The 131,598-nt window shown below is 42.3% G+C and overlaps 2 protein-coding genes and 1 long non-coding RNA gene across 3 annotated transcripts; 2 read left to right on the top strand and 1 right to left on the bottom strand.

The window, feature by feature from the left end:
- Positions 1 to 30,899: 30,899 nt before the first annotated feature.
- ENPP1 (ectonucleotide pyrophosphatase/phosphodiesterase 1) lies at positions 30,900 to 91,501 on the top strand. The gene is made up of 25 exons (XM_077352781.1): positions 30,900 to 31,293; positions 43,951 to 44,023; positions 47,665 to 47,781; positions 49,746 to 49,871; positions 50,492 to 50,552; positions 54,103 to 54,200; positions 57,037 to 57,116; positions 58,394 to 58,513; positions 60,739 to 60,848; positions 61,671 to 61,736; positions 63,738 to 63,810; positions 64,416 to 64,524; positions 66,800 to 66,931; positions 69,526 to 69,557; positions 70,473 to 70,600; positions 73,017 to 73,086; positions 74,623 to 74,710; positions 75,608 to 75,783; positions 77,648 to 77,693; positions 77,796 to 77,950; positions 80,061 to 80,196; positions 85,698 to 85,778; positions 87,115 to 87,247; positions 88,421 to 88,577; positions 89,291 to 91,501. The coding sequence occupies exons 1-25, from the start codon at positions 31,087 to 31,089 to the stop codon at positions 89,456 to 89,458; spliced, it is 2,742 nt and encodes a 913-aa protein (XP_077208896.1). The 5' UTR covers positions 30,900 to 31,086; the 3' UTR covers positions 89,459 to 91,501.
- A 17,952-nt stretch (positions 91,502 to 109,453) lies between these two features.
- On the bottom strand, positions 109,454 to 112,650 carry CCN2 (cellular communication network factor 2). The gene is made up of 5 exons (XM_077352752.1): positions 112,400 to 112,650; positions 112,073 to 112,292; positions 111,534 to 111,791; positions 111,172 to 111,383; positions 109,454 to 110,719 (listed from the first exon to the last, which is right to left on the bottom strand). The coding sequence occupies exons 1-5, from the start codon at positions 112,460 to 112,462 to the stop codon at positions 110,423 to 110,425; spliced, it is 1,050 nt and encodes a 349-aa protein (XP_077208867.1). The 5' UTR covers positions 112,463 to 112,650; the 3' UTR covers positions 109,454 to 110,422.
- LOC143844918 (uncharacterized) lies at positions 112,650 to 118,947 on the top strand. The gene is made up of 4 exons (XR_013234193.1): positions 112,650 to 114,176; positions 114,562 to 114,664; positions 115,561 to 115,655; positions 118,470 to 118,947. It is a non-coding gene; the product is annotated as an uncharacterized LOC143844918 (long non-coding RNA).
- Positions 118,948 to 131,598: the final 12,651 nt, after the last annotated feature.

The following is a 131,598-nucleotide window of genomic DNA, read 5'->3' as shown; positions in this document are numbered from 1 at the left end:
AATCATACTGAAATCCCCCCGTTAAATTTTTTCAAAGTCTTTCATCTGTATTTTTTTATTTCCCATATACTTTCTTAAAACCATCAATCAAACGCGCAGCCAATGGGTGGTTGTTACCATGCTCCGGAAAAGCCCCTTTGCCTTTAAGAACATGTTTTTTTTAAAAAAAAGAAAAACACACGTTGCAACGAATATGCCTTGATTCCTTGATTCCTTGCTTCCTCCTAACGTAGAGACCCATCTAGCTGGCAGCTGGCCTGTGAGCTTCCGATTCATCATTGCCACGCTCCCCTGAGTGAAAAAAAATCCCCCCCCCTCGTGCACGGGTGTGATTTTCTGCCAAAAATAAAGGGAACTTGCAAACGGGGCTGTGTTGTGCTTGGTGACTTGAGGCGAGGTTTAAAGCAACTCTGTGGAGGGACTGCAGCCGGAGAAGCCTCGCTGGGTGAATGAAGGCTCGCCGGTTCATTGCTCTCCGCTCGCTCCGAGAAAAAAAATGGCGATCACTTCGCCAGAAGATCAGAGGAGAGAGCCAGGGGGAGGGACTTTGCTGAAACCGCAACAATGGTAATGCACAGAAGTTTTTTGCTAGTGTTGCAGATTGGTTGCAAGAGTGTAGCGCTTTCCAGAGGGTGAATCCACTTTTTGGGATTTCCCTGGAAGCGCTACAATGAAGCGCTTCTAGCGGGACTGTTTTAGGAGTGTGGCAGATCGTGTACGATGTTGTGCATAACTGCATTTTAGTAGCGATTACAATTTGCCACACTACTGCTACATTAAACTTGTGCGGAATGGACCTCAGTATATTCCTCACCTTGAGTAGGCCAAGCTAGATACTGCCACTACCTTCCATGTCTTGTTTCTCATGTGGGGCTCTAGCAGGCTGGGCTCTGTCACCTTTGCTCACTACAGCATGGGTGGGCATTACCTTTCCCACCTTGCTCAGGGTTTGGTTGTGCTGGGATCAGCCTTTCTCTCAAGTGTGTGTGTATGGGGATGCCATCAGCCCAACAGGTGTGGTCATGGTGCTCTTAATGGTCAATCTACATTGGCCTGTGAGGTAAGTTCTGCTACGATTTTGGCTCACGGTCACCCAGAGAGTTTCTAGGGCAGAATGAGTATTCAAGGTACTAGTATGAAACTATAGCCACAGCATCACTCTGGCTTTAATGAGATGGCTGCAGTTGAACCTTAATAAGCACTCAGATATGGGTATATCATAAAATAATTTGGCATCAAATCACACAGTAGCCCTGTTGGGCCTGGCTCTGATAAGCCCTCACTCAAAGGCCAGCACAGCTCTGAAAGGGGCTTGCCCTCTACCTTTTGCTGACAGAAACCAAGCCTGTTATGAATAGCTCAGTAGCAGCCTCTGAGGGCATCAGTTTTTTTAAGCTGCAGGTATTCCTTTATTATTTGTTTATTTATATTTGGATTTATCTACCACCACTCCCAAACCTAGCTGGCTTGTGGCAGTTTACAATAAAATAATAAAACCTCCATAAAAACACCAACAATAGTCCTCAATGGCAGGTAAAACAAATTATTTCCCTCCCCCTATCCCAACCACAGCCAATAATACCAGGTCACACCAGTCCCCAATAATCCATCATCATCTTCAGGAGAGGTGCCCATGCCCAGCTGACCAATGGCAATGCCTCTTTGATCATTTTGGGAATTTAAAGATTCAGATTTTCCTGCAACCTTCGGGTGTATTTCAGTTTTATAGAAAGGTTTATCTTGTCTGTTCACAGGTTCAGTCTTCAGATTTATGTATCCTCAGATTTAGCCAACAGACAAGTGGTGACCTGCAGCAAAATGTTGTGGATTGTATAGCCCTCCTCAAACCTTGTCAGCAGCTGCTAACTGCTGAGTGAGGTGATAGGGCTGGAGGTTGGTGAGTGTGTGAGAAGCCTCTTTGCCTACCTGCCTAATTCTAGTCCTGTTACCTCACTGTTGTTTATTAGGAGCTGAGGGGAAGTTGGGGAGGGCAGCTGAGGCAGCAGCATTGGGGACACATGGATGGGTGAGAACGAACCCTTTTTTCATCCGCTGATCAGCTCCTGGAAGTGGGTGAGCAGCATTAGCAACTTCTTCCCTGGCAGTGTTTATGGCTCCCACTCATCTCCTGACCTTTCTGTGCATCCTTCTCCTCCTATCCTTCTCCCCATTCATTAGTGGTGTTGGGGAGCTCCTGACTTGCCTCCTCTGCCCACTCACCCACGAGTCTAGCTGGCGGGAGGAAGAGCTGCATTGGCTCCTGGCTCCTCCATGTCTGCCTGTAGCACTGCCATGGGCATGGCTCTCACTGCGTCTCCAGGCCCACTGGCACCTCTGCTTTTTGACTCCTGTTGACCATGTCCAGTAGTGTTACATTGCCTGTTACAGCGGTGGGCATCTGAATGTTGATGCCAGGAACTACAGGGGGTCGAGGGTGTTGCAGCAGTGACAGAGAGGGGGTGCCAGTTGTTCCACTTAATATTTCTGGTAAGGCCTAGGAGGAGGAGTTGGTCTCATGGCTTAAGTGCCTTTCAGCACTTAACACCCACTCAGGGCAGCTGTCCCACCCCTGAGACATTCCTCCTCCAACCGGCTTGCCTGTCTGTCCAGAAAGGGATAATGTTAATTATCCCTTTCTCCCAAAATCTGAAAGACATTTGTGATTATTATCTGGATTGCAGTGGGGTAAATAGGATGCTTTGACCTGTGCATTTTCATCTAATAGGAATAATCCCGATAGATAGAATGGGCAGTTCATTCAGTCTAGCACTTTAAATGCTGTCCAGTCCTTTAAAATGCTGACAAAACTCATGCAAGTGTTTAAACATGCCCATTTTATGTTTTCCTGGAATTAATATCTACCTCAGAGTCTATTTGGAATAAAGAGAAAGCATGCTGTGTTTATTTTGAGCTACAGGGCTCATTACAGCTGGCATCCATTCAGTGATAGCTTTTCCAATTGAAGTAAAGCTTCTCAAAGCTTTTTATATTTTACATGTTCCAGCATACTTTTCTGTGAAGAGCCATTGTTACTAACCTCCAGTTAACTCTTCCAGTTCATTTTTGTGAATATCTGGGGGAGAAACTCCTGTGCTGCCCAGACCTGTATGGGCCTGTTTCAGATCAGGAGCCTGGTGCCTTGGGAGAGAGACCTTCCCACCAGACCATTTCCCTGACACAAAATGCCACAGGAAGTTGTCATTCTGCCCCAGATGGGAAGCATAATCTGCTTACATGTGATCAGTAGTTATACAGCTCCTGTATATCACTATACAGCATCAACTATAGCCTTTTGGAACTAGGAACAATGACATACAGAGGGGAAATGTAAGCTTTTTAGCTGCCTTTTATTTCTCATATTGCATTTTGACTTTTGTATAGAAATAGTGTCTAGTGTTTCTTAAACCCGAAGATTCACCGTTAGATCTTCTTATGGTTCATTGAATTGCTAGATTTGAACTGAGAAAGGTTTTTCCTTGAAATTATTTCAATATATTTTACAAGCAATTTCATCTTGAAAAATAAATCCTTCATTGACAAAGAAAAATACTTTGTCAACAGTTGTCTTACTTTTTATTCTATCCCTAGAGATCTTCTCTGGGATAAGCAGTTAAAGATGGAGACAGATAAAAGGCTTCTATATCTTATAAGGAAACTCTGTTCTTCTACTTGTTGCCAAGTCTAACTTACCCCCCTTGGGAGTCTTACTCCTAAAATACCAATCAACAAAGGGGTAAAACAAGGGTGCTTTTTGGCTCCCCTTCTATAACCCTTTTATGAATGACCTTACTCCGTCCCTATCCTCCAATGCTGGCCATAGCCCAAAAATTGATTCCCTTCATATCCTACTGCTTTTATATACAGATGATGCTGTAGTGCTGCCCCATTCACAAATTGGCTTAAAACGCTTACTGGTTCAATTCCTGGACTTCTGTGAAGTAAACAAACTTGCTCTGAACTCTGAGAAGTCAAAAATTGTGGTTTTTGGAAAGCCTTGGAAGCCTCTTAAATGGAATGTAACAACATTGAACAAGTTAAAAGCTTCAAATACCTGGGAATATTTTTTCACCATAATGCAAACACAGAGAAAATATGCAATCACATCTGCAAAAACTAGTGCCCTGGCAATTACACATTTCTTCTACACCAGAGGTAACCAGTATGTGCCAGCAGCCCTCAAAGTATTCAATGGGAAACTAAGTGCCCAACTGCTCTATGGCATCCCTATTTGGATCAATGCTTTTAACCAAGCAGTCGAAAGTCTCCAATCTGTCTTCCTTCATAAAATCCTTGGGACCCCGAATTGTGTCTCTTACACAGTCCTCTGTCTAGAAACCAGCCAAAGACTACTGGAAACCAGAGCATGGTTGCTAACAATCAAGTTCTGGCTTCACATTCATTTTAGATCTGACCCCAATAGTCTAATTTCCCTCATGCTATCTGAACATGAGTCAACTACTTGGTTAAGACACATTGAGGGGAAAAATTAAATCTATAGGAATCTCTTTAGACTCCTTGTATCTGGTATCTGAAAAGACTGCATTTGATTCAATTAAACACAGATTGTTAGACATAGAACTGCAGGAACTTAGCAGTAAAGCTAGAAACATTTGCTCGCCAATGAGCTTGGGGATCTCACCAAGCTCTCAGCTCCTAGCTGCGTATTTCTATCATCTAATCATCCCACAACAGTGTAGGCAAGGACACTGCTTGGCCCCAAGGATGACAACTGTCCACAGAGCTAGCAGAGCCCTCAAGCAAGGAAGGTCCATCATGGACTTGCTTACTACCCAAACCACCATGTTCTTTTCCAGGACCATAGGAGCAGAGTAAGTGAAGAGCCAGGGCAGAGGCCTGGACTAGATGCAGAAGTATGCACGTAAAACCTCCTTCCCACTGATGAAGCACTTGGAAAGATCAATAAGACACTGCAGGATCTAGCATAACCTTCCCTTGATCAGAGGAGTCAACTTATTTGTGAGATGACTCTAATGTTGGCTCCAGCATCACTTGCAGGGAGACTATATAAGCCAGCTGTCAAGTTGGGAGCATATTGTCAGTCCTTTTAATCTTGGACTTACTTTTGGACTATACTGCTTGACCTGGACTTGCCTTTGCACTGTGATTCTAATAGGGCTGCCAGTTCCAGGTTTGGAAATTCCTGTAGGTTTGGGGATGAAACCAGAGGAGGGCAAAGGCTGGGGATGGACCTCAGCCCACTCTCCAAAGCAGCCATTTCCTCCATGGAAATGGATCTCTGTGTTTGGCAGTCAGTTGTAATTCTGGGCGAGCTCCAGTGTTTACCCAGATATTGGCAACCCTACTTAGGACCTGGTTGCTGATCCCTATCTATCAACCCCTGTTGCTATGGAATTCTGCTGCCGCCTAGGGCTTGGTCCCCGGTTTGAGAAATCGAACAGTTGCAGTCCCCATCAAAACTGGGCCTGCATGTTCCATCTGGAAATTACAGTTCTTTGGTCTACAGAGATCAGTTTCCCTAGAGAAAACAGATGCTTTAGTGGGTGGGCTCTGTGGCACTGCACCCGCCTTAGGTCTCTTTCCTCCATCAGATACAGAAGGTGATGGGAGTTTCATTATTTATGAGAACCATGACCATGCAAACGCTGGCTGAAGTTTTCATCCTGGATTGTCTGTGTGCAATCTGTGATTTTTTTTTCTAGCAAAGCTGCAGTCAAATGGCTGCATTTACACAGGCCATTCTTGTGATATAGTTGTAGTCTGTTAAACCCAGAAAGAGGTTTTTAACTACACTAATCCTCCTGGTCTCTTTCCCCTTCTCGGAAAGGATATTGGCTAGTAGGAAAATATGTTCCCCAAGCTTCCACTGGTGTCTTCCACTTTTGCATTCCCTTAAAGCATGCTTTAGCCATCTGGTGTTACTTGCTTTGCAGGTGATTGTCCACATTGTGGCAAATTTGGGCTGATAATGCGCTGTGGTTTGGTTTGTGTGTGTTGTCTTACTTTGCAGAAAATGTTGGTGGCCTTTTTGTTTCTTCCAGCTCTGTACTTCTGTGTGTTTACAGCCTGATCCTGCTCTGAGTTTACAACTCCATATGTTTACAGTCTGAACCAAAGAGATATGCACAATTTCAGGGGAATTTATGTGTGTTGTTATAAACTTGTTCCCTCCCCTTCCAAGATGGTATTGTATGACAATGTATTCAAAGGATTATTTTAATGAGTGTAGAATGTTGGGTTGTCTGATGTAAAATTTATATTCTTTGTGGATACTGAAACTCCAGAAGCAGGATTTTTTTTAAAAAAGGAGAACTGTAGCCTTTGCTTATTCAAAAACAGTAGCATTTTATTTTTATTTTCAGTATGGTTCAAATGTTTATGTAGTCACAGGTATGGGAACAAGTTACAAAACAAAGTAATAGTACAGCCCGGACTTAGGTAAATATTATAATCCTTACAGGTTACATTATCAGAAAGCTTTGTCTACAATTTAACTGAACAATTTACAGATCCCATAAGTGGCATTCTACCACTGGATGATTTCAGTCAGGGGTCATTCTGCCTTGAGGCAGTTAATTTCTGTCAGATTCCCATAGCCTTGCCTTTTTCCAGTTTCTGTCTTTCTGAAGGACTTACTTGTAACAGATTAGCTCTAGTTGTGCAAGGTTTTTAATCTATTTAGTCTGCTCCACCTCTGGAGAGGCTCTTTTTAATAATTTGTCTGTTGCTTGCCCAACTCTGATGCTAACTATGCCTCTGATTTTCCACATGGGGTTTTCCCTTCAGTTCTGGCCCCATAGTAGTGGTTTATCCTTTGATTTCCATACACATTTTTGTGCCATTAGTTTTTTACTTAGGGTTTTTTCTTTGCTTTCCCCATGTTTGGGTGATGGTGTTTTTTTGCAGTTCTTTTGAGACCACTGTTACCTCAGTGTTTTTCTGGAAGCCAATTCTGGGTCAGCTTTTTCCTCATGAATAATGTTGATGTTAGTTTGCTTTTCCCTGCTCACTACCTTTAACTACCAGCCCACTTTTTGATTGGACTATTCTGTCAGAACTATTCTGTCATGGCTGTGATGAGCCCAAGGTTGCCCAGCTGGCTGCATGTGGAGATGCAGGGATTCAAACCTGGCTCTCCAGATTAGAAGCTACCACTCTTCACCACTACACCACACTGGATAGGAAAAAAGGCACATCCCCAGAAGGGAGGAGGAGAGAGGCTTCATGCATGCACTCAAAAGTTTATTACCAGGGTGTTTCCGCACAAGGACCAATGTTTCCAATTGGTTCCACAAAGCGGAAATGCTATTTTAAATAGAGGAATCTCAGTGTCCCGCATACCTGCATTTGTAGTGGAATCCAGTAGCGTTTCATTCGTTTCCCACAGGTTTCCGGTCTCACAGGAATCACTAGAAAGGAAGCAATTTTTTCTGTGCTTGGTCCCGCCCCTGGCCGTCAATGAAATGAACAGCCAATGGGCCGTTGTTATCATGCTCCGGAAAAGCCCCTTTCCCTTTAAGCACAGTTTAAAAAAAACACACACGTTGAAACGAATATGCCTTGATTCTTCCTAATGGAGAGACCCATCTAGCTGGCGTGTGAGCTGGCGAGTCATCCTTACCACACTCCCCCGAGTGGAAAAAAAAATCCCCCGCCCGCACGGGCACGATTTTTGGCCGAAAATAAAGGGAACTTGCAAACGGGGCTGTGTTTTGCTTGGGGACTTAGGGGAGCTTTAAAGCACTTCTGTGGAGGGACTGTAGCCGGAGAAGCCTCGCTGGGTGAATGAAGGCTTGCTGGTTCGTTGCTTTCCCTGCTCGCTCCGATGAAAAAAAAATGGCGATCACTACGCCGGAAGTTTGGAGGAAAGAGCCAGGGGGAGGGACTTTGTTGGAACCACAACAATGAGAACACACAGGTCTTTTTCGCTAGTGTTGCAGATTATTCGCAAGAGTGTAGCGCTTTTCGAAGGGTGAATCCACTTTTCTCGATTTCGCTACAACGAATCACTTTTCGCGGAACTGTTGCAGGAGTGTTGCAGATTGTGTGCGACGTCTTGCGGAACTGCAAATTAGTAGCGTTTACAATATGAAAGCCTTCTGCTACATTAAACTGTGGAATGGCCCCCAGAATTAAACTTCGTTGGTCTTGAAGGTGCCATTGGACTCAAACTTTGTTCTGTTGCCCCAGACCAATATGGCTGCCCACCTGAATCTATTTTCAAAGAATATACCAAGAGCTTGATAAGTCTTGATTAAAAACAGTGGTTCTATTCATATTTTCTGTTCACTCTTATGTCTCCTTTCTGGGAAGAAGGCAAATATTTTGCATCTGGAGTAAGAGACAATCTGACACATATAAGCAGTCTTCTGCATTCATGTTAAAAACTAAACACTGCATTCAGATCCTCACTATCCCATTCAGTCTCTGCATACTAAAAGAACAAAATGTCCCAACAATACCACAAGAACATAACTGCCTCTGTGCTATTTCACAACTTTTGATGTCCTCATGGAAAAGAAGCAATGACATAGGAAACCCTAGTAATTCCAGATGTTATTTCTTCATTTCATAAACGCAAAATGGGTTTTGAACTAGTATTCTTACTTTTTCTTACCTCAGTAACATTTGTTGAATAGTAAGCTATGATCTTCAATAGAGCAAACCTGAAATTGTCAAACAATTTAAACATACCTTCAACCATCCTCGTGACAAAAATAAGGATACTTATTTATGTCTGTTGAGAGAGGGAGCTGTTGCCAAAATATTACTTTTGTGAAATCCTCTCCTGATTGGCTATTAACTAAACACTTCTGCATTCATGACTTGTAGGTCGTTCTCTTCTCGCTAATCAGAATCCAGAATATATGCCATAACATAGTCTATATGAGGTTGTTAATTCCCTCTATAAGGTATATTTTTTCCTAAAAGGTAGAATATAAATGCTGTAAATGACTAAAGAAATAAAACAACCAATTATACTGCTCTGTGCTTAATTGTACATGCCAATGGCACAATTAATTGCTATTTAAGAGAGAACATATTTTTAACACTGCTATGGTTGTAAAGCATTCAAAAAATTAAGCACTACAAATGTTATTCAAGTCTGTTGTATTCTTGTAATATAATCCTGAATACATCTTTCAAATGTTGCTAGGAATCCTAGCACCTCTGTCTTCTTTTGGAATCTCTTCGCACCCTGTTCCCCCCCCCCCCGAATTTCGACATGGTATTTATGAACAAGCTAGAGATGCTCCCAGTGAAACAAGTAATTTAATTGGCCAAACTCCTGCCATGGAAATAGTCATGCTATGATCTGTATATGTTAATATAAATCTTTCTTACATCTATTGGCATACTCTTTTAATATAGTGTTTGATATAGTGAGAAATGTTGAGGACAAGTATTTCAACAAAACTCCACAACAGCTATGTGAAACACGTGGTGCAACCATCTACAGCAGTTTATCTGCAAGGAATTGTGATGGAATTAAAACAAGGAATGTTAATGTTTACAAAGGAAATACCATGAAACTTTGGCAAAGAGGCTCATTGCAGTAAAACATGAGTTGTCTTAGTATACCCCTAGATAAATAGGAGGGAGAACAACATTAAACACAGTGTTTAGCTAAAAGTCTAATTATCAGATTTAGTGTGGATATCTGAAAGTTACACTGCTATGGTCTAGCATGGGCCCTAGTCCTGGATCTCCTGGATTTCCAACTTTCATCTCCTGCTCTCTTCAAATGATAATTTTAATTGTTTGTAAAATGAGGGTACTTTTTTCCTATCTGAAGGAAATGTAGCAGGCAGGATCCCTTGGGAGCATGAACATTTATTCTCAGTTGGAAGTGGGCTGGAAGATAAACTAATAGAAAGAACAAATTAAACAAAATGAATGGCTATAATAACACAATCAAGCTTTTTAATTTACAAAAGTGAACAGAAACAACAAGTTATTGTACACATCCCTAGTATTGTCTACTCTAACTGGAGATTACCATAACAGATGCCAGGAACTTGAATACAGGATCTTCTTCAAGCACTGTAACAGGTAGCTTTGGTACCTGCTCCAAAGCAGGAATCACAGAATCATAGAGTTGGAAGGTGCCATACAGGCCATCTAGTCCAACCCCCTGCTCGACACAGGATCAACCCAAAGCATCCAAGAAAAGTGTGTATCCAACCTTTGCTTGAAGACTGCCAGTGAGAGGGAGCTCACCACCTCCTTAGGCAGCTTATTCCACTGTTGTACTACTCTGACTGTGAAATTTTTTTTCCCTGATATCTAGCCTATATCGTTGTACTGCGCGTCCTATCCTCTGCAGCCAATGGAAACAGCATCCTGTCCAAGTGACAACCTTTCAAATACTTAAAGAGGGCTATTATGTCCCCTCTCAACTTCCTTTTCTCCAGGCTGAACATTCCCAAGTCCCTCAACCTATCTTCATAGGGCTTGGTCCCTTGGCCCCAGATCATCTTCGTCGCTCTCCTCTGTACCCTTTCAATTTTATCTACGTCCTTCTTGAAGTGAGGCCTCCAGAACTGCACACAGTACTCCAGGTGTGGTCTGACCAGTGCCATATACAATGGAACTATGACATCTTGTGATTTTGATGTGATGCCCCTGTTGATACAGCCCATAATGGCATTTGCCTTTTTTACCGCTGCATCACACTGCCTGCTCATGTTTAGTTTACAAGTACCCCAAGGTTGTTACCTAGAAGCGCATCCCCCATCCAGTAGGCATGCTTTTCATTATTCTGACCCAGATGCAGAACTTTACACTTATCTTTAAATAGGACAGGGTCCTATTAAATAAAAGAGTAAGGCCACCTGGGGAGGAGTTAGGGCGGGCCCTGTCCAGGATAAAAACTCAGAGGGCCCAATCAGGAGCTGCGAAGCGGCTCCTGATTGGGCCCTCCGAGTGTCCATCCAGGGCCAAGCAGCCAATGGGGAGGCGCGCAAAGTGCCTTCCTATTGGCCCTTCACCAGGACAGACCAAAATTCCATTCACCCAGCCCAGTCTGGCTGCCAGTCTGCTCCTGACCACCGCAGGGAGAGGAGATCAGTAGGGCTGCCAAGGGGGATGAGAACAGAGGCTGCACCAGCCCTTTTCGCCCCAAGGCTGTCCTAACTGTCATGTCCAACTGCAAATTGCCTCAGAGCCCTGACAGAGCTGGCAGGAGGCTGGAGAGTGCTCCCCCCCCCCTTCAGGCCTGCTGCGAAGGAGCCTCTGAGAGCCCCTGACTGAGGGAAGGAGGCCTTTCCAAGAGCAACGCAGGGGAGCCTGAGGGCCTTCCTTTTGAGGGGGGGGACTTTCCCCTTCTGCCAAACAGTTGCCTGACAGGGAGGCCACAGAAAAGCCCCTTCTCACTTAAAATACTGCTCTGGCCGGGGGTTAGACACAGCCAAGCCATGTGTCTTTCTTCTCTGCAACTCTCTGCAGATTTCAGGCCACCGCACAGCGTTATTCTGCAGAGGAAGCTGGCTCTTTTGTCTCCTGTCTCCTGTTTCATCTGCACAGCAACCCTTTCAATTCAACAACAACCTGTGTGGGAAGCTTTAAATGTTTCTTCTCTACCACAACCCTGTCCAAAGTAGCCCTTTCTGCCTGGGGAGCTGATCTTTATACTCTGCAGGTGAGCTGTAATTCCAGGAGCTCTCCAGGCCACACCTGGAGGTTGGCTACCCCTGGGTTGGAAATATTCCTGAAGGTTTGGAGGTGGGACTTCAAAATCGTACAATGCCTCAGAGTCCAGCCTTCAAATGAGCCATTTTTGCCTGCAGTTGGTAGGGAGTGGTGCAGGAGTGTCCCTCCTGGCCTATGGGTTATGGCCAGTCCTTATCAGTAACTGTTTGTATTCTGGGGCGCAGACAGGCAGACCAGCATCAGTCCTGTGAGTCTGGAAAGTGCAGGAAGATCTAAATAAATATTTACAGCCTGAAACTAAATAGAGAACAAGTAAATGTCTGGAGACATATCATAACTGAAATGGTCACTGGCAAATAACCTTGGCCTGGCAAATAAAAAAACAGTATTAAAAACCTTACTAAGGTCAAGACTGCTGTGCACAGACAGTCTTCCTCTTAGGGTTGCCAGCTTCCCTGTGAGGCTCGCTACCCCACCTCCCTCATGGGGAGTCTGCTATGGGGAGAAAAGGGGAAGACGATTGGAAAATGCTTTGAGACATCTGAGGCCTGCTGGGTCACTGCGGCCCATTCCCAGTTCTCTCAGATCTCTCACTACCCTATATACCTCACAGGTTGACTGTTGTGGAGAGACAAATGGAAAAGGTGTTTGTAAACCGCTTTGAGACTCCTTTGGGTAGTAAGCAATAGGGTACAAAAATCCGTTCTTTGAAGGAGCAACCATGAAAGAAGCATTTGGGCACATAACATTTTACCAACAGTGAAAATATGGGAGACAGAAGGAACAGGGTGAACACCTTTGTACTGTGACTACCCTATGTGCATTAGGGCAGAGGGGCATTTCGGTGAATGTGGCCTAATTCACACAAGAAGGGAAATGACGCAGAACTGGGGGGAATTGGTTGCCATGTCATCTTCCCCTAAGAAGAGTCTCCAGTCTGATTTTCCCTTCACATATCTGAGGACATGGCTCTGGAAAGCTCATCTGTAACCACTATGCCACAATTCCCAAAGGTCAGTCCTCTCCCACAATCAACGAACATTCCACACCACAGGTTCTTGACACCCATATCTCCACACCCATGGCCTCATTTGCCACCATGCCACCACAACCTCCCACACAACACACATGACAACCCCATGCCCTTACAGACTGGACAACTCCTCCCCTTCCTCTTCCCACTGCCAAGCTCTAGCGCCCGTTGTATTCTTGGAGACAACGGGCTTTGCCCCTAGTCTTTATTAAATTGCATCTTGTTCTCATTTGTCCATTTTCCATTGTGTTCAGATCTCGTTGAACTTTGTCTCTATCTTCTGGAGCAGTGGTCCCCAACCCCCGGTCCAGGGACCGGGACCGGTCCGTGGATAAGTTGGTACCGGGCCGCGGCTCCTCCTTGTCCTCCTCCCCGGCTGCTGCCTCGGGGGCTGCCCTGCCACTCTGCCGCTGGCTCACCTTTCGTGCTCTCCAGCAGCCGCTATGGCTGGGGCTCCCCTCGGTCTGGCACAGTGCAGCTGCTGCTGGCAAGCGCCCCCCAGCGGGTGGCGGGAAGACAGGGGCACCAGTGGGAAAGCAAGTGGAGCAGGGGCTTAGGCGGTGGCAACATCCCTCAGCAAAAGACTCCCCCCCCCCCCCGGGCCTCAGTAAAATTGTCAAGCGTTGACCGGTCCCCGGTGATAAAAAGGTTGGGGACCACTGTTCTGGAGTATTTGCCAGTCCTCCCAATTTGGTGTCGTCTGCAAACTTGATGAGTAGTCCCTCCACCCCCTCATCTAGATCATTAATACATATGTTAAAAAGTACCGGACCGAGCCCTGAGGTACCCCGCTACTCACCTCCCTCCAGTCTGATGAAGCACATACTCTGCTATGTGACAGGCACCACAGGGAAAGCAAACCATCTAAGCAAGGGTCACTTAACTCAGATCTCTAAGATCATTTGCTTTGTCATTATAGAACAGATTGGTGGCAATGGGGTAGCCTAGCAAAAACAAAACAAACCACCAGTTCTGGCTAAGCTAGATATTCAGCTGAGATACATAGCAGTAAGCAAACATAGATGTGTATGCATAGCTAAAAGAGACTTCTGGGTACTTTTATTACATCCACTCATGTTAAACAGCTTAAAAATCATGGCTGACTAATTTCTTTCAGTTTTCCCCCAGTACTACCCTTGCATAGTCGAGCAGCAGGGGAAAGTATCCAAGGCTTATTTGCATACAATAAATATACTGAAATGCTTACAGAATGTAGGCGTTATATTCCAGCCACTCCGCATGATGTCGCCCACATCCAGCATCTGGCCAGCCGACAGCTCACCACATCTCCATTTTAAAGCATGAATTTGGGACTTGCATAAAGTGGATTCACCAATCTAAAAAGCACTAGCGCCCGGAGAGCAACGGGCAGAAGGAAGGTATGGAGACTCAAATGCACTAGAGCCATCTGTATTGTCCCACCCTTGCTCCCGCCTCTCTCACCCAGGGACAGGGGTTTCTTTTTAAAAATGGAGACATGCCTGGAACAACTAATAAGCGGACACATGTATAAGCAATGGCAGAAATAAAAGAACATGTTTTTTCTGTGTTGTGACACAGTTTTCTTCCCCCTCAAATCAGGAATGATTCCCCCCCCCCCATCAAAGTATTTGTGAATCACTAAGGGCCCAATCCGGTCAATTTGGCTTCAATGCCCATTAAAGTCAATATGGCCATTGGGTATAATGGGAATTTCAGCTTTTCTTTTCTTTTTTTATATTTATATATTTATATAGACCCTTGCGGGTCCCTTGGAGATCAGCCCTGACTGCTCCTTGGAAGGCCAGATCCTGAAGATGAAACTCAAATACTTTGGCCACCTCATGAGAAGGAAGGACTCCCTGGAGAAGAGCCTAATGCTGGGCGAGATTGAGGGCAAATGAAGAAGGGGACGACAGAGAATGAGGTGGCTGGATGGAGTCACTGAAGCAGTAGGTGCAAATTTAAATGGACTCCGGGGAATGGTAGAGGACAGGAACACTTGGAGGATCATTATCCATGGGGTCGCGATGGGTCGGACACAACTTCGCACCTAACAACAACAACAACAACAACAACAACAACAACAACAACAACAATTTATATACTGCCCTCACTGAAGGCTCAGGGTGGTTTACAGGAAACAGGAAAAAGATACAGATAACATATGGTAACAACAGGTGATAACAACAATAACATTATAACAACAATAACTTAACATGATAATAACAATAACATGAGAGAATAACAGAACTGCAAAGAGCCTCAGATCTTCTCTTACTGAGACCCAGTGGGTTGTGTAGATTCACAGCAGTCATAGTAGGAGGGGGAGGCTTGGCAGAGGAGCTCCCTTTTGCAGGCCCTGCAGAACCTTTTCCAACTTTTCCAGGGCCTGGGGGTTGGGGTTTTAAGTTACAGACTCCAAACTATCATGGTACCTCTGGGAAGCTCTTCCCTGATTCCTCTCCAAATTCCCTAATGATTGGTCCAGGGGATTCATGTCTAGAAGCTCCCAAAGAGGGTGCTCCCATATCCAATGGAGAGTCCATCTCATAAGATATAATGGAGGGAAAGGGGGCACCCTCTTCAGGAGCCCCTAGATGTGGATCTCTTGGACCAATCATTCTAAAATTTTGGAGTCAGGGAAGAGCCTCCTGGAAGTACCCTGAAAGTTTGGAGGCTGTACTTCAAACCCCAATCCCCCAGACCCTGGGAAAGGTGGAAAGGCCAAAATTCCCATTGTAGTCAATGGAGGAAAGGGATTGGTTGCCTGAATTGATTGACATGCGGAAGTGTGATGCATACAAAGTACATTGGCTCTCTTCCACCACTTCCAGTAGCAGATGTGGAAGATGAGACGCGAAAAGGCAGCAGACAAAGGCAAGACAGCAAAAAGGTGAGGAGGGGCTGGGAAGTGATAAAATTTAGTGCTTTGCCATTCAGTTGTTGTAACGCTACTTTTACTAATGTGTGGGAAAGTTCCTAAATTCCTAGAGAGGCATGATGTCACTTATAGGCATTTCTGAAAGTAATATCATACTGTTGTTGACAGCTTCCTCTATATCCCCTACCTACCTGGTCTGCTGCTTACCAGACTGTGCCAGGCACAGGCACCTGGTGGCGCATTGGGTGCATGGTATACCAACCAGATGGCCAGGCTTTCAACTGAATCCCACCCAATGCCAATGCCCTTTTTTCAGGCTTCGAGAAACCCCAGAATGGGATCTAGTGAGGTAAGTGATGCATAACTCCTGGGGAGCTCTCACATAATCCCAGGGTTCCCTGGAACCCTGGCTGTGAATCCTTGGTCTATAGTGTTGGTGTAGGAGTTGGGGAGGTGGTACCAGGAGCAGCAGAAGGAATGGCGGCATCAGTTCTTTTACGATTCCCTGATTACTTAGTGCTGTGTTTCAATGGTTATTTACCCCCACAATGCTCACAGGCTAAAGCAGCAGAGATTTGGGGAAAGATGGAGATCTTTTGTATGCAGATACACTGCATGCAGATATATCAGAAAGCTTTGGTACTGGTGTGTGGGGATCTAAATGCAAGGACTGGGCCCAATGATACATCCTTATCCATGGTTCCTCTCTATATTTGTGAAACAGCCTGGGGGTTGGAATGTGTCTGGGTGTCCAAGTAGGAATAGGGCCAATGGGTGCAGCCAGCAATGCCCTGCCCCTATAGTTCCCTCCCTCCCTGAACGCTAGCCATATTCTTCTCAGATGCGCTAGAGACAGAGAGACACACAGAGCCCTGCCAGACCCAACACAAGCCCTCATTCCCTCCTATTACTCCTGCTCCGAGGGAGGCAAAGAGAGACACAGAGAGAGCTCCCCCAAGCTGCTGACCAGCCCTGCTTTCCTCCTAAGCACAAGCCCTAATTACCTGCTATGACTCCTGCTGCCACAGAGAGAGGGACACAGAGAGAGCTGCCCCTGCTACAATGCAGGGAGATAGAGACAGAGAGCTGCACCAAACTGCACACCAGCACTGCTTCCCTCCTACAAACCAGCCCTGATTACCTGCTATGCCTCCTGCTGTGAGGCACAGGAGAGACAGGCAGCGAGAGGGAGAAAAAGAGAAACAGAGAGATTGGCACCTCCCGGTGTCCCCTGGATCCTAGCGCTCATTGCATTCCTGGTTGCAATGGACTTTCTTGCTAGTTATTCAATAAGTTTGGATTCAGCCCCCTTATTGAAGGTGTATCAGTAATTTGCTTATAAATTAAAGTTAAATATCCTGAATGGGGCTGCACAGGGAGATTATCCAGGCCAATTTACTTTTTGTTCTGGCAGTAGACAATCCACAATTGCTTTCCAGAATCACTAATATTTTGGTGGAAGTTTGGTGGAAGTTAGTGATTATATACCCCTCTAAGTTGGCTAGGAGACCATTACCCATTGCATCAAGTTTATGGAATAACTAGCAGTAGAGCCCGCTGTCAAAAAAATACAGCGGGCCCTAGGGGAGGGTTTGCTTCCCCTCACGCTCATGTAGCAAAATGTTCCCCAGGCCCCAGGGCTTGGGGAGCATTTTAAAGGCGAGGGGAGGGCTTTAAGAGGCTGGCCAAGCCCCGGGGAAGGCGCTCCGCGGCTCCTGGAGCCGCGGAGCGCCTTCCCCGGGGCTTGGCGAGCGTTGGAAAGGCGAGGGGGGCGCTTTAAGACGATGGCCAAGCCCCGGGGAAGGCGCTCCGCGGCTCCAGGAGCCGCGGAGCGCCTTCCCCGGGGCTTGCCCAGCGTTTTTAAGGCGGCGGCGGGGCTTTAAGACGCTGGGCAAGCCCCGGGGAAGGCGCTCCGTGGCTCCAGGAGCCACGGAGCGCCTTCCCCGGGGCTTGCCCAGCGTTTTTAAGGCGGCGGCGGGGCTTTAAGACGCTGGGCAAGCCCCGGGGAAGGCGCTCCGCGGCTCCAGGAGCCACGGAGCGCCTTCCCGGGGGCTTGCCCAGCATTTTTAAGGCGGCGGCGGGGCTTTAAGACGCTGGGCAAGCCCCGGGGAAGGCGCTCCGCGGCTCCTGGAGCCGCGGAGCGCCTTTCCTGGGGCTTGCCCAGCGTTCTAAAGGCGAGCCGTTTTCGGGGCAGGGGCCAGGGAGCCTACCTTCGCTCTTGGCGGCCAGCAAAGTAATGGCCGCCGGAGCGAAGGGAAGCTCTGGTGGGGGGGGGGGGGGTTGGGAGGCGCTTCGCGCCTCCCAATTGGTTTGTGGCCGGGCAAGCAGCCAATCAGCAGCCGCGCTGCGCACGTCTGCTGATTGGCAGCTTGGGGGTGGACTGACCAGCAGAGGGCCCAATCGGGAGGCGCTTTGCGCCTCCCGATTGGGCCCTCTGCTTGTCAGTCAAGGGGAAGGGGCCTATCGGCACCCTTCCTCATCCCGGAAAGGGCCTGCCCTCGGGGCCCTTACTGTTTTATTTCTTCCGCTCCGCCAGGAGCGGTTAAAGATAAGGGCAAAACTCAGTGCACCTGGGAATGCACCGGGCCCGAGGAGGAGCACCCAAAGGCTGCTGCCCCAGAACTGTGCATGGTGGCTCTCATAGGCTTCAAAAATGTCACTTGTTGCCCCAACTGCGGCAGCACTGGTGTTCACAGGCATTTTCGAGGCCTCCATGCATTGGGCCAGCCCTTGGAAGCTGCGAAAATGCTGTATACTGCCCTGACTGGGGTGGCACCAGCATTCACAGGCCTCTCCTAGGGCCACCATGCACTGGGGCAGCTCTTGTAGGCTGTAAACACACTGCACACAGCCTTGACTGAGGTGGCGCCAGTGTTCACAGGCCTCTCTGAGGGCTGATGTACACTAGGGTGGCCCTTGGTGCCACCGAAAATGCCTCAGGCCAGCACCACCCCAGTTGGGGGAGTGCATGGCATTTTCAGGGCCTTCCTGGGCCCTCTGTATGCTTGGTGCCAAAGCCTGTACAGCCATGGTGGGACTGTTTGGGCCAGAGGTGGGTGGGGGCCATTCAGCCCAGTGGTGGGCAGTTGTGGGGCCTTCCTGGGCTCCCCAAAATGACATGGGCCTTGCAGTGGCCTATCCAGGCCACTGTGTGCCGTGCCCTGCTCCTTTAGTTGCATATGGGTCTTGTTGAGCTATTGGCCACAAACTTGTTGTAGTTCTTAGAATGCTAGACTAGGATATGAGAGACTTGAGCCAGCTACACTGTCATCATAACCTGTATCACAGGGTTGTTGTGAGGATAAAATGGAAAAAGGAGGACTATGTAAGCCACTTTGGATTCTCACTGGTGGAAAAGGCAAGGTATAAATGAAGTAAATAATAATAGGCATAGTGAATATTGTATGAGAGGCTGGAATCTCTGACCTCTTATTTGTTATGCATAACAACCATATCCTTCCCAGTCTCTTAACAGAGATTCATGTCTGAATGATTTACAGTCAGATTTACAAAAAGGTCTTGCTGTGATGTAACTCCTACTCCTTTCTCTGTGATTTTGGTCTCTGTAGAATGATTTTACTCTTCATATGCATCTGAATATATGAAGTCTGACTCATGAAAGCTTATGCTAAAATAAATGTTATTCATTAAGATACCATTAGACTTCTATTTTAACTTGCTGGCCACTTAAATAAGTGAAGGATCATCTCTTTGTGGATGCAGCTAACGCATAAGAATTTAAACTGATGCATAGCTATTGGTGTCAACTGATCAGAATTAATATTTTTACAGATCAATATATATTCCATTCTTTCTTGGAAGGATGAAACGAAATATTCCTTACATTTCTTATGCAAAGATTGAAAACTTCACATCCTTTAGTATTCTAGGCAGCGATCACAGAAATTTCACAAATGGAATCTGTGTATATATTGCTTGGCTTTCTGTACCAGCATCTGTGGCTTTCATCCTTGCCCAGAAGTGTTCTTTCTAGGAGACTGGAAATGGTTGTTAGAACATAACTGATACAATTTTAGCTACAAGCAGTAAAATAGAACAACATCATAAAAAGATACAGTTCAAAAGTTTAGGAAGGCTATTTATAGCACTGAGGACATCTATTCAGTTTTTTGAGGAAAGGAAGGGGGAAAATATGGAAGGACCTCTTAGAACTAGAAAAACAAGAATAAGAGTTTAAACAAAACGTGAAAGATCTAGCCCGGGTTTTCTCAGCCAGGAGTTTGTGATTTTTAAAAAATGTGTTAAACATTTATCGGGTGATATGACCACATATGGTCATGTCAACCTGCCCCCCCCCAAAGGCTATTGTTGGGAAGGCTAGCCTGGGAAGGGGTGGGCACCTGGGTGGGCATATGCACAGCTATGCTTCTTAACCATAATTTTCACGATCGTGCCACTTCTGGGGTTTCTTGAAGTCTGAAGAATGTTTCAGGGGTTTTTCAATTGTTAAAAAGTGGAGAAAGGCTGATCTAACCAAAATTAAATTGCTATAATTAAAGGTAAGAGTACACCACGAAAAAAAGGACGGTTCAAAATTATTGTAACGGAAAACAGAACCTATCCCGGGCTATACTAAACAATTTCACAATAAATATAAATAAACGTTTCTTATCTCTTCTTATATATATATATATGTATATTAGAACAACCAGAACGGCCTCTAGATTGAACCTTTTTCAAGTGGGTTTTCCTCAGTGGTTGTTTTTCTAAAATATAAAAGCATACAATTAATACAGGCTTATCAACCATTTTTACAAAACAGAAGAGAACATATTTAACTGAACACAGTCATTATTCCAGTCTGCAATAGTGCATACCTCCTATAATTTTTATAAACATACAGTCATTGTTATATATATATATATATATATATATATATATATATATATATATATATATATATATATATATATATATATATATATATATATATATATATATATATAAAAATCAAAAGCCAGCTTTTTGGCTATTATTGTAAAAATTATAAAAATTATACTAAAGGGCCAAGTCTTACCAACTTATTGTATTGTTAATGAAGTCCTTCAAAAGGATCTAAAATAAAATAACACTGTTTTAAAATTTATAGATTTATAAATCTATTATCATTTGAAAATATTGTTTGAAAATATTAATCCTTAGTAATAAGCTCTTACCAAGTTTTCCTCTCAGAATTTAAATTATATATATGTGGCCTTTGGCTCCCAAATTGTATTAATTGTACGCTTTTATAATTAAAGGTAAAGCAGGTCAATGTATCTGTGAAACACGAAAGCTAGAGGAAGAATTTAAAGGCTTCTTTGCAACATTGTATGCATCAGATAACATTGCCAAATATGTGATGAATAATTTACTTCAACCAGTTTAGATTCCAAGACTGAAGAAGCCATAGAGAGCATTTATACTTCAACCTATTACATAGAAGGAAATCCAAATTATTATTAAATTCTTAAAAATGAATAAAACTGCTTGTCCAAATGGTTATACTCAATGCATTTCATGTAACATTTTTTGATGAATTGCCCCATTTGATGAAGATTTATAATTTGCTATGAAATTTATGGGCAGAACTTTATGGGTGAATTATAATATAGCTTCATAGTACATAATATAGCTTACATAATAGTGATTATAGAACTTTCACAGCTTGAATTGTTTGTGCAGTTGAGATATATTTGTTAATTGCCAGAGAGATGTGATTTTTATTCCCATACAGAAGGCTAAGCAGTCCTCCAAGTAGTTAGGAGTATTTACAAGAAGAAGAGTTATCAGGGAAGCTGTTTTTAAAACCAAAGCACAAGCTCATAGCCTAACTCAGACAAGCCAGAAGGGAAGTCCCTAATCCTGCAATTTGGTACCATGTACTTAACAAAGGAATCAAGAGTGTGACCAATGCAAAAGGGGAGGGACTGAGAAAAGTATAAAAATAGTCTAAACTTTAGGGCAGCAAAACGAAGAAGAGGTGCCAAGCCATTTGATGCCAATTTCAAGGTGCATGACTGATTAAATCACACATCTAAGCATCAAACAATGTACAAATGAAAGATGCTTGGATGGCTTCCATGTTGGAACTAAAAGCTTGGATCCATATAGGGTCCCCATATAGTGAGCTGTGATTTTGCTCAGAACATCTGTAAAGTTGGTGGGATATACTGGCCACCACTGATAAAGAAGAATTTTTGAATAGCTGCCATATTGCTTCTTGTATTTGCTAAGGCATGATGCGAATGGGGAGTGCATGAGAGAGAGAGAGGCATAAAATCATAAGCTGCAGTAATTAAACATAAATACCTGCTCAAGGTTATATTCATCTAAGGACCAGTGGGGTGACTGATTCTACCTAGACTCCCCCCCCCAAAAAAAACACTTTACTTTGGATTTAATATTATTTATGTCGAGAAATAATGCCACAGTAAACTGATAAGGTTGTTAGAGTTCACCTCATGTCCACTGCTGAGAGGGAAAGTAAAACAGGCTCATCTGCACAGAGAAGAATAGAGCCAATTTAAGAGCATGCAAGTCATTTAACATCTCTTGGACTGAGTAGATGACAATATTAAAAATGCAGGCTTTTCCTACATTTTTAAAAATAAATTTTTATTTTATATAGATATATAGAAAAAGTATAACAAATAATACTAGTAGTTACAATATCACCCCTCCCTCTACCCCCCAAGAGTCCCCATTTGCTTGAAGTTTCATTTTGCCAAATGCTCCAGAGAAGAATTCCACTATCCTTGAAATTCTTCAGTTGGTTTTCTGTTGCCTATAGATGTCAATTTTACCTTTTTTAATAGCTCAGCAATTTTAATTATACTTCACCACATATGAAAAGCAAAACAACAAAACAATATAAACTTTAGCCCAGTATCTATAAAAAGAAAGGGAAAAAGGGAAAAAAACTCACTATGACATTTCCAACACTTACAGTCAAATTACTTTGAACTCTTTGCAGTTACTTTGGGTATTATATAGAAAAACATTCAAACACTGTATTCCCCCTTCCGCCCCTCCTTACCTCCCCCCAAGAAAGTCTTATCACCCCCCCAATCTTTTCCTTCTCGCTTCAAGCCATAATCCAAATAAAAGCTCCATTGTTGCCAAAATTCTTCATTTGCCATAAGTATGAATTTGTTGTCCATGATATCAGAAAGTTCCATTTATTCCTTTTTAAGGGGGTCTCCTATCGAGGCTTACTACACGTTGTTGTTCCCCCTTGTGACAAGACATATCCTTGAACTAAGAAATCAAACACCTCCTGCATTTTTTGTGGTGTTTTGATGATTTTCCCTCGTGTTGGTAAAATTAATTCCAGGGCAAACAGAATCCTCTGTGGATATCTTGTACTCTGGCCAATTAGACTTTGATGTAAAAAATGAAATTGTGCTGTTTTCCACAAAATATCCACCAGTAAATCTGGTGAAACACCCACACCACCTGATCTCCAATCCAGAGTGGGCCAGCATGCTTTTTCTCCTGGAAAACTCTTTTTTGATTGCTTTCTTTTTATTGATTCTTACGTCTTGTAGCCTTGGAATGGCTGTGTGCCTTTTCAACATTGATGTCCTTGTCTGGCAAATACTGTTCAGAAGAAATAATGAGTTCTTGTTACCAGTCTTGTTTTCCAAAAGTCTCTAACACTCCTTTTCCTATCTCCCAAATTTCAAGTTTCTCTTCTGCTTGCAGTTCTTCAATTCTGATCCCCTGATCTTGTAACTGACTAGTGACAGTAGCTATCTTTAGTCCATCACTTCTTCCTAGAAGAAGAAGAAGAGTTGGTTCTTATATGCTGCTTTTCTCTACCCAAAGGAAGATCAAAGCGGGTTACAGTCGCCTTCCCATTCCTCTCCCCACAACAGACACCCTGTGGAGTGGGTGAGACTGAGAGAGCCCTGATATCACTGCTTGGTCACAACAGTTTTATCAGTGCCGTGGCGAGCTCAGGGTCACCCAGCTGGCTGCATGTGGGGGAGTGCAGAATCGAACCTGGCATGCCAGATTAAAAGTCCGCATTCCAAACCACTACACCAAACTGGCTAGAATTCCTAGAATTTCTTTCTTCTTGTTTTGGATTTCCTTAAAAGTATCCTTGAGCAAATCTTCTGTAAAAGCTTTCAAGTCCATGGTCTGTTTTTTCCAAAAGATGGACCATTTGACTCTTTGTTATCACAGGCATATTGATAGCAGGCAGTAAATTATTCCAAAAGCAATAGTCGAATTTTGTTCCAAGCCAGAAGAGTAGACTTTTCAGGTTTACTGGTCGCCTTTCAGTGACATCTTGAAGCAAAATTAATGAGGGCTCTTGTTTTGGTGTCTGGAAGTCTCACAGGAACTATATATCTTGCCACTGATCCCCAAAACATAAACAAGAAGAGAGGGGGCCTCCCCTTCAGAGATCCCTTGGCCTTGATCCCTGCCTGTAATAAAGTCTCTCCCAACTTTGGATAGCCTCAGCTTGTGCTGAAAGAGACCATAAATAAAGGAAAGAGGGGGAGGAAAGAGCCCAATTCACAGCATGGTGATAACGGTGAGCAAAAAGAGACTCCGAGAATCTCTGAGAATGATGATAATTGGACACCAAACAACAAGGTAAAATCCAGTCTACGAATCGGAGGGTTTTTTCTTCTTTTTTATAAAATAGATACAGCTCAAAAAGAGATTAAAGAGTTCAGGAAGATGGTGGCTGAAGTCTTCTTGTCTCGCAGCACAAGCAGCTTAGTATCTGAGGAAAGAAAAATTCTCCAAGGATCAGAGATGGCCTCAGGAGCTTCTACAAGCTTTCCTGGGTAGAAACTGGGGGAAGTTAGCGAACCTCACCCTCTTCTGTTGACTGCTGCCGCAAATCAACCCCTGCCTGGCTGCGAAGTCCCCAAACAAGTGGACTCTTCAGGACTCCGACTAGCCCCGCCTCATCCTTTTCCTACATTTTTGTATCTCTTCATAGGTATAAATTTGTTCCTCTTCACTCCATTGCTGGGTAAAATTGAGTAACGATGTGACCAGTTTACTTGTAAGTATAAAAGAGCAAGGATAAGTGCTTGAAGCATAGAGCCTACAATCTGCGTCCATCCTGCCAAGGTTCCCCAGCCAGCATTTCCAACTCCTTGGGCCCTTGGAGAACATGCACCCCCATCAGTAGCTTGCATGTATACATTGAACACACCCAGGGGAACTGCTTTAAATGCACTTTATTGAACAGGGAAAGCAGATATGAAGCAGAAACAGATGTGAATGCTAACTTAAGCTTCACTCCCATGGATATTATTCTCCATTCACCTGTCATTGCCTCCACAATTGTGGAAGCATTTGTACTGGCAATGGAGCGTCCATATGGGAGAGTACTTTCTTGAAAATACTTCAAAATTTGCTCATCTCATACACTCATACACATGCTCATCTCATACACTCATCTCATACACATGCAACTATGTTTTATATAATCAATATAATCATTAAAATGATCTGTTTTTAATCTTTGAAAAGCTTGCAATTTATCTTCTCTTTGTATCCAAACAGATTAGTGAAAGATTTTCCTGATTTCACTCCATAAGCAAAGACATAAATTGAACCATCCGTGCTAGTACAATAACTCTTACCAATGCAGGATTTAGGGCTCAGAGTTTCCATCAATTTAGTCCATAGATCAATCAATTAAATGATGGATGAAAATTCTCTATCCCTTTCCAGTTTCTTTCTTTTTCCTTTCTCTCCCATTTTCCTTTTCATTTAATTTTTGTTTCTATTTGATAATGTAAACTGCCCTGAGCCTGTTCGTGGGGCTCAGTATAGAAATCTAATTAGAAATTAAATGGGACTAAGATGGACAGACACTTCAATGTGTAAGCTGTACAGACATCTGATATCCTTGTGGTAGAAAGTTCTTGCATGCTTGGAAAACTGCCCAAATAGAATTTCTTTCATTTGATTATTGTTATGAGTCATTAGCAAATATTCCAATTTTTGAATTGTAGCATTTTCAAGGCTTATTCCTGTTCAGAACTTGTACAGGAAACCTCTGCCTTGGATTCTCTGAGACTAGGCACAAGAGTATACTAACGGAAGAACCAGTGTCACTTAGGCAGTACTAACACAACAGGAAAGTGTTTTGGGGGGGCATGTCAGGTGGTCCTCCACACCCTGCATATAACATGCCCCCACAGCTGAGCACCAAACATGCCCTGCCAGCCCACCCAAATCCCTGCAGGGGAGAGTTCACTATCAGAAGAGTATGACATGTGGGTCTTCAGCCAAGGCACCCTTGCCATGAGCAGAGAGATGGGGTGGCGCAGAGCCCTGAGTCCACCTAGCACCCAAACACCAGCAGGGGACAGGTATTCACAATCAGGAATAAGTGAATGTGATCTGCTTTTAACAAATGCCTTGTCTCTCTGTCTAACTGCCAACGGCCCACATAGTAGAATCTGTGGATATGAGCTGAGATATAGCCTTCTAATCCCATCTGTTACTGTAAGCCAGCAGTACCTGTTACGCTTTGGAGGTCTCCTGTTCTTATTTCTAAGGCTGGAGAATTCCCCACTTTGTGTTAAAGGGACGCAGGATTTAGTGATTTACACTCAGGGAGGCCCTAATCTTGGGGGGGGGGGGAAGAATTCTTTCCTGGGCATTGAAGCAAAAAAAACCCCTCTCAGCCACTGTTTTTTTAGAAAATGAAAGTTCATATTTTTAGGAACCCAAATTTTGCCCTAGGTACTATATTGTATAACCACTCCCTCAGCTGTATGTAAGTGGAACCTAACTGTCCCTATTTTAGGAAGGTACTTTAGTTGCAGTGATTCAAGCACTGATTTGGTGTCTCGTAGTTACAAACCAAACATTGCAATGGCCAGCTCTCTTCAGTTCTTTGGTTTAAGGACCTGGCAGCACTCCCTAACAACCTCTTCCTGTGGCAAAATTTTATATTTCCCTTCATTTCTATTTCCATAGTCTGTATTCAGGCAGCAGACCTCAGCTCTTGCTTCCAATGATGAAAGTGGTATTTTCAGAGTTTCATCACTATTAAAACAGGGACCAACATAACTGCATCATCATTTTGATTCCAGTTTCATCACACGAGGATGCCTGCTCATGTCTGATTGCGAATGCAGACACCAGATTATAAGTATGGGCACAGAACTCACCATCAGAGTCTCTGTTACTTGGATAATTATTATTATAGATAACTGATCTGTCCATCTTTCTGCTTCCTAAAACTGCTGAAATGACAAATAAATATCTTCATTTAATGTATACCCTGCCTTTCTCCCTAATATAGACCCAAAGCAGCTTACATCATTCTCCTCCCTTCCATGTAATCCTCATAACAGCCCTGTGAGGTAGGTTAGGCTTAGAGTGTGAGAATAGGTGAAGGTCACCCAGCAAACTTCCATGGAAGAGTGGGGATATCAGAGTGGGTCTTTCAGATACTAGTCCAACATTCTTAACAACTACACCACAATGGCTTGTGCATAGGGGTGGACAGCACTAAGATTTCCCCACCAATCCTAGGGTTGCAGAAATATATGAAAATTATATCATGGCACTTGATTATGGAAAGAAAGCTAGCCCTGACATGGGTAGCCCAGGTTAGCCCAATCTTGTCAGATCTTGGAAGCCAAGCAGGGTTAGCCCTGGCTAGAATTTGGATGGGACTCCTCCAAGGAATACCAGGATCATGAGGTGCCTTGAAAACTTCAAGTAGTCGCCATAAGTCAATTGTGACTTGACACCCCTTTCAACCACTCGATGGAAGGAAGTGAGGGGGAAAGTAGCAATGGAAAAAATAGGCACAGAATTGCTACGTATTTAACTAGGCACTGAATTAATGGGAGTAGGTCACGAAAGGAGGGATGGGTGAAGAGAATTGGAGGCAGTAAGTGTGGGGAAAGTAGGAATACAGCTGGCTAAAATGGAGGTATGTTTTGGGGAAAGTAAGAGGTGAGAGAGGATGAGGGAATGAGATACATGGAGATGGAATTAGCAGGAAAAAACAAGACAAATGGTTTGGGAAGGAAGGACAGATGGATGGACAGACATGTGAGATGAGGGGAAGAGTAAGAGGAAAGAACAAGCAAAGACAGAGCAGAGAAATGGGTATCATTTTGGTAACAACACGGGAGACATCAGGCTTATACACTGCGTGCTTTACTCTCTAAATAATAAATCCTTTTTTGGTTAAATACTTTGTCCATTCCTACTGAAGTAAAGAATGTTTACAGTATTTGCTGGCGTATAAGACTACTTTTCCCCCCTGAAAAACATTCCTCCAAGTGGGGGGGTCGTCTTATACGCCGGGTGCACTTCAGTTGGGATAGACATAGCTGCCCATAGTGGCCCATAGTACTGTAATGTAATGTAACAAACTCTATATTTTGAGTGGAAATGTTGGGGGTCGTCTTATATGCCCAGTCGTCTTATACGCCGGCAAATACTTTTTCTTCTGTATATTGCCTTTCAAAAATATGTGCAATTGACTGTGTGATTTGATGTGGCAGCATCCTCCTCTGGTAACTCATGTTGGGTAGCGATTCATCACTTTGAATAAATGAGTCAGACATGCAGTGTGAAGAGTGTAGGAATGCAGTGCCAGAACTGAAGGCGGAATGAGTATAGTTCAGGTTTGTCTTCATGGAAACAGGCATAGATGTAGACAAGGAGCAAGATATAGACAAGCAGTAAGGACCAGAGAATTGACACTGCCAAAAGAAGGCGGCTGATATTCCTTACAAATTAACTGGCTTATTTACAGGGGATCCTAAACAGAGTTATACCAGTCTAAGTCCATGGACTTCAATTGATTTTGGAGGTTGCAACAATGCTTAGGACTGCACCATTGATTGAAACATCATCTTGCCTTCGTGGACTTTGGCAGCATGATTATGGTTTTCAAGTAGTCTCTCCTTTAGTCACTGAGCAGACCTAGGCTTCATGTTGCCATCTTGCGTGTCTTTGGACTATGCTTCAGAGATGTGAAGATGCCTATTCAAATAATCCATATTCCCCCCTAAAAATGAACCATTTCTTTATATAGCATCTATGTCTTTGACATTCCCTGGACTCTGGTGGAGGATGGTGGCATAAGGTTGCCAGATCCAGGTTGGGGAATGCCTGGAGATTTGGGGGAGGAGCTTTGGGAGGAGAGATCCCGCTGTGGGATACAATAGCACAGAGTCCATCCTCCAAAGCATCCGTGTTCCCCAGGCCAATGTCTGTAGTCTGGATATGAGCCGTAATTCTGGGAGATCCCAGGTTCTACCTGGAGACTGATATCCCTGCTTTGGAACCATATGTTTCTTTTGCTTACATCGACTATTTATCTGTTTGATTGATTGGTTTTTAGCCAGTCTCTCTCAAATGACTTGAGGCGGGCTACATCATACATAAAAAAACAATAAAACCTTACCCAATAAAACCAACTGTGCCTCTTCTGAGGAATTCGGTCTGTGTTACAAGAAAACATTTCATTGTGGGACCTATTGGACGTAAAACTGCATGTTGCAATTCTCAAACTGACGGAAGTTTTTTCATGAGCCTCCTTACAGAATGTTAAGGGACTAATTTGCTCTCTGAGAATAGAAGTTGAGAACTATTTTGCTTTGAGAACCAGAATTCTTTAACTGGGGCACAATGCGACGGTGCATTTAGTTTTGTGTGTGCTTTGTGATCTTTTTATGTTACGCAAGTGTTGGTATATAATGAATATGGGCAATATAATATTAATCACCCTGTCCCCCTCTGCCTGCACTACAAACAGAATTATGCTATAAGAGATCAGGCTAGTCAGAGCTCAGAAACTAAGCTGGGTTGGCCCTGGTCAGTATTTGGGTCAGAGACCACCAAGGAATACCAGGGTTGTATGCAGAGCCAAGTGATGGCAAACCATCTTTGAACATTTCTTGCCTTGAAAATCCTGGCGGTGCTCATGTTTCAGCTGCAATTTGGTGGCAAAATCATCCTCCTCCTCCTCATCATCTTGTGTCATAAGTAATGGGCAGCTGCAATTTGAAACATGCTTTAGTTTCTGCAACTTTTTAATGTAAAAGTAGACTGAATATGGCAAAGACAAGCAAATGTTTTGTAGCCAGCTGGTGATGCTATTGACAGGTATTTTTTAAAACGTCCTTTTAACAAATGCTGGCACAAAATATCATACGCAGGAGTTGTCGGCTTATTTTAGCCTTCCTCCCACAAAACTAGTTTGCTTAATATCACTTCTAAATATGGACTGCTGATAGGTACCTACTTGATTCAGTGTAAGAGAATATTTACTTGTGTTTTGCACTGAAATAATTTCAGGATGCCTTTATTCAACACCAACAACATACATGGCCCTTTGCACAGTGAGACATTATTCTACCCCAAGAAATATATGGCACTTATATTTACTGCCTATCATTTCCTTTTCCATTTTATCCTGACAACAACTCTGTGAGGTAGGTTAAGTATGTGTGACTGGCCCAAAGTCACCCAGCAGGCTTCCATAGCAGAGAGGGATTTGAACTTTCTAACTGCTGTACCAAACTATGGGAATGTGTGTGTGTGTGTGTGGGAGAGACCAGACAGAGGAGAGGAGAGCCAATAATAAGGGGGAGGGGGGGACACTGGATAGACAAAGGAAATACAGTTTATAGTAGATGCTGGTGGTGGTCAGTACTATAATAAAATAACCTTTCATGTGGCACAGACTGTGACACCAACAAAATAGCAATGTAAAGAAGAAACAAAAGGTAAACATAATTCCTGCTGGATGAAACCACACAAAAAAGCAACAGAGTGTCAGATATAAGGCAGCATTTTCAATGGGAGGAGGTAATACTTTTGGTCAATTTTATTTGGAGATGGATGGATAGCCTCCTCAGTAGGGCTTACCCCAAGCAACTGTGCAGAGTAGTAAAAATATGAAAAAGTCTGTGGGAAAAGACTAACAGGCAGCTTTGAAGTTTAAATTTTGGATGGGTGGGTGATAATTAATACTTCTCACAAATATTTCCTTGATGATTAGTCAGCTGTTAACTGTTACATTTCCTTTGCTTTACTTTAGCCTAGATCTGAAGGGGTTGCTTGCTTGAGTTCTGGAGAAATCTGTGTAAATAAGAAGGCGAAAGTTTTATCCCCCCCCCCCCCCCCCCAAAGAAAAACACTGCAGAGGAAACCGTATCTTCACTTTCGCGTGTAAACAAACCCGGTCACCGGCAACGCCTATTCCGGGGCCACGTTATTCCATTCCTTTTACCAAAAAAAATCACACTTTTATGTACTTTAGAGGCCCGCCCCCCGCCCCCCGCCCCGCTTCTTCATAAGCCCAACCAAGATTCCTACTCATTTCATAGAAGAGTCACACAAACGCAGATTGGAAAGGGAGAACCGCCTAAACTAGACAGGAAACCGAGGAAGCCACGCCGTTTGGTTCCTTACTCCCCCAGTTTGTGCAGCCCGAGGGAAGCCCGCCAAACCCGGGGAAGGAGGCGGAGCCAGGGCAGCTGGCTGGCCCCTTATTAACAGGGGCGGCAGGAGGCGGTGGGCAAGACACGCCGCAGGGAGAATGGAGAGCGACGGCGGCAGCAGCAGCAGCGCTAGCAACAGCCGCGCCAAAGGCAACCCGCCTGCGGAGAAGAGCCAAGAGAAAAACCTCCGCAGCGATGGGGCAGAGCTGCCCATGTTGTCGGCCATGGAGCTCGCGGATGAGCCGGAGAAAGCAGCGCTCAAAGGCAAAGACAAGGAGCCGAACGCCTACAAAGTTCTCTCCCTGGTAAGGAGGCGACGTCCGCAAGGAGCCCAGGCGGTGGTGGCGGGGCTCACTCAGATGTGCTGCGGTGTACTGGCGAGCACGGAGACCTGGGTTCGAATGCTGATTGCAAGGCGAGCCTACCTGGCAGGGTTGTCATGAGGTTAAAATGGGATGCTGCCTGATGCTCACTGGAGGAAGGGTGTTAGGTTCCATCTGTGGCCCCTTCTGTGCTCAGAGGATTCCCCAGAAATGGAGGATCTGCTGACACCAGTTATGCTATATCAATTGCATCATACCCAGGAATTCATATTTAAAGCTATATAATGTGAATCAGTTATTCCTCAGCATATGGTAGCCAGCCATAGGAAAAGATGGATTTTCCCACTCTCTAACGCAGGGATAGTCAACCTGTGGTCCTCCAGATGTTCATGGACTACAATTGCAAATGCTGGCAGGGGCTCATGGGAACTGTAGTCCATGGACATCTGGAGGACCACAGGTTGACTACCCCTGTAATGCATATTTAGGGATGATGTTGGGATTGTAGTCCATATTACTGATTATGTCTGTGTTACAAGGAGGGCTGATAGTTATTCCAGATTAATTAATATTATTATTATTATTATTTATTATTATTTAATTTTTAGACCGCCCTTCTCCAAATAGGTCTCAGGGCGGTTTACAACATAAATAGTTAAAACACAATAAAATCCCCATAAAAACCCAATATGGAGTATAGGTGTGTATCACGTATCACAAGGATGATTATGAGATCACAGGTTAAAATATAGCTTGCATTGGGACGAAGTGAGAAATGGTAACTAAATGGAGATTATGGGAGTGGACTTACTTGGTTAGGATCCATGGTGTGTATTCCTGATTTTGTAAAACTACAAAGTATATTGCCAGTTAACCATTAGACCATTTCTTTTAATTGTATCTTCATGACAAATTGGACAACAGAGAAGTTATTTTTGGCACTGCCATTAAATGAGATCTTGAGAGGAAATGTTATCTAGTTCTGGAAAATGTTATCTAGTTCTGTTTGTGGGCTCCTGGTAGACCTTGATAAAAATATATTTCCCCTTTCATCGTTTAATGTGTGGAAATGCACAACTGATGCTTTTTATGCACAACTGATGCTTTCCCCATGATGTTCTGATGGATAAATTGAAGGACTGCAATCTGGATTTTCAGATAGTCAGGTGGATAGGGAATTGGTTAGAGAACCACACTCAAAGAGTTGTTGTCAATGGTGTTTCATCAGACTGGAGAGAGGTGAGTAGCGGGGTACCTCAGGGCTCAGTACTCGGTCCGGTATTTTTTAACATATTTATTAATGATCTAGATGAGGGGGTGGAAGGACTACTCATCAAGTTTGCAGATAACACCAAATTGGGAGGACTGGCAAATACTCCAGAAGATAGAGACAGAGTTCAATAAGATCTGAACACAATGGAAAAATGGGCAAATGAGAACAAGATGCAATTTAATAAAAATAAGTGTAAAGTTCTGCATCTGTGTCAGAAAAATGAAAAGCATGCCTACTGGATGGGGGATACGGTTCTAGGTAACACTGTGGGTGAACGAGACCTTGGGGTACTTGTGGATTGTAAACTAAACATGAGCAGGCAGTGTGATGCAGTGGTAAAAAGGCAAATGCCATTTTGGGCTGTATCAACAGGGGCATCACATCAAAATCACAAGATGTCATAGTCCCATTTTATACGGCACTGGTCAGACCACACCTGGAGTACTGTGTGCAGTTCTGGAGGCCTCACTTCAAGAAAGACGTAGATAAAATTGAAAGGGTACAGAGGAGAGCAACGAGGATGATCTGGAGCCGAGGGGCCAAACCCTATGAAGATAGGACTTGGGAATGTTCAGCCTGGAGAAAAGGAGGTTGAGAGGGGACATGATAGCCCTCTTTAAGTATTTGAAAGGTTGTGACTTGGAGGAGGGCAGGATGCTGTTCCCGTTGGCTGCAGAGGAAACGACGCGCAGTAATGGATTTAAACTACAAGAACAACGATACAGGCTAGATATCAGGAAAATTTTTTTCACAGTCAGAGTAGTTCAGCAGTGGAATAGGCTGCCTAAGGAGGTGGTGAGCTCCCCCTCACTGGCAGTCTTCAAGCAAAGGTTGGATACACACTTTTCTTGGATGCTTTGAGCTGATCCTTCATTGAGCAGAGGGTTGGACTAGATGGCCTGTATGGCCCCTTTCAATTCTATGATTCTGTGATTCTGTTATTCTATTATTCTATGACTAGTAATATAGCCCGCTGCACTTGAAATACAGGGGGCGCTAGCGGCCGTCAGGCCCTTCCCGGTGCGGCTTGAATCCCTACCGCAGCAACTCGCAGGCAGAAGTTCAACAGGGGTGGCTTCCCATGCCACACCGCCTGCCTAGAGAAGGGACCTCAGCCGGCTTCTCTTCTGCCCAGGTCACCTGCCTGTGATGGAGAGGGGCTGCCCCAAGAACTCGCCAATCCTTGCTCCTCTTTGGGCGGGTAATGGTGCTCAGCCGTGGGATGCTAGGGGAAGGGAGGGGGGCCTGGCACGGAAAAGACAGAGGGAGGCAGGTCAGAGTTGTAGGGATCACAGTACCTTGGGTGGGCGGCGGTCCGTTGTCCGTTTGTCCGTTGTCTTGCTGCGCCTCATCTTCCCTCGGCATGTTCCCCACGTTGTTGGTGCTGGCAGTTGCCGCGGCCGCCTCTCAGCACCGCGGGCCACCGCTCGTCTTCGCGGCGAGGCAAAAAATGGCGGCGGGTGGCTCGCGGTGGGTCCGCAGTGTGTGTTGGCTGCAGCCCCAGCGGTGGAGGCAGCCTCGGCATCGAGTGGGCGCCAGCGGTTTCCCGGCGGCCCCGCTGGCGAGAATTGTGGGCGGCAGCCGCCACCCGCGATTGCCAGCTGTCGGGGGCGCGTCTTTGCGGCCTGTCGCAGCCTGTCGCCTGGGAGGCGGTCGCTTGTCTTGGTGGCGAGTGAAGAAATGGCGGAGTGCAGGTGAATGTGGCAGACGTTTGAAGGGGCGGATTGAAGGGGCGATTCGTCAGTTCAGCGGCAAGGACCCTTGCCACCGGACTGACAATTGGAGGGCCCAATTGGCAGGTGCGAATCGAAGGGCCCAATTCCCCGGGGGAAGGGGCCAATTGGCACCCTTCCTCATCCTGGACAGGGCCCACCTTTGGAGCCCTTACTCTTTTATTTTATCCGCTCTGCGGGAGCGGTTAAAGATTCTATGCCTTGGGTGTAAATAACTTCATTTGGCAAATGACATCCTCTTAAGTCTCTTAATGGGATGGGGTGTTAGCTCCTGTCCTTTAGGCAACCCTATGCTCTGGTTGCGTGTTTATTTCTTCTGGAAGAGCTCCAACCTAATTGACATAACAATGTTACAGAAGAGAACCTTAGATCCAGCAGAGTTCCGTGGGGACAACTGCTGTTCCAAACCTTGAGCAACCTGGAATGGCAGCTGGAGTTGGCACCTTGGCACTCATAGCACGCCAGGGACTCAAGAACGAGATCTCTGATCTGTTCTTGAGGCTTCAGTCCCTCTGCATCATGCACTGCTGGTGATGTGGATGAAAGCATGAACTGAAGCCTGGTTATGCAGATCGTTGTCCAGTGGACTTAAATGGTCAAAATTGACAGCAGGGTTGTAGTATTGATGATAAACTGTCTGCCTCACCTCATAAACACTGGAGCATTTAATTAAAAATATTATTTATACTTTTATAAATGGCCTTGAAGGTAATTGAAGGCTCAGGGCGGTTTACAGGGAACAGGAAACAGGTACAGATAACATAAGGAAACATGTGACAACAGCAATAACAATATAGCAATAATAACTCCAACATGATAACAGCAGTAATAATATGATAGAACAGCAAAGGAGCCTCAGCTCAACTCTTACTGGGACCCAGTGCACTAGGCAGATTAGTGGTGGTCATAATAGGAGTCGGGGGGGGGGGCTGAGGGCCAATTGGAAGTGATGGTCCGGGTCAACCTCAACCAAATACCTAGTGGAGGAGCTCCCTTTTGCAGGCCCTGTGGAACTGTTTGGGTTCCGTTAGGGCCCTGAACTCCTCTGGGAGCTTGTTCCACCAGGTGGGGGCCAGAATGGAGGACGCTCTGGCCCTGGTTGAGGTTAAGTGGGCCACGTATGGCCTTAAAGGTAATAACCAAAACCTTAAGCCTGATCCGGAATTCAACTGGAAGCCAGCACAGCTGCTGAAAGATGGGCTGGATGTGAGACCTCCGAGGTGTCGCTGTGAGGACCCTGGCAGCTGCGTTCTGGACCAATTGCAGTTTCCGGATCAAGGATAAGGGTAGGCCAGTGTAGAGCGAGTTACAGAAGTCCAGCCTAGAGGTGACCGTCGCGTGGATCACTGTGGCTAGGTGTTCCGGGGCCAAGTAGGGCGCTAGTATTTTGGCTTGGCAAAGGTGGTAAAATGCCAGCTGCTTCCAGGCAGCTGGCTAATGTTTCTGGGGGAGAGTCAGGCCGGCCATCCATCAGGAGGAAGAGTTGGGTGTCATCAGCATATTGGTGACAACCCAGCCCAAACCTCCGCAGCAGTTGGGCAAGAGGGCGCATAAAGATGTTAAATAGAGTTGGAGAGAGAATTGCCCCTTAGGGCAGTGGTCCCCAACCTTTTTGAGGCTGGGGACCGGCAGGGCAACTCAATTTACACTCAACACCAACAAACTGGTGATCCCTGGACCCAGGGAAGCTTGTCTGTCAACAAGGGCTAGAACCAGGGCTTTCTCAGTCTTGGTAGACTGAGCTCCCAGAGGACATCAGGGCCCTGCTGGAGCGAAAACAAATCTGCAGGGCCTGCAGAAAGAACCTCTTTCACCAGGCATTCAACTGACAAGTGAACAAGTTGCTAATAGGGGTTGTGTGCAGTGGCGTCCGAATTGGCCGTTCCAGGTCAATGCAGTCAGCACCGTGCTGCGGGGGGGGGGCGGGGGGGGCGCATGTGCCAGTGTGCAACTCGGTGCACACACATGGGCATGGAGCTCCACGCCTGTGTGTGTGTGCCAACTGATGCAACGGCGCCCGAGCCTCCCCTCCCCCCCATGGCGTGGTGCTGGCTGTGTTGGCCTGGAACTGCTGATTCGGACTCTGCCATGCACAACCCTAGTTGCTAACCACCCTCCAGAAGCCCCATAATCTGCACTAACAGAAAACAGGACCACAGTGCAGATAGACCAAACTGATGTCATATGAGTACTGTTATATCCCACTGTTTGTTGTTGTTATTATTAAGTACTGTTGTTATAATACACTCTTTGATACTTGTACTGCTAAATAAGTTTTATACTGAATGTTCATTGTACTATACTACATATGAGAATTATAATGTAAACAGCCCTGCGCCAAAAGGTGCCAGTCTGTGGCACCTTACAACAAATTACAACAAAACAAGTTAAAACAATAACAAAAAATCTCTCCCACCCTAACCCCCCCAACCCCTAACCCTCCCCCACTTCCCCAGCTGAGCTATCTGGCTGACCTGAGTGCCTGGATAGACTGATGGAATTAAGGAAATAAGTACCAGACGCAAAGACACAGGTTTTCTCTATGTCTCCCACCTCCATCACCATTTTTACTGTCAAAAGTACAGGTGAGAGGAGTACAGGAAGCATTTTTAAAAGGCTGGTTGTGCTCAGTAGATTTGTTTTGTTTCCTGTCAAGCAGTTTAGTTAAGATTTTGAAACCCCATCAGCTTCGAACAAGATTAGTGAGTTGGGACACAAAGGTATTTGTGCTTCCGCATAGTACATACCAGGCTGCAAAACATTTGTGAGGTTTGGACTATGACCTTTGTAAAGTTAGTCACTCAGTAAGTGGAAATGTAGCAACTGTTTTTTTTTTCTGAAGCAAGGGAGAAAAGAATTTAAAAATAGGAATATATGGCAGTTTTTTTTTTAAAAAAGAGAGATAAGTGGAAGGTGAGAGGGTCTATGCAGTTTCTTGGAACAGTTGTACGGTTTGGCAGCTCCTGCCATTTTCTTTGCTCATCTTGGATGGGACATTTTGCCAGGCTGAAGTTCAAATGGGCCATTCCAGCAAGCTTTGAGTGAGCTGCTTTGGGGGAGGAGTTCTGCATGCAGGTTAGCAGGGTTATGGAGTGCGACGGTTGATCTGAGCTTGTCTTCTCTGTTTATATCTTAATTGCCTTGTAACTTAAAAAAAAGATGATTTGCCCTTCTCATTAAACGTAAAAAACAGTCCTGTACAGCTGTACTACAGTGCAGGCAAATAGAGGCTGCACTGCTAAATATGTATACTTGGAGGTCTATTTGGAAGTACATCCCCTTTTCATTCAATGGGGCTTTCTCCCAGAAAACAGTTCATAGGTTACAGCCTCAGTGAGACTAAGACTGATCCAGCCCCAGAGCTTTGCACACCACCTTCCTATTGAATTTAAGAGATAAGTGATTCCTTTACTATAGTCAACAGGAGTTTAGAGTACTTTTGGTTGCTCTGAAGTTGCTAGTTGGCCAAGAAAATACAATGTCCTGTCCTTTTAACAGAAGTTTAACTAATGAAAATGGGCCGTGAAAGTTTTTCATAAATAATATCACCTGATATCACCTGATTTTAAATAATATCACCTGATATTTGCTACAGACCCAACTGATATGAGCCAAGTCAAGTCAAACTTTATTACAGTGGTTCAGACTAAGTTATATATAGGCAGAAGCATAAGAGACCAAACAATGTGGTCATTAAATGTAATACAATTGATATTAAAGTGACAGCCAGAGAAGCAATTTAAAAGGTGGTAACTCTAATTCGGTCCATGTTCAGGACGGAGTTGGAATGGTAGTATCCATAATACTTTTGCTTTGCCATTTTCCTACAAAAATGTATCCCAAAAACATACAGAGTCAGTGTGGTGTCTCACAAATCACATCAGTATGAATGTGCAGAACTTCAAACAGTAGGGTAGCTTAGTTTGTGTGTGTTGTAAATATTTATGCTACTTGCTGTTCTTCTATTTTTACATGTCAGTGAACCAGAAGCACAAGAAAATAACTGTCAGGTTGCTCTTGGGTTATTAATTGTCTCTGGTTGCTCCACAGCTTTTGGATTCCTAATGTCTCTCCAGTACCTTTTCTGCACAGTGGCAGCTGTGCTGGGTCACATGGCAGAAAAGGGAATGTGGAAACATCTGCCTTCCTTTGCCATGGGGCAGCGGAGAGCCTAAAGCGCAGCAGGCCCTGGATGGGGCCGGGCTGGCTCTGATGTCATGTGGAAGCAGGGACTAGCCTTGCTGCCATAAGAACGTCAGCCTGGCCTTTTTGCCCCATGTGGAAATGGTCCAAGTGTATCTCTCCAAGGCAACATTGTGAACTGTTTGCTATACACCAATCCTAACAACTCGGGAATTGCTGATTTATAATGTGGTTGTCTTAAATAGCAGGCCTCTTGTCCAGGCATTTGTGTAAAACTTCCAGGACTTCTGTCAGAAACAAAATACATTTGAAGGATACCATGATTCCTCTGCACAGGGCCCCCTGGCTTCATTTAAGAAGAAGAAGAGTTGGTTCTTATATGCCGCTTTTCTCTACCCAAGGAGTCTCAAAGTGGTTTACAGTTGCCTTCCCTTTCCTCTCCCCACAACAGACACGCTATGAGGTGGGTAAGGCTGAGAGAACCCTGATATCACTGCCCAGTCAGAACAGTTTTATCAGTGCCGTGGCGAGCCCAAGGTCACCCAGCTGGCTGCGTCTGTGGGAGTGCAGAATCGAACCCGGCATGCCAGATTAGAAGTCCGCACTCCTAACCACTACACCAAACTGGCTTAAGTTTTTTAGCCTTATAGGAAAAAGAAGGATCTCAGTGATGTTAAATGGATCATTAATTGAAATTAATGCAAGAGAAATTCCATTAATTAAAATTAATGCAAAAGAAATTCTGTCTAAGCACCAGGAAGACATTCCTGACAAAGCAGTTTCTCAGTGGAACAGGCTTCCTTGGGAGGTGGTGGGTTCTCCATCTTTGGAAATTTTTAAACAGAGGCTAGATAGCCATCTGACAGAGAGACTGATTCTGTCAAGGCTCAAGGGGGTGGCAGGTTACAGTAGATGAGTGATCGGGATGTGAGTGTCCTGCATAGTGCACGGGGTTGGACTAGATGACCCATGAGGTCCCTTCCAACTCTATGATTCTATGATTCTATTTTAAACCTGTGGTGGAGGAAAGTTCCATTGAGGGGTTTCAAGGTGAGAGACAAGCCAAGGTGGTTTGCCATTGCCTGCCTCTGCATAGCAATCCTGGGCTTCCTTGCTTAGCAAACAAGGCCCAGCAAGATGAGGCTAGTCTGGGCCATCTAGCTCAATCTGTAGGTCAGTGAAGATATGTAGGAGCATTTTCCACTCTTTGGGAAGGGATAATTTCATAATGACTGGCATGTGCAGAAGGAAAAATATCTACTTAGCTTTAAAATAATTTTGAATGAGACACAATGCTAAGAATTAGAATGTTTCATTTGATTAAGAGAGGTGGGGGATATGTGGGAAGGAGATTATTGTAGCACATTTTCATCTATCCTAGTGGCATTTTGGATAAATAGAAGTCTGAAGAAATGGAAGTAGTTTCATACAGATTTTCACTGAGATGGAATTCCATGGAGAATACTTAATAAAATTAAGAAAATATTGTGTTATAGTGAATACGCTGGAGGCTGTTGCTTTTTAAATAGACATTTTTGTGCTGGGTCTGAGCAAGAGAATAAAAAAATTGAATCTTTTCCCCCAGTGAAATCACAATACCAGAAAGGCAAAACATGGCTGACTTAGCATTTGGCAATTGAATGAGATAAGATACTGGAAAATCTATGAACTTTCTTCACTAGCATAAGAAAGATGGGGAGCAGTTTCACCAAGCTCCTGTGCTACATAGAATTTTACGTAGTAGGGTCTCTCAGTGTTCAGCATTAGCTTTTCAGAGGTGGCATGAAATAATTTGAAAATCATCAGAAGTTACTTTCCTATTTATGTTAAATGATAATATATACATCTTCTCTGATGACCTCTGCAGGACACTCTTGATGTTTTGCTCAGTTATGCACACTGCAAAGCTTGCACATTCCAACAGCGCGATCACAACAGGCTTTTTGTAGAGGAAGAAGGCAGGAAAGAAGATCACCCTCAAGCTCCTTATGCTTGTGATTGGTAGGATCTAACCCAGTATACATCCTAGAAATGCTTATGGATAGAAGTGCAAACAATAGGAAAGTTGATATACAAATATACAATAGGAAAGTTGATATACAAGCTTGTTGCTCCCTGATTATGTCGACCAAGTGTTCACTGTCCAGCATGAAAAAATGTTTCCTCAGCTATCTGTCACTGCCCATAATGTTTAACGGGCAATGTTCTCTGCCTTCCTCCCATGCAAAGGAAGTAATAAAGGGGAAGATGCCTAGAATGCTAAAGCTTGTTCCTGTACAAACATACACAAAAACATATTTTAAAATAAGATGAGACATTTTTGTCTTTCCTGCAGCAAACCAAAACCAACTCCATAATACTCCATTTAACTGCACTGTATCCATATTGAAATTGTGCTCAGGAGTGGGTGGAGGTTACAGTGAGCAGGGAAGTCACAACGGCTTCAACATTTGAAGCCTCTCCCCAATATTATTGACCTGTGTTTAAATTTTATGTAATATTTCTTGTTTTGCCATTCAATCATTTAGAGGTGCATTTCTTATATATCTGAGCTTCAGGACTTTTTTCATAGGTAAAATATGACTGACAGCCTCATGCTGGCTATAAAAAACTACATCATTGTTGGTAGTTACTCTGTATGAAAAGTGATTTGTGTTTCGAGATTGCTATATGATAGAACTTTGCTACAACACATAATTAAGGTGACCAGATTTTAACATTGGTAAAGCGGGACACCATTGACCTGGGGGGGGGGTCTTGATTAAAAATTTGATCTATATAGAACAACAAAAATTTTCATAGAACTCATAGAACGCAAAAATAGCGTTGTAATATATATATTTTAATTTCAACATAAGTACAATTTGCCAGGTGCCCCCAGATGTTCCTCCAAAAGGCAGATATGTAATTAAATGTTATGAAGATATGAGACCATCACAATTGTTTTGGAAACATTGATAGGACTTTATACAGTGCTTCCTGGCTTCTATGAAATGACTCTGCCTGCGAATCTTCTAGCTGTTTGATGCACTATGCAGTTTAATAATTTGGGGGGAATTGAGGATGTGATTAGAGAACCCATGTATGTAAATTGTGAGGCACAGTGCATATAAAATGATCTATTGTTATTAGTTGTTTGTGCCAAATAGAGCTATTTTGGGGTTTGATGGTGGTTGTTTCATGTATAGCCTTAATGTAAGGTAGCAGTGAAATTTGAATCAAACTTTTGGTTCTGTTCTATTTTGGTTAAAGTTACCAAGTGATTTATAGACATATATATCCTGGTTCAGAGATTTATGTATATTAAGATGTGTAATGACTTTCTTGCATCTTAGGTGGATTTTTTACACACAAACAGTCTACATACACAAATCTGGTCCAATTGTGGAATATACATCACCAGCTTGCACACTGCTAGATGTTTGCAACCATCTCCTTCCCCACTGATTACTACTTTCCTTGGCTATGCTAGTATATAATCACAGGGAAGCAAAGGGTAGAGCAAGCATTGAGGTCCTGTAAAGTTAAGGTTATGAGAGGCAGGTCATGATGGTGTGGAAATTCAAATATGAAAACAATAGGAAGTATGCCATGTTTCCTTTCCTATCCTTTGATATAATCTATGAAATATGTTGTGCATCAGAATGTGGGGAAAGGTAGAAAAATTGTGACAAAGGCCAAATATGACAAGAAGGGGAGAAGATGACTATGAAGATGTATGCAGCTTATAGACAGCTTCTTTTCTATAAATTTTAATATTGATCGTTAATAAACAAGAAGTTCATAATTCTTGGGCATCATGACAATTCATGTAAATAGAAAGTCCAAGGAACTTTAGCTTCCCATTTCTTACACATCTCTGAAGGTCTAAAGTGGGAATGTTTTTATGCCACTTGTAAAAAAGAGTTGAGCAAAAAAACATCTCTACTGAAAATGATTATTTTATCATTGGTAATTCACAGTGGACTTGCATCTACGGACTACACTTACAGAAATAAGTATAAACATTGCGTGCCCCACAAAATAAATGGATGAATGTGAAAAAATTGCAGATGTTCTGGTTCAGTTAGATTTATTCTGAAATCAAGATAATTTTTGCTCCATTTCCCCCCCCCCCCCCCAAAGTCAGGATATGTTGTGTTCATCCTGAGATGTTTCCTGATCTATAGTAAAAACAATATTTTTGAAATGTTCTCTGGCTTGTGATGCTATGAACCTGCCTTGTGTGTGGTTTACACAAGGATCCCAAAATTACATGAATCAGTCCAGCTCAAAAGTAACATGGTCATTTTTGTAAGACTTCCTGACCACAGGGAGAGATTCATGTAGTTTACTGACCATGATGATATTGTGGGGATTACTCTTTATGATGAGTTATCCATGGTAATATGAATCTATTCAGAACTATGACATGCTGTAGTTAGAGAGGTGCCAAGGTAGTATTTAGGGATAATCCAGTTTTCAGTAAACCACCTGCCTGAATTGCCTTAAAACAATGACTTTCTAACATCATTACTTCATAACTGCTGGAACATTGTTTTCTGTGGGCTGAATCCAAACCTGTTATTTCTGCTGATGGATACTTGGCACTGTTCTACTTACTTTCCCCCTCTGCAGATTGCATCTCATGTCATTTCCTAGGATCCTCTGACTCCTGGAGGTGGGGAGGACAGACTTTTGTGGGGACATTGTTGGGTCTGCTGCAGGAAGGTAGAGGCAGGAAAGCTAGGGTGGCTGGGGATCTCCAGAATTACAACTGGTCTCCAGACTACAGAGGTCAGTTTCCCTTTAGAAAATGGCTGCTTTGGAAGGTGGATATTATGGCATTATACTTCACTGAGGTTCCTCCCCTCCCCTCCCCTCCCCAAGCCATATCCTCCTCAGATTGCACCCCCGAAATCTCCAGGAATCTCCCAATTCAGAGCTAGCAAAGAAAGCGTTTCTACATGTGGTTCACTGGAAGCAATCCTATGTTTTAGTGCAAAGTTCAACTCATTGTTTCAATAAGCTTAAGTACTCAAATGAGTCCTGTGAAGTCTCAGGATAAAGATTATACCTGTCTAGCTACTTTTCTGGGAACAGTAAGGCCCCCAGGCCACAAACGGCTTTTGAAATCCAGTTTGCTGTTTGGTGGTGGAGAGACAGTGCTCTTGGAGAAATGCAAAATCCAAATCCAAATAGAGAAGTTACTGTATCTTGGTTTGGGGGGTGGGCGGGATATTTGTAGTTTCATAATATAGTGAGCTTTTATGGATGATGATTACTATTTTCCTCCTGTATATTTTGTATTTTTTCTGTATTTGCTTGATACATGTTGACAACATGAATGAGAATTTGAACAGAGAATGTCTGGGTCTGCTGTGGGGGGGGGGAACGAAACACTGTCAAGTGAAAACAGTTAAAAACAGTACTTCTGTTTTGCATTGTTGGAGATAACATATATCAATGTTATTTTTTGTTCGTTAACAATGTTTTCCTTTTACGTTCTAGGTATTATGTGTTATTGTGCTAACGACGATTTTAGGATGCATATTTGGACTAAAGCCGAGCTGTACAAGAGATGGTAATTATAGGAAATTCTAGCATACATATTTTGAGGAGTTCCCATTGACATAAAAAGCATCTTATTTTTATTTATTTATTTTATTATATTTATATACCTCCCTTCCTTGTGGCTCAGGGTGGTTTACATTTAAACTTGTGATCCAATACAAGGAAAAATGTCATAACTGTGAACATACAAGATTACTAACAGCATAACAATGAACAGTAGAACAGTTAACATTTTTATGGTTAACACTGCACCCGAATGTTGCATTAGGGGTTCAACTCAGTAACTCAGAATGCTTTTGTTTATACATATTGCATACTGGGGGGTGGGGGGGGGATGAAGGAGGCCAATAAATAATACTCAGACATGGTCTACAGAATAAATAAGGCCAGAGCGTTATTATAACCCCAAGCGAGAGCATGGTGCAGCATGGGAGGAACTGCCCTCCAAAGGTCAGTGGACTACCAGGAAACACTGATCCTAGTGGCCAACCCATGCAGTTGAGGTACTCACTCAGCCTGCAAGGAGCATATCTCATCCCTGGCCAGCTGGGATCAATCCCTGGGGGGAGGCAAGCAGTGTGTACTCATGAGAGCAAGCCTCTAATGGTAATTCTGCCACCCGAAATGCAAGCCCAACAGGGCTTGCATCCACACAGCCTCTTATGGAGGCCCTCATGTTGGGCGGGTTTGGTGTGCAGACTTGGACTGTCCCCAAAACAGTTCCTCTCGTGCCCTAACCACCACAGAGTGGGAACCATACCCCAGCTACCACTCCCACCAATGCTCCTAAGCCTGTAGTCAGCTGAGTGTCCTGCATGCTGTGTGACCAAATATCTCAATCCCAATCCAAGAGATTAACCCCTTTGTTTGAAATAAGAAATCAAAAGGTGGGAGATATCTGTATGATGAATGACTTGATCCCCAAAGCCTAGTACCTGTGTCACAACTGCTTTGCAGACCCGCTGTCTGGCCAGGTCAACCTTATTAATGCAGAGGTCCCTCTCCAGATGCACTGCTCCAGCAAGCTGGACCAGAAGACAACTGTCTCAGGAAGGCATTGTTGCAGGATGTCCAGATCAGTCAAAATGTTTTGCAGAAGCTGCACACACTTGGTTGCTGGCCAGTCATTCTCACCCAGCTGGATGATGAGTGCTGCCAGTAGTTCTGCTCAGAAGACTTCTGCTACAACAATATCAAGTAGCAGGCCCATCTCATGCCACAGGGACCAGACACGGTGATGCACTGGTGATCTCTGAGTCCCAGATGAGAATCCCAAACAGATTTGGCTGTGTAGTTGCTCAACCAGAAAATTATGCTGTGTCCCATGATGAGCACCATCTGGGAGGCTGGTATAGGTCCTGAAAAGACAGGTTGAGAGGCTGGGGCATACATAGCGTTTGTAAGCTGTGGAGCACCAGAAGTCCACTGCTATGATTTGCTGGTGTGAAGCTGCTCTGGAAGATATGATTGATTGCCTTAATGCAAAAGGAGTGCATCCTGTACTGCCCTACCTGATGACCCACATGACGGAGCCCTGCCCTGAGCAACAAGATGAACTGAAGGCGGTCCACATGTATCAGCAGCAGATCTGGGCAAAGTGGGCAAATAGTCCATCAAGGAGTACACTGGACAGGTCCTGGAGGCAGGATATGCTGGCAAAACAATGCGAGTTCCCTGCTCCAATGGGGCTGTTTTAGATCGGGGAAGCTCAGAGTCTTTTAGTTGAATGTCCTCCCTGATCACAGTGGGACTCACTCTGGCATTTGGTGTCAGCAGCTGACCACCCCAGAAGGATCCATGGAATAGCAAAAGAAAGGCTGCCCAGAAAAGCAGCTTTTCAAAGGCAGAAAAGTAAATCCACTACAGCTGGCGCAGGAAGTAAAGCAGCAGAGGCAGAGTGATGGACCTGCATGTCTGGCTAGGAACAAAGTGCCAGGGTTTTAACAATATATATATATATATATTGTTAAATTAACTCCCACTCATTCAGGAAATCCTTTCATGTGTTCAAATGTATACCAACTCACTCAGGCTTAACGTTTCCATTAGTTTCAAATCATAGTAGAAATATATGGTTGCCTGTGAAAGAGTTTATATTGATACCTTTTGTATAGCTCCCTTTCGTTTACCATCATTCTGCCTTAAATAAATTCGATAGTAGCATTGTACTTGCATGGTGTAGTGATTAGAATGCCTTCCCGCGGGATGTGGGGGATCCAGGTTGGAGTCCCCACTGTGCCATGCCAGCTCACCAAGTGACCCTCGTCCAGTCAGTTTCTCTCAGTCTGACCTTCCTTACAGGGTGACTGTTTGTGTAGTGAGCTAAACATGCCGTTAAAAGGACATTTATGTATGCTGGAACAATCCTGGAGAATGCAGCAAAGAGTCCCACTAGGAGCAAGTTCCTCAGAAACCCTTGTAGGGAGATTGCAACGTACCGTATTTGCCAGCATATAAAACGACCGGGAGTATAAGACGACCCCCCCCCCAACATTTCCACTCAAAATATGGAGTTTGTTACATTACATTACAGTACTATGGGCCACTATGGGCAGCTATGTCTATCCCAACTGAAGTGCACCCGGTGTATAGGACGACCCCCCACTTGGAGGCATGTTTTTCAGCGGAAAAAAGTAGTCTTATACGCCAGCAAATACTGTAACTCTTGCATGATATTTTGACTGAAGTAGATGGATTTGGGCTCAATTATATGCTGAAGTTAAACGATGCAGCCATGTAATACACCAGTTTTCAGAAGGGTCTTATTTTCCTAGATTATCTTCACATGGAGGTGATTTCCCCACTTTGCTTTCCTAGCTGCAGTGGCTGCAGTAGCAGTGGAATCTCTACATGGGGATTTTCTATTTTCCCTTATGCCTGCCATGTCTCATCCTTCAATAAAAGAAAAACCTGACAAAGAGGTATGTGTCTCTGGTAGGCACAAGGAAAAATCAGGAGAAATTACACACCTTCTTTTTGACATTCATCCCCAACCTACTGCAAGGAAAAATCATACCAAAGAAGGTTTGGAGAAACTGCAGAGTAGAGCCAAGGGAAACTTGCAAGAGAGATGACTGCACAATGATTTTATTTTTCCTCAAGGGAAAAAAAAGAAACCCTCTGAAGTTTGATGAAGACATAGAATAACTGTATGTGGAAGCAATCCTGGTAGTTATGAAACTTTTAAAGGCCAAAAATGGATGGATGGAGTTTAATTCTAAAACTGGCAGGGGCTCATGGGAACTGTAGTCCATGGACATCTGGAAAGCCACAGTTAGGCCACCCCTGGTCTAGTTGTAGTAGCGGTAGAAATTTCATCTTTTCCTAGTTCAGGTTATTCTGACCTAATTTCCTTGATAAGGGCAATCAAACACATGGGTGCACAATCCAGAAAGCCTTTTTTGGGTGCCCACTTGACATTTGAATAGTAACCTGTGCAGAAGTTCTTTGAAATAAAAGGATGTTACCTAACTGCACTATTTTTCGCACCATAAATGTGTGCATATAAAACAACAGTGGCTTTTTCACTTTGGTAGTCCGTTAAATTCAGTTTACTCTTTGTCCATTTCAAATCAATGTTGAATGTTAATCAATGTAATATCAGTGTTCAAGCCATGATACTGAACATGCAATCCATGTTAAACATTTCAGTCAAAACCTGCAAAGGTCGTTGCTTTGAGAGAACATTTGGAAGCTGCCGTTGTGACAGTGAATGTGTTAAACTTGAAAACTGCTGTTTAGATTTCCAGGAAGCCTGTATAGAACCTGGTAAGTCTTTTTCTCAGATGTCCTTGACACAACTGTATTGATGGGCATGCAGTAATTCTTAGCATTCCATCTGTCCTATTTCTATCTCTTATTATCATAGTTATATTTAAACAATACAAATAACAAAATGATTATTTCTGGGACTCCAGTGGTTATTTTTCTGTTTCCATGAGGTATTTTAGGGAATAATGCATGAAATCAGTTGTTCATTTAAGTTAATAAGAATAAGGGTCAAACATGATGGTCCTGGCTTTGGGAATTCAGGTTTCCACTGAACATGTGTAAAGTAGTAGGGAAAAGCATGGATAGGAGAAAGAAAGCAGCAGGCATAGGAAGGATACTTCACCCTTCTCTACCAAGCCATTTCTTGCCCTTTTCCCAGATCCTTTTCCCCAAAAGTGTATTGGGTGTGACTCAGGGGGTGGTGGTGCAGAAATGGAAGTCCTAGAGCATTCACTTCTCTGTGTGCAGCTACTCTGGGACTTCTATTTGTTCTATACTCTGGCATACCATATTGTCCACTCTGGGACTTCTATTTGTTCTATACTCTGGCATACCATATTGTCCACTCATCAAAACTGTCATTTCCTGTAGGGGCGGGGCAGGGGAAGGGGGGAAACAAACCAAGCTGATGATAGTGAAAATGCACAAGCTCATCTTTAATGTCTCTAGGGGCAATTCTGCATGGTTGCAGCTGCGCTGGGCCACCAGCATTGTGTTGCTGCAGAGCAACATGTTCCGCAGCTGTTTGTATCCTCTTGAGAGACGCATTTCAGTGCTGGATCTTCTCTGGTGCCAAAATGTGTTCTCCCGGGAAACAAAGCAGTAGCCGAATGGTTGTGTTTATTTTTCAGGAAAGTGGGATTGCGTTCCACGCAATCCCACCTTCCTACAAAATAAAATAAATGCCCTGGTCCGCCCCAGTAGACCCCTATGGGTTCTTCATCTGTAAATCGATGGCACCCTCCTGGGTGTGAGTAGTAGACTGAATCATCTTAACCTCCTTCCTCGCTCCTCTGGTAGTGGGGATGTGTGGTGGTGGGGTTTCCACCATGTTCATAATTTTGTCTTTTAATGGAGGTTTTAATGGGTTTTTATTGACATTGTAACCCGCTATGACCCAGTTTCGGAAGTGGCGGGAAATAAATCTAATACTACTACTACTACTACTACTACTACTACTACTACTAATAATAATAATAATAATGGGGATCCTGTGGTCAACCCATTTTTAGGTATACTATAAGGTGTTCACAAAGAGAGGAGACTATTTTCTAACTTTGTACATAAGAACCACTGCCAAAGACATTGTTGAGAACAAGTTTATTTTCTCTGTCCTGGCTTTGTACCTTTTAGTGACATTAAAGAAGAGCTTGCGCGTTTTTGCCATCATCAACTTGGTTTATTTCCCTTCTGCATCTCTTGGCTGACAAGTCTCTCTTTCCCTTAGGGTAACAGATCTCTATAGATTTACAGATCATCATCAGTTATAATAATGGGGAAATTCTTGGCCCTACTTTGAGGTTTTTAATCCAAGTTTTACCTGGTCATAAGTGTCTGGTTCTACATAATCTATAGCCTAATAATGACAGTTTCTCCCCAACATATCTTATCGACATTGAAAGTGTTCTGTGGAAGCTAGCAGAAAGAAATGAAGGTGAATAAATCGGTATTTGATGACATCAGCATGTTCAGCTAGATTTTATGTCTTTGTTGCCAGCATAAACATGGAATTGTATTCTGACAGGGGATCAAAACAGTTTAGGACTTTCCTGCTTTTCCTTGGTGTGTCATCTTTTGTATAAGTGTAAGAATCCAAAGTTAAAATTTCTGACTTCTTATACATATCGTTTAAAAAAATTAATCTACAGAAAGGAGAGTGGGCATGCCGTTATATTCATATGCATTTGTTATGTAGTTAAGTCATATTTAACTAAAAGTGGGTTCCTTGATGTTGATTGTAGCGCGTATATGGACCTGTACAAAGTTTCGATGTGGTGAGAAGAACCGGACAGAATATCACTGCTCCTGTTCGGATGACTGTGTGGAAAATAATAATTGCTGCGGTAATTATTATTCAGTTTGTGAAGGTAAAAAAATACTCTTGATTTATATTTGTGTCAAAAGATGTAAAGGGCAATAATGGAGTGATCTTCATTGATGTTTGGGCATTTTTGCAGAACTCTTTTTGAGCTGTCTGGGACTTGAACAAAAAAGAGCTGAAATTTGAAAGGGCACTTGAAAACAATTAGACAATGTGACAAAGTACACCAGCTTTACAGACTGGAAAGCAACCAACCATGGTTGGTCATATAAATATATTAACAGAACATGATTTGTACTTATAGCTGAATTCAGTCTTGGATGGTTAAAGCTTAATTGAAGGGTGGAGGGGAATTACTCAAGTTTACTGTCACACAGATTCAGTTACTACTATTTGTCTCTGAAGTTTTCAACTATATCAAATCAAATTTATATACATAAGGAATTTCCTTAGTTATGTGCAATTTTTACATTTTCACCTTAAATTGCATAGTTTTGAAATATTTTAGATTGAATTAACAATACATTTTAAACCGGTTAATTTAAATGGATTTAGGAGGATGTAAGTGATTATGAGTGCACTGAAAATGAGTAGATGCACAAATTTATATTTCAATCTATTCAGACTAAGATAAGATTTGGAATAAATTCTCTTTTCTCAAATAAGGAAAGACAAGCTGGCTTGAAGAAGAATGTGAGGACATTAAGGAACCGCAGTGTCCAGATGGGTAAGGATAGTAAAATTTGATTTTACATCTTTTGAAAGGAAAAGAAAGTCTGTGCTTAAGTCTATGGTAATGTAAATATTTCTGTAAGTGATTACCCAAATTGCTAATGTAAACTTTCCCTGGAAAGCTTTTATCAACCATGACATGTATAGAGCCCCCCACCCTGAGATTTCAAAGAAGGAAATTGTTAGTTTGATTAATCATTTTCTTAATTATTGCTTTCTGAAAGTGATGTATGTATGTACTTTTATATGTACTGCTGACTGTGGAATGCCAGTAGCTTTAAATGACTTTTAGCAATAGATGCTGAAAGCCTCTTCCGAGAAAGCATTTTTGTGGCATATGTGGCCTAGCTGTAAACACAGTGAATGAGACTTACAAACCAACATAGTTTGGGGAAACCTCAAATCAGAAGCTCCAAGACCTTTGACTCAAATCAGATTTTTTTCTTAAATCAAGATTTGCCTTAGGATCCATACTAATACAGCTTTTAAAATATTATGTCTAAGACATACTTTTAATAGTTTAATTCTTTTTCAAAATAAATGCAAATGTTGTATTTTAAATAGTCTATTGAAGAACAGGGTTGCCAACTTTTGAATGGGTCACTTTAGCTGTTCCTTTAATACTAAGTTTGATCTGCAAAAATTATGAGGTGATGTTATTTAGCTCTATACCAACTTTTCTCAACTTTTTTACAATTAAGAAACTGCTGAAACATTCTCCAGGCTTCAAGAAACCCCAGAAGTGATGTGATGGTGCAGAATATAGTTGGGAAACATAGCTGTGTACATGCCCACCCAGGGACCCCCCCCCCTTTCCACCGCTTTCAGAACCATCATTGGCCACGTTGGAATGTGTGGGTTGACAGGACCATAAATAAACAACTCACCTGATAAATGTTTAACGAATGAAACAATTATATAAACAGTTAACAGCCACCTATTTAGGAAACACTTTCAAGGCCATCAAGAAACCACAGGGTTTCACGAAACCCTGGTTGAGAAAAACTTCAGCTGTCCATTTCTACATAGCAAACCACTATTTAGGGACAGGACTTTTCCCCTTGCCAGTTGACAATCTTACTGAGAAAGATACTACCAAATAGAAAGGGAATGCTATTATCCTAACATTATTTTTGTACAAAAAATAGAGTATAGATTATCAAAAAGCATCTGCTTTTGGGGAGGGGGGAGTTTTGAGTAAAATGTTTTCATATTTCAATTTAAGCAATGTAAAATAGCTTGGCTAGTCATTGGAAGAAGAGAAGAAGAGCTGGGTTTTTGTACCCTGATTTTTACTACACAAAGGAGTTTCAAGGTTGTTTACAATTTGTGTATGCTTCTCCTCCCCACAACAGACACCCTGTGAGGTAAGTGAGGCTGAGAATGCTCTGAAGGTTCTGTGACTGGCCCAAGGTCACCCAGCTGGCTGTATGTTGAGGAAGGGAGAATCAAGCCCAGCTTTCCAGATTAGAGGCCACTGATCTTAACCAATGTACCAAGCTGGCACTTGAAAGCTTTGATGTGACCCTGACTTTGCTGGGCCTACTCATGCATCACACTTGAAGTAATTCTAGTATATTTTGTATAATTGTATTCTCTAATGTTTTAGAGAATATATTCTAAAATATTGATAGACATTGATAGAAAAATAAATACAAAATCTAACTAGAAAAGAACTCCAGCAGCCCTGTTGGAGTTATTACTTATTGGATATGTTACCCATTACAAAAATTGTATATCACCAAAAACTTAAAAACATGTTTAATAAAATAGCAAACTACCCCACTACCTTTATATAATTTTTATATAGGTATAGATATCCTTATATATACTTATTTCTTATATAAACTTACTTCTCTAAGGCATCAGGCCGGCAGCAAAGGAGCAACTGCGAGCCGCGCTCTGCGCGGCTCGCAGTTCCTTCCTTCTTAGCAGGGCGGGAATCGGCCGGGCCAATCGGCAGGTGCTTCGCACCTGCTGATTGGCCCAGCCTATGGTCTGTCCGGAGGAAGGGGCTAATCGGCACCCTTCCTCATCCCGTACTGAGCCCGCCCTAACTCCTCCCACAAAGCATTTATGGCTTTATTTAGTCCGCGGCGCCGCGGGCTGTGTCCAGATATTCATTCACTGTCCATAAAATTTTCTGCTCCCTGAAATCTTCTCCACCAACAGCTTCTGTGTCTTTGTTTCATAGTTTTGTGAAGTCTTTGAGTTCCATATTTTGATATTTTATATTTAGGAGTGCTTCTTTGACCATTTTATAATCAGAGAAGCTTTTTCTCAATTTCATCTTTGATTTCCAAGTTTTCTTTGATTTCTTTGCTAACTCTCAAGATTGATTTGGAAATCACGATTCTCCATTTCCCTTGAGCGGGTCCACCTGATTTTTCTTTGGTGTACAGCAGTTGGTGAATACCAATCATGAAGAGTTTGCGAGATCTGCAATAGCTGGGCATTAATTTTATGGTTTTCTAGTCTCACTTTAAATTGTGTAGAGATAGCAGTAGATAAAGTTTCAGTTAATAGGTCTGTTTTCGAGAAATCCATACTTGAAGGTATTTGTTAACTTTTAGGACAGTAGATGGCTGTAGATGACAATGGATGGTAGAGTTTCTTGCTGATTTCGGATAAAGAGAGAACTGGACATTTTCCTTTTAGTAATTTCTCAGAATAGTTGAAAATATTCCATTGATATATCCCAGATAATTTTCAGTATATTCCAAAACCAGACAAAATAGTTTTAAAAACTGCTGATTTTCAGCTAAAATGGTAGCTCGGAGATAGCTCATTAATTCAATTCATCAAGCAGTATAGGTTACAATTCCAGTTATTTTTTCTCTTAGAAGTTCACAGAAAGTCTTGAGAGTCAAAGGTGGAGATTCAAGTAGATTATACATAGGAGTTAAATGAAGATTAATAGCTTTAGAGTAGGACAGGCTGGCAGTAAATGCTTACTTTTAGGTAGCAGATATCTTCATTCTAATAAAGATTTCTTCAGCAAATTAGTAGTGAGAGATCTTTATAAAAAGTGCATAGGTCATTTAAACTGCCCACCTTTGGTTTGAAGAGCTTTAGAGGTATCTCACCTTTCAGCCTGGCCAAAATTGTCCTTAAGAGTTGTGATCCCAGAAGTCCCACATCTCACTATTCTTAAAACCATATACATATACAACACTTCAGGATTGCCCTTCCCCATCCTTCTCCTCTCTGTGTCTTAAAAGCCCTCCTTGTGGTCAATGAAGACAGCCAGACTTCCTGGCATTATGTACTGTGCTATCGATGTCACTGCTAACAGTAATAGAAAATTCTGCTATTTTGTTATAAAGCATGCATCTTGATATTTCTTGGTCTATTATGGTGAGTTCTGCTTCCTCCAGATTTGTAGTCCCCTCCACAAGAGTGAAGAAGCTTGGCATGTAGAACTGTTCCCGTTCATCTTTGGATACGCATCAACAGAATTGTCCCAGACTGAAAAAAAGTGTCTAGAAAATGAGTTAATAAATATCAGGTGCTTATTTCTAACTGTCTCATTTCTTATTGCTCAGATTTACAAAGCCTCCACTGTTGTTGTTTTCTTTGGATGGATTCAGGGCGGAATATTTGCAAACATGGGGTAGACTTCTTCCTGTTATTAACAAATTACGTGAGTAGTTTCTCAGTCTGAGGGACAGCCTTTTGGATTATTAAGAAAAAATAATCTAAGTTGTATATTTTCCTAACGTGAATTTTGTGCCCCACCCATAAACTCCTTTTGACCTATGATATCACAGATGTTTTTGCAGCAAAGCACCAGTAAAGAGGCAAGAGTCATTCTTGAGATCCATCAAGCAGCGATGTGGTTAAGCTGCTGTTTCTGTGGCTGGGCAGTAATCATCTTGCACATTTCCAAAACCGCACTCTTAAACATGGAAAGTTTCATGAGACAGGTCTCTTTGCTTTCTCAAGGTTTGTTAGATATTAGTCTTGGGCAAAATATTAAAACATAGAATAGAGACATTAATTTGCTTAGAAGTATCTATTTAACAATGCACACACAACTTACTTGGCTTTCTAACTCTGGACTATTGGAAAAAGGAAGCAGGGAGGAATCAGAAATGATTATATTGCTACATTATTCATATCTGCTGTTCTCAGACATGTTCTGTTTGCTAAAACAGTGGGAAACAATGATGGTATGTGGGCAGTGGAAAAGACCTTGCCATTCTTGTTGCTATGCTGACACTTTCATCTATTTCATTGCTATGCTGACACTTTCATCTATAAATTAATTAATGCAATCCTTCATTATATAATTAAATGTAAACTTCTAAAGAAGGGTTCTGAAAATGGAGAGTGGGAGAAAGGTGGGCTGCTAAGGTCTATTGTGGAACTTATGGTATACTTTTTCTCTTTTCACATAAATTTCATGGTTTCTGTTGAGCAATAGAACAGCTAGATTGAATTTCAGTAAGCCAACAAGATTTTGGCAGTAGGAACTATCACGCATCAAAGCTCCCTTTGGAATAGAGCTTGGAATATGACTTGGAATGGAGATCTCTGTGTCCTTATAACCTAGTCAGAAGGTGGGAGGGGTGCCTGATGGGAAATTTTATTTTTTCCCCTTGAGCAGCAGTATTGTTTGTTCTTCAGATATTTTTCTCATAGAAGTCATAATCTGGATGTGATTTGTAAAGGAATATAAGCATCAGAGGCAGTTCTGTTAATGGCAGGGAGGAGGAAATGCTGCTATGTGAGAAGTAAAAACCAAGTGTCTTAAGTATTCAAAGCTAGTTGCTCAATTCTTCAGAATCCTTGGTGTTGCTACTTATAATTTATAGTTGTGAATTTCATTTAAATGGATTTTTAATCATTAATTTCCCTAAATCCAGATTCTTTCTTGCAATCCCTTGCAATGGAGAATGCTAACAAGTGTGTGCATAAATGCACAATCCTCCTTTCAGTCTCGGTGATTGTTGTATATTACTTTTTTAGCTCTTCAGTCAGCTGCTGGAACATCTTCAACTGTCACATAAGTAGCATCTGTTAATGTTTAAGTTGATAACTGGAATAGTACTTGGTTTAATGCTCTTTGAACTGTGTTAATGTATACATTAATATGAGATGGTACCCTGTATATATTGTAAGATATAACTTCACAGACTGACTGGCTAGTAAAAGTAGCCAGTCACTGCACCTAAAAGCCAAGTTCCGCTCCCCCAGGAAGATAGTGAGATACATGAAAAGGGGGTTACCCATAGCTACCATTTAAGTTTTGGTAAATCTGGGGAAGCCCCAGGGTTGCAAACAAAACAAACAAAACAAAACAAACCCCTAAAGATAAAAATGGGAAGGAACCTCCCAGGCCTGATAATATGGACATCAACAAATGCCTGGCTAAGTTGTATTAGTATATGGATTGTTATAGCTACTGTTGTGTATGTTGAGGCACCTGTCTGGAGATTTGGCGATGGCTGTTAAGAAATCAGATGGAAAAAGGGTTCTTTAGAATGTATTCCAGTAGTATGAGGAATGAAAATGGTTTGTTTTTTTCTATATTAGAACTGAAAACTGAAGCCTTTAGAGCAGTGGTCCCCAATCTTTTTATCACCGGGAATGGTCAACGCTTGACAATTTTACTGAGGCCCGGGGGAGGGGTAGTCGTTTGCTGAGGGACATCACCGCTGCCGCCTGAGCTCCTGCTCCACTTGCTTTCCTTCCGGTGCCCCTGACTTCCCACTGCCCGCTGGGGGGCATTGCCAGCAGCAGCTGTGCAGTGCCATGCCGAGGGGGAGCCCTAGCCATGGCAGCTGCTGGAGAGCACCAAAGGTGAGCCGGTGGCAGAGTGGCAGGGCAGCCCCCGAGGCAGCAGCCGGGGAGGAGGCTGAGGAGGAGCCGCAGCCCGGTACCGACTGATCCACAGACTGGTGCCAGTCTCCGGACCGGGGGTTGGGGACTGCTGCTTTAGAGGTCAATATCAGTAATGAAGGGTGATAAATACAAATTTCTTGGCACTTGTTCTGTGTTTGTGTGTGTTTCTGTATGTATTGTTCTTATTCAGAGGCTAGTGTTAAAAAAAAATTCTGACACTTTTCCACATGAAGATTTTTCTGTTTACATTTATGAAGACCAATTTAAACAGGCAAATAGCTGATAGTCCCTTAAAACACCACAGTGGAACAGACAGTGACTGTGTGGCACCTTCTCACATGATGCGGCTATTTTTTAGCACAAACTTCACTCAAAGCATCACATTGGCAAGGTGAAAATTGCCTGAACTTGGGAGAAGAGCTAATTCCTGCAAATACGATGAGGAATCTACGTAGTTGTGATTGATCCAACTACCAAACAGTACATTGCCTGAGAGGATTTGTTGTTGAGTAGAGTTGCTGAATATTTATATTGCCTTATTCTTTTAATAGTCTGTACATTTTGATATGCAAGTTAATAACATCTGTAACTGTGGAATTATTGTGTATTAACCTTTTTTTTTCTTTCACCAGAAAAATGTGGAACATACACTGATAGCATGAGACCAGTGTATCCTTCAAAAACATTTCCTAATCATTACAGCATTGTCACGGTAAGAGAACTGTGTGATTTCATACACTGAAAAGGAATTCCATGGGTTTCATTTACTTTCATTGGAAATAGCATGTTGTATTTTATAAAATTCATAAAATATTACGTTATTATTATTTATTAAAGTTCTGCACCGCCCTCCCAATATGGCTCATTCTGTGATGACTATTGAAAGCATGCAATAATAATTTGAAAGTAAAGAAACATCCTCCCCACATTAAAATGTTTCATTGTTTTACTGACTTCTATATTTATAATTGTGCCTGTAGGTAGTTGGCTACTGAGTAAAATCTTAAACTGCAGGAGAAAAGCTGTAGCAACTTACGATTTTGCAAATATGAAAGAAGTTTTGGTCAATTTTAGTAGCAGTCACATCACTTAGCAGCTTAGAAAATACTTGCAGACAATGTGTGTAGCTGTAAAATACCTGAATGATAAGACCAAAGAGCCAGCCCTCGGGGGATCAGACAACATGGGGCGGGGGGGGGGGGGAGGGAAGAATGGTAAGGAGGGCAGCTACTGGGTCTCCTAAGGTTGATCTGTGGCTAACATCTGGCAGGGAGTAATCGCGGTAGTGGAAAGTGCCATTAAATCACGGCAGATTTCTGGCGACTCCATAGATTTTCAAGGCAAGAGATAACCAGGAACCAGCATTTTTTGGTTCAGGTCTACGGGCCCCCAAAATTTCAGAATTTTGAAAAATCCCAGGTCAGGATACCATAGCAGTAAAAAATAAATATCATGTGTTTGTGTTAGTAGCAAAACATGGTACTTTCAGCTTTGTATTTATTTTGATTTTATCCTTTCCTATTTGAAAGTATCAGAATGGCTTTTTTCATAAATTCCCAATCCTTTAAGTTGATTCCATGCCAGTTAAGACACCTCCCATATTCCAGTTTTCATCCATATCTAAACAGGTGACACCCTGTTTTTCCTTTCAAAGAAATTCTGCGTTTATATTCCCCATAACCCCTCTGTTCAATGTTGTTTCACATGAATTGAGCCTTAGAAAGCACAAAAAATTTCCCTGAGGGTTGTCACTGCAGAGGAAAACTAACCAGCTGTCAGCTGGTTGCAGCGGATGGGCTTTCAAGGAGGGGCAGCCCAGAAAGCAAGGAAATAAATATAATAATTTTAGGGAACAAAGTCTGAAAATCACTGTTGTCACTTTTAAAATAATCATGCCAGTATTCCCTTGGTTTCTGTTGTAGCCTGAAAGTTGCTAAGCAGCGTAAAGAGTGTTGATACCTAGGTAATAATGATTAATGTTGCTTGCAGGGTCTATATCCAGAATCACACGGTCTAGTAGATAACAAAATGTATGAACCCAAGAGAAATGCTTACTTCACACTCAGAAATGAAGAGAAGTTCAATCAACAGTGGTACCTAGGGCAGCCAGTAAGTGGTGTAATATTAAATGAGATTTTAATGCAATCCTTTTTGTTTGTTTTTATTTCTTTGAAATGGGAAGAGTGTTCTAGGTTAATAGTCTTCAAAATATGTGTTTTATTGTCTATCAAATAAATGAATAAACCTTACAGTACAAGTAACTAGCATGTATGAGAGGAAAGTATAATATTTTTAATGGAATGTTATATGATTCATATATGTTTGGTTGTTGATCCCACCCATCAGGCTGGCCATACCCTTGATCTGATCTTTGGTGCAGGGATAGAGGTGGATCTGGTAGTGAATAACATGATTCTATGGTCAGACCACCATGCTCTGAAGGCTCAGTAAGGATACCACCCCCTGCCCGTTTGGGCGATGGACGCATTTTAGTCCGCCTGTGGAGACTTATGGAATCTGAGAGATTCCTGAATGCTCTGCGGGACCTGATGCCCTCCAGCATCTCATTGGTGGCCTTGGTGGATGACTGGCAGTCCCGCCTGATGGCTGCAATTGATGAGATTGCTCCTAGGTGTCCTCTCCGCCCTCACCTCAAACAGGCTCGGTATTAAGGCAGCAGTGGTGCATCTGCTACTGAAGAAACCATATCTGGATCCGTGAGACCCACCAGCTACCGTCCAGTATCACATCTTGCGTTCCTGGGAAAGGTAGTTGAGAGGGCCGCTGTGGAGCAGCTCCTGGCATTCTTGGAGGAAACTTCGGCCCTGGATCCATACCAGTTTGGCTTCCATCCTGGCCATGTAGTGGAGACCATGCTGGTTGTTCTGATGGATGATCTCCGGCGCCAGCTGGATCAGGGTGGGTCAGTCATTCTCATTTTGTTAGCTGCATTTGATGTGGTCGATCATGAGTTATTGGTTCGCTGCCTCACTGACACATGGATTGGGGGAACAGCCTTGGCTGGCCTCCTTTTTTAAGAACCGGTCACAGAGGGTTGCTGTGGGGGAGGAGTCGTTTGACCCGTGTGCGGAGTACCTCAAGAGATGATACTCTCCCCTCCACTCTTTAACATCTATATATGCCCTCTGGCCCAGCTGGTCCACAGTTATGGCCTGGGGTGTCACCAGTATGGGATGACACCCAAATCTATCTCCTGATGGACGGCTGTCTGGGTCTACTCCCAAATACATTCACCAGTTGTTTGAAAGCAGCAGCTGGATGGATCAGGCAGAGTTGTCTGTAACTCAACCCTTCAAGATGGAGGTTCTGTGGCTGGGTAGAAGGAGACAAGACCAGGAAGCATGTCTCCCCTGTCTGGATGGGGTGCAACTTACATCTGCACCTATGGCCAGGAATCTGAGGGTGATATATGGAGGCTCAGGTCACGAAGGTAGCCCAGGTGGTGTTTTTCCATCTGCACCAAGCATGGTGCTCAATGGTCATTTCCAGATTAGACTTCGCTCAACATGGGCCTACCCTTACCCTTGCCCTGGTACAAAATGCAGCAGCACAGGTCCTCACTTGGTCATCTTGGAGGGCCCATGTCCAGCCGTTGCTGAGGCAGCTGCATTGGTTGCTGGTTGATTTCTGGATCAAGTTCAAGATTTTGACCTTTAAGGCTATATGCAGCCCGGGTCCTACCTATCTGCGGGACCATTTATTTCCATATGCTCCCTGCAGAGTGAAGAGCTCTGTGGGTATGAATCTGTTGGTGGTTCTGGGCCCTGGGAAGTGCCCCTGGCCTTGACGGGGACCAATGCTTTTTCAATCCTGGTCCCTACCTGGTAGAATGAGCTCCCGGAAGAGCTGAGGGCCCTGACGGAGCTCTCTGGGTTCTGCAGAGCCTGCAAGATGGAGCTCTTCCACCAGGTATTTGATTGAGGCTGGGTTGGAGCCTGGGGCAATAAGATCAGGCCCCCCTCAGTTGAAACTGGCTCCCCCCGGGGCCAACATCGCCTGGTGACACCTATTAGAACACCACAACTGTGAACAGAAGGGTTGAGGTGCTGAGGGGTCAGGGTTAAGATACTGTTGCCACCATCCATAGTTTTGTTGGCAAGATGGTAGTTTTGCCAGTTATATGGTGATTGTATTTTAGTATTTTATGTTCTTAATGTAAACCATCATGAGCCGGCTGGTCTGAGAGTGGCGGTTTATAAGTAAAACAAATAAAACAAAAGCAAACAAATAAATGAATGAAAAAAATAACTAGAAGAAAAAAGTTCAAAATTTGAAAGAATTGATGAGCATTGGTGCTTTCTCTCTTTGAATAGATGTGGCTGACAGCGATGTATCAAGGACAAAAATCTGCAACATTCTTCTGGCCTGGTTCAGATGTTGATGTTAATGGAAGCTTTCCAAACATTTACAGAGTATACAATAGGTAAGACTTGGTAGTTTGGGGGAACTGAAGATGTTCTGAAGCATCAAAAATTGTGAGTGACTGTGATCTCAAGATGAATGCAACATCTGTATTTCCAACCTGCAGGAAATGCTTTTATGGAGAACCCCCCCCCCCCCGATCTCAAAATCCTAGACATTGGACATAAAATAACTATAAACCTGAGGTTTATATCTTAACAAGTTACAGGACAGAGTTGTATACCTAATATATTTTAGATACACTATTTTAAAATGCTTTTGTTACCGGAATTTCCCAGCACATGGGTGCTGTCTGTTCAAGAAAAATACAAGAATACTGTTCCAATCCCAAGCAGAGTTACACACTTCTAATCCCATGGTCTTCAGTGGACATAGAAGGGTATAACTCTTTTAAGGACTGCTCTTTTAATTCCAGATATTTTAAAGAACAAACAAGACTTCCTCATTAAGTTATCCACAACAAAAACAGAAGGAAAATTCTAAACAGGCCAGCACAAAAGTCTTTCTGCTTCCTTCAAACAACACTTGTTTTCTCTCATTCCTTGTCTGTGCTCGATACAATGTCCTTCTTCTTCCGTCACTCAGGATTATTTCTCAGTACCTGAAAATTCCTGCAACCTGTTAATTATCCCTGTATCAAATGAATATCACAGCCAACAACAGAGGAGGAATATGAGTACAAACATATAGACTAGAAACGGTTCTCAAGATACAACAAAATGTTCATCTAATAATAAAACAGTTTTTACATAGGCAAATAAAACAAGTTAAATAACACGTATCAAAGTTTTTGTTAAGTTGCTTGTTTTGCTTTTTGCTTTAGGTCAGTACCATTTGAAGAAAGAGTAACAACTTTTCTTAGTTGGCTACAGTTACCAGAAGACAAGAGGTACATGTTTAGAATATTAGAAAAACAGAACCATGCATTTCTTAAACAATATTTGTATTCAGCGCAATACACAACCAAATAAAGCCTATTTTTCAACTATATCTCTCATGAGACACTTCAGTTAATAACTCCTTAAGTGTAACTTTGATAATTTGTCATAGCAAAACAACAATTACTTCTATTACATATTAGCAACTAACCAATTTTGTGAGCATGGTATTGAGCTGTGTAATGCATTTATGTAATGCATAAATGGAGGCTGCTATTGGTTGGTGGGTGCTAGGCATGCTGAACCACAGTTTGTATCTGGCATGTTAACTCTGGTTTGTACTAACCTCTGATATTCTGATAGCCAAATGGCCTAATTAGGGTTCTTTTGCCCAGCTCCAATTAATCACACAGAAAAAACCCTTTTATGTATTTTTACTACAGAAGAAATATAGACACAGGGGAGTTCCCAAATTTGTGCAGAGAACAATAGGATTACATAGAGTTAAATACCCTGTTCTTGGAGGTTGGGAAAGATGATGCTCTTGCAGGATGAGCCAATAGCCTGGGGTCTCTGTCTCCCCACTCCATCTCCCAGGAACACCCTACAGCCATTATACCCGCCTTCCAGAAACTGCTGAGAGGTCCAGAAAGCTGCTCGCATGCTTTCCTCCCAACCTCCAGTTGTTTACATAAACAGAAGTGACACACACTTCTTCCATTTTTCTAGCCTTGACTATATCAGCTATAACATAAACTTTTGGTTTTGTGGGAGTGCTTATCAAAAACTACATTCCAGAGAGGAACAAGACATTTTCTTTGCTTGGTAAGAACCAAAGACTTGAACCAGGACAGACCAGTATGTAGAATTATAGCCAATCCTTAATAACTGTACGATCAATCAGAAGGTTGCAATCATTTTCTTTATCACCATGCCATCAGTTCTGAGGACTGAATACAGAAATCTTGGTTCATTAAGTAGATGTGCCCTTCTCAGCTTCCTAGATATAGATAGCTGCACAGAGCAGCAGAAAAATCTTGTGCACTTTGTACTGCATAAAGCTTTCTCAGAACAGCCACCCTCACTCCCTCTGCTTTTCTCCATTTCCCCATTTCCTGCTGATAACTCACCAAGTGGACTACATTTCTAGAAAAGTCACAGGTTGTCATGATGTCAGAACACAGCCATTGTGAAGATGAGATGGGATCTTGCCCATGACACATTATGTCTTAGTGCAAAACAGAGTTATCCAAACAAACTTACTGATTTCAGTGGGAATGACTTTAAACACATGTTTCACTTTCCAACTGAAATCAGTCATGAAAGTGTTTGATTTTGATGGAACTGTTTTGAGGGATCAAGCCCTATGAAGATAGGTTGAGGGACTTGGGAATGTTCAGCCTGGAGAAAAGGAGGTTGAGAGGGGACATGATAGCCCTCTTTAAGTATTTGAAAGGTTGTCACTTGGAGGAGGGCAGGATGCTGTTTCTGCTGGCTGCAGAGGAAAGGACACGCAGTAATGGGTTTAAACTTCAAGTACAACGATATAGGCTAGATATCAGGAAAAAGTTTTTCTCAGTCAGAGTCGTTCAGCAGTGGAATAGGCTGCCTCACTGGAGTGCCCCCTCACTGGAAGTCTTCAAGCAAAGGTTGGATACACACTTTTCTTGGATGCTTTAGGATGCTTAGGGCTAATCCTGCATTGAGCAGGGGGTTGGACTAGATGGCCTGTATGGCCCCTTCCAACTCTATGATTCTATGATTCTATGATTCTATGTACAATCAGGCTGCGATCTTATATACAAACTTACTTGGGGGTTAGACCCAATGAACCCAGCAGGACTTTTGTTTGGCTATACACAGATATGACTGGAATGCAAGTCCACATACCTTTTTGTTGTTATTGCTTCAGTGAATATTGCTCAGATGCTTCTGATAAATGCTGTATGAATTCCATACTTTCTCACAGTTTTATATGTAAAATATTAAAATTTTGGTACTGTTTGATATAGACCACACTTTTACACTCTGTATTTAGAAGAACCAGATTCTTCAGGCCACAGATATGGACCAATCAGCAGTGAAGTAAGTAAATGGATTTTTTGTTTTGTTTTTAAATAAGATCTGTAGTGAGTCATTGATACAGACTTTTAAAAACATAGCTAATGTGTGCTAACACAGTTTTAAAGATTAACGTGTATTTCAATTGGTACATTAAATATAAAATGAAAATTAATTTAACTCCATGATATACTATTAAAATTAATCTCTGTGTTTTACTGTTAAAAGGGGATATTTTCAACGGTATTCCTGAGGCTTTGCGTAATTCTGTGGGTATCCAAGTGGAACATCTCTGATACATACCACTGATCACTGAGTTCTTTTAACTAGATAGGCCAGAGATGGCCATGGATTACAATTTCCATGAGCCCCTGCTAGCACTTGGCAAGGGCTCATGGGAATTGTAGTTCATAGGCATTTGGAGAACCACCGTTTTGCCACCTCTGAGATATGCCATCAGTGAAGTGATTTTTCTGCCTTGGTTACAAAATTTTATAGTACTTGTACATGTGGACCAGGAGTCCAGGATATTTCCTATGAATATCTTGCTGTTCAAGAACAGAATCATATAAATACGACTTGCAAGCTACAAAGTTAATGTCTGTGTTGCCTCTATTTTTGTCTTGCAGGTTATTCTTGCTTTACAGAGAGTGGATAAAATGGTTGAGATGTTGATGGATGGTCTTAAGCAAATGAACATGCATAACTGCATTAACATCATTCTTCTCTCTGATCATGGTAAGCTTATTTAAGCCATATAATATTTGGTTCAGACTAAAGTTTTGAGGTCATTTTAGTTTTACAATAAGAATATTTTCTAGTAATAGGAGAAAAGCCTTAACCATTGATAAAGTTTATTATGTCTGCAGTTCTATCACTGAAAGTTTCTTAGAATTGTAAGTAGTGGTTATGGTGTCACATTAGGGCTGAGGAGACCCAAGTTTGAACTCCTGCTTAGCTAGGAAGCTGGCTGAATGACAAAGTGTCAGTAGGACAGTGGATGGACATCTGGGATTGCAACTAAACTCCAGGTGACAGAGATCAGTTCACCTGGAGAAAATGGCCACTTTGGAAGGTGGACTATATGGCATCATACTCACTAAATTTCCTCACTTCCTGAAATTTCACTCTGATACTTTGAGCCTTATTAAAAAAAAACCCAAACAGGTTTACATGTGCACATTTTATGCAGCTTTTTTATAGCAGTAAGCTTTCAAATAGTGAATATTCAAATGGTTCTTCAGTTGGAAGAATATTAGATTCAGTGTTTTGGTGCTGACCTTTAAAGCCATAAATTGTCTGGAGCTGGTGTATCTGTGGGACTGCCTCCCCCATTATGCCCCCCAGTAGACTGAAATTTGCTCAGGATCCCTGGCACCAAAGAGGTGAAATTGGCCTCAACCAGGGCCAGGTCCTTTTGACTCTGGCACCAGCCTGGTGGGATGCTCTGCCAACTGAGATCAGGGCCCTGTGGGATCTCAATCAGTTCTGCAGGCCTGCAAGACAGACCTCTTCCCCTACGCCTATGGTTGGGGGTTGGGAATTATACCACCTAATAGCATCTCACTGGCTGGCCTCCCCCCACCCAGGAAACACTGATGGGGAAACATCTACTGGAACATCAAGGGTGATTCCATCCATTTAAAGAACAAAACCCTCCTTAATGCTCAACTAACTGGTGTATATCTTGGGGAGGTTGTAAAATGCTTTTAATGTAATAGTGATTTTAACATTATTTGACTGCATTTTATCAAGTAATGTTACCCACCCTGAGCCTTATGGAAAGGGTAGATTATAAGAATAAAGACTTATTTGTTTGTTTATAATCACATGTAGACATATGTATGGAAAAGCCATGCAAGTATTAACCTTTACTATTATAAGTACCAGAATAATACCAAATACACATGTGTATCATAATGTACATTCATTAAGTGAATAAATGAATATTGCATGTACATATCTCATATTGTCTCTCAGCTGTCCCAATTTCTATTAGTTTAGTTGTAAAGATAGTCATTCAGAAATAGAAGGTAGGCAGGGCTGATGTCAACTCTTAAACATTAATACTCTGAACTCTGTATATTTTTGTCCATGATCATTCAAGGTGCCCCATTCAGTTGCAGGTCTGTGGAGCTTTAGGTCATTCACAGTGCAATCCTAAAATAAGTTGCACTCTTCTAAGTCTACTGAAGTCAATAGGCTTAGAAAGGAGTAACTCTGTTTAGGATTTCCCATGTGAATCAGTTAACTCACTGAGAGGTTAGCAGGGTGTGACAATGTTTTTATTTTGTAAATAAACTGTACAGGATCTTAGTTCAGACCGTGAGTCTACATCCTTTTTTCTGACCTGAAATACTCCTGACTGGAGTAAACATACAGGAGACGTACAAAGTACTTGATTTCCAGCAACTGTTCACACACTCTACACTTCAACATGGAGAGATTCCCATCTTGCTGTGGACTTCCTCTAAGATGCCAGCTGCTTACTGGCGAAACGTCAGGAAGTAAAACTACCAGATCATGGCCACACAGCCCAGAAAACCCACCACTGATTGACTCCAGTAATGAAAGCCTTTGACAATTCGTGCAACAATTCATGCAAAGTACTTGTACTTTTGCCCTAATAAAGCCAACTAAAGGACCCTTTGAGGTTGAAAAAACGGTGCCTGGGGAAAAGGTTAACGCCCCTCTCCCTAATCACAGCTTTGACCTCCTATTTAGAGAGTAAAAATGATAACATGAAACTCCCAAAGTCATGTCTAGTGAAACCCCTAATTGGTCCTATTAATTGTGACTTATTTGCATGTAAATGAATTCAGAACCAAAGTGAAAACAATCCCCCTTAAAATCAGTTTACCAAATTGGTTCAATAGTCCATTTACAACCTCCTATTTCTTCCTTGTTTCTTATCGCTAATTAGATAAAGTTAGCTACATTTTCTCATTGTTTGAGAGATAGCAACGTACTAGCTGGCTGATTCTTTAAAATAACACTTATTTTTTCTTTAAAGGGATGGAGACAGCCAGCTGCAGTAAAGCAGCATACCTGAATAAATACTTGGATGACGTTGGGAATTTGAATGTAGTCCCTGGCCCTGCAGCTCGCTTAAGGCCAAGCAATGTTCTAGATGAGTATTTCTCTTGTATGTAATGGCTAATCTAATATGCTCAAATTTAATGTTTTGGGTTTTTTTGCTTTAAAAGTATATGAGACGATATAGCAGTGATATAATTACAACCAAGGTCAATAGTAAAGCATCTATCATGAGCTTCCCCTACCCTTCAGTCCTGGAATGGCCTTACTTTCATTTCCTGATTTTGGAGAGAAAAATAGGACTGAAAGAGAAATGGAATACATAACTAAGTGATTGCTTTCATCATCTGCATCCAGAATGATTTTATTTAAAATGTATTTATATATAACATCACCTGACAAAGTATGCTGTATGACATCGGGTGAAAAATTATGATATTAATTACTTCTTGGCCTTTTGGCTCAGATCAACTGTCAGTGTTGATGCTAATGATCACACATGATTTACAGCCTTCAGATAATTTCAGTAGATTTGAATAGTTCTCATGTCTAAAAGACTCAAAGTAGAATTAGCAGGCAGTTGGTGGGAGGGTTGTGGCTACGGGTATTGGGGTGGGGAGATTCCAAGATGCTGGATGAGAAATTTGATAAAGACTAGGAGCTATTTAAAAAAAAATGATTTGGACTTCTGTATGTTTATTGCAATTTATGCTAAAGAAGATTTAAACATTGAAACGGGATTGATAATGTTGCTGTGAAACACACAGAAGATTGCTCTAAGCGGTTTGAATGTAGATGCTGCTGCCATTCTTGTAACTTTTGTATTAATTGTATTAATTGTATTATGTTTTATTGTGCTTTTATTGTTTTAGAGCCACAGTTTGTCCACCCCTGACCTAGAGCTGCCCTGTTTTTCTATTAGAAGTATTGTGACACCACAGCTGGCAGCAATTTTTTAATCCCCCTGCCCTACTCAGAACAGTGGCAGCAGGCAATAGGGGCAGCCCTGGCCAGAACAAAGTTCAAATGGATTTGGAAACAGAAACATTTATTTATTTCGATTTCTAATCCACCACCCCTGGCAAAGACGGCTTGTGGTGGCTTACAACAATTTAAAAACACAATATATAAATAATATAGCCAACATTAAAAACCTAAAAGAACTCATCAATAGTATAAAATACATCCACCACCAGATTAACGTTCTTCTCTGGCCAAGGAGGACTTTAAATCTGGAAGTTTCCTCATATCGAGGAGGGGCCCAAGACGATACTATGTCACTATCTTGACCTCAGCCAAATGCCTGGCAAAAGAGCTCCATTTTACAGGCTCTGGGTCAACTCTGTCAGGGGCCTGAGATCCTCTGGGAGCTCATTCCACTAAGGGGGCCCAGGCCGAAAAGGCCCTTGTCATGGTCAAGGCCAGGCAGAATTCCTGAAGAACAGGGATTACCATAAGAGTGATTATGGTTTCTGAGGAATTGAATATGGATATTAGTATTAAGAAGGATTTGTCTGAATTGTTGGATTGTAGTTTAAATATGCAGTGCTTCCTTCATTCTGAAATAATGCTTTCTTTCACTGAATATGTTAGAAAATGGTTTACTTCTGTTAGACAAAATGAAGGAAATGAACTGGGGAGAGCATTCAGCTGACAACAATCCTTACTTTGGCAGGGGTGAGGCAGGAATACTCTCAAGGTTATTGTAGTCCACATAGGCGAATGGCTGCTAATAATTTCTATAAAAATATAGAGCAGGTGCAACTTTTTACTAATTACGCTATGTAAATATGTGAACATTGCCTTGATTATCTAAATAACACCATGAATGGGAATTTCAGTTATATTTGAGCCTTTCACGATTATTTCATTGATCAAAGACAGTTGCTGCATGTTGTTATATCTATTGAAAAGCTTCCATTGTTTAAAAATTACTGACCAGTTAGAAATGGCTTGCAGTCCAAGAAGAAGGCTGAGGGAATTTTTCAGCCATGACAGCTTAGTGCCACTCGGTAGTGCTGTCTATTTTGGTCTAGTGCAGGGGTAGTCAAACTGTGGCCCTCCAGATGTCCATGGACTACAATTCCCATGAACTCCTGCCAGCGAAAGCAGTTTGACTACCCCTGGTCTAGTGTATCTCCATGGCCTATTATGCACGGCCGCTGAAACGGCGGCATGGAGAATGCTGAGGAGGAAGAAGCGAAGCAAACCGCTTATGCACAGGACGGAATGCAACGGCGGCAAAACCCAGAGTATCTGATTATGCACATGGCTACTCTGGAGCCGCTTCTGGTTGCGCCCTGGTCCTGGGAAGCTCCACTTTCTTCCGCATCTCGCTAACACTGCTTTTTCGGTGGCATACGTTGACTCTATGCCCGGTTGCAGCGTGCATAATTGGTGATTTTAGCCGCCGCCATTCCACCCCGACTGCGGACCTTCCACTCCGTGCATAATGGGCCCATTCTATGTTATACTATGGTGAATCCACGTGTTTTGGACAAAAGCAATATAAATGTTTTTTTTTTTAAATATTAAGTGATAGATTTACTACTGATATTGATAGGGGTGGCGAAAACGATGTCAATTTGATAAGAAAGATTAAGTATTATTCAGAATTTAAATAATCATTCCTCATTAGGAAGTCTTTTATTTTCATTTTCTTTTAACCTATAGGTAATTAATGATTTCATCTGACTCTTCCAGTTGATTATGAAGACATTGTCAGAAGGCTTACAGTAAGTATTTCCCCCCTTATATGACTCTTGATGACTTTTTCTTACATTTGTAACTTTTAGTCATTTGATTATAAATTGTGCACTTGATTTAAAAAATTCTGTTCATTAATTGGGCAATTAAAAAAAACCACCTCGGAGTTGTTTTCAATGTAATTACTTACAGGGGTTTTGGATATATTCTTCAAAGTGGCATTTTCCCTTCTTTCATACATGGGAGGGAATGCCTCTTATGAGGTTGCAGTATGCATTTTCACATGTGCAAAGCATCCGCTATCCAACACAAGGAACATATGCAAATATTTGCAAATGAGATCCCTCATATACTTTATCACCTACTTTCTGACAGCTGTAGTTACTTTATTTCTCCACATGGTGTGATACCATAAGTCTGGAGAATTAGTTGTTCCCAATTGAATGACATCCTCTTTCCCAGCTGAATGGTGTTTGGTTGAGAAATCTTGATGCTGTCACGCCCACCCATATAAATGTGATGTTCAAGAGCCATGACACCATCACAGGAAGGCTGCTGTCATGATATAGTTTGTATATATGTTGAGAAGGAGCAGCTTGTGTCAAAGAGGTATAGTAGTTAGTGTCAGGGTAGGAGCTGAGAGGCTCAGCTTCAAATCCTCACTCTGCCATGGAAGCTGGGGGGGGGGAGGGGGGATCCTGGCCCTGTCACACATTCTCTGTCTAACTGACTTCAAAGACAGAACAGAGGAGAGGAGAATGACGCAAACTGCTTTGAGTCTCCACTGCGAAAGGCAGGATAGAAATGAAGTACAATAAATAAATAAAGTTTTTGAGAGAGGCATTTGAACAGGCTTGATGTACTAGAAAATTTATAGATGGGAACACTTATGATGCATAAGTGTAATATTAGAAATAACATGAATGTTAATGTCAACATTTCAGTGCTTAGCCCCAGATCAGCATTTCAAAGCATACATGAAACACCTACTCCCCAAGCGATTTCACTATGCCAAGAGTGACCGCATTGAACCAGTGAATTTTTATATGGATGAACAGTGGCAGCTTGCTCGGTAAGTTGCTAGTTTTTCTTTAGTCACTATAAAATTTAGCTTTTTGTGGATCCCATGCAATGTACCTAAACATGGATACAGTATTTCCTTGTTGAACCATCGCAGTAAAAGGGATGGTCACATTTAATTCTTTTAAGTAGGTATAAAAGACATACGGTCAGCATCTATTCTACAATAGTTTCAGATCCATCCATCGTTCCTTGATTCCTTCCTTCTGAATGGTGCCTAATTTCCAAAAGCTAATGAGATGCTGCTTCATGCATTTTCTCACACAGACATCCTCACTGCAGATTTCCTTATATGTATAGATCGGTCTATACACATACATGCACACACAAAACCATGCTACTATTTATGCTTTTCACATGATAATATAATCTATTGCTGTCCATATAAACTTCTTTGAAATTGGTATGGATTAAAGCCTTTTATCATATGATTTAGATTCAGATTTATTAATTCAGTCAAAAACCAGCACACACAGTACATTTGATTATATGATTATGAACATACGTCAAATGAAAATGGATACATTGATGGTAGAGTATAAAAATACGGCAACAGTGAAATTACCCATTTTGTTTAAGTAAAGCTTTTTGTTTTCTAAATGCTAATAAGCAAAATTTTGCAACTGCATTTGAAATCACCTTTAACCTATTATCTAAAAGGAATTTTAACAGGTGCTTCTCTGCATATTTCACCTAGTTATCCAGGGGCTTAAAGTGGGAAAGGGCCCTGGCCTGAATAACTTAGATTACTTGATCTTGTCACCTCATGGAAGCTAAGCATAGTCGGCCCTTGTTAGTATTTGGATGTAAAACAACCAAGGAAATCTGCGGTTGCTGCACAAAGCAAAGCAATGGCAAACTACTTTTACAAGTTTTTTTGCCTTGAAAACCCTGTGCCAGCCTTTCTCAACATTTTTACTGTTGAGAAACCCCTGAACATTCTTCAGGCTTTGAGGAACCCTGAAAGTGGCATGATCATGCAGAATATGGTGGGGAAGCACAGCTGTGTACACGCCTACCTGGGCCCCCTCCCCTTCCCACCCACTCGAGGCCCATTGGCCATTTTGGGAGCAGGGGGCAGATCGACATGTCTGTATATGGTCGTATCATCCAATAAATGTTTAACAATTTTTAAAATTAAAATTAATTAATTCCTACCCATTTGGGAAACCCTTCCAGGGCCATCAAGGAATTCCAGAGTTTCACAAAACCCTGGTTGAGAAAGCTTGCCCTATGCGGTTACCATGTCAACTGAGTTTTGATGGCAATTTCCACCACCACTTTGTAACATCATACTTATCCTCTTATTGAGCATTACATTATTTACTTCCGGCCTGGGTCTGACATTTACAGTACTGTCATTTGCAGAGTTACCGCAGTCTAGGTTTGTTTATTTCAATGGGATTTGATTGAACCCTGCCTAGGATTGCACTGTTGACCTTACTGTTAGTATTCAAGTGCAGATGCTGTAGAATATCAGTACTGTGCAATGTGAAAACTAGACTGAGAAATCGTGGTGGTACTATGTCGGAAGGTTGTACGCATGGTATTTTCTCATGAACTGTGGAGGAGATGGCAAGGGCTTTATGTGAAGACTTAAGGGAGACACAAGATTCCTCCAGAATTAAATCTCTCTCTCTGAAAGAGCAAATTTATCTTCCTAGGAAGTGGTTATATAGTGTCTCTATGCCCAATGAAAACAAGTACCTTGTATTCATGCAGCTTTCATACCTAAAATGTATGCTTCCAAGTAGCTTACAATATAAACAATATAAATAAAACAACATGAAGACAACTAAGAGGAGGGTGAGGGAAGTAAAGGTAATGTGGACAGATGCAATTAATTTGAAAATACTTGGAAATGTGGTTTGAAAGAAAATAAGTGACAATATGTACATGATGAGGGAGAGAATTTTACTCAGCAAGAGGCATCTGGTACAGTGATGCTCAATAGCTAGAGTTATTGGGCAGCTCAGTGTCGCAAAGGTGGGGAAACAAATGTTACTGTCAGGAATATTATAAAAATAAAAATGTCTCTATTTCATCAGTTATGTATCTGCTGAAGTGGGTTTCTCGCGACTCATGAAAGCTCATATTGAAATGAATGTTTTTAGTCTTGAAAGTGCCACTGGACTACTAAAAAATTGGTTATGCTTTTGCAAGGAATATTAAAAGAAATGAAGCAAAAAAGAGAAAATCTTAAAGAGCTTTAATGCTAAGGGTAAGAAGGTTATTGCTGGGTATGGATGAAAATAGGAGGCCCGTGAAGACAGATTTGTTATTTGTTAAAAGTGGAATTTTAGGCAGAGGTGGAAAGGACTGAGGTGTGTCAAGAAAATAGGGTTGCTGTACTTACAGTTTTTCAAGACAGGCATTGTCAGTGATGTGTGTATGGCTCTGTTTTCCAGAACACCATCTGAACTCAAGTATTGCACAGGTGGATTTCACGGGTCAGACAATGCATTTTCAAATATGCAGGTAAGTTTCAAAACATACTCATTCTTATTTTAAAATTGGTCAGTTCTATGCTTCCAACAGACAATCCAAGAAGAAAGGAGATCTTTCCAAGTCCAGACTTAAGCATCTGTAATTCGGACTGAACAAATGTATGGGTTACAATACTATTTGAGAGCATGATCCTCACAAGAGGAGTGATTAAATATCTTTCCTGGACAAAAATGTGTGCTGTATATTTCTGCTGTTGCTGAGAAGCGCTAAACACAAATGTTGTTTATAGCAGAAAGTTAATTGTTGCTGAAGACTGACCTTTTTTTAAAAAAAAAAGATGAAAAACATTTAGAAGAGAAGAAAACAAAATCATTTTCTTGGAATTGCATTTGCCAGTGTTTATCTTGATGCAGCTGTAGTCTGAATGTCTGAAAAGAAAAAAGTAAATTGTAAGATTTAAACCATGATTGTAATGTCATTCCTAGTAAAAACATATATAATGTTTTTCTTCTTCTGACATAACAAGGAAAATAAACAGACTTTAAACTGAAGATTTAACATGCCAGTTATGTTAGATCAAGTCTTGCTTTTATGCAGGAATCTCTATGCCATTTTGTGAAAATAAACTGATTTGAGACAGGAGAAAAAACACTTCAAAGCATGTGTGGCCACAACAGCGCCAAAGATTGAGCTACAGAACAATTTTGAGATGCATATGTGGATTAAAAGCTCGTATGTATCGCCAACATTCTGTAAACTTGCTGATCTAACCTTGCTGATGTTTCTACTCCCTCCACGCGAAGAATAGCTTCATTTTATGTTAGTATAGGCTACGTCCATACCATCAGTTATTACTATTTAACTAGTGGTGAAACCCATTTTAAACAGGCTGGGGGCCTTAGAGGCAGGCTAGAGTGGTGCGGCAGATGTGGAGTGTGCCCACTCATCCCTTCCTGGTTTCCACTGCCAGCGAAGAGGACAGTGAGAGTGGCAGGGATGGAGTGGAGCATGCCCACTGTTCCTCCTGCCCCTGGTCCCAGAGGGCAAGAGGGCCTCAAGAGTGGTGGGGCCAGCTCAGAGTACACCTCCTTGCCCTTTTCCAGCTTCTGCCATGGGTGAGTAGGCTGGCAAGAGTGGCAAGGTTAGGGTGACGCATGACCGCTTCACCTTCCCCACACTTTCTTGGAGGACAGGAGGCTGGGGAGAGTGGGTTGGCCTGCACAGAGCATGGCAGGAGGGCCTTCCCCAGCCCCTCAGAGGGCAAGAGGACAGGGAGTGCATTCGAGTGAAGCAGAGGGCAGATGGACAGGTGTCCAGAGCCCCATGGATTACCTTTTGTTGTAGGAGGACGAGAGTAGGGGAGAGGCTCTGATTGGCCCCCGGGGGAGGATTCTAATCCCATTGCTTCCCAGGTGAGGGCCACTCAGAGGTGCACTTTGTTGGAAGGACCCAACACTTTTTATGTAGTGTGATAGTTATAAATGCATGTTGTAAATATGTCTGCATTCCCCTCATATACACTATACAGAGTTATCTGTAAAACAGAGTTATCTTTTCCTCCCCTAGGCTCTGTTTATTGGCTTTGGACCTGGATTCAAGTTTCAAACCAAAGTTGATCCTTTTGAAAATATTGAAATCTACAATATCATGTGTGGTATGATGAAACAGCCCTCCTTATTGTATTTGACATATTTGTGTTCATGCTTATATAATTTCCAATCCTGTCAGTGATGTACTGATAGCCTTCCTAAATTTTACACCATCTCCTCTCACCTCTTTCCTATTTCCTCTCCTTTGAAGTGATGCTGAGGAACAGATGAGAGGGAGGTTGTGGCAGGTTGCTTCTACAGGATGAACAAGGGGTGGAGGCAGGCCAGTGTGGGTGTGCAATCCTTAGAAGATTCCAACGTGCCTATATACCGTGCTCATGTTACACTCACAGGAAAATTGCACTATAGGAGTCAGTTTTAAAACATCAAATGGGTTGGATCTTACCTCTCCCTCTTTGAGTCATTTCTGATACTGGTAAATTGATTCCCAGTGCTGAGGGACTTGTGTGTACTAATAGCAGCATTGACTTTGTGGCTGCAGTGAGGAGAATGATATAAATGAAATTGTTCTTTTCTATTCTGTGAAGAGAGCGCTTCTGAAACAAGAAGCAAAAAGGTTAATCTCATTGCCTTTCCTCTCCCTACTGTAGCCATCCAACTAGGGCAGCTCTTACTATCTAGAACCAGTGAGCAGAACAAGAAAAAGTGTGTGTAGGAGGGAAGCAATTGGTGCAGGGGGAAAAGTACTTTATTTGACTCAATGACCCCAACACGTTTCCCCTATGTGCTGTCAGGGAGATCTGTATAGTATCATTGCCAGAAAGTAGCAGCTAAGCTTCTGAAATCAAGTAAAATATTTTTAGTACAGTGATTCCCTCAGCCCTGGAATAAACTTTCCCAGGGTTTGAAATGGTTCTAGGGGAGGGGGGAAGGTGATTAAAATCTCAGCCCACTGGTGGTTTGTGGGGGCCGAACCATTAATTATATGCCAATTGTTACAGATCTTCTTGACTTGACACCAGCTCCTAATAATGGTACTCATGGAAGCCTGAATCACCTTTTAAAGAAGCCCACTTATGTCCCAAGTTATCCTAAGGAAGAAAGTTACCCTTCTTCATGCCCTGCCATAAGGCGGAGAACTTCTGTAGGTGATCTTAGCTGCTCATGTGATTTGTCGGTATGTACACACACTGACAGAAATGTTAGCTGCTTGCATGTATTCCAGACTGAACTGATATACTTTTTCAAACTGTGAGATCATTGTCAACATTACTTCAGATTCATTCAATGTCAGTGAAAGGTTCCCATTCACCTGGAATGAGAATAATGGATCATCATTACTGCATGTACTGCAAATCTGGCTACGTCACTTATTCTGTCTATTGATAAATGGCAAATGCACTTATCAAGTAACAGGTCATTTTAAGCAGTTATTTGCTAAACTCTAGCAATGGTTCATGCTGAGACAAAAAGAAATCCTGGAACTTGTTTCTCTCTGACAACTTAAGCCAAGCTTTCTTGTAGCTTCAAAGTGCCAGATAAGATGAAAGACAATGCATGCTGCAATTAGGCTTGCCAGTTTCAGGGCCCCACAAGACCACAAGAATCTGGGAGGGTACATTCCATCTGGTTAGTACCTGAGCTAATGGCTGGAACTTATGAAGCTGCAGAGTGTTTGGCCTAACTGGTAAACTCACCTGATTGGCTGTCACCTGTAATTTGTTATACATTGAATTAATCAGCTAGAATCCGGCCAACCTGGGTTGTTGAGCACGTGGGAAAGATCTTTCATTCTCGTTTAATTCTGGGTTTGGATTATATCTGTCTTTGGAGCATTTTGTGTCTGTGTGAGTCATAGTGACTGGAACCCTTGTCTTAGCTTTTGAAACCATATTGGACTCAGTCGATGGATAGCATCTGGATCTTGAACCAATGGATGTAAATGCATTTACCCTATATTTATAGGTCCATTGTTGAATTCATGTGTTCTTTAAAATAGTGAAATATGCAAGTTACATTACAAAATATTCAATGAATATGAATAAAACATAAGTAAAAGGGGCAAACTGCACCTGGCATATCTCAAACACACTAGGAAAGGTGCCAGGTAAATCTCAGTAGGGAGAGTGTTTCTCAGTAGAGCCCCTACCACAAAGAATGGCTTTCTGCCCAGGAGCCATCTCTTTTCCTTCAGAAGACAGTGGCATCTAGAGAAGAGCCCCTTACGAAGACCTGAATTGATAGATTTATATAAGAACAACTGATCCTGACAATGTGGTGTAGTGGTTAAGAGCAGCAGACTCTAATCCGGAGAACCGGTTTTGATTCCCCACTTTTCTACATGCAGCTGGCTGGGTAACCTTGAGCTAGTCACAGTTCTCATAGGTCTGTTCTCTCAGTGCTCTCTCAGCCCTACCTACATCACAGGATGCCTGTTGTGGGAATACAAAGGGAAAGGTGTTTGTAAGCCACTTTGGGTAAGCCACTTTGGGAATGAAAGGCAGGGTATCTTCTTCAACACATCAGATGTTGAATGATTAGAATCTTATAAATTAATGCTAACACTTTTAATAGTGCATGGAAACAATAAAGTCTTCTTAAAATTGTGGAAGTGTGTTCCTTAGAGTATGTCCCATCTTATAGCAGTCAAGCCTGTAGTTAATCATACATAAATAATAATAGGAAGATCATGACTGTCTATGAGCTGCTGACACATTGGCTTAACCTTACGATGCTTTGGGTTCTGCTTGAGCATCAGCCTTAAGGGTAGTTATCTGAATATACCCATGTTTAGTCCCATGTAAAACTAGAGATGTTTGGCTATTTTGGAGTGCATGGACTATTTAACAACAATTGACAAGCTGTCATCCAGCCCATTACTAACTCCAAGAACCTGTTCAGAACATTCACTAATCATCCTGATTCAGATGTAAAGAAGAAATGCAGTGCAGCAATGCCTGTAAAATGCTGATATTACACAGATGGATTCACAACTCTTGTTGTTAACAAAATCATTCATTCTCACCTTTTTTTTTTCCTAGGGCTTACCACAGAGTCAACCACAGATAAATTTAACTGCTTTACAACGTAAGCATTTAAACTGCTTTGGGGAAAAAACAAGCAGAAAACCTCATCAGAAAAACAGACTGTATTTTAGTGGTATAATTCTTTTTCTTTCTCCCACTGTAGAAAAGAAGGTAGAACAATACAATTTGCCATTTGGGAGGCCCAGAGTGCTACAAAAGGATCATAACTATTGCCTTCTTCACAATAACCACTACATAAATGGATATAGCAAGGATATCAAGATGCCTCTATGGAGTGCATATACTATTAACAAGCATGTGAGTATGTCAGTACTTAAGGGCATGATATACTCTTAATGTTATTGGAATGACAGAATATGCTTCTTGAAGCCTTTGAGCATTTGGGGGGAAGCATTTGTCACGGAACTTGGTCAGTCTAATGGCATGCTTTCTCTAAACTGGTTTTGGTCTTGGCGAGTTAAAAGCTGAATAGTATCATTTTGGTACTCTGAGCTGGAGTTCCAATCATACATGTGGTATTCGAAGGAGTATTTTGGGCTGATGAAAAGTGGAAGACTGAATGGAAGTGCTAGGAATATATCTTGCTACAAGAATAGGGGAATAACCTTCATAGGGGGAGGCTGTCGGAAACATTAAAGGCAAGGATAGAAAAGGTTGAAAAGTGATCTAAATATTTGACTAGCTGTTTCTCCAGCTAATTACTTCATGTCTTTAAATGGATTATTTATTTATTTCTATACCGTTGCTCTCGGTTGTCTCACTGTGGTTTACAATAAAATGATAAAAAGACAGTTACTCTCCTAAAAACATTCCTTAATACAATTAACAATTAACAAGATGGCAGTTGATAGGAATTCCAAAAAAACTCCACCGCCCCTTGTTCAGCACATGTGTCAAAAGCTCTTTCCATGGAAGCAAGGGCTTTGACCTGACACACACACATTGGGGATCCACCGGTAGTAACTCCGGAACCCCATATTGGCCTCAACCATGCATCTGCTGGAAGAGCTCCATCTCACAGGCCCTCTGGAAACCTGACAATTCTGACAGGTTAATACAGCTATAAGAGCCTCCTGTGGTGCAGAGTGGTAAGGCAAGCAGGAGCTGAAATAGTTCTGGACTCTGGGGTTTTGAAGCTATGACATTACATACTAAGTCACTTAGACAGTTTCTCTGGTGTGGAAACATGTTGTTAAATGTTGAGAACTAGAAAATGAACAGGGTCTTCAGAAGTCAGCTGTTCATTTGTAATAGTTGAGGATTAGTTTACATAAGCAAAAATTAATTATCAAATTATTTATTGGTTACCACTCTCTAAAAGATCCCTAAGATGACTGTCAATGTTAAAAAGACTTAAAGATCAAATAGACTTCCAGGACTTTTCAGCATGAGGGGGTAGAGGGACTCCTCATTAAATTTGCAGATGACACCAAATTTGAAGGAGTAGCAAACACTCCAGAAAATAGAGATAGAGTTGAATGAGATCTGAACACGCTGGTAAAGTGGGCAAATGAGAACAAAAGGCAACTCAATAAGAAGTAAAGAGTTGTACATCTGGGTTACAAAAAGGAGAAGCTTGCACTGGATGGGAGATACACTTCTGGGTAGCAGTGTGTGTGAACGTGATCTTGGGGTACTTGTGGACTGTAAGCTAAATATGAGCAGTCAGTGTGATGCAGCAGTAAAGAGGGCAAATGCAGTCTTGGGCTGTTATCAACAGGGCATCACATCAAAATCACAAGATGTCATAGTTTCACTGTATATTGCATTGGTCAGACCCCACCTGAAGTACTGTGTGCAGTTCTGGAGGCCTCACTTCAAAAATCAGGGTTCAGAGGAGAGCGATGAGAATGATCCGGGGCCTGGGGACCAAGCCCTATAAGGAAAGGCTGAGAAATTTGGGACAGTTCAGCCTGGAGAAGAGAAGGTGGAGAGGGGACATGATTATTTAAGTATTTTAATGGTTGTCACTTAGAGGAGGGCAGGGAAAGGTTCCTGTTGGCAGCATAGAATAGGACCCACAGTAATGGGTTTAAACTGTGTGTAGAACAATATCGGCTAGATATCAGGGATAAAAATGTTCGCAGAGTAGTTCAGCAGTACAATTGACTGCCTAAGGAGGTGGTGAGCTCCCCCTCACTGGCAGTCTTCAAGCAGCAGCTGCACAGATAATTATCCTGGATGCTTTAGGCTGATCGTGCAGGGGGCTGAATTAGATGGCCTGTGTGGCCCCTTCCAACTCTATGATTCTATTCTATTCATGTTCATATTTTCATAAAATATTAGCCCAATACAAGTGTTCTACAAGAATAATGTTGGAGGGCACCTTTAGAATCTGTATATCACATATTTCAATGATGTGTACATTATTCTTGTGCAATTACTGATAACCACTTTTGTTACCTAGGCCAATTGGAATGCCTCTATAGAAGTCATCTCCAGCTGCCTCCACAATGATAATCGAATTCCTTTAAATCTTGGCCAGAGTTGTTCATCTTACAAAGGCCATCCACAGCTAAATTATGGATTTCTTTTCCCACCAAGTAATTCAATTTCTTTTGTATTTAAAAACAAAATTATTTATGAGTAGGTTTTGCTAACATAGTGTTTGTATTCATTTGCAAAGGTTGTGCAGGCTTTCAGAATGCATGAATAAGTGTGCTTTACATAATCATTAATTGTGGGAGATATACAAGTGACTAGGGAATACCTGGTTCATATTTAGAAAAACATCATTGATCCCTTCCCCAACAAACCCCTTTAACGAGGGTTAACAAGGGAAGAGGTCCCAAAACAAAGTCTAAGACAAAGTGAAGAGGCCACGGGGATAGAAGGAAATGGAGTTGAGAAGAAAAAAAAAAGGAGAGTACTGTTATTGGAGACTCCCTGCTAAGAGGAATGGATTGCCATGTGGCTGGGCCCAACCCCCTAACCCGAGAGGTGTGTTGCTTGCTAGGGGCAAAAATTAAAGACATTTCAGAACGGCTGCCCAAACTCCTCAAATCTACGGATCGCTACCCATTTGTGATGGTCCATGTGGGAACGAATGACATGTCCATGAATACCATCGCTCCTATTAAAAAAGACTATCAAGATCTGGGGAGGAAGCTCAAGCAAATGGGGGCACAAGTGGTATTCTTTCCAATCTTGCCTGTCAAGGGAAGAGGAATGCGTCGGGAGAGGAAGATAATGGAGGTGAATCAGTGGCTGCGTAGTTGGTGCCGGCAGGAGAGATTTGGTTTCTGGGACCATGGGATAGGCTTTCTTGAGGAAGGCCTACTAGCACCTGATGGACTGCACTTATCGAAGCTGGGGAAGAATGTGTTTGGCAGGAACCTGGGGAGATTCATCAGGAGAGCTTTAAACTGAAGCCACAAGGGGAAGGAGATGATCAACATAGGGAGTGTAAGGAAGGAGACAGACTAGGGGCCACCCAACCAGCAAAGCCAGCTCATAGGGAACCAAAAGTCAAAGGATTCAGATGTTTTTATATTAACGCCCGAAGCATGGGCAATAAGAAGGAAGAGCTGGAACTTCTCATGCTGATGGAAAGGTATGATCTAGTAGGCATCACAGAAACTTGGTGGAATGATTCTCATGACTGGAATGTAATGGTGGATGGATATGAACTGTTCAGAAAAAACAGAATAGATCGAAGAGCTGGAGGAGTGGCACTGTATGTGAGGAAAGGGCTTACCTGTCAGGAAATTCTAGTGAAGGAGAGCATATCTACAGTGGAAAGCAACTGGGTGAAAATAAGCGAGGGGAAAACAGTGTGCTGGTTGGTGTCTGCTACCAACTGCCTGACCAACGAGAGGATGTGGATGCTGCACTTTGTGAGCAGCTTGAGAAAATATCCAAGCGGCAGGACCTTGTCAACATGGGTAACTTCAATTTCCCAGATGTGTGCTGGGAAACAAACTCTGCGAAGCGTCCTCAGTCGTGCAACATTCTTGCCTGCCTGCCTGACAATTTCATTTATCAAATGGTAGATGAACCCACAAGAGGTTCAGCAATACTGGACTTAATACTGACCAACAGGCAAGAGTTGGTGGATGAGGTGAAGGAGGTGGGGACCCTAGGGGGAAGTGACCATGTCCTCATAGAATTCCTTTTGAGATGGAGAGCCAAGGAAGCTTGTAGCCAGACATGGATGTTGGATTTTCGTAGGGCAAACTTCAATAAACTCAGAGACATGATGAGTGTCATACCATGGACGAGAATGCTGGAAGGGAAGGGAGCACGTGAAGGGTGGGTGCTACTCAAACAAGAGCTATTGCATGCTCAATCAATGACTATCCCAGAAAGAAGAAAACACTGCAGGAGCTCTAAGAAGCCTATTTGGATGAACAGAGAACTTCAAGAGGAACTAAGAAAGAAAAGGAAAATGTTCAGGAAATGGAGGGAAGGACAGAGCTCTAAAGAAGAGTACCTACAGGTTACTAGGCACTGTAGATCAAGCATCAGAAAGGCCAAAGCTGAGAGTGAGCTAAGATTGGCCAGGGAAGCCCATTGTAACAAGAAAAGATTTTTCAGTTATGTGAGGAGCAAACAAAGTAAAGGAGGCAATAGGCCCACTGTTGGGTGCGGATGGACAAACTCTAACGGAAGATGCAGAGAAAGCAGAAAGGCTTAGTGCCTATTTTACATCTGTTTTTCCCCACAGGTCAAAGGGTTTAGGCACATCTAGAGATGGCAGTAGCCAAGAGATAGTGACTGGGTGGCAGGTTAACATGGATAGAGAGGTTGTCGAGAGGCATTTAGCTGCACTGGATGAGTTAAAATCCCCTGGTCCAGATGAAATGCACCCGAGAGTGCTCAAAGAACTTTCCAGAGAACTTGCACAACCCTTGTCCATCATCTTCGGGACCTCTTTAAGGACTGGAGATGTCCCGGAGGACTGAAAGAGATCAAACGTTATTCCGATCTTCAAAAAGGGAGGAAGGAAGACCCGGGAAACTACAGACCAGTGAGTCTGACCTTTGTTGTGGGGAAGATAATGGAGCAGATATTAAAGGGAGCGATCTGCAAACATCTGGAGAACAATTTGGTGATCCAAGGAAGTCAGCATGGATTTGTCTCCAACAGGTCCTGTCAGACCAACCTGGTTTCCAAGTAACAAGTAGATCGTGGAAATTCGGTTGATGTCATTTACTTGGATTTTAGTAAAGCTTTTGATAAGCTTCCCCATGATGTTCTGATGGATAAATTGAAGGACTGCAATCTGGATTTTCAGATAGTTAGGTGGATAGGGAATTGGTTAGAGAACCGCACTCAAAGAGTTGTTGTCAATAGTGTTTCATCAGATGGGAGAGAGGTGAGTAGTGGGATACCTCAGGGCTTGGTGCTTGGCCCGGTACTTTTTAACATAGTTATTAATGATCTAGATGAGGGGGTGGAGGGACTACTCATCAAGTTTGCAGATGACACCAAATTGGGAGGACTGGCAAATACTCCAGAAGATCGAGACAGAGTTCAACGAGATCTGAACACAATGGAAAAATGGGCAAATGAGAACAAGATGCAATTTAATAAAGATAAGTGTAAAGTTCTGCATCTGGGTCAGAAAAATGAAAAGCATGCCTACTGGCTGGGGGATACGCTTCTAGGTAACACTGTGTGTGAACGAGACCTTGGGGTACTTGTGGATTGTAAACTAAACATGAGCAGGTAGTATGATGCAGCGGTAAAAAAGGTTAATGCCATTTTGGGCTGTATCAACAGGGGCATCACATCAAAATCACAAGATGTCATATTCCCATTGTATACGGCACTGATCAGACCACACCTGGAGTACTGTGTGCAGTTCTGGAGGCCTCACTTCAAGAAGGACGTAGATAAAATTGAAAGGGTACAGAGGAGAGTGACAAAGATGATCTGGGGCCAAGGGACCAAGCCGTATGAAGATAGGTTGAGGGATTGGGAATGTTCAGCCTGGAGAAATGGAGGTTGAGAGGGGACATGATAGCCCTCTTTAAGTATTTGAAAGGTTGTCACTTGGAGGAGGGCAGGATGCTGTTTCTGTTGGTTGCAGAGGAGAGGACACGCAGTAATGGGTTTAAACTACAAGTACAACAATATAGGCTAGATTTCAGGAAAAAAATTTTCACAGTTAGAGTAGTTCAGCAGTGGAATAGGCTGCCTAAGGAGGTGGTGGGCTCCCCCTCACTGGCAGTCTTTAAGCAAAGGTTGGATACACACTTTTCTTGGATGCCTTAGGATGCTTAGGGCTGATCCTGCGTTGAGTAGGGGGTTGGACTAGATGGCCTGTCTGGCCCCTTCCAACTCTATTATTCTGTGATTCTATGATTCTATGAAAATAGAATAACAGAGTCTTGTGGCATCTTAATGAGTAACAAATTTATTGTGGCATACCTTTTCATCAGTTCTTGTCACTTCACTAGATACAGTATATAAAAATTATGAAATTATAAATGGCAGGTAATTAAACATAGTGAATCACAATCAGTGCTGGAGTTTAAATTGTAAAATGCATGAACCAAGGTGTCATATGTGATTGTTGCATGTAAAAAGAGCAGTGCAGAAATGTTTCCCTGCCTGTTATGGGGAAACCTAGTCGTTCATATGTGCTTATGCCATTCATACTAAATGGTGCCATCCATGTGTTTTGAAATTTGAAATCATGACACTTTTTGTACTGAATTTCTATACGCACAAAGGATTCGATGGTATTCCTGTTGTATATATGGAGATGTCATCAACACTAAAGTGCACAGAAAGCCCTTGCACACATGTGCTCATGGGATTTGCAAACCAGCATCTAGTAAATTCCCACTGAAGTCATATTTCATTCTTTAGAACTATACATTAGGAATGTAAGACACACTGCCGTCAATGGAACTTTCTTTTAGATAAGAAGCTATAGACCAGTTGAATTAATTGTGCTAAACTCCTTGAATTAAACCACTAATTTTGATTGCTTAAATTTGATTGGGATTAAAGTCAGTGGTTTGAGTTCAAAGAGCTGCATTTGAAGTGATGAATATTGAGTGTTGGACTGCTAGGAGCTCAAACCTCAAAACTACAGTGGCTTGCAAGCACATTAATTCTTTTCCAAAAAATTATTAACTCACAAAAATATTAATATATCTGGGCCCATATCCTAATGGATATTGAGTGGTGGGACTTGTGGTATGGGTATGTAATATCCAGAAATGTTAGCAGAGTGGTTTAATTAAACTAATGTGCATAGCATGATGTTGCTGGCTACTGAGTACATGTAAGCCAAAAACAACAGACTTTGATTGCGCTATTAAACCAATATAACAACTCTTAATGAAAGAACACCATTCTAGATAGGAAAGGTAAGAAGATAGTCCCTAATCTAGCTAGTTAGATGGGGAGAGATACAGAAGACATCTCTCCACCCACCATGCTGCAGGCTGGCAAGATTGAAGAAGAAGCAGAAAACAGGAAGTTGTCCCTAAGGGACCCAGTCTAACCTTAAAGGGACAGTTTCAGAGAGCTTAGAAAGGTGAGTGGTCAGTTTTCCTTTTTATCACAATGACTCTATGGTAATGAATCTTCTCCTGAGGCAAAAGGCATCGCATAGGGCACAACTTCCAACTAGAGCCAGTTTGGTGTAGTGGTTAGGAGTGCAGACTTCTAATCTGGTGAGCCAGGTTCGATTCTGCGCTTCCCCACATGCAGCCACCTGGGTGACCTTGGGCTCGCCACGGCACTGATAAAACTGTTCTGACCGAGCAGTGATATCAGGGCTCTCTCAGCCTCACCCACCTCACAGGGTGTTTGTTGTGGGGAGAGGAATGGGAAGGCGACTGTAAGCCGCTTTGAGCCTCCTTCGGGTAGAGAAAAGCGGCATATAAGAACCAACTCTTCTTCTTCTGCATACTTAAAGTTTCAGCCATGCTTCATGAAGTTTTTTTTTGTTTTGTTTCGTTACCCCCTCCCCCCTCCCCCCCGGTTAAAAGAGCAGCTTTTACATGGACATGTGACAAATTGCTTTTGGAAAGTTCTGTAGCAAGAGGGATGATCTTATAACAAATTGAATTTATGTTTTTAGATTTAATAAATGATGAAAGAACTGGTAGCTATGAAGGATATTTGACAAGCAACATTGCTCCAATGTACCATGCATTTCAAGGTAAATGTTATTTGTATATTTTTACACCAAAATGGCAAATATTATTAAGAAAATTCCTCCCCAGTCTTTTATATGGATGGACAAAGTTAGACTTTAAGTATAACCAAATCAGAACACATGGCTTTCGAGCAGGGTTATTACATTTGCAGAAATAAGTTAGGACTGTTTTTGAACAGTTTCTAGGTCTATTCTATAAATACTTGAAAGGTAGGAATAGCAATTGTCACTATACATTTCACTGTGGAAGCTTCACAACTTCAAAGACAACATTTGAGTGGTTCTGGATAAGTCCTAGTTTTGCATTATATGTTGCCCTGTACCCTTCAAGGATGTCAGCAGATGTTCTCTAGCTCTAACCTTGTATAGCTTAATGACCCACAGTGTACTAAAGCAGCGTTGAATTGGTCCACTTTGGAATTTTGGTAGACCAAAAATGCATTCATTTCAGACATATGGATTCCACAGATGAACAAATGTAATGAAACCTGAAGTTTTAATGTGGAAAATGCCGGACAGTGTACCCAGGCACAACTTAAGGAAGCTTCTTGCAGGGGGATTTTTGAAGGTGGCATACCATTGCCTGCCTCCATTGGCCCTGCTTAGCGTCTGAGAACTGATGAGATCAGACTGTCCAGGGTTTATCCAGGGCAGGGCTAAGCTGAGGATAATGTGACTGGACCAAGGTCTCCCAGTAAGCTTCCATGGCATGTGAGGATTCGATCTTGAATTTCCCAGATCCTCCTCCAACACTTTAATCACTTCACCATGCTGACTCTTGTATTGTAATTTGATTTTTTTACTGGTATGAGTATATATATGAAATTAAACACAAGAACATTTTCACTGCTTTTCTTTTCTGGCCATTGAATACAAAGTTTGGATCCAGTGGCACCTTTAAGACTTAACTTTCTTATGCTGTTTCTGACCAACACGGCTTTCCACCTGAATCTGTTTTCTGGCCATTATCATCATTCATTTTAGTTCATGATTATTAATGAACGTATTAACAATTGTGTCATCTAGAGGAGTGGCCTTGGCCCAGATAGCCCCAGCGTAACCTGATCTCATCTGATATCAAATGTTAAACAGGGATGATGTGGAGGCAGTCAGTGGGAAATCACCTCCAAGCATCTCTTTTCTTGAAAATACTATGGGGTTGCCATAAGTCAGCTGTAACTTGATTTAAAAAACAAAGAGGGGAGGAGAGAGTGTTAAAAATTATTTGTCCTGGGTGCCGAATAGGCTAAGTATACCACCGGATGTACTCTTATCCAGGAATGTTATAGGCCTTACCTCCTAACCAGCAGTCACACAAATTCAATCCTTGTGCCTCTAGTGATCTGGAACTACTTCAGTGCGGTCCTCCTACCAGCATACGCTGCAGCCAGAAATGGTGTAAATATTATCACTGGTCCTGTGTTTGATTATGACTACAATGGCTTATATGATACACCGAAGGAAGTTAAAAGGTGGGTACATGGTAGGCTTAGCCTTTATGATAATAAAAAGAAGCAGTAGTATAGGTTAGTGAATTAGTTACCAAAGCAAATTTCTTCTTAGACTTAATTGTTGGCAAGAAACTGATAGTCCAACTTTCTGTGAAGGTAGATATTTATAGAAACCAAAGATTCATAAATAATCTGAGAAGTAAGTGAATATCATAGCAACAGAGACTTTTGATACAAGTTTAGATTTTGGTGCTATTATTATGTGCTATTATTATTATTGTTGTTATTATTTTGATTTATTTCCCACCACTCCTGGCAAGCCGGCTTGTGGTGGGTTACAAAGTCAATCCCCTACACAATAAAACCCCCAACAAAACCCTATTAGAATATGCATCTTGTCTAAACTTTTCCATCAGCAGAATGTAAGCTTGTTTCTTCCCAGTGTGGTCCACAGAACATCATGAAATGCTGTTTATGGAAGGATAGGGAACACTGAAGAATGACAAGAAGAAGGTCTGCAGTGGGGAGGGGTAAAAATTGGCAATTGCCCCTCTAGTGAGGACCTTATACCTGCCAATGATGGATCAGCATCTAAAATGACAAAATATAAAAATATAAATAAATGGTGTTTAACAAAGGCAAAGACCAAACTGAAATAACAAGCTTAAGTCATATGGTCACAATTTGTTTGGGTTTAATCCTAGGGTGGAACAGTGAAGGAAATAAATATATCAGGATTGGAGATTGATGTGCAAATTGGGAATTGTGTTTGGAGTAATTCTGTGGCAGCTTACAATGTAAATGTGTTCCAAAGTTTCACTGAGCTACAAACACAGTCGCTCATTATAGTTATATGCTTTTGTGAGAACTTTCTTCTTTAGAGCTCTCATTCAGTGGTTTCTTTGTTTTTGAAGTCTGTGGAATTAGACTGAAATATACTTGCTTAGGCTCAAATCCACCAGGAAGTTCATCTCTACAACCTTCATTAAACTGAATGAATTTATTGCAGTGGAACTTACCACTGTAAGTGCCACATCAATAAATTCATTCTTTTTAATGGTTGCACAGAAGAACTTCCTCTTGAACTGAAGCCAGCGCTGCTACGTCATGCTGCTGGAACAGTGTTGATTAAATGGATATTAGATTGACTCACAGTACTATTCAGTTTTTAAGCTTAATTTTTAAAAATTTCAGAGTCACTAATAATTCAGAAGTCTTGATTCCAACTCACTATTTCATTATGATGACGAGCTGTAAAGATGTTTCCCAGACTCCTTTACAATGTGAAGGATCTCTTGATGTAGAATCTTATATTATACCTCACAGAGAAGACAACAGTGAAAGCTGCACAGTGAGTAATCCCTGTTCCAGTTCACATCAGAAGCCTGCTCTTTCTCCTAGACTGCCCTGTTACCATGAGAAAGACTCACAGGAAAGGGGAGGAAGGAAAAGTGATTCTTATATCCTGCTTTCATCATCTCATTTGGGGAGTGGGGACAGGAAAGATTCTCTTTTTTATCCATATTATCAGGAACTAATCGAAATACCTAGGGTGGGTTTTATAAGCACAGGTGGAAATTACTTTACTACATATTAAAATATTGTACTAAACACCTTCCAGTATCTGGAATTCAGCAAGGGATGGGGGACCGGGAATCATTACACACACTGCACAGCAACCTGGCTGAAATTAAGCAGATCTGGGTATCTTACTTGGGTATCTGGTCTGTGCTTACTTGAGCTCCATGATGGGAGAAAGACTGTATATGTAATTATGTAAGCACACAACATTTAAAATTTGTGGCAAGAAAATGTATAATGTTTTGTAAAGTCATTACATTAGCAGTGCAATGCTGTACAGTGTGGTTCTACTCTAAACTCAATGACATCCATCAGTTTAGATGGGCCCTGTATAGGATTGCACTGCAGTCTTTCCTTATCCCTTCAGTGGAAATTTCTGGCTGCTTTGAAGTCTGCTGAGAATGTAATCACAGCAATAAAATATTCGTGGAGCAATCTTTCTCCTCCCCTTATTTTCTGAAATGTCTCTTTCTGTTCCAACAGAGTGGCAAGACTGAATCCTTGTGGGTTGAAGAAAGAATGAGATTCCACACAGCCCGGGTCAGAGACATAGAACTTCTGACTGGGCTCAGCTTCTTCCATGAGATAAAACAGCCCATTTCAGATATTTTACGGTTAAAAACATACCTTCCAAGTTTTAACAAGGACTAGATTTGACCTGAACACTATTGTGAAATATTTGTACTGAAGGAGAGACTATTGTTACAGGAAACAAGTGCGTTAAATGTGCTGGAAACTTGTCTGAGGATTCTTGAGCAAAATAAGATCAGTAAAGAATCTGTGCCATGTTTGTATCTCAGGGACATTTATGGACCAGGCATAATAGAGGAGAGACGCTTCTCTCAGCCTTATTATCCACATTTATGTGGTAAAAATTTTGTACTTTGTTATTAAAGCCAGTCTGCCAGGATTTCATAACCTGTTGCACATATGAGGGGGGACAATTTAACTAGAAATGAACTGGCAGACATGTATATTTTACAAAAAAAGAGAAATAATATAAATAATGGTGTATAAAAACACATTTCATATTCTTTTTCTTGTTCACTCTGTAGTGATACTTTCAGAGTCAAACTTATGAGATTTGGGTAATCATGATCAGACCTTCTACCTTTTAAACTTCTTTTAATAGTGGCTTGAATTGGACTCAAAACATAGCACAGAAAAATGGGGCACAAATCCTTCATTCTGAACCGTTTCCCTGATATAAAATGTTTACCTTGAGTCTTTGGGGCTCTTCAGTGGCTTCAGAGCAACTATTTATATTAGTAAAATGGCACAGAGGAAAATGAATGACTTCTCCTTCCCCAATGCCATGGTCCTAATCTGATTTATTTTCTGCTGTGGCTGCTATTAAAAGAAATGGGTGATTTGATCATTCCTCTTTATTGGCTCTTCAAGTTTGGCCCTAGTCTACTGAATGTTATATATTGATTATTGCACCATTTACTGTATCACGTTCTGATGCGTTGCTACCTTGTAAGGCTCACTAAGAAGACTGAATCAGCCCCTTTACAGCTTTGCATCTAAGTATTCTACCACTTTCCTCAACTGATTGGTAAAAATGTAGTTTATCTTCCAGTTCATTGGAGGATGATAAAATATAATTTTACATCAATTAGTCTGACTCTTTTTAAACTAAGGGAACATGACACAGAAAATTTCCATCTTGGATTTGGGACATATTTTCTTGATTCACAGAGATCAAAGGCCCCTTTCATATGGGCTCTCTGACTGCTTTGGCTTCTGAAGGCAAAGGGATTTTTAAAATATTTTCAAACACCTTGAAGAGAAAACACCCTCACTGTGTAGAATAAAGTTAGAGTCCACTGGCACCTTTAAGACTAACAATTTTTATTTAGGGTGTAAACTTTCATGTGCACTCAACACTTCCTCAGCCACAGTGAAAAGGAAGCTACCCCCAGTGCATACATATGATGAGCAGCTGTAGTTAGTGGAGCTTGAATTGTTACCCAAATTTGATTGAGTTTGGGAATTCAGCTACCGAGAGGGGCAACAATGGAATCTCCACCAGTGTTATAGACCAGGGTTATAGAAACTCTCAGTGAACAAGGCTGAAATAAAATTGATTTTTATGAAGAGAAATGTAAAGCAACTAACAAACTTGCACACAAAATCAGAATACCATACATACAGAATTAGAAAAACAGGTTGAGGGTGTGATTAGAGGTTGATGTTGTGGTTAGGAGCCTGAACTTCTAATCTGGCGAGCCAGGTTCGATTCTGCACTCCCCCACATGCAGCCAGCTGGGTGACCTTGGGCTGTTCTGATAAAGCTGTTCTGACTGAGTAGTGATATCAGGGCTCTCTCAGCCTCATCTGCCTCACAGGGTGTTGTGGGGAGAGGAAAGGGAAAGCGAATGTAAGCTGCTTTGAGACTCTTTCTGGTAGAGAAAAGCAGCATATAAGAACCAACTCTTGTTCTATATGGGGGACAGTATAACGTATAGCTACCATCTCAATGTGAGGAAGTCCACGGAAGAAACAAGCAGCATCTCTGGAAAGAAATGAAACCTTCAAGCATGTAGGGATCCAGAAACAGAAGACATGCATGCACAGAGGCATTCTGGTGTATAGCTTAAATACCAAGATTTATGTCTTGAGGTCAAGGTTAAGCACTAAAACAACGTGCTTGAAGTGATCATGTGTATATAATAAAGAAACTTGAAAGCATTTGAGAGTCTTGTCTGGTCTGGGAAGAGCTCTAGAGGTTTCCCAAAGTAAAAACAATACCTGTGTTTACCCAGGTATTGATTGATAAATACCAATAAGCAGATTATATGAAATGAATGAGGTATCATTAACTGGTTGATTAGATAAAATCAGAGATAACACTTCTCTACTTGGGCATATGATAAAACCTTATACAGAGTTTTTACACCAGTTGTCTTAACTGGCAACCACTCACCAGAACCAAAAGAGATTGAGCCTGGGATCTTCTGATCTAGCAGTGAAACACATCCCCTGTCTGATATTTCTTGCTGGTATACAAAAGGGAATGAGTAACAGATGCAAAATAATACTGGAAAATGCAGGGAACCCAGATAGTTTTGACCTAGAATAAATTCTGTGTTGGAAAGATACTCTGTTCGAAATAAGCCACTAATGGTTTGTGAATATTTTCCCTTTGTTTGGTTCCCAAATTTTCATTTGTTTTTGTTTCATCCATGTTTTTATTTCCATTCTTTCAATGGAAAACAGATTTCTAGCTTCCCCCAAACTTTGAGCCACCTCAGCTCTTTCTTGATTAATCAGAAATTGGTTCAGAAGTGCTCGTACCACTTGGAACTTCCCTTGCCCTTATTTCTTCTTCCACCTGATCCATTAAAAAAAATTAAACAGATCGCTCTTGGATAAATATCAGTGCTCCTCATAGTTCTAATGAATGTTGATTCTAAGCTGCAAAGTAGACATGTTTGACAGCATCTTTAGCTGTCCCTTGTTTGCTTTTGACATAATTTGAACAAATAGCCCAATGATTGTACCCCTTGTACGAAGGAGTCTCCCTGCCAAATTGTAGGCAGAAAAAAGAACAGGCACCGGCAGGCAATTACATTTCTAGCCTGCAGAATGAGCAGTAGCAGACATTTGGCACTCCTGAAAGGCAAAGAGTGTTACCACAAAAAGCAAAGAGACTAGCACCTCCCAACCTGAGAAATCAAGCAGAATTGCACAGCGTGCAAAGGCAGGCTTCTGGCAGCTTTATTTATTTATTTCAATTTATGCCCCACCCCTCTGATGCTGGCTGAAAAAAGGATGGTAGTATGGCACAGGCTGCACCAGAGACTACTCCAGTCTTCATCATGCACAAGTCACCACTGTCTTGCTTATAATCCTGGCAGTGAACAAGATAAAAGCTGATAAATAATTACATAGTAGGCAATTCCATACCTCACAACAAAGCAGCGCAACACTGTTTAGTTGGGGGGGCATGGGTGGACCCTGAGAGATTTTGCACTATAGAACAATTGGCCTGACTTCCAAGGTTTGCTGCAGGTGGGCAAGAAGCCAATTGCCCAGCTCTAAACAAGCTTGAAATAGACCAGAGTATAGACTCTGCCTCATCAGGCAAGGAGCCCAAAGACTCTGTTGAGGAGGATGTTGAGTACCTGACTCCATCACAGAAGGAAGCAGAGGAGACTCCTTCAGGTGTCTCAGGAGGGCAGATGTGCAGGAGAAGCCCAGAAGTCTCTGGCAAGACTCTCATTGTGAGTTACCATCCTCCTGTCTGACTCCATCAGAGTATTTGTTTCTGTACTGGAGTAGTTGCACAACACTCTTCAGGACTATAGCCTGCCACTGGAGGAGTGGGTCTTGCATCTACCTCCTTGTATGAGTATTTAAGGCCTTAATAAGGGTTGCCAGCTCTGGGTTGGGAAATTCCTGGAGATCTAGGTGTGGAGCCTGGGGAGGGCAGAATTTATGAAGACAAAGGACCTCAGAGGGGTATAATGCCTTACAGCCTGTCCTATAAAGCAGCCATTTTCTCCAGAGGAACTGATATCTGGCCTCTGGAGATCAGGAATGATGCTGGGAGACCTCCATCCCTTGCTCTAAGATTGGCAACCTCAGCTTTAACACACCTTCAGCCTTTCCTAGAACAACATCTGAGATACAGTGCTGTTGGCTCCAGCCCCAGTAACTTGGTCCCTGCACTTCGGCCTGGAGCAGAACATATGTGGGTGACATTTTAATATTTCCATGCTCTAGGAGAGAATTGGGTTTGGCAATATATGCACCACAACATAGACTCTTCAACTAATCTCAGCCTCCACCATGTGGTGGTAGGACCTTAGGCTCCACTGCATTTTAAAAAGTTTCCTCCCCTTCCCCTCTCCTTCCCTCGTGTATTGAGATATTCTAATCAGGACCATAGATTTATTTTTCTTCTGATCCTGATTAATTTTTCCCTGGGAAATTTTTAGCTTCAAAATGCAGAGCTCGCAACTGCTTGTAAAAAAAAAGTCCTCAGAAAAGTTTTTTGTTTTTCTCAAAATAATGTAGCTTCTCCCTCCCTCCCTCCCCGAGTAACTGAGCTCTGTAGTCTGAAGATCTGTAGCTTAATCTTTATCATCTTGAAATCACTTGCAAGTCTTGGAGATCTCCAGGAACAACATGGATTTGGGGACCCTTTGTTACATGTGCTAAGGTAGAATAGAGTGCACCAATTTGCAGTTTTTTCTCAAGTATTTGCAATTTACAGAAATAAGGCATTTATAACTTTTAAATTGCGAAAAATATGTCAAATATTGCAGTTTTATGTACACATTAAGCAAACTATAAGTTATTAATATTTTATTTATTTATTTATCATACTTCTATACCGCCCTCCCCGGAGGCTCAGGTGGTTACCATTATAACAGAGAACCATACATAAAACATAATAGATTCATAGAGTTCGAAGGGACCTCCAGGGTCAACTAGTCCGCCCCCTGAGCAATGTAGGAAACTCACAACTACATGCCCACCCACAGTGATCCCAATTCCATGCCTAGATGATGCTCCCCCCCCCAAAAAACACTAAAATCACTGGTCAGTCTGGCCCAGAAGAAATTCACCTCTTGACCCCAAAGGGGCAATCAGCATTTTCAGGGGCATGCAAGAAAGTGTCACAAGAGTAAGGCACTGACACAATCCCTTCAGCCCCCCTATTCATTTGTGGGTCCCAAAACTGAACACAGTACTCTAAGTGAGGTTGTAACAGAGCAAAGAAAAGAGGTACCAACAACTCACGTGATCTTTTGCTACAGCCCAAAATCCCATTTGCCTTTTTAGCCACCGAGTCACACTGCTGACTCATGTTCAGTGTTGTTGTTATTATTATTATTATTATTATTATTATTATTAGATTTATAGCCCGCCACTCCCTTGCGGCTCGTGGCGGGTAACAATATCACAAATCCCCATTAAAACCCCATAAAACAATAATAACATTGCCAATATTGCCGGCATAGCAAGAATGGCAGCTCAACTCCCCCCCCTACCTCCCACTACTAGCGGGTGGAGAGGAGGTCCTGATGATGTTTTGCTTCGGGTCCAGAACCCGAGTCCCCGGGGGAGGCATAGATCTATTATCATATATGTTGTTGTTGTTGTTGTTGTTGTTGTTGTTGTTGTTAGGTGCGAAGTCATGTCCAACCCATCGCGACCCCATGGACAATGATCCTCCAGGCCTTACTGTCCTCTACCATTCCCTGCAGTCCATTTAAGTTTGCACCTACTGCTTCAGTGACTCCATCCAGCCACCTCATTCTCTGTCGTCCCCTTCTTCTTTTGCCCTCAATTGCTCCCAGCATTAGGCTCTTCTCCAGGGAGTCCTTCCTTCTCATGAGGTGGCCAAAGTATTTGAGTTTCATCTTCAGGATCTGGCCTTCTAAGGAGCAGGCAGGGCTGATCTCCTCTAGGACTGACCAGTTTGTTCGTCTTGCAGTCCAAGGGACTCACAAGAGTCTTCTCCAGCACCAGAGTTCAAAAGCCTCAATACTTTTACGCTCGGCCTTCCTTATGGTCCAACATTCGCAGCCATACATTACAACTGAGAAGATCATAGCCTTGACTAGACGCACTTTTGTTGGCAGGGTGATGTCTCTGCTTTTTAGGATGCTGTCTAGATTTGCCATAGCTTTCCTTCCCTGGAGCAAACGTCTTTTAATTTCTTTGCTGCAGTCCTCATCTGCAGTGATCCTGGAGCCCAGGAAGCTAAAATCTGTCACTACCTCCATTTCTTCCCCATCTATTTGCCAGGAATTGAGAGGGCTGGATGCCATGATCTTTGTTTTCTTGATGTTGAGTTTCAAGCCAACTTTTGCACTCTCCTCCTTCACGCGCATCAAGAGGCTCTTTAGTTCCTCTTCACTTTCTGCCATTAGAGTGGTATCATCTGCATTTCTGAGTTTATTGATATTTCTCCCTGCAATCTTGATCCCAATTTGTGACTCATCTAACCCTGCCTTTCTCATGATGTGCTCTGCATACAAGTTAAATAGGCAAGGCGACAGTATACAGCCTTGCCGAACTCCTTTCTCAATTTTGAATCAATCAGTGATTCCATGCCCGGTTCTCACTGTTGCTTCTTGATCTGCATATAGGTTTCTCAAGTTACAGGTAAGATGCTCTGGTTATTCCCATCTCTTTATGAACTTGTCACAATTTGTTGTGCTTCACACAATCAAAGGCTTTAGCATAGTCAATGAAGCAGAAGTAGATTTTTTTCTGGAACTCCCTAGCTTTCTCCATGATGTTGGCAATTTGATCTCTAGTTCCTCTGCCTCTTTGAAATCTTGCCTGTACTTCTGGATGTTCATGGTCCACATATTGCTGGAGCCTAGCTTGTAGGATTTTGAGCATAACTTTGCTAGCATGAGAAATGAGTGCAATGGTGCGGTAGTTTGAACATTCTTTGGCATTGCCCTTCTTTGGGATTGGAATGTAAACTGACCTTTTCCAATCCTGTGGCCATTGTTGAGTTTTCCAAATTTGCTGGCATATTGAGTGCAGCACTTTTACGGCATCGTCTTTTAAGATTCTGAATAGTTCAACTGGAATGCTGTCACCACCACTAACTTTATTGTTGCTGAGACTTCCTAAGGCATATTTGACTTCACATTCCAGGATGTCTGGCTCCAGGTCAGTAACTACCCCATCGTGGTTATCAGGGATGTTAAGCTCACTCTTGTATAGTTCCTCTGTATAATTTTGCCACCTTTTAAAAATGTCTTTTGCTTCTGTGAAGTCCCTACCATTTTGGTCCTTTACTATACCCATCTTTGCATGAAATGTTCTCTTCATAGCTCCAATTTTCTTGAAAAGATCTCTGGTCCTACCCATTCTATTGTTTTCTTCTATTTGTTTTCTTCTATTTCTTATCTCGTCTAGCTATTCTCTGGAATTCAGCATTCAGTTGGGTGTATCTTTCTCTTTCTCCCTTGCCTTTCACTTCCCTTCTCTCCTCAGCTATTTGTAAAGCTTCCTCAGACAGCCATTTTGCTTTCTTGCATTTCTTTTTCTTTGGGATGGTTTTAGTTGCTACCTCTTGTACAATGTTGCGAACCTCTGTCCATAGTTCTTCAGGCACTCAGTCTATCAGATCTATTTCCTTAAATCTATTTGTCACCTCTTCTATATATTCGTCAGGAATATGATTTAGTTCATACCTGAGTGGCCTAGTGCTTTTCCCTACTTTCTTCAATTTAAGCCTAAATTTTACAAGAAGCTGATGATCTGAACCACAATAAGCTCCTGGTCTTGTTTTTACTGACTGTATAGAACTTCTCCATCTTTGGCTGCAGAGCACATAGTCAATCTGATTTCTGTATTGACCTTCTGGTGATGTCCATGTGTAGAGTCGTCTCTTGGGTTGTTGGAAAACAGTGTTTGCTATGACCATTGTATTCTCTTGACAAAATTCTACCAGCCTGTGCCCTGCTTCATTCTGTACTCCAAGGCCAAACTTGCCTGTTATCCCGGTTATCTTTTGGCATGCATGTTCAGTGTATGGTCTACTAAGACCACTTGATCCTTTACACATACTACTGCCAAGACAAATCTCCATCCTATAATGTTGTCATTTAATGTTGTTGAAGAAATAAAATTAGTTGCTTATATTTCAATTTCCCCAAAAATATCAGGATTTTTCCTGTAAAAAAACCAAACAAACAAGAAAGTAATCTTCCCCGATTTCTGAATTTCTAGAAATTTTACATCTCTAGTTTGGACTAACGGACCTGTAATGACTGCCAAATACCTTCAGCAACGTACTCATTGTGCTATATAGATGGTAGCTTGCCTTCTCTTTCTGTTACAGTACGGTATTATCTTCATTTGTTTGCCTTTTATTTAGTTGAGCTTCAAAACAAGGTCAAAGTTAATGTCATACTAAGCAAAGGTTCTGTAACTTCAGGAACACCGTTAATGGCAGGCATTGTAAACTGTACATTGCAGAATAATTTTTTTAAAATAAATGTAGACAGGTCCTGAAGAGCTTTTAAAATGCATCAATAACAGCCTGTTTTTGACATGCAAGAGAAGCAGCAACATGTTTAATAGTTAACCTCCGATCTTCTAAATTCCAATGAAATTACTAAATCTGTACCACATGGGGGCAGCATTACACAAGAACATGCCTTTTGGTCTTCCTTCATCCTCTGTAGTAAATTGCAGCATTTTTTCCAGATAGTAAAAAGAAATTGGCATGTAGGGCCAAGTTCTTCTCCTCCATTTAAAGTTAGGGGAGGTGTAATAGGGAGAGAAGGAAGGAACTTACCAGTCCAATTCCTTCATGGAACAAAAAGCCTTTCTACGAATGCCTATTTGTTCCCTTCACTTACCTGGAAAATCCCAAAAGGGAGCTCTTGCTGCAGGAGAACATTGGCTATTATTATGTCAGTTATTTTTCCCACGCTTTAGAATATTTCTTCATTTGATTAGTTGTTGTTTGTCTTACTTAAATAAACATTCTGTATTTGCACCCCATGAAAAATATGCCTTTGACTTTTCTAGTCACAAAGGATCACGCCTGAAAAAATTGTGGAATAAGTAGCACAAACCTTTTTCTATCTCCAACTCCTCCATTTTCCCTATCCTCTTTGATAACTTTTCCTATAAAAATATGGATTATGATGGCCCTGACCTGATAGAATGAGCTCCCAGAAGAGCTTAGGGCACTGATGGGGAGCTGTCACAGTTCCACAGGGCCTGACAGAGTTCTTCCACCAGGTATTAGGTTGCGGCCAGGCTGTGGAGGATCTGGGCTCCCTCCTTAGGATGCCGCCCCCCTCGAGGTCAGCTGCTGGTGTGTGCTGGGGTAGGGCTATTTTGCCTGTGCTGGACTGGTGCATTGGGAGGGAGTAGAATGGGGTTATACTACCAGGGGATGTTATAATTTGTATTTTTACTGATGCTTATTGGGATTTTATTGTAAACTGGAAAGCTGGACCATAAGAAAGGCCAAGAGTCAAAGAATTGAGGCTTTTGAACTCTGGTGCTGGAGAAGACTCTTGCGAGTCCCTTGGACAGCAAGGCGAACAAACTGGTCAGTCCTAGAGGAGATCAGCCCTGACTGCTCCTTAGAAGGCCAGATCCTGAAGGTGAAGCTTCAATACTTTGGCCACCTCATGAGAAGGAAGGACTCCCTGGAAAAGAGCCAAATGCTGGGAGCGATTGAGGGCAAAAGAAGAAGGGGATGACAGAGAATGAGGTGGCTGGATGGAATCACTGAAGCAGTAGGTGCAAACTTAAATGGACTTCAAGGAATGGTAGAGGACAGTAAGGCCTGGAGGATCATTGTCCATGGGGTCGCGATGGGTCGAACATGACTTTGCAACTAACAACAACAACAAAATTGTAAACCGAGAGTGGTGGTCAATAAATCAAATAATATATAAATTCTTCATAACATCTGACTTGCAAAAGATAATAAGTTATGTAAGTGCCACTGAAATTGTATTATTTAAAGTCAAGGAAATAGTTGAAAGGAACAATTATTATTTCCCTGAAAGGTTTCTATCTGTTACAGAAGGTCCTGACTTAAGGTATTGTGCTGAGTAAGAGCATCAGGGCTAGTCCAAGGAGACTCAGCACTTTAGACCAGCCAGCTAGCTTGTACCCCCTCCAGGGCAAGCCCAGGCTGACCTTTTCCCCCCACTTAAGGTTGCCAGGTGACCTTGGCAAACATGTACTGGAGTGTGACCCTCTGGTGCCCTAGACCATGGATTTTTAACCATTTCAATCCTGCAGGCACCTTTTAAATTCTGCCAGGGCGGGTACAGCAACAAAATGGCTGCTGCAAGGGATGGGCCAGTCATAAGCTGACTGCCACAGCTTAACTTCAGCAACACAATATAGATTCTTGTGCTGTGATAGGAGCTGCTGTCAAAGGTATGTTTTAAAAAATCTGCAGTCAGCCAAATCTCTAATAGTCATCAGAAGCCTTGTGGAGGCTTCTGGCCCAACCTACTGCTTAAAAATACTTGGCGGGTGCCTGAAAAGACATTGGGGGGGGGGGGCGCCAGACATTGGGACTTTCTCCTTAGGCAACAGCCTAGGGCTGCCTACTGGATGACCTGCTGCCAGAGAGCATGAAAGCAAAATGAGCCAGATGGACTTGACAGCTGCAAGAAGACTTAATGTGGTTCAGAGCCATGATAGTAGGGAGCAAGAGGTGTTAACTCATCTCCTTTGTACAAGTTTCCTGGTTCAAAGTGAGTCTCCTCTGTCTGCTTTTAGGTCCTGCAGGGAAAACAATACAGATGTAGTATAGTCTTGCTTTTTCTAACCAGGGGTGAATCTGTGCTGGGATTTTTATCCCTGGTGACCCTGACTTAAAGAAAGTCATCTACACATTCTTCGATTTCCATTTTGATATTTAGCACTTTAAATTTTCCCTCTTCAATGTTTATGATTGATCTGCAGTGACACTACGTTTCCCCCGTGATATTCTGGAGCGGGTTTATCTCGCTATATTTGAGGAAACTGCTATTTGAGCCCCAATATTAAGCCCCAATATGATTTTACCATATTAACTTCCTCCCCGGCACCTCCAATGCTGACATAGTGAAATAGTCTGTCACTGATTGGTCAGGGCGTCAATTCAAAGACTGCCTGGTTCCTGGTTGCCATTCCCTCGCAAGACTTATTTTTGCCCTCATTTTGGGATCTGTTTTAAAGTGACTGCGCTCCAAAGCCCACACTTCTATGAGCAGGGGTTTGCCTCTTGGATTTACTTTCCCCTTCTTGTTTGTCTGTGAGGCTGCTGCCTCCCCTCCCCCCCCACTCCTGCAGGAAAAGAAAGATAAACAAGCAGCCTCATGCTCTACTTGCCCCTCCCCCAGCTTGCTCTGGTTGTATCATCGGAAGTCAAAAGGCAATAAATAAAGCACTGCTTCTTCAATGCTGGCTGGAGCTTCTACCCCCCCCCCCCAATCAAACAGGAAGGAGACTGAAAATTGGGACAATGCAAATGCAGAAGGGTGATGTGTTTAAATTCAGGTTAAAGGGAAGCTGTAGATACCAATCAACCAGGATTTGGCAGGATTTGCAGTGGGAAAAAAAGTAAGTGCAGAACCAGCCCAGGATTTGAAGCAGTCCATCAAGGCCAATTTTTGATTCACCCAACTGTGTGGGTCTAGTCCTCATGGCTTAATTTTGCAGCTAAATGTCACATTTGGGGATCCAATCTTGTTTCCCCACAACCCCCCCCCCCCCCATCACAGATAATATGAGGGCTCTGACCCATGCATCCTTATGAATTGAGTGTTACACCAATACAATATTGTTACAAGTATCTTCATGGTTTGTACTGCTGTTTCTTATTCATATAACATTATTTACATTTGAAAAAGCTTTTTTTGACCTCAAAATAAATCTGAAGAAAGGTGTTGATTTCATTTGTTACAGAGAACTAGAACATTTCTTTATCTCTTTCCTTTTCAGAGCTCCTATGATCAGATGATCTTGAGCAATGACTAAAAGATAATATATTGCTAAAGGAAAATATACTAGAAATAAATTTAGTGATAAAATAGATTGTGTCTTACATTAGATAGGGAATAGTAAATCCTTGAAATCTATTAAAACAGGAGTGTGTTGAAAGTGGTGAGAGCCAGAGGTTCCTAAAAATGGTAAAAAAACAGCATTCCAATATTTTGTAAGACACAGTGTCAGATTTACCCTGACCACATGTGTAGAGATGTCCTACAAAATGTGCCCTGTAATACTTCTGAGGGACTTCTGGGCATTGAGGTGAGCTGAAGTGAATGCCCTAACAAGGTGTGTGTGTGTGGGGGGGGGGGGCACTGGTGTTTCTTGTAAAATGCCAAAGAAATGACTTGAGCAGACTCCACAAGAGTGAATCACTATATTGTTGTAATCCAGCTATGTAAATCGATGCTGGGCAAGTAAGAGAGTCTTAGCTTTACCTAGCAATTCAAAATCTTTGATTGTAATCCCTAGCTCCCTCTATCTAGTACCTACTGTCTTGGTTTAGTGGTTAGGAGTGCAGACTTCTAATCTGGCGAGCCAGGTTTGATTCCATGCTCCTTCACATGCAACCAGCCTCACCTACCTCACAGGGTGTCTGTTGTGGGGAGAGGCAAGGGAAGGCGACTGTAAGCTGCTTTGAGCCTCCTTCGGGTAGAGAAAAGTGGCATATAAGAACCAACTCTTCTTCTTCTTCTTCATCCACTGAGAATAGTAAGCAATATATTAAAGAAGAGGAGACCTTCAGTCTGCAAAGCAGATATAATCCTTAGCCTTTGTTTAGAAGTGCTAAACCATGTTCTGACTTCCAATGATATTTGACTGAGTTTAGCTCTGAGAGATACATCTAATACGCAACAAGGAATTCCCACTATTGTATGTAGACACTGACATACAGGAGGAAAAAAAGATGCTGAGTGGCGAAATCCAGACAGCGATACCATAGAGCAGTCTTTTTCAACTTTTTTACCATTGAGAACCCCCTGAAACATTCTTCAGGCTTTGAGAAACCCCAGGTGTGGTGCCAGCATGCAGAATATGGTTGGGAATATTGGTCCATCTAAAATACTCATTGCTGGTCCTCTGTGGGAGAATCTACTGTGAACAAGCAGATCCTTGAGGTTTTCCTTTCGTTTATAGGCAAAGAAAGGGATTGAATTACATCTTGGAATGTTAGGAAGAAGGTACCGGTATTTATTAATGATATTCTTACTGCTATTGTAGTGTTTATTGTATGTTAACACAACTACCCTTTTATCTGTAGTATTGGTTTTACTTTTGGGAATTAAAAGAGTGGACCTAGGAGTTTGTTTAGCTTTATAAAGAGCAGGTTTCAAAATTTTGGCTGAATAACCTCTCTCAGCCAATTGCGGGACAGTTATTTGAGACTGTTTGATGAAATCAGATTCACAGCTACAGTTCCTTTTCAGTCTTAGTAACTGAGAGAAGGGGAGATTCTTTTTTAGATGGTAGAGGTGACCACTGTCACCTGCCAAAAATGAGATGACATCTGTGGATTTCCTGAAAGTGTCTGTTTGAATGCTATTACCTTGTTTTTTTAATGATCACCTCTAGAAAATTGGTACTGTTCTTATTATACTTCAAATGTAATGGTTTTATGAACTGTGTTCATATATTTTGTGAACTGAAGTAATGTTTCTTGTGAGCCATTCCATATGCATCTAAGGGTGGACCCACCTCTGGGGGAGGGAGGTTTCTCTCTCAAAACTCAACTGTGGCTTGGGGGAGGGGGAGAAAGAAAAACTCTTTCACGGAGCCCAATGCTGAACCTGTCCCAGCCCCAAGCTCCAGAGGTCAGGCTTACTGTGCCTTGGCTGTGAAAGTCCCCTCAGGAAGCCAGGTTTACCTGTACTGTTGCCTGGGAGAAATCAGTTCCTGTGAAAAGTCAGTTCCAAGTCTACCCTCAGGAGGTCTGGTCTAGCTTCCCAGGTTCAAGTGCTCACTCCAGAGGCCAGGCCTACCATGCCTTGGTCACAAAAGTCTATGGACAACCGGCCTAACACTGATAGGCTTCCATGGGAATTCCTGGTAACTCGGAAACAGATCTACCACCATGAGCCACTATGGGTAGGCCTGGACTTGGGACTCAGCAAGTCTGTCCACCACAGTAGATCAGCAGGGAATAGAAGTAGATTACTCCCTTTATTTTATACCATCTCTGCTTGGCCAAGGGCAGTTCCTGTTAGAAATGCCTCTCTTCAAAGTGATGCCTCTTTGCCTCTACCTGCAAACAGGAACTCTCTTTATCATAGAGCCAGCATTGCAAAGCCTGTCAGTGGGCTAAAAATAATGCATAGCTTTAAGGGTTCTGATAATGATAGAACTTTTCTCATCAAACAGTATATAATATGTGCTACATCTGGTGTTATATAGTTAGTGGAAAGTAAGTATAAACAAGCGAGCCTCTTGTAGTGCAGAGTGGTAAGGCACCAGAAATGTTGTCTGAAAGTTCTGCCCATGAGGTTGGGAGTTCAATCCCAGCAGCCGGCTCAAGGTTGACTCAGCCTTCCATCCTTCCGAGGTCGGTAAAATGAGTACCCAGCTTGCTGGGGGGTAAACGGTAATGACTGGGGAAGGCACTGGCAAACCACCCCGTATTGAGTCTGCCATGAAAACGCTAGAGGGCATCACCCCAAGGGTCAGACATGACTCGGTGCTTGCACAGGGGATACCTTTACCTTTACCTTTTAAGTATAAACAATACATAGGCTTCACATCTTGACCTTTAAGAGTACATATTCTTGAGCACCTAAGCAATCTTAAAAATCAAGTCTGAGCTCCAATGGTCCAACACTTTAGGGCAACTCAACAAACCATGAAAGAGCTTCAATTTTATGGCATTGAAAAGATTTCTGCATCTAAGGAATATGTCATATCTACCCTGAAAAGAAGGGAGACGTTTTGGATTTTTACCCTTAGGACTCTGGAACTAGTGGGTTTAAATCAAGAAATTGACTGGATGTGTGTTTAAGTATGACATGCTGTTCCATTTTGGGTTTTTCTTCTTCTCCCTGTCTTAATTGTACATGGACAGATGTCTGTTTACAGGCACACAGACATCCTGTCCCTCTGGCTCTACCTGGTCCTAACAGGTTAGGCATGGCCTCCTATCAGCATTGTCACATCATCCTCTCATCATACAGGATTCTCTTCCCCCTCAGCTAACTATTTTATTTTCTGCAATACATGCACTAACAATTGAACACACAAATGAACTTTTTGGCAGCCTTTGGAAGATCATTTTCACTACACCCTTTCCCCTTTGTCCTCAATTTGCAAATGGTCTAATTTTTCCATAATTAATTAATAGCAACTTCTTTGGACTGGAAAGACAACTCTGCGGTATGCTTTGATATTCTAGTTTTGAAAAGTCTTTTATTATTGATAATTAAATCATACTGTTATTGAGAATCCTGAGCTGCGGGAGATTGCACTGAATCAGTTTGTGATGCCAGCACACCCATACTCTTTTGTCCAGAGGAATTTCCAGTGTCATGGTAGAACCGAGATGCCTTTATGAGACTCTCTCTCTTTCAAGTACCCTTGGCATTTAGGCTGCAAAAGTCGGTGTCTATTAAAATAACTAAGTCCAAAACAAGATGGGGATCCCACTAATAAGGGGGTCATGGCTGGAGGAGGAGGTGGGGTCCTTACAACTGACCTAAGAAATCAGTTCCCCTGACAGATATGGCAGTTTCTAAGGCGAAGTCTGTGGTAACACATTCTCACTGAACCCCCTCCTCAAATTTCATCCCCCTCAAGTACTGCCCCAAACCTTTGGGAATTTCCCAAACCAAGGTTAGCAGCATTAATGTACTGAAACTGTTTCATCGAGATGTATATTCACTGCTTGTTCAATCAAGACAACAATGTGACTCATTAGATACATAATTTGATTTATATCTCAATAGTATATCACTTTCCCATACGTATATGCTAAACATGTTGAACATATCAAAAGCTGTGCACTGTGATCCTGAGGTGATGTGTTTGAAAGTATGTTTCATTTAAGTCAGTGGGGATTTACCCTACCCTAACTGTGCTTCCAGGATTGTGGCCTTATTGTAGCCTTGAAAAAGGTTGCTTTAAGAAATCCCAAGCATTTCCTGGTTAAATCTGGCTGAAAATCCTGCTTAAATGTGGTATTTTGGTGACTTCCATGTATGGTCATATGTGGGAAATGCAGAGGTTAGGAAAAAGGAACGGAAAAATAAAGTAAAAACTATATTAACTGAACTCTTTCTGTTCTCAGGTTCCCCTTGTTTTTTGGGCACAGTTTTCTGTTGCTTTTTCAGCCCAGCTGGACCAATTTCTTAGTAACTGTTTCCATATGTAAAGAACATAAAACATAACAGAGTCTACGTGTGTGAAAGCCACACCCTGGTCCTTTTCTAATTAAGGTAGGGATCATAGCCTAAAGCACAACAAAAATTTAGTGGCATGCTGGGTGGGTGGAATAATTTTTTGTTTCATTGATTTGATACCTTTAGAAAAATAGCTGGAGTGCCCTCTTACTACATTGCGTTTGGGTTGTGCTATTTCTACAGATGTCACTCAAGTCAGTTTTCTTAAGTCAATCCTGTTTATCAGTGAAACCACTGAATTCTGTACAAGAAACATCTTTGTTCTTGTGTAGAATCATAGAATCATAGAGTTGGAAGGGGCCATACAGGCCATCTAGTCCAACCCCCTGCTCAACGCAGGATCAGCCCTAAGCATCCTAAAGCATCCAAGAAAAGTGTGTATCCAACCTTTGCTTGAAGACTGCCAGTGAGGGGGAGCTCACCACCTCCTTAGGCAGCCTATTCCACTGCTGAACTACTCTGACTGTGAATTTTTTTTCCTGATATCTAGCCTATATCGTTGTACTTGGAGTTTAAACCCATCACTGCACGTCCTTTCCTCTGCAGCCAACAGAAACAGCATCCTGCCCTCCTCCAAGTGACAACCTTTCAAATACTTAAAGAGGGCTATCATGTCCCCTCTCAACCTCCTTTTCTCCAGGCTGAACTTTCCCAGGTCCCTCAACCTATCTTCGTAGGGCTTGGTCCCTTGTAGTTATATATCATTTGTAACAGTGCTGACCTTAAGCAGAGTTACACCATTTTAGAATATTGACTTTGTTAGATTTAGAAGGGTGTAACTCTGCTTACAATGACATTGTAATTCATGAAAAGTTTTAAAAACTAGATATTATTATAATTAAATAGGGTTACCCAGCATCTAAATACTAGTATGAAATCCTTACAATTTTTAAAATTTCTACTTCATTACAAAACAGAGGAACCTTAAGGGGTTGGGACCTCTTGTAGCTTTCCCCATCCTCTTGTAGCTTTCCCAAGCAGACTCCTTGTCCTTTCTTCCCCCTCCCATTTATCCCTCCTTGCTTTCCCCTCCTGCCTCTCATTTCCCCTCTTGTAAATTCTGCAGCCTCTTCTACCTCCTCTTCAGAAGCCTGCCTCCTCTTCTCTTATTCCCACTTGCAGTCCTTGCATCCCCCTCTGGCATCCTTTGGCACTTAGAAGGGAATGACAGTGACAGAGGGCTGAGGCCAGGAAGATGACACCAGTGTGGGCATGACCTTCAGAACTGAGCACCATCCCAGCCACACAGCAAGCAGAGGCATTTCTGTAGAGAAGTCCTTCAAAGGACTACTGATTTATAAATTACTTCCATTTGACTTCTTACACTGTTAACCACTATGACCCTTTGTGCACTGGGAACTTCACTGCCCCAGTTCCCGTGCAGGAGCACAAACTGGGGGCGGATGAGGCACACCGGGGCAAATGCTCCCCCATGTGGGTGCAGGAAGAGGTGGGGCAACCTGCCACAACTAAAACTCCAGCCTACAGTCCGGCATGAAACCTCCAGTGCGTAAACAGTCTATGGCTACCTAACGATGCCATAAAATATTATAAAAACAGTAATTATTTATTGTGGTACACAATTTAAAAACAGAATAAAAACTACATAAAACTATACAGAACTAACTGCACATAAGACCAAACGTGTTTTGACCCTACTGGGTCTTCTTCAGTGGTCAGAATTATAACAATACACTCTATATACAAAGTCTGAACTAATTATAAAGTTTAGCTGAGTGGGATCTGTAGATTATCGCTCCAACCAATATGTAATTTTTTTTTACTTTTTGGAGACCACCTCCTATGGCATATGCCTAGGCTCACCACTCTTCGCTGTCATATAATTCTGTGCTGAGAGTGTATCTCATGTGCGTTAGAAAAAAGCTAAGGTCTCTATGCGGCTAACTGGATTGGGATTGTACTAGTATTAATGGTGTCCTAATATACAGGGTTGACTCCTAACAGCTTTTCTATAAGTTCAAGGAGGAAAATTCTGAAAAGGCAACGTCAGGAATCATAGAACCCATGTGGACAAAATGCCATACAATTGTATTCCTCTTGCATCAGTGGAAAAGCAGTTAGGACCCACCCCCTCAGAAAATCCTGCTTATCATGGGGGGAGAATACAATGGTTTATCTGGGAGTCCAGGGCAGAGTCTGCACTTACTTTGTTTATTCCATTGTCAATCCTGTTGAATTCAGATCGATTTGAACTCGAGTCTTCCTCTCCCCCCCCTCCCATTGAAACAGGAAAGTGTTCTGCAAATGGCTAGGGTAGTTCAGAAGAGGGGGGAGGCAGATGGAGACTCTTTCTTTGTTTTCTTGAAGGGGGGAGAGGATCAAAGAAGTCAGAGGAGGAAGGAAAAAATCCTTTCTTTTCTTGTAGGGGGGGGGTCGAAGAAGGCAGAAAAAAAATCCAAGATGGACAGAAGTTGAGAGAAATTAGGGGCTTCTTTAAGGCAAGTTTGTCACATGACCACCTGTGGCTAATCATGGGTCCTCTACCACAGAGGAGAGCCCAGATTCAGAACAGCCTTTAAATATTGAGGGTTAAAAGCACTCTAAGATATCGCACAATAAAGGTAGGGTCACTCCGGATCAGTCCTTCTTGCTGCAGAAGGAAAATTTAAATCGCCCCAAATCCAAACGGAAATCGCATTCTGTGTAGAGGGCAGGGACTGAATCGACCTGGGATTGGAATAAAAGCTCCGTGCAGTTTACACCCAGGTTGGGTCACAGTGTAGTTTCTCCTTGCAAAAATGGCAAACAGTGTCTCTGCAAAATATAGAGTAGGAGGGAATCTGATACAGTTAACATTTCTCAGCCATAGTTCCTAGATACAGAAAACCATGGTAGCCATGGATACCAAGTAAGGCCAGCCCTTTAATAGCCAATGGTCTTAAGCACTAAACTGTGCTCTTGCTTTCACTGGGGTTTAAAATGATTCTGCTGAAAAATGTAAAAGTGCTCCCATGCTGCAATTATTCAGAATCCATGTAGTAGTTAAATTGCTTGACTTGAATCCAAGTAATCTCCATCCAAATCTGTGTATAGTAAAAACAAATTCACTTAGATAGATGGAGTGGCTCTGCTAGTGCATTAATTTATGGACAGGCAGATGTCCCCTCCCACTGAAATGAATGAGGTAGCCCTGCCTGATGGGCAAGAAAGCTCTCTCTCTGTATATTTCAGTGAGAGCATGTAGAAGGTCCCTGGTTCAATCCCTAGCATCTCCCATTAATAGGATCAGACAGGAGAGGATGATGTGAAAGTCCCTTGTCTGAGACCGTGGAGGGCTCTGCCAGTCAAAGTAGAAAATATTGACCTTGATGAACAGTGGTCTGATTCTGTGTGTGTCTGCACACATGCACTATGGCACAAGTGCCTTGGATGGTATGGGTGGGAATCAACTGAATCCACATAGATCCAAAATGTTGACGTAATGCAAATACAAAGCCTCCAGGAGCAGCATGTAGTTAGTAGTCTAACTAGTGCACTTTATTATTAAACAAGTTTATTTTTGTTTAATAATATTTAGTGCACTTTATTATCAAACAAAAGTTTCAGAGTAATTTGATTTTCAAATAGCTGAGGGCCAGCTGTCAAGAACTTCAGATATAACTGATTACATTTTGACCATTCTCAGCACTTCCTGATTGTGCTTTGGTTGACCTGGTAAATTATATGCCATGTTTATTCACCAGTGTGCCAGAACACAAGTAAGTTAATTGCTAGATTCAACAAAAGAAAAAGACTTGCAAATCCATTTATATAAAAAATAAAATACTTTATTTTTCATCTAGAAAGGTGCAAACATGTAACTTTTGGTCACATTTCTCAACATGTAACAAACTGTCCCCAAAACAGCCATGGTCAAAGAAATAAACAAAGGGTTCCAGGAAGAAAGATTAGTAATTGATCAATGAACTTTTCTTCTTAGTTTGGGCCAGTATGGCCCTTCTTACCCCCAATTTGATGAAATGCTTCCAGAGGACATGGGGTACCTCTTTTTCAGTAAATTATTAATTGAGTTCCCTATTCCCCTCATTAACTGAAAATAACTTCTAGTATCTATTTCAATGGTTGAATGTATTGGAGCTGTTTAAAAAAGGAGAGGCTAACACTGATGTATCAAAGCATTTAAAAAGGCAATAAAATTTTAAATTAACTTAGATAACTGTACAAAATATATTTATATATATATATACACATACATATTTACAATATTAAAAAATCTAGCTTGTAACAGGCAAGTTCACTGTACAAGCTGTCCAGTCTAACACACCCAAGACCAATTCATTTTGAAAGTACTTGAATCAGAACTTCAAAAAGCAGGATCATTGCTGTTCTGATAATAGTTAGAACATCATTACTTAGCACCTTGTTGGGTGAGGGGTTCCAGTCCAACAATTGGTAACCTCGCTAAGGCTCCTTTTCAATTGCACTATGTCTGAGAGTGCACATCTCCTTCACTAATCCCTATATATCATCCCCATAAACAATATACTTATTCTGAGGCACAGTTTTTCTGTGGTTCCTCACTGTCCATCTTAATTTTTTTCCCTTCAAACCAAAGTTTGGGGTCAGTAGACACTTTTGTTTTAAGTCACAGAGAACAGATTGATTTTGTTAAAAAAATATTTAAATAACTTGTGCTATTGAATCAGGTTTTACAAAATGAGATGCAATTATCAGTTCAAGTTGACGGTCAAGTTTAAGAGTCCCTTGTTTGGCTTTATGCCATGTCTCCATACATCTTCCTGTAATACACAGACTCAAAGATATCATTGTCTCCAGGGCAGTTGTAGTGGCATGCACAGGTCTTGATGAACATCATTCTCTTCTTCATGACCTCACCGTCAGGACACTTGAATTCCACAGGCAGAGTGGCTGTTCTGTGGGGGGTGCAGCAACGCCCATCTGTGCAGACGCCACAGAACTTGGCTCGGTATGTCTTCACACTGGTGCAGCCAGACAATTCAAACTTGATGGGCTTGGAGATCTTGGGTGTACGAATACACTTTTTGCCTTTCTGTTGAGCAAAACAGATAGGATTCATATATTTACATGTCAGATATGCAAGGTTTCCATTCACATATTCAATATATGTAACCTAAATAGGATATTTGTACTAAAAAAACACACACTTGGTACAATTCAGCCTGGAGACTATGTGCTCATTGAGATCTCTGAGGTGCTTAACTTTGGCTAGCAAATCCTAGAAAGTTCAGTGGGATTTTCAATCCACGTGAATCTGTTTAGATTTATATTCCATAGATACTCTAGAAAGCTTCAGTGTATTAATTTAAGGACAAATCACAAACTCTTTTTAACAGCCCACCCCAATTAACAGCCCACCCCAGCCTTCTAATTCTTTTATAGTAGCTATGTATTGCATATTGCACTTTATTTGCAATTAATTTGTAGTAGAGCGAAACCAGCCACAGGGCTATGCATAGACATGTGCTGAAGAACAGTATTTACCTTGATGCTCTCTTCCAGGTCCGCTTCACAAGGTCTCACCATGCACAACCTGCTTTGCTTCTCAAGTCTACAGTAGGCATTGTCGTTGGTGACTCTGGTGGAGATGCCCATTCCACAAGTCTTTGAGCAAGCACTCCATTCAGTAGTCTGGACTAAACAATTGGCGCGCATCAATGATGGGTCTGGTCCATAAGTGTCTTCCAATCTATATGCTGAAAATAAACACATACACACATATTGTTGCTGTTGTCTCGTAGGAAGCTATGGAGGCATTGACCCAAAACCCAGAATCATAGAAGGCTGGTGCTCACATTCTGTCTGGAGCACCAATGGCCAGTGCTAGTATGAAAACTCCAACTCACCAGCAAGAGCAGGTCCAACCGCAGTCTGCTCCTTGTCCTTGGGCTCATCACACACCCATTCTTCACAGCATTTGCCAGGGAGCTTGACTCTTCGGGGGTATGGGCAGTCCGGACTAGGCAGGCGGACGTCCATGGAGCACAGAGGCACGCAGCCCACTGCCCCATCCAGGCACGTGCACTGGTACTTGCAGCTGCTCTGGAAGGACTCCCCACTTCTGTACACCATGCCTCCAAATACACACGGGGCACCATCCCTTGCTGCAAAGGGGAAAGAGCATTGGTGAGCACTCTGGCAGGGAAAACTCAAGCACAACACCCACACTAAAGAAGACGCCCAACTAACTGAGGTGTAGGGGGGGCAGGCATGCAGCCAATAGACAGGAGGACTTCCAGACCGGGGTCTTCTGGACCCAAAGAGCCCTGAAGGGTCGCTGGAGGAGAGGCGCCACAGCGCCTGCAAGGGATCCTCCTCTCTCTGCTATACCCGCGGCTACCGCTAAGCCTGCCCAGGTGCTGCTGGGGGTGCCCAAGAGACTCACCGGTGCACACTCCGATCTTGCGGTTGACGGGGGATCCGAAGTCGCAGAAAAGCCCCTTGTGGGGATCGCAGGGGTCCCGCTCGGTACACAGCTCGCCCAGCTGCTTGGCGCACACCCGGCAGCAGCCGCAGCCGTCTTGCACCAGGCTCACCCCGGGCGGGCACTCGGGAGGCGCCGCGGGGCACTGGCATTGCCCGCTGCAGTCCTGGCCGGCCACCTCCTGGGGACAGAGAGAGGGACACAGGCCGGCGGGCCATGAGCGGACGGAGCCGGGAAGAGATAGGCCCCCCGCCCCGAGCTGCCTTCGACGCCGGCAGAAACACTTACCCGGCCGAAGAGGGCAACGAGGAGCGCCAGGGCGAAGCTGCCGGGGCCCATCCTTGCGAGCATGCTCGGGGCGGCTGGTTGCGGGCTGTAAAAAGCGGCGTGGAGGCTGGGCTGGAGCGGCTCGCCTTGTCCTGGCGGGTTCGGGGAAAGCTCTCGAGCGGCTGTGCGTCGGCTCGGCTCGGCTCGGCAGCTGCTTGAAAAGTGCCCTCGTCTTCTCTCTCTCTCTCTCTCTCTCTCTCTTGCTCGCTCGCTGCCTGCCTCTTTCTCTCCGTCTGAAAGCAGAGCGATTGTTGTCTGAGGCTCCAGCAGGCAGCCCGGCTGCTTTTATACACTCCAGGCGCCCGGGACTCGCCAATCGGCTGAATGGAGTCCTACACAAACAGCGACATTCCTGACATACTTCTCCACCTTCCTGCCTCATCAACTCACACCGGATTGATCCTGACCCCTTGACACTCCGCATTCCTCCTGTCTGAAAAAGCTGGCGCACTTCAACGCACAAAAAAGGCGCTGTCTTTCCGACCAGCGAGCGTTTTCTCCTGCGTCCAGCCCAGAATTCTTCCCACCACCACAGACCTGATTTATAGGACTTAAAAATACGTCTCCTTTTCAAAACGGCCTTCCCTTCTTAGCATTAACCCGAATGCCACAAAAATTCGGCCTCGGTGGGTGTCCATCCTACCTCCAAAATATATAAATCAAATTTACTACAAAAGGGAGAAAGAAACGAGATGAAAATACTTTTCCTTTAAAAGTATTATGATAAAAGAACAAATATTCAAGAATTCATTGGAACTGTTGATGATTATTTTTGAGAGGGGACAATCCCTTTTAAATCCAGATTCAAAATAAACTGCCTGTAAAATCTCATGTGGGATTTCCCCACACTAGACTTCAAAGGAATGGAGAGGCACCTAAAAATAATGGCCATCTTTCCCAGCTAATATCCCCCTAAACAAATGAACCTGTCAGCCCTGGATGTTGTACAGTACAAAGAAACCCTTATCTAGGTCCTTACAACCAGCTTTTCTCCCCAATGGGACTCCAAATTTCATTCTTCCCTCTTCTGTTTTCTCTTCACAATGAACTTGTGACAGGTTAAGCTGGGAGTGTGTGACCGGCCTCAGCTTCCAGGGCAGAGTGGGGCTTTAAATCGTGGCCTCTCAGACACTGGTACAGGGCTCTAACCACTGTAGGCTAGAGTCTCCCCTGGGCTCACAGCTCAAGGCTTCTGCACTCCTAGACTACCCTCTCCCTCTTCTTTGCAATGGCTAGAGCACAAGGGAAGCAGTGCAGTGTCTGCTTTCTCTTCGCTGACATTAATGGGGGATTCCCATTTCCTGAATTGGTATCTGGATCTTGGCAATGTATTTATTTTCAAACATTGCACTTCACCTTTGGCCTCAAATCTCAATGAAGTACAGCTGACCGGTGCTTTTAAGACCCATTTGCAGTGACACTAATGCATATACTTTTCTTTGGACTGCGGCCACGGTGTGACATTCACAGGGTCCAGGATTTAGTGCAGACGCTTTAAGAGGAATGGAGATTGCACAGTGAAGAGCGTGTGCCTGATCTGTTGGCTGCAAGCCACTCGGAAGCAGTTTATCAACTCTAATACAAATGTAATTGTTGGTCAATGGAGTGGGCCTTTAGACCCATCAACTACATTCTTCACACGAGGCATTTTTGACAGGATGGATATGGACTGAGTCGCTCGTTTTTTTTTCAGGGACCCTGTCCCCACCCCCAATATTTAATCCTCCCCAAGAAACAGGTAAGAATGGATTGTTTGATTCTACTCATGTCATTTGCTTTGTGACTGGCAGAGAGTTCAGATGAAGTAAGGGGGGTGGGACAAGAAGAGGTTGCCAGGATGGTTGCTAGGATCAAGCCTGGGAATTTTCTCCCCCCTCCTCCAGTTTCTTATCTGTGCAAGAACACAACAAGGCTCTACAAGTATAGAAGCAGACTGTTTTCAGATAATTTCTCATGATGAGTAAGTTTCCAACTGTGGTTGCATTTTGTGTGTGTGTGTGTGAACAGAGATATTTGGGGACCATTCTTATTATCTCACTCCAAAGAAATATGTTATAAAGTGTCTGGTTTGCAATGGTCTCTGTGGATTGCTGAATCATGCAGGGATATTTTTTTCCTAATAGGTACTTTCTATGAATAGAGAGAGTGAGCCTGTTTGCCTTGAAATACTTGGCACAGAAAAGTGAGGCTGAAGCATGGAAGATGTGGCTCTCTTTTTCCCACTGCGTATGTTCGAGTAATTCGTAAGCAACACATTCCGCCCTCGGACTTCTGCGTTCCTTGGCCCCCCCACCTCCTCCAAGACTATAAAAATCTATTAAAAATGCAAGGCCACCACTATTTTCTTCCAAATATTTTTGTAAACTGTGGCCCAATGAATAGCAATAGGTTTACTATGGGAAGCCTGCTTGAATTCCTTTCTTTCTCCCCCCCCACCCCTCTACTATGAAACCTTTGGGGCAATCATCACTTCTCAGCTTATTGGTGTAGTGGTTAGGAGTGTGGGCTTCTAATCTGGTGAATCGGGTTTGATTCCTTGCTCCCCCACATGCAGCCAGCTGGGTGACCTTGGGCTTGCCACAGCACTGAGAAAGCTGTTCTCAGTAATATCAGGGCTCTCCCAGCCTCACCTACCTCACAGGGTGTCTGTTGTGGGGAGAGGAAAGGGAAAGAGAATGTAAGCCACTTTGAAACTCCTTTGAGGAGAGAAAAGCGGCATACAAGATCCAGCACTTCTTCTTCATCCAAGCACCTCACTGAACTTGTTTACTGGTTGTGCTGAAAACATCTTTTCATTTTGTAAGCAGGGCACCTGTGGTTTGCAGTATTTATTTAGGATCTTTTAATTGTGTAGTTCTTCCAAGGAGCTCAAGGAGGCATATTTCACTTCTTTCATTTTGTCCTTGGAACATCCCTTAGTTGGAAAGAGAGAGAGAGAGAGAGAGAGATTAGGCCAAGGTCATCCAGTAGGCTTCATAGCAGAGTGGGGATTTCAGTCTGGGTCTCCCAGAACTAGTCCAGTACTCTATCCATTACTCCCTCCTGGCTTTCTATTGGATCCAGAAGGGTTCTGTTCTTATTTATTAAAGCTGGACTTCACAATCTAGCATTCTTTGTTACAGGGATTGATATTAAGGATGGTTTACATATAAACTTTCTTCAGGCCTGGGCAGTGTTCAGGTGTCTATATGATCCTCTCCCCCAAGAAAACTCGCTGGTAAGTTGTATTTGCAAAGTTCTTCCCACATGGGACTTGAGCTATTCATCCTTACATGTCATGAACTGCAGAGGTTAGTGATTTGTGTTTCCAGTCTCTCTTCCATGCTCCCATCCTTCCACACCACAGCATCATACTCCTTTCCAATCCCACATTGGTTTTGAATAAAAATCTCTTTTTAATGGAAAAAATCCATTCATTTGTACAAATCCCCTTAAAAGGAGTTATGGTAAGTGCTACACATTTCCAAGTTTATGAGGCATCCCCAACCCTATATTTATTTGTACGCCTGCAAGCAAATGGCTGCATTTACTCAGTGCTGAGTAAATAATAGACACACCAAACTATGTACAACCTGCTTACAAAAATGGAAATATGACCAGGTAAACAGAAAGTTGCTTAAAATGCCCTAATATGGTGAGTGTCTATTGCATGATGGTGTCTTAGTTTGCACATAGTAGACTTATAAATGACCATATGGAGGATTTCATGGGGGGGGGGTGTTAAAAAGAATGTTATTCCAGTTGACATGTGTGTGTTTTAAAGCTGGTAGTTGTTTTTAATTGATGTGTTGTATTTGCATTGTTTTGTTAAGTGGTTAAAAAGAAATACGTTTTCATATGACCTAAACAGTATTTTTCAAAGTGCTTGGGAAGGAAGGTTTAGAGAATGTACAGTTTAGGAAATAAAAGCTACCACTCCATACATGGATATTTGTATTGCCCCCCTTCCACCCAAGAGAAATGTAGCTGGATGCATATCCATGATTCCCAGAATCCCATACCTCATGCTTTCTTAACCCAGGTTTTCTTGATGACTCTGGAAGGGTTTCCTGAATGGGTAAGAGGTAATTATTTTAAAATATATGTGTAAAATTTGTTAAACATTTATTGAGTGATATGACCATATAAGGTCATGTCAACCCACCCACCCCTTGCAAAATAGCCAATTATAAGCCTGGAGGGGGTGGGAAGGGGAGAGGCCCTGGATGGGTGTGTACGTAACTATGCTTTCCAACCATATTCTGCACGATTGTGCCACTTCTGGGGTTTCTAAACACTTGACAAATGTTTCAGGGGTTTCTCAGTGGTAAAAAAGTTAAGAAAAGCTGCTGTACCTGGTGGGGCTGTCCCTGATGAACAAAGGAACTGCGTAGGGGAGGGGAATACAATATCTTGAAGGTGGGATGGGAGAGGATTTTTGTTGACCTAACTGTAGTCAAGATGGTGGTGGAAAGTGCCATCAAGTCACAGCCAACTTTTAGGCAAGAGATTTACACAAATGGCTTGCCATGGTCTGCCTCTGCATAGCATCCCTGGACTGCCTTGGTGGTCTCCCATCCAGGGCCATAGTCAGCATACCCTGTGGTTGGGGCACCTGCCAGGCCTTAGAGCCTTTGGCAGGGCTCATGATGGGGTCTTATGGTTTTATCTTGTAACCACCATGAGTCCTTGGAGAAGTGGTAGGATAGAAATCCAGAAATAAATAAATGAATGGATAAATAACTGTCACCCCACCTACTCACTTGCTAGCGTACTACCACCCATGGGTCCAGATGCGTGCACTGCGTGCCACCAGGGAAAGGGCTGCAGGTAGTGCCAGAGTCTGTGAATATGTGGAGAGGTGGGAGGGTTCCCAAGCAGTCAGGAGAAGGACACACAGTGAAGTGGGAATGGGTGGGAAAAAGGAAGATGTGGGAGAATGGCCTATGGCTGAACAGAAGAGAGCAGGGAGCCCTCAGGACTCTTTGTCTGCAGTCCCCCCAAACCTGGAACCAGCCCTCTTTCCATCCAAGTACTAACCATGGCTTACCCAGGCTGGGTGGGCTGGTTGGTGCCCCTCTACCACTGGTGCCCTATGCAACTCCAGTAGGGCTGCATCTACTGATTCATAGCAGAAAGTGTGGATTGATTTCATTGAATTATATGTATTGGAGGCAAGCTTGAGAGACAATAAAGTTCCTTTTCAAGTTTTCCAATATGTGCTAGAATCCTCAAATCATACAGCATCCATTTTGGAAAGCCATAGTTGAAGATGAAGCTGTTCCATTGTTTCACTATATGAGGGCCCTTTACATGAACACCCATATAATTCTCAGAAAGATTTATTTTGGTGTTTGAGTACTGGACCATGTACAGTTCCCAGCCACTCAGTGAGCAACTATTCCAGCATGTTGCACCTGGTTTTATACAGGTTGCCAGCCTGCAGGTGGGGCCAGGAGACCTCCTACTTATAATTAATCTCTAGACATCAGAGATCAGCTCCCATGGATATGATTGCTTTGGGGTTGACTGCATGGCATTGTATTATGCTGCGGTCCCTCCCCTGCCCTCCACAAACCCTGCCCTCTCCAGGCTCCACCCACAAAATCCCCAGGTTTTCCCCAACCATGAGTTGGCAAACTTATACTATTCTTACACTTTTAAACATTATTCATCAGACATGCTTTATGCTGATGGGATAATGAGAGAATAAAAGAACAGCTCTTCTTAACATGTTTGCCTTGAGGCCATGCCACAATATCAAGAAAGAGGCTGCCATTGATACATAGGATTGTTAAAATGGACTAATTTGGACTTGCACACAGGTGTTTATACAGCAGTTCCTTTTCAGACAGTATATTTTTTCTGGTAAAATTAGGAATTCACTGCATTGGCAACAGGGTTGTGTTTACACAGCTATATGTGGAATGTGTGTGCTGACATTTACTTCAATTGGTTAAGTCTTGTAAAATGTACAGGTGTGGATATGTGGGGTTCTTTCTTTTATGTTTATCCTTCTTCTTTTTTGGATGCCTTGCCCCCTTCCCCAAAGAAGTCACCTGATCAAGTATCAGACATACTGAAAAACCTGGCAGGACTGCAGGAAAGTGGCTAGACTCAGAGTGTTTGTGTGCTTAAAGAAAGAATCTTGCACATTTTCAACCTTCAGTCGTGGCTGTTTTCTTATAAGAGCCACTGGAGGTCTGCGCCAGCCCTCAAAGCGGAAATCAAAGGCTCCCAGAGAAACACACCCGAAGAATGTGAACCTGATCCAAGAGCTGTACGCAATGCTCACACTGGGCTGTCAGCCTTAGAGGAAGTCTAGCCGTATATGGACATCTGCACCCTGAGTTATTTATCATCCTGATGGGCTGGAGGGCCAGCCTGTAGACGTTTCTAGGTTTAAGGATGTATATGACTTCTCCTCCCTAAAATCTTGCCAGGATATTTCCCAAAAATGTTTAATAAATATTATCTTGCACTCCTAAGGGAACCTGCTTCACCATACATTAAATGTGTATTTACTTAAAATGCCAGTTCCAAGCAAGGCTTGCTACTTGGCCCTGGAAATGCTGGAAATGAAGGGCAAATAAAGCCGGTTTGCTTTTTATCCGGAACTTGCTTCTCTTGCGTTTATTTTTTTTAAAGTTCATTCACTGGCTCATTCAATATAGATCCATATAGCGTAGAGTACACACACGTGTTCACAAGTATATATTTTAAAATTGTATGTGTATCATTTTACAAACTGCCATGAGGATTTCAGAAAATGTTTCCAGGATTTTCATCTCGTTTGGCTTGGTCTCTCAGGGTGCAATTTAAGAAGGATTGGGGATACCCTCCCCATTCTGCTTTCAGATAGAATTATTAGTAAGTCCCAGGGCCATCTATATTACTATTTTAAGGTATTCAGTACCATATCAAACTTTCATAACACACGCTACTTTCTTAACTGTTTATTAAATGTATATTGTGGTCTGCTCCCAAGGAACTCAGAGTCACATACATATTCCCCAGCACCCTTTTGCCCTCAAAACCTGAGGTTAGCCTGACAGTAACTTGAGGTCACCAAGTGTGCTTCATGCTCGCATACATCCAACAGGATTTGTCTGTCCCAAAATCTGATGGCACCCTATTGTTGCTCCGGTTAAAATAGATTTATTGTTAATATATCAACATATTAGATCTGTTATGGCAATTTTCATTACCCGAAGATGATCCTGTAATGATGGTATCCTCTATATTATGATCTAAAGTAGTTAGTTAACATGAACTACCCATTGCAATGCTTAAATAGGGATAAGTGGAGCCATTAGGCTCTGACAGAGAAAAACAATGGTGGTGGTGGGAAATGGATTTTTAAAATATTTATATCATGCTTATCTCCTAGACCATTTCTGCATTAGGAGACATACCTTGTTTTAGCTCCCTTTGGATTTCCTTTGGATGCTGCAAGTCGACTCTAGCATTTCTGCATTTGGGCTATCCTCCCCTTATTTCCAAGACTGAAATTTGTGACATGCTTTCCATACAACTCATAATGGTGGGCACAGGGAAAAACTCGATTGCATGAATTTCTGCATTTGGCAGCCCCAGATTAGACTGTCAGTCCCTGCTTAAAAATTTTTTCTGGGGATTCTTTTGCTGCAGGGCAAGTGAGGGGGGCAATGTGTATCTGCAGCCAATTTCAGTTTGGAAACAAACAAAAAACTTGATCCTTTAAAAATGCAAATCTGAGGGATATCCTTAGTGTGGAATAAGTCCTACTGGGGACTCAAAGTGGCTTACATCATAATTCCCAATTTTCCCATCTAGTTTGCATAATCAAAACTATGGAATAGATAGTAATAGCTAGATTAGATTAAGTACACTGAGGATTGACACCTTTGACTTGGGAATTTCCTGTAGATTTTTTGGCAGATCCCAGGAAGGTTGTTATTTGGGCAGGAGAGTCCTCATCATGGATGTGATGCCATAGTCCAGCCTTTGAAGCTACCATCTCTCACAGGGGATCTGATCCCTGTAATTTGGAGATCCATTATAATTTGAGGAGAACTCCATGCTTCACCTGATGTTAGCAATTCTAAATCCACTCCAGGCAGGCATGGAGAGGTCTGGTACAGCTCTCTGAGCTGTTCTATAAGCATTCAGTAGTCTCTGTGCGCACAATGAAGGCTAAATTTATCTGACCCTTTCCTGGCCTCCTATAAGACCTCCTGTGTACCATTCACTGAGTGTACTGGAATGCTCAGAGCAGGTGAGGGGAGTCATTAGGTTTCTTGAAAAGGTTAATGGATTGTGTTGTATGCCTAGGTTTATCAATTTCCCACTGCTATTCATTTGGCTAGTGTGGGGAACATGGCCAGCACTCAGAAGTTATATCAGTGCATCACAGTGGACATCAGTGTGATGTCATTACGTAACTAGCATGGCTCTCCCCATCAAGGAAAGTCTCCCAACTGGTTACTAGGGGATGTGGGGCTAACAACCCTATACGATGTGCCTCTCCTATCCAAAGAAGTGTGCGTGCCCCCGAAAGTTTGTGCCTTTAATACAACTTTAGCCTGGCTAAAACTTTGTTCTGTTGCTTCAGACCATCAAGGCTACTCAGAATGTGTCTCTCCTTGTCTGTTTCAAAGTCTCATGTATACCAATATAGCTGCAGCATTGCTATCCCATTAGCATGCTTTAGCCATGAGAGATGGACAGATGTTTGGGTCTTTTGGGGACCCATTTCGTCCTCTTCAGATGCATTAAGCACCAAACCTGCCAGAAGATGTGGCTGCTGTAACCACTCTCAAATAATTTCTACCCTTCTGGAAGTCAAGGAACTCTGCCCTGTCTCTAAATCCAAAGAATTTGGAAGTGAGTGTGATAAAGCATCTGCTTGGCATGCTGAAGGTCTCAGGTTTAATCTCTGGCATCTCCAGTCAAAGGATCTGGCAGCAGGTGTTGGAAAAGACCTCTGCCTGAGACCCTGGAGAGCCACCACCAGTCTGAGTAGACAATACTCACTTTGATAGATCAAAGGTCTGGTTCACTATAAGACAGCTTTGTGCATTTATGTGTTCTGAAACAACTTTCTTATACACACAACATTTTGAGTGATAAAAATAATAATAGAAAACCTTTCTACTAAAATCTTATCAAACGTGAGACCATGATATCTTGCAAATGCTTTCTGTTTGTTTTCCAAGGTTAAGACATTGCCATGAAGAGCCATCACGCATTAGTCTCGTCCCCATTATGCATGTTTTTGGCATTAATGTTAAAACTTTGGCACTTATTTCCTTTCTTGATTTTACATAGACATGTTTGGTTAGCTTACAATCACTGAGTTAGGGCCGTTTACTTAGGCTTTTATAAATGCTAAATTGACTGGGTGGAAATGCTTTCTGTCTCTCATTCTTATTATTACTTGCATATGAGAAGGCTCAAGGGTTATTACACAGTTGTATACTCTAGGGCTTAGTCTGCATGCAAGAGATAATGCACTTTCAATGCACTTTAGAAGTAGATTTTCCTGTTCCACACAGGAAAATCCAGCAGCGAAAGCACATTGAAAGTGCATTATCTATTGTATGCAGACTAGGCCTAGGAATCCATCTGCTCCTGCACATTATAGCCATCAACAAGGCAAGAAATCTAAAGATCAACCCAGTGACAACAATATATTAAACTTTACCAATCCTGCTCTTCCCTCTCTGCCTAAAAGAGATTGCAGATTTAATTTTTAGTCTACCCAGTCAGTGTTGTGTGCTATACAAACTGCTGTATTAGTGACACAGATAGGACCCAAGAAGTCTGAGGTTAAATCTTGAGGGCTTTTCATATTGATCTGTAGATGCATGTGAAATTTTTAGCAATTTGTCCAGTGCTTAACCATAATTCACAGGCATCTGTGAGTAGTGAGATGATGAATAGCATACAGTTTCCCCAAATGGACAAACAGAACAGTAATAAATGCTGTGCAAAATGGTGCCACAGGTGTGTTGTCCTTTTCATTCCGAGCAAAAAACCCAGTTGTTGTACAGTTTGTTGATCTTAATTTCAGGCTTTAGAGAGAGCTTTTTGTAGTTTCTGATATTTCACTCTGAGAGGCTTTTGTTTCAGTGTTCTTCAAAACACACTTCTTTTCTTTTCCTTTGAGTTGCTTTGAACTCTCCTGGGTTTTTTTTATGGCTGGTGCCCTCTTCTAGTACCCTAAATTCCCTTCCATAGAAACACAAGTTTCCCACTAACTCTTGAGGTGCCTGAAGAAAGTTTCTACTCACACAAGTCTAGGGAAATCCTTTCAACTAATTTCCCCTTTTTAACTAGGAAGAGATCCTTCTCTCCCTATAAGATTTTCCCCTTGCTTTAACTTAATTTGGTAGTATCGCACCACAAATCCCTCTGCCAAATATTTCAGTCCTCCCAGTTTCAAGACGGTGTTCTCTGGCTAAAATTCTCCTTCAAGTAGTTGTTTCTCAACTAGGTAACAGATAGAACTTCTTTAAACACTGCCTTCTGTTACAATCTGAACTAAACTCTTTCCTCAGCAGCTCTAATATCACTTCTGTCACAGCTGTTTATGGCCAATTACAGTGCTAGGAGCAGCCTGTTGCTAAAGCTCTTTTTTTCAGTGAAGAATTAATTTTTACTTATGGGTTCTTTGTCACTTCAGCACGGACCTTGGCTTTTAAAGTGTTGTCTCTTACACTGGTAGGTGGCAAACTGTGTAACATTCTCTGTCAGCTAGCAATGTTGGTAGAAGTACTACTATTACTACTACAAAAGAAAGCAAAAGAAACGATGCAAGACCAAGATAAAGCAGGGGGCCTGAACTCCATCAAGTCTGCACTGTTGGTATTTTGAGAAGGCAAGGGGATCTTCTGCAAAATGTTGATGTTTCAGCAAAATATTCTACACTGAAGGCTGCAAATTTGGAACGAATGCTTTCTAGAGACTTATTTATTTATTTGTTATATTTATATACCGCCCTCTCCTGAGGCTCAGGATGGTTTACATGGAACTGGAATAAAAACAGTACAGATAACATGAAAAACTGAACAGTAGTGAAAGAGTCATAACAGGAGAACAGTAACATAATCGAACAAACAGAGTGAGAACATCCAATTTTAACTGTAACTTACTGCGGCCCTGTAGGATGGACATGTTGATGATGGTTCTCATGGGTAGAGGGCTCGGGGGCCAATGGGAAGTGATTGAATTCAGGTCGACCTCAACCAAAAGCCTGGTGGAAGAGCTCCCTTTTGCAGCCCTGCAGAACTGTTAAGTTCCGCTAGGGTTCTGACCTGCTTTAAGAGCTCGTTCCACCAGGTGCGGGCCAGGATGGAGAAAGCTCTGGCCCTGGTTGAGGTCAAGCGAGCTTCCCTAGGGCCAGGGATCACTAGGCAGTTGGTAGTGGCAGAACGTAAGGCTCTCTGAGGGGTGTAGGCAAAGAGGCAATCCCTTAGGTTTACTGGGCCCAGACTTCGAATGTTCTTAAAAGTAATTCCCAGAACCGCAAGCCGCAAGATGTAAAGCAGATGCCTTTAGGGCTCTTCTGAAGCATTTCTGGCTCCAAGGAGACAGAGGAAAACCAAGACTCGCTCTTGCATGATACTGTTTGTTGCAGTTTTCCCCAAAATAAGAGGAGAGGGAAGTTTTTTTGCTATATGACCACGTGGTGAGAGACATTAAAGAAATTGCTCCTGCATTTCTTCATCCTTATCAAAAAATAAGAGGGTTTGGGATTTTTTTTAGCTGTTAAGTCACTGCTGACTTATGGCCACTCTGTGGTGTTTTCAAAGCAAGAGATGTTAAGTGATGGTTTGCCATTGCCTGCCTCTGCACTGTGACCTCTATGATACAACCCCAGTATTCTTTTGGAGGTCACCCTTCCAAGTGCTAGCCAGGGCTGACCCCGTTTAGCTTCTGAGATCTGATAGGATCAGGCTTGCCTGGCAATAAACCTATTATCTTAATTAAGTACATCTCTTGTCTGGCTTAAATAAATCTATTGGCAGTCTTAATTCTTGAATTTCCACCATGAACAACTCCGTTCACGTGAAGTCAGACTCTCAGTTCTCCTTCATACCCATCTGCCTTCTGAGGTAAGGTGGATGGATTCAAGGGACTTTCCAGTGGCTGCCCCCCGGGCTCTTGAATGCCCTCCTCCTTTCTCTCCCCTTCTTTCATTGGCCATTTTTAGAATGCTAAGCCAAAACCTTAAAAAAAATCCATCTGGTTGCTAATTGTTTCTCTCTTTGGTCTGTATGGCTGTTAGTCGTTTTGGGGGTTTGATTATTTTATTTATTGTATTCATATACCGCCCTCCCCGAAGGCTCAGGACGGTTTACATGAAACAAGAAATGATACAGGTAACTCCATTTGTAGTAATAACGAGGTGATAACGACAACAACATTAACATAATAATCATCATAATTGCAGTGTTGTGGCTGTTTGAAAAACCTGTTGGGAAATGTGCATTAAAGTTTTTATTTTCTTTCCAGCCTTCTTTTTACTGATTTATTTGTTGCCTGTATGCTTAACAAAAGCTTCTTTTTAAAAAAATACCAGTACTTGACATCCAGATTGCATTCAGCAGAGTCTATCCCATAAGCCTTTGCTGAGGTCCTCAGAGACCTATAATGTGACTGTAATTCCTCCCTACCCCCCTTTCATCTTTATTCTAAATGAAAAACTACAAACTTCATTGCTTGGAACATTTAATGGATCAATATTAAAGAACACCATTATTATTTTTATCATCAGGACTCCCACTTGCGCATTAAGATTCCAGCATCTGTCAGCATTTCTTTATAAATCTGTATCTCATGAGGATATAACTCATCCAAAACTCTATTGTTTGGGCTGAAAGCTGGAATAGACACTGTCCATTTGGAAATGGTCCTTTTCCCATCCAACTTCAAAAGCAATATGAGATACAATCTCATTATGAACACAGCATTGCTATTATTTGCTGCTATTTCTGTTATAGTGGCTGCTTTTTCTATTATAGTGCTGGCCTCAAAAGAAGTCTCCAAAGGCCTGAGAATAAATTAAGATAAACTTCCAACATTCTGTACCATTCCCTGTCCAAAAGACTAAAAAACGAGTAATATAATAGGAAATGATGTGTGTATCACATTTACAGTGCATCCTTGAGCATATATGTACTAGTGTTTTCTCATCATCAGAAATATACCCACATAAGATGGAAAAGGGCCTGATGTGTCCCCATCGCCAAGGGCTGATCAAATTAGACCTGAGCAACTGTTATCTTGACAGGCTTTGAATTGCCTCAGGCAAGGTCCATGGTTCAGTGGTACAACCCATATTTTGCACACATAACATCACAGTTTCAGTCCTAATATCTCTGGTGAAACTTTCTTTCTTGAGAGCCTGCAGAGCAGCTACCACTAGGCACAGGTACTTCGATGCTAGATGGAACATTAGACTGATTTGATATAAGACAAGCTCATATGTTTATACTGACTTTCCCATCCACCAATGATCTAAATCAAAGCTGAGAATTTGGAAGATGAACATTAATTGGCAATTTGTACCCTCACCCCAACTTTTTGCAATGAGAAAAAAAGCCATGTAATTATGATAACACTGATAGCTACCAACTTGGAATGCTCTAAAAGGGGAGCAGATAAATTAATGCAGGATTGGGCTATCCATGGCTACTAGTCATGCTGGATATATGCTACCCACAGTACTAGAGGCAATAAGCCTCTTTCTGTCAGTTGCTGGGGACCATGGGCAGGATCTTGCTTTTGTAGTCATCATGCTTGTGGGCTTCCCAAGGGCAAACAGCTGGCCACTTTGTAAAATGAATCCTGGATGTGATGGGCCCTTAGTCTAATCCAGCATAGCTCTTTCTATATTCTTATAACTGGATGATATTAGGGGAGATAACTTGGAGACATGAATAAGATGATGGATCCATTGTGTAAATAACCCTCTGAAGACTGGCTTAATTCTAAAACTTCCACCACCTGAGTTCATATGAAGTCAGACTGTGTCTGCAATAGAATCACCACAAAAGCAAAAATGAGTATTATTTATACTGCTAATGCTGCTATTAATTATTGTTATCACTATTACTATTAGAATATTTATATACTGCCTTTCAAAGTTACAAAAAATGAATTTTGGTTGCATGCCATGCTAGGGGACAATGTGAGAATACAATATTAATCTAGCCACCTATTTGGCCTGAAAATGTTGTGGGGATTAGCATCTCATGCAGTCCCCGGCTGTTTTACCACAGAGAGAAAGGAACCAGGCAAAAAAAGATCTAGAAAATAAATAACTGTAAAAGTCACTGAATAGTTCTTAAGCCCAGCAATGATTTATCTTGGTGGTTAGTTCTAAATTTAGGTCCAGAGTTTTGCCTTGAGGTGATTAAACTTTGATTACTTCCATAAATCAGTTATCTTTTACAAGTGTTAGTGCAGGTTTGAAAAGGCCCGTCCAACTGCAACCTCCTCAGCCCTGTTCAGTTAGAACTATACACAACTGGAACACGCACCACTGGCAATCCTTCCAATACATTTTGTGGGAAAAGGGACAGCACACATATTTTCCATGTAGCTTCAGCACTTGTGAACTCCAGATTTATGATGGAACATGCTCACACATACCAAAGCTGTGTGCATGGAAAATATGTGCGTTGCCCCCTTTCAGACAGAATGGCAACCAGATGTATTTGGTGGATTTCGATTTTACAACAACTATTTATGTTGTAAACCGCCCTAAGACCTATTGGGAGAAGGGCGGTCTAAAAATTAAATAATAATAATAATAATAATAATAATAATAATAATAATAATAATAATAATAATAATAATAATAATAATAATAATAATAATAATAATAATAGTCCTGTTACATGTATTTTGAATGCCAAAATTGGATATCTGAAAAGGGATTTCTCATCATACTTAATGGAAAGGGAAAAGAAAACAATACATTTCAATTTGGCATTTACTTCAATCTATGATACCATAACAGAGCTGGTATTCAGACCTTCCTGTAGTTCACATTGAACAGTTAGCTTTCATTGGTTTTTGGGTTCTTTTGCCACATTGTATTTAAAACCAGATCTTGTTCATTATCTAATATTTCAATCTTTGATACTTTAGTGTATAATAAAACAAATATAAATTCCCATAAATCTGGACTTCCCTGTAAAACTTTTAAGGACATATCTTCTCTCAGATTTGTGCCACATTCCTTGTTTAGAAGTACACTACATAGAACATTTTTATCCTTCCATTCCTCCAAGGAGCTCAGAATTTCCATCTTCTCAGCAATCCTTAGAGAGCAAACAGGCCAATGCTATTCCAGTGAGCTTTATGATTGTGGGTGGGGGTGATATTTAAACCTGGGTTGTCTGTAAGCTGAAAGCCTTCCATCTGCGTAAGTGCTCTTGTGACTCCACAGAAATGAATACCACCTTTTTGATATCTTAATTGTACAGGAAAATTTTGACTCAAGGGGTTTTCAGACAAGTGATCCCACCAAATCTGAAGTGATACAGAAGAGGTTGGAACCAGTTCCTTCTTCTGTTTGCAACATTTCCAGCACATTATGGTTGCTAGCAAATATTTCATTCCCTTGGATAGGCTCACTCCATGCTGTTGCAGACATGTTTCTACCTTCTTTTGCCGGGGCCATTCTGCACTTTGGAAAACATAGCGTTATGGCAGTGCCATGGTGTAACGCTATAAAAAATCATACCTCTGGCCATTTTGCACCTCCTGGGATCCTCGCTTCCTCTTCTGCCTTCTCTTGCTTCTAATCACTCCACATACCTGCTTGAAATGGCAGAGGAGAGGAACATGCTACACATGCGGCTCACCACCTGCCAATCAAGCCAGGCAGCCAATCACCTTTCTCCATGGTTTAAAGGGCCTGCGATGCAGGGTATTTTTTTTAAGTAAAATTTTTCAGTTGCCATGCCTATGAATCTAATCATAGATGCATAGTGCTTATTTTACTGCAACCCCTTTTGGATTTATGAGCCTTGAAACTTTAATAACTAATCTTGTTCCCGATTTTTTTGGGGGGTGGGGGTAGAGAGGCATATTTTGTATGTTAATTGGTGGGGGAAATTGTTTTTTTTTAATGCTCTGCCTGGACAATTTAATGCCTATTTATTGCTCCAGGCAGTTTGGTTAAAAAAAAAAAAACATCCCCAGGAGAAGGGAGAGGGAGGCGGGTGCAAGGGCGGGCACTGGAGGCAGGGATAGTGCTACTTTGGCTTCACAGATTTCCTTCATGTGTGGCTTGCTGGTTGCTCTTCTTTGCTTGCGCTACATATTTTGGGGAATCCACTTTATGTGATTCCCCAAGTGGTGCTTTAAAATGGAGGATGTTGCTTGAGGTTTGTTGCTAGGATGCTGGATGTTGACAACATTGTGCAAAATGCCAAAAATATGGCATCAGCAAGCGGTAAGCATTACACAATATTTTCTGGATGTGGAATGGCCTCCAGTATTCTCCAGGCCCACACCACACAACAAGCTCTTAGGAATTTAGCCTAAATGACTACAAAGCACCTGTAGAGTGATGTGGGAATAAAATACATGATTCTGATTTTTTTGTTCATATACTTTTACTTGTTGATTTGCTAATGGGGTCTTTCACTCTTTTTCCTTAGAGGTCTTTTCCAAAGTATTTATCTACATTTGGTTTCAACATCAAGTGTGAACTGTTTAGAACAGTGGCAAAAATGTAATTACGGAATGATGAGGAAAACATTCACAAATCATAAATAGCTAAAAATGGAAACACTTATTTTAGAAGTTCTCCTGAGATTTAGATTGTAGAGAAGTTTGGAATGCAAAAAACAGTATCAGCACTATGTAGTATTTAAAAATATTTCTTTTACAAGATTCTAAAATCTATCCACTATCAAACTGATGTTTGTTTAAAATCATCCATTCAGGCTGCCTTGACCTTAGGGTCAGTCATCCCTAGCACTCATGGAAATGGTAGTCTGGATAGATTCCAATGCTTATGTTGTCCCTAGTATACTGTGGAAATCCTCCATTATTGATTTTGTAAGCCTGCCAGGTTGCTAGCTCGGGTTGGGAAATATCTAGAGATTTTAGGAGTGAAACCTGAGGAGGAAAGGGCTTGGGGACAGACGGGACTTTAGTGGAGTATAATGCCATAGAGTATCCAAAGCAGCCATTTTCTCCAGATCTCCAGGCCTCGCAGGGAAGTTGGCAATCCTATGAGCTTGGCTCCAGGGAAGGAGGTGCAATTTATGCAGTGTCTGCATATGATCACATCATAGTGATGTAAGATTGTCTTTCAGTTCTTCCTGCTCCCCAAAAATGTTGTTGTTGTTGTTAGGTGCAAAGTCGTGTCCGACCCATCGTGACCCCATGGACAAAGATCCTCCAGGCCTTCCTGTCCTCTACCATTCCCCGGAATCCCTTTAGTACAAAAATGTCCAAAAATATAGTCAGTGAAAAACAAAGCTCTTTCCCCAAAGCTAGAGGAGAAAGACAACCCCAGTTAACACACATGAAAAGGCTTCCTGCCATTTGTCTCAAGAGGTCAATAAGAAGTCCACATATTATTCCAAGCAGCATATAGTATATAGTGGCCATGCTTTCAATTCACTTTCTGTTTTAGCCTACAGATTAAAGACTTTTCAAATGATAAACTAATACTCTAGTACAGAATGAAACTGATCTGGCTCTTTTTCAATTAATGATTGAAAAGCATTGTGGCATCTGGAAAAATTTACCATGAGTATTTTCTGAAACTTGCTTCTTTATATTTCAGGACACATCTGTTTCTGGTGTATTTAAGTGGAAATGGAAATGCTTTGCAAAAATGTTACAAGGTGATCCGAGCATAAACCAATGTAGAGATGGGACAGGGAATGCTTTCGCTGGTTAGCCTGTCTGCAAAATAGTCCGAATGAGAAAGAAAGGATTGACACAATGTCCGCAGATAAGCTGTATATCTAAGTTCTGCTGGGAAGTAGGTTGTTTATAAACAAGTTATTGTAGATGCTAATAGTCACAAGAGAAAAAAATCTTCTAAATCTTCATGGAATCAAATGCAGCTGTAATAAGATTTTCTTTTTAAAGAGGAAAGTGAAGCTAGTAAAAAAATCACTGACTTGTTGTTAGGTGCAAAGTCGTGTCCGACCCATCGCGACCCCATGGACAATGATCCTCCAGGCCTTCCTGTCTTCTACCATTCCCTGGAGTCCATTTAAGTTTGCACCTACTGCTTCAGTGATTCCATCCAGCCACCTCATTCTCTGTCATCCCCTTCTTCTTTTGCCCTCAATCGCTCCCAGCATTAGGCTCTTCTCCAGGGAGTCCTTCCTTCTCATGAGGTGGCCAAAGTATTTGAGTTTCATCTTCTGGATCTGGCCTTCTAGGGAGCAGTCAGGGCTGATCTCCTCTAGGACTGACCGGTTTGTTCGCCCTGCAGTCCAAGGGACTTGCAAGAGTCTTCTCCAGCACCAGAGTTCAAAAGCCTCAATTCTTTGACGCTCGACCTTCCTTATGGTCCAAATTTCACAGCCATACATTGCAACTGGGAAGATCATAGCCTTGACTAGATGCACTTTTGTTGGCAGGGTGATGTCTCTGCTTTTTAGGATGCTGTCTAGATTTGCCATAGCTTTCCTCCCCAGGAGCAAGCGTCTTTTAATTTCTTTGCTGCAGTCCCCATATGCAGTGATCATAGAATCATAGAATCATAGAATTGGAAGGGGCCATACAGGCCATCTAGTCCAACCCCTTGCTCAACGCAGGATTAGCCCTAAGCATCCTAAAGCATCCAAGAAAAGTGTGTATCCAACCTTTGCTTGAAGACTGCCAGTGAGGGGGAGCTCACCACCTCCTTAGGCAGCCTATTCCACTGCTGAACTACTCTGACTGTGAATTTTCCCCCCTGATATCTAGCCTATATCGTTGTACTTGTAGTTTAAACCCATTACTGCGTGTCCTCTCCTCTGCAGCCAACAGAAACAGCATCCTGCCCTCCTCCAAGTGACAACCTTTCAAATACTTAAAGAGGGCTATCATGTCCCCTCTCAACCTCCTTTTCTCCAGGCTGAACATTCCCAAGTCCCTCAACCTATCTTCATAGGACTTGGTCCCTTGGCCCCAGATCATCTTTGTCACTCTCCTCTGTACCCTTTCAA

The sequence above is a fragment of the Paroedura picta genome, chromosome 1 (assembly GCF_049243985.1).
Source record: "Paroedura picta isolate Pp20150507F chromosome 1, Ppicta_v3.0, whole genome shotgun sequence".
In the NCBI taxonomy this organism is placed as follows: Eukaryota; Metazoa; Chordata; class Lepidosauria; order Squamata; family Gekkonidae; genus Paroedura; species Paroedura picta.
Note: the sequence above shows the minus strand (reverse complement) of the source record. Positions and strands in the feature narration are given on the sequence as shown.

Coding starts and splice junctions, on each gene's coding strand:
- ENPP1 (XM_077352781.1), top strand. CDS start 31,087: ATGGAGAGCGACGGCGGCAGCAGCAGCAGCGCTAGCAACAGCCGCGCC. Junction 69,558..70,472: donor ACATTGTCAGAAGGCTTACA/GTAAGTATTTCC, acceptor TCAACATTTCAG/TGCTTAGCCCCAGATCAGCA. Junction 74,711..75,607: donor AATCTACAATATCATGTGTG/GTATGATGAAAC, acceptor CAATTGTTACAG/ATCTTCTTGACTTGACACCA.
- CCN2 (XM_077352752.1), bottom strand. CDS start 112,462: ATGCTCGCAAGGATGGGCCCCGGCAGCTTCGCCCTGGCGCTCCTCGTT. Junction 112,293..112,399: donor TCGTTGCCCTCTTCGGCCGG/GTAAGTGTTTCT, acceptor CTCTGTCCCCAG/GAGGTGGCCGGCCAGGACTG. Junction 110,720..111,171: donor ACCTGGAAGAGAGCATCAAG/GTAAATACTGTT, acceptor TTTGCTCAACAG/AAAGGCAAAAAGTGTATTCG.